This window comes from Cryptomeria japonica, chromosome 7, assembly GCF_030272615.1.
Source record: "Cryptomeria japonica chromosome 7, Sugi_1.0, whole genome shotgun sequence".
Classification (NCBI taxonomy): Eukaryota; Viridiplantae; Streptophyta; class Pinopsida; order Cupressales; family Cupressaceae; genus Cryptomeria; species Cryptomeria japonica.
In genome coordinates this window covers 652,236,639-652,380,817 of record NC_081411.1, presented here as the reverse complement: position 1 = coordinate 652,380,817, position 144,179 = coordinate 652,236,639, and the positions used below count along the sequence as shown (strand labels likewise).

The 144,179-nt window shown below is 37.6% G+C and overlaps 2 protein-coding genes across 4 annotated transcripts; both read right to left on the bottom strand.

Annotated features, from left to right (window-relative positions):
• Nucleotides 1-44,994: 44,994 nt before the first annotated feature.
• Nucleotides 44,995-136,078, bottom strand: LOC131071214 (gamma-interferon-responsive lysosomal thiol protein). The gene is made up of 5 exons (XM_058006963.2): nt 135,287-136,078; nt 115,504-115,569; nt 110,356-110,496; nt 108,396-108,488; nt 44,995-45,455 (listed from the first exon to the last, which is right to left on the bottom strand). Exons 1-5 carry the CDS (start codon nt 135,551-135,553, stop codon nt 45,297-45,299), a joined length of 726 nt encoding a protein of 241 aa, XP_057862946.2. The 5' UTR covers nt 135,554-136,078; the 3' UTR covers nt 44,995-45,296.
• On the bottom strand, nt 57,965-61,336 carry LOC131856214 (uncharacterized). 3 transcript variants are annotated; one of them, XM_059207654.1, is made up of 4 exons: nt 61,135-61,336; nt 59,114-60,894; nt 58,908-58,980; nt 57,966-58,805 (listed from the first exon to the last, which is right to left on the bottom strand). In XM_059207654.1, the coding sequence occupies exon 2, from the start codon at nt 60,890-60,892 to the stop codon at nt 59,507-59,509; it is 1,386 nt and encodes a 461-aa protein (XP_059063637.1). In that variant the 5' UTR covers nt 60,893-60,894; nt 61,135-61,336; the 3' UTR covers nt 57,966-58,805; nt 58,908-58,980; nt 59,114-59,506. The 3 variants fall into 2 exon arrangements, with proteins under 3 accessions (XP_059063638.1, XP_059063637.1, XP_059063639.1); XM_059207655.1 differs by having other exon boundaries at nt 57,965-58,980.
• Nucleotides 136,079-144,179: the final 8,101 nt, after the last annotated feature.

Below are 144,179 nucleotides of genomic sequence, written 5' to 3'. Positions count from 1 at the left end.
TATCATCTCATCCAACTGGGTTGAACTAGCTTTGAACTTTTCTTTGTACTCATTTGCAGTAGTCAACTCATCTCTCATAATTATGATCTGCCTTTCAAGCTCTTGTCCATCATTCTTTGTTTGCACCAATTCAAATTTAAACTGATCATTCTCATATGTCAATCTTTAACATTCATCATATATGTGCTTCAGTGACTGAGTTAGGGTTTCTTCATTCTTCTTTCGGTCTTCAATCTCCTTTGTCAACTTCATCACAATGGATTGCATCTCATCCTTCAAGACTACATTCTCCCTAGCCAGCTTCTCACATTCATTTGTCTCATCTTGTAGGGTTTGATTGTCAACACTTTTTCTTCTTTCTCCTTCAACTTATCCATCATCTCCTTTCTCTTTTCTCTAGAAGTACTCAATCAATCTTTCAGGGTTTCAATGAAGTCTTCAGTTGCATTCAGATTTTTTTTTCAGGGAACTTACTTCTTTTCTTGCTGCATCAAGATCTTCAAGTGCCACACTAAGCTGTCTCTGCAAACCAGAGTCTATGGATTCAATCTTTCGGATCTTCCCCAATATATTAGGCTTCTTCCAAGGCATAAGGCTTTGATACCAATTGCTGGAATCAATGAACACTGAGAGGGGGGGGGGGGGTGAATCAGTGTTTTATAATTTGCAAACTTATCAAGCTGATTCTTAAACCATCAGGTGCATGAGAAAGTAATCAAAGTGCAGAAACATAAAGTAAACAACCACACAACCATAACACCAATATTTTTATGTGGAAACCCGAAAAGGGAAAAACCATGGTGGGATTGAGTACCCATAATATTATTATACTATTGCCAGTAGTAGAGCAATATGACAAAAGTGGAATGCACTTGCATTCAGGCACACTACCTAGAGCTCACTGCTCAAATAAAAAGGGCTACAACCCGGAGGAAGGCTCATTTCCTTACATACTATTGCTAAATGATTATAATGATAAATGAACTGAAGTGTAGCATCTAACTATGCCAAAATACAATTCCGATTAGGCTCTGATTGACTCCAACAACTTATCTGATATTTTGCACTGTTATTTTGTTGTCACACACCGGAGCAAGAAAATATTCACCAAAGTCACAGATTCGCTCACACATATTTTCTTCACATATCTGATACACCAAAATGATCAACCAAATCAATCTTATATATCCACACCATCAAACATAATCATTTACTAAGTCGGCTTCTAAAAACCGTATAACACACAACATGAAACGTGTATCACCTAGTCAGTTCAATCCGATCACAAATCCAAATGCGGACCAAAACAAGATGATAAAATTCTTCCCATAAGTCGACCCAATCACCTCAAACATGAAACTAATCACCGAAATCATCCCAACAAATCCGCAACACATGTTACACCAAAATAGATCTACCCTACTTAAATTACCGGATACTGAAGCTCTAAACTTGCACACAATTCAACATCGGATATCAGGATCACGAAGTAATCTATCTCAAACCTCGAACCAACTACCTTAATCACCACAACCAAAAATACAACACCAAAATCAAGATGTGCACCATGATCTCATGCTCTACCGGTTACTATTTTCCACCTTCTAGATGTATGCCTTCTGGTAAATCAATTCTATGTACACCGGATGTGATCTGAAAACTAAGATGCCATCAATGACAACCCCTAAACATCTATCATGCACCAATCTTCACCATAATCAAGAAAAGTATCTCTTGCCAACAAGAAATAGAGAGGATGAGAGAGAGAGGTTTAGACTTGAGAAAAGTTTACTTAAGAGAGAGGAAGAGAGACAGAGACGGAGAAGGAGTGATAGAGATAGAGATGGGGAGAGAGAAATGAGGTGTGTGTGTGTGTGTGTGTGTGTGTGTGTGTGTGTGTGTGTGTGTGTGTGTGTGTGTGTGTGTGTGTGTAAATGCATTATAAGAGCATAAGTAGAGAGATATAACAAGAGGGAGTGATGGGGATAGAGGGAGAGGAAGAGATAAGATAGAAAGAGGGAGAGAGAGGGATATATAAGGATAAAAGAGATAGAGATAGGGATAGAAATGACATAGAGTAGATATAACTTATAAAATATAAAGGGGTGAGAGGGAGAGATGGAAGGAGAGAAAAAGGGGGACAAGGAGAAATAGAGATAGAAAGGGTGATAATGAGAGAGAAGGAGATAGATAGATAGAAAGATAGAGATATAGGAAGTAATAGATGGAGGGCTAGACATGGATATAGAGAGTAGGAGAGATGAAGGGGAGTGTTTAAAACCTAGAGATGGAGAGATAGGTAGAGATAGAGATAGAGATAGAGATAGAGACAGAGACAGAGACAGAGACAAAGACAGAGACAAAGACAAAGACAAAGACAAAGACAAAGACAGAGATAGAGATAGAGATAGAAATAGAGATAGAGATAGAGATAGAGATAAAGAGTGTTTGTTTGTGCGAGTGAGAGAGATATAGATAAGGATGGAGAAATAGGGAATGTGTGCATGAGTGAAAGAGATGTGGAGATAAATATAAAGGATAAATATATATAAATAGATAGAGACGAAGAGGATATATATGTAGAGAAATAAAAAAGGGAGCGAGGAAGAGAGAGGGAGAGATAGATATAGTGGGAAGGATAAGTGAAAAGAGAGAGATACAAGGAGAGGTAAGGAGATATAGATAGGGGAGAGAGATAGAGACGAAGATAATAATCAAATGACATGCTACCCTTAGCATAACTCCTAAAGGACACATGTTATCCTTAAATTATTGGCATGAAATAAGTAATAAAAATTTAGTTGCTCTCTTGCTCTAAATGTTTAATTTAGGTTTTAGGTTGAATTTATTTTATTATAAGAAAACTAATACTAACTCTAACTATAAGAAAACCCTTATCATAATCAAATACTAACCTTGATGATATCCCTTATCTACACCTAATTGAACTCTAACCATAACCTAATCCTACAATAATTGAAATGTAACCATAATCTAACTATATGCTTAACTATAATCCTAGAATCAAGCCCTAACTACAACTTGAACCTAGAACCATACTTAAACCCTAGCCCTAAACTTAACCCTAACCCTAATAAAAATCTAATCATAATTAAACTCTAATATTGATGTAACCCTAATCCTTATCTACCCCAAACCTTGATCCTAATTGAACTGCAATTCTAATTTAACCCTAACCCTAATGTTATTGAATCACAACGTTAATTGAACTCTAATCCTAATCCTAGCTATAATTAAATTGTTACCATAATCAAACCCTAATTGTAATTGGACCCTAAATATAATTAACTATAACCTTAACCCTCAATCCTAATACCTCTAATTGAATTATAACCCTAACCTAACCATAAACTTGTTTCTAGTTGTACATAATTAAACCCTACCTACAACATGAACCTTAATCTGACCCTAATTGAAACCTAAGCCTAATATGAATCCTAACCCTAATTGAAATTCAATCCCAATTTAACCCTAACTCTAATGTAATTGGACCCTAACCCTAATTCTTACTCTAATTATAATTGAATGCTAAACCTAACTACAATTAAAAACTTACCATAGTCAAACCTTAACTTTGACAATATCCCTAATCTAGGCCTAATTGAACCCTAACCCTAATTGAACATTTACATGCTAACATAATCATAACCCTACTTAAACCTTAACCCTTACCTTAAAATCAAGCTTTATTGTATAATCTGAACCATCACAACTTGCTTTATCCTTAAACCCTAACTCTAACGCTAATTAAACCTTCAATGAATTGTAATACTAACCCTCTTCCTCATTGAGGCCTTACCCTAACACTTCTTTTAATTGAATCTCAACCCTTACCCCAAGCATTATCCTAGAATATTAACCCTAATTGTAGCATAACCTTAACCCTAAACTTAATCTTACCATAATTGAAACCTAACCATAGCCTAACCTTAAGTTTAACTCTAATCCTAGAATTAAACCCTAATCCTAGAATTAAACCCTAATCTAGCCATCATTAAACCATATGCCTAAACTTAAACCTAATCCTAATTGAAATCTAATTTTAATTAAACTCTAATCCTTGTCTAATCCTAACCCTAATCTAGCCCAAACCCCAATCCTAATTGAAATCTAATACTAATTTAACCCTTACCCTAATGTAATTTAATTATAACCTTAATTCTAACTCTTTTTGAACTCTATCCCTAACTATAATTGAATCCTTATAATAACCTAAGCCTAAAATTAACCCTTACCATAATTAAACCCTATCTTGAACCTGAACCCTAACCCTAAAGTAACCTTAAACCTAAATCCAACCTAACCTTAACCCTATCCCTAATCTAAACCTAACTGAATATTTATGCTAGTGTAACCCATAACCCTAATTAAACCTTAAACCTAACCTTGAAACCAAGCTTTTTTATAGAACTTTAACACCATTCTTTATTCTTAAACCCCAACCCATTGTGAATCCTGGCACTAACCCTAATTAAACTATTATTTAATTGTTATACTTTCCCTAATCCTAATTAAACCCTATCCCTAATCTTGACACTAATTCAAATTGAACCTCAACCTTTACCACACACATTATCCTAGAATAATAACTCCAATTGTAGCCTAGATTTAACCCTAAACCTAATCTTAGCATAATTGAAATTTAATCATAGCCTAATAAAATTATATATATATATATATATATATATATATATATATATAATACATTTAATCCTAACCGTAACCATAACCATAATTGAACCATATTTGAACCCCAACCCTAACCTATTGTTAACCCTTGCCCTAATTGTGCTTAAACCATAGTGCTAATTAAACTATAACATGAACCCTATCTGAGCGCTAACTATAATTTTACTCTATCCATAAATTAAACAATTAAGGTTGAGATAGAGTTATGATTAATACTATACCATTCTTTAATATCATTATCATTATCTAATACAATTAATACGACTATAATATTATTAAATGAAAAATATAATGTACATTAATGTTATATTAATAGTGTAGTATTATATATTTATATTGTATTAAAATTGTTATAGATATTGAAAAAAATGATAATATTATACATTATTATAATTATATTTAATAATGCAATACTATATAAATATATGTTGGTTTTTTAATATCTTCCATGTTTCATCGTGACTTCTACTACCTATCCTTCTTGAGGTGCCTATTTTTTATATGTTTTCACCCTAAACTCTAATAGGTGCCTCGAGAAGGATATCTCTCGATGTATTATTATTATTACTGTAGCAAATATTTCAGCAATGGAGTCATTGGTAAATTTTGAGTTTAGTGCTTATGTTGTTGTGTTGTTTGTACTCTCTTGTTGAGATCTATCTAGAGGTTATAGTGATTTGAAATAGGAATCTAGTACTTTGAATTTTCTTCTACTTGAGTTTTAGATTATTACAATAAACATACATATCCCATTCCCTTTCAAATCTATAATAAAATGAGTTATAGACGCAATGTCATGGCTTGCACGAGCAAGGCTCCTTGGATCCTATTGATATACTAGTAAATGATGGAACAACTAGATTAGGATATGGTGCTTATGATGAGTATTATGGTAGTGTTAGGCACATCTTGTCCGATCTTTATGATTGTGATTCAAAATTAATTCTAGTCCTTTTGAAAAGCTTCCTTCTACAAACATATTCCATGACAATTTTGTTTTTGCTATCCACCTAGACCTATATTACCCCAACTCATCAATTAGGACCAACATGATCCTCCTACCTTGGATAAATTTTGAAATGATCATTCCATCCTAGATATTATACAATCTCGTAGCCACATTGTATCAAGATATCATATACAAAGCTTCCAAATTCCATTAAATTTATCAGCATACTTTGGAGAACAAGAATATCTTTTAGAGGAATTAACAAAACCCACATCTAATATAGATACACCCTTTCATAGTAAGATTCAAATTCCATTGGCTCTTGCTCCAATTATAGATGAATCACCACTTCTTATTGAGGAATCTATATGCATAAATTTTTAGTTACAAAGGAGACACCTAACTTGACAAACATAGAAATTGCTTTAGATCTTGAGTTCTAGATAAAAATATCTCCATAATTAGATATTATCTAGACATATTTACTTGGTCCTACATTGACATACCTAGCCTGGATCCATCCTTGGTTGTTCATCACCTTGTGGTAAGATCTGATGTCACACTAGTTCCTACATTGACATACCTAGCTCAGATCCTTCCTTGGTTGTTCATCACCTTGTGGTATGACCCGATGTCACACCAGTTTGCCGAAAGCTAAGAAAAATGCATTCTAAGGTGGGCCTCCTACTCAAGGAAGAACTTCATAAGTTTCTAGATATCAAATTTATTCAACCTATTGACTATCTAGAGTGGGTATCTAATGTAATCCCAATAAGAAAGAAGACTCAAAGGAATCAAAGTGTGTATATATTTTTAGAGATATCAATAACTCTTTCCCAAAAGATGACTTTCCATTGTTGAATATTGACATGATAATAGATCTAAATGTTGGACATCGAATGTTATCACTTATGAATACATTTTTTATGGTATAACCAAATTTAGATAACACTATAAGACCAACATAAGATAGTGTTCACCACCCCTTAGGAAATTTTTGGTGACAAATTCATGTCATTTGGTCTAAAAAATGTTGGTGATGCATATCAAAGGTCCATTAATATTACATTTCATGATGTGCTAAACATTATTGTTGAATATTATGTAGATGACATCCTAAGAACGTCAAAAATCAAAGTAGATCACTCAATCATCTTGCATTGAATTTTATAGAGGATCAATCAGTATAAATTTAGATTGAATCCCAAGAAGTGTCTCTTTAGAGTCATATACAAGCTCTTAGGGTACTCATTATTCCTATATGTGGTATTGAGGTAGATCCTTGTGAGATAAAATAAATAATAGAAATGCCAACTCCTATGAACCATAGACAACTATGAAATTTACAAGAAAAAATCCAAGCTAGCATATGATTCATCACCCATTTAATAGATAAATTCAACCTTTTCTTACATCTCCTTTGAAATAATGTCAAATTTGAGTGGGATTAGTCACATCAAACAACATTTGATCAAATCAAGGAATACATGTACAATCCTATAGTTCTAGTGAGATCTACACTAGATAGACGTTTGTTTTTGTAAATCTCAGTTAGATTTATATGACCTCTTACCTTAACATAATGATCAAGGAAGAGAGAACTCCATATTTTATCTTAGTAGGACATTAGTTGTATGTGAACTCAATTATTCATCTATGGAGAAATCTTGCCTTGTAGTAGTGTTTGTTACATATAAAATTTAAAATTAAATGCTTAATGCTACCATCCATTTGATTTACAAAATTGACCCATTAAAATATTTTTTTTGATTAATAAATCAACAAAACAAGGGTGATGACCCTATACAAAGACAATCCAAAAAGGCTACATATAATTGGTCAAGAACAGACCTTTGACAACAAAGGCCAAAATAGCACACTAGCAGAGTAGCTAGTAACCAATATCAAGGGTGTGTAGAAGTTTTACCCACAACTTGGGGAAGAGTTTGGGAAGAAGAAGAGTGAAATTTCCTCTATCGACAAAAAATAGTCCACACAATACTATCATTTGGAACACCAACACAAGGGGGAGCAAGAGGAAACCCTTAGTGAGACTGCCAACATCAAGAGTAGGATGTTGACCAAGCGACAAATGAAACACTAAAGGAAAGAGAAAAACAAAAGAAACATGCAGAAAAGGGTCAACGGGTCCAAACAAGATCACATCAATAGCACGAGGCGGAGGAGGATCTGCAGGGCCTAAGGAGGCCACACTAGTAGTAGGAGGTACAACATCACCTTGTGAGGAATCATCACCATCCTGTAAAAATTCATCAAAGGAGGAATTAGAAGTTAGGATAGCTAGGTTCTCATGATGATAATCCTTACACCAAGTGGTAGTGCCTTTATTGTGCAGTAGAGAACAATTTGTGGCCAAGTGGCCAGTAGAGAAGCAATGACAACAATGGAAGGGGAGGCCCTCATAATCCAATGATTGAGTCCATGGCCTATCCCCAACCATAAGAACCATATCCCTAGGAAAAGGTATGGAGATGCCAATATCAATTTAAATGTGTGAAAAAGTTGAAAGACATGGAGGAAGTGGTATCATCAACCTTCAAGAAGTGGGTGATAGAGTTGCCAATTGCCTCAAAATAAGAATTCTCTCGAAAATGAAGGGGAAGGTTGGGAAGACGAACCCACACTGGACGCACATTGAGTGGTTTAGTAAGAGGGTTGAAGGAGGTTGTCCATGGTTTGACCAAGAGAGAATGAACACCCTAAGCCCACAACTTTCTCAACACCAAATCACGGTCAGTAGAAGAAATAAAAGAAGTAACAAAAAACTCTTAGCACAAGGGAAAATCTCAATGTTACCAGCACTTGAAGTCTTCAAAGAGTAAATCAACCATTAAAATATTTTTTGTCCAAAGAAACTCTTACTAGTTGAATGGAACAGTGGGTCATGCTTCTCAGTGAGTTTGATATTGGCTATGTTAATAAAAAAGAAATCAAGGGTCAAGTTATAACAAATAATTTAGTAAAGGCTCTCATTCAAGATTATCATCCTTTGACCATAGAATTTGTAGATAAATTCATCCTTCACCTTGAAGAATCCAATCCATGAATATTAAACTTTGATGGATGATTTACCTTACATGGATTAGGTGTAGCATTTTTTCATCAACCCTAAGGCGATTTTATCCCATAAGCATTCTACATAGTATTTTATTATACAAACAACATAGAAAAATGGGTTATTGATATTTGGTTTGAAACTAGCAGTACAATGACACATTGACCATTTTGAAAATTTAAAATGGGTAGTGAAATAGGTCAATGATGCGTTCCTTATTAAGGGTGAAAAATTTGTACCCTGCAAATATATGGTTGACAATTTTAAATAATACTTCTTAGATATATCTTGTGAACAAGTTCCTTGTATCAATAAAAAATATTTTGATGCAATGACCACTATTGGGTCTCTTCTAGATATGCTTAATGATGCTCATAGGTATTGTTTCCTTATAGAACAAATAATTATACTTGATTATGATATTCTAAGTTTTGACATGATATATGACATTATTGATCCTAAAAATCCTTGGTACAATGACATGTATACCTATCTCCAAAATCAAAACATCTCTCTAGAAATGTCATCCACCAAATGTAGGTCCATTTTTCAAATCTCATCTTGTCACAACCTTCTTGTTAATACACTCTATGATAGGAGTTATGATGGTATTTTTCTCTGTATCAACTTAGATGAGGCTAACCTAGAACCACATAAGTCCATAATGGTATTTTTTATGCTCATATGCAAATGACATCATCCTAGCCAAGAAGATGCTTTACAGAAGATATTATTGACCTACCATGGAATCAAATGCTTGTCAATATGTGAAGAAATTCCTTGCTTGTGAGAAACATGGAAACCTCATTCTTGAACCCTCGTAAACTCTTCAATATATTGCCACTCAATCACCCTTTTTTACATGGGTCCTTTATCTTTTTGGAAACATTAATCTCACCCCTTCTAATAGTCATAAATTCATTATTACCACTATAGATTATTTCACCAAGTGGGTTGAAGTAGTTCCACTCACTTTCACCATCAACATACAAATTACCAGTTTTATCATAACTAATATTATTTATCATTTTGGCACTCCATCCACCATAATTAGAGACAATGAAAAATCCTTTAAAAATCATGGTGTGATCCCTATGTGAGAAATTACATATTAAGCACAATTGGTCCATCCCATATTACCCCTAAGGCAATGGTCAAGTTGAGGTTTCCAACAAAACTATCATAAAGAATCCTTAAAAAATTCTTAATGATGTTTGGTCATGATTGGCACCTTTAGCTCAATCCTTCCATTTGGGCCTATTGCACCAACATTCACACTCCCATAAGTGCCACTCCAGATTCCTTTGTATATGGTGTTGAAGAAATATTTCCACTAGAGGTCAATCCACCCTCCTTGAATGTAAATTTAAGTAACCTCATTTCCAAAGAGGATTATTTAAGTGGAATGATTACACGAGCTAAAAATTCTTGAGGAGCATCATTCCACTACTCTCAATCACCATAAAGAATACCAACATAGGTTACATTTTGGCTATAACAAACACATCCACACTAGAGAGTTTGAGGTTGGAGACATTATCCTTGAGCAAAATCTTAAGAACATTGCTCAAGATACATAAAAAAAGTCCTTATGTCATCACCGCAAAGTTTATATTCAAAACATACAAGCTAGCTAAAATTGAAGTACATGAACTAGATGATCCCATGAACGTTGTCAATCTCAAGCACTTATTTTCTTAATCTATTTGTATGTCTTTCCAAAATTATAAAAAAAAAAGAAAAAATAGATGTAATAGATGAAAAATTAGGGTTCACAAGTTATGCTTTGTAAACTAAGAAATAACCTATCTTTCACATCCATTACATTAAAAGGAGGATGATCTCAATAGATCCAACCTCAATTCTATAAGGAAGAGGGTTGAATGTTGGTTGGAGTCCTATTTCCTTTTTGTTTGAGTTGAAAATACAATTGAAAGGATGTGAATGCCAAATCTATAATGAATAATTGAACAAAAATAGTGATAACAGAGTGTTCAAGATTTTAGACAAAGCCACAGACAAAGATTTAAGAAGAGAAAGTGAATCAAAACCTATAGTCAAAAATCTGGGTTGAATAGTCGAGACCATGGTGGTAGGGTGCCCTAGTCTTGCAACTTCTAGATAGGCAAGTGGGATGTTTTTCAGATCAAGGAGATGCACAGGTTCCACTGTCAGAAGATCAAGCAAAATTATTGAGTCTAGGGTGGTAGGTCGCCCTAGTCCTCCTTAAGCACCCTGGTCCTTCTGCATTGCCCTAGTCTTGAGAGGTCTCTGGAACTTCTACAAAAACCAATTATGTTTTTCTTTGTCTCCTCTATTTGTTTCTTCTTTTGTAGCTCCCAAATTCGTCTCCTACACACAAAAGAAGGGAAATTGTGTTGTGGATAGGGGTTTGTCTTAGGTCAAACCCTAGGTTTGGAATTTATCCTATAATTGAATTGAAATCAAATTGAAAAGCTTTCCTTTTGAGGACAAAGCTAGCTTTGAAGTTGAAATGCTTGAATGTAGATGATTATACCTTCAATAGGCGATGTAATGCTCTTATGATAAGTCCCGCATGTGTTGATGCAATAACATGACAAATCACATAAAATCCATCATGAAATCATAGATGAAACATAAATGGAAGATGCCTTGATGTAGTTTGATTCTCCTTGAATAAAATTTGCTTTTGAGGAAAAAATTCTCTTAAACTAGATGATAATTTTACTATAAGATGTGTTTTAAATGAATTGAGAGGGAGTCCTTATATAGGTATTTCATAATTGAAATCACCTTTAGGTTGACGTAGATTTGATATATTTTTGCACATAGCTAGATTTGGATAGGCTAGGACCATCTTATTATCCTTCCAAAATTTGTAGAAAAAAATGCAAGACCATGGTGATAGGTCGCCCTGGTCCAGCAACTATTTTTTGAGTTTCGAGGAATGCAAGATAACAGGGTTTTAATGTCTATTATAGCTCAGTTTCTCAAACCATAATGTATAGATATGAAAAATGTGTCTTGGAAGTTTGAATTGGGGTAGGATTAAGGATAAATCGGGATAAAATGATTAAGGGCACACCTATAATTAAGGGCCCAAATAAGAGTGTGATGATGTAATAGTGGAATAAGACCCATAATATTGAAGTAACTATTAATTAATTATAATAAAGGTTCTATAATGCATAGAGGAAAGGGAAATACGAAAATAGGTGCTAGGAGAGTATGACATTGGAAACACTAATAAAGGTGTACAATTTACGACACTACATTAAGCCTCCACTTTAGTAGAGTGTGATCGTAAGATATACTCTCAATAAAATAGAAATGAGGAGATAGAGCATCTAAGAGAAAGACAAACTAGGGATAGGATAATAATAAGGGATGGTCAATCCATGCAAGTAACCTTCAAATACAAACAAAAGCAAACAATGTTAGTACTAAAACACAAAGTTCCAAGTCAACTAGTTGAAGAGACCACGATACTCAAAATGTCTTAACTACTAATATCATTCTCGACATGTTATTGCAAGAGCACGAGTGGACTTATAGAATGAATATAGACGTACACCAATTGAAAACACAATAAACCATTATCCAACACTTGTAAAGTGTGTTATGCTATGGGTTCATGAGAGAGGGAGAAAAAACATGGATTACACGGGCTAGCAAAGTGTGTTATGCAAGGTGATTCATGGAGGAAGGAAGAGTCAGAATAGTCTAGCAAGTTGTGTTATGCTATTTCCACTCATCTTGAAAATGTAGCACAAGGAGGGTTGAAAGGTCTATCAAGTTGTGTTATGCTAGTCAACCTACCTTAAAGGGGTCGAAAAAGAAATATTTGAAAGGTCTAGCAAGTTGTGTTATGCTAGTCAACTCATCTTGCTATATATGTCATTGTCTAGTTTTAGGAATGAGGCACCTCTTTTAAGACTTTGGTATGGTTTTGAGCATGCAATAACCTATATAAGATGCATGATAGAAAATTTCTGGTTTCGGGAATGCAACATGAGGATACAATAGACCGTAGATAAAACAATGATGCATAAAATAAGGATGAAGTATGAGGATGCCAAAATCCCATTTTGATAATTGATAGTTGAAAATGCAACTAGGAGGCCGCATATATGCTCCCCCTTAAGATATCAACATAGTCTTATGTTGATTTCTTAAGGTAGATAGAAACAAGGATACCCCCTTCAACACCAAGGAGATATATGTTAAGAAACAATGCATACATTCCAAGCTAGGAAGAAGGATGCATGTATAGGCTTTTTATCTTTAAGAAAGGAAGAGATAATTACAAAGAGATATCTTGCCACAAATGTAAAGGGATCCTTTAAGGGATGCATGATTGAAAAAGGAGGAAGAGATATTTACCCAAAGATGCCCATGTCCAAAGATAGAGGAGATCTTGTATAAATATGACATCTTTGAAAGGAGAAGGAGACTAAGAATACACATCTTCTCTAGTATTTATGAAAAAGTGGATTCTTAGTGAAGGATTGCACACATTCACTAAGGAGAAATTTTTAATAAAAAATAAACCATTTCAACAAAGAATAGGTCCTAAAGAAGGAACACACATGTACTTGCATGAAGGATAATTCTATGTGAGAAATGACATCAAATTATGAAATGATGAAACTCAACAAAGGAAAAGTGAACCCTTAGAAAGGAAGAATGATTGAAAGGCTATTCTTGCCCCCAAGTGTGGAGACAAGAATAACAATGCTATTATGTTGCTACCTAAGTATGATTGGACCTGAAATTGTACCACCATAAATGACAATTAGCCCCCAGTAAGTAAGCTAGGAATATCACATAGTGAGGAGCAACATAATAGGAACTTAAATGTTATGTGGAATGAATAAGATGGGAGCCCAACTCATTGTCTATTATTTGAATGATACTAGTTACAATAAACTTTTCTTAATTTCATGTGCAAAATCATGACATTCATTGGTGGAATGGCCATGGATTTGATAGTACTTACAAAAAAAAAGGATTGTGTTGATTTTTATTATAATTATTTCTTTGATTTTTTAAAGGGAGAGTAATCAAGTTGGCTTTAAGAGGCTTATACAAAATATTCTCTTGTCATGATGAGAAGTTGTAAGAAGACATAAATGTATTAGACAATGGGGGAGGAGATGTCAACAAAGGAGGACTTTGGAAACCTAGAACTTCTCTGGAAAAGTGTGATGTAGATTTGTCATGACTGTCAAAACTTTCTTGTACACATCCTAAATCATGTCCGATACATCCATACATAGATGTTGAAATCTCTAGAGGAGAAGGTTAATTCTTAGTGTCAAAGTATAAAGAGGCTCCATCATCATCAAGACATGTATTGGAATGAGAAGTGCAAATTGGTTTAGAAGAATCTTGGATAAAAGACACACAAGGCTCCTTCAAGGCTTCATTCTTAGATTGAGGGACCTTATACCCATTGAAGGAGGGTGTAAAGTCTAACATACGTTCAATTCCTTGCTAAGGAAACATTGTTGATAGGAGATTGTGTTGTTGAAGGATTCATATTATTAAAGGGAGAAATGCATCCTACTTCACCATGAACAAAATCACAATGATTTGGATTAGCCTTGATTGTGTGAAGTTCATTGTTATATATGAATTTGACTATGCGATGAAGAGTAGAAGGGGCCGCTTGCATAGCATGAATCCACAGTCTACCTAGAAGAAGGTTATAATTAAGATGGTTGGGCATGACATGAATACAAGTAGGTAATATCACAAGTCCTACTTTGATAGGTAATATGACTATACCAAGTGAATCTCTAATGAACATTATCAAAGCCATGAACACAAAGATGATCAGGTTGAATAGAAGAATACTCACAGTTTATCTTATCTAATAAGTCAACACAACAAATGTTAAGTGCTGACCCATTATCATTTAAAGTACCTCTTATGTTTTGTTCATAAATGCAAGGAATAATCATGAGGCGATCATCTCCGTTTTTAACCTCTATAGAAGGCATTTCATGAGAATGTAATATCATTTGGTTTAGAAGAATGATGAGGAACCACCTTTGTAAGACTTCTTGGATCAACTTATGGTATGAAGGTAAAGTTTTAATCAAGTCCCAAAGGGAGATCTTAGCTAAAATATTATGGAGTTTCTCAACAAGATTAGATTCCTTATCAACATTTTTTTAGAATGAAGGGGGGGGAAGGAAGGAAAGTGAGAGGAACATTGGGGTGTTTCTATTTTACACAAGCATTAAATGTGTAATGTATTTCAAAACCATATTTTTGTTCTAGTTGTCTTTCTATATCACCTCTCTCACATATGTATTTTGCAACTTTTAGGACACTGGGAGGTTTCTTGGGCTGAGGATTCTCATAACTAGAAACATTAATATCATTGAGTCAATTAAGATCTTTTTTCTCCAAGGATTCATCTTTAGGAGGGAGAGAATCAAGGAGGGTGCTAATAATTTCAGTAGAACAAACTTTGTGAGAAGGATTAGTAATGCCCATCAACACTTCCTCTCTAAGAGAGGTACCATGTATGGAAGGTAAAGTAACATTAAGGGAGGTATTTATTATATTATCCTCTTCTTCTAGGATATCCTTATGGGAGAGGAAAATTTTAGGAGAAAGATCAACATCATTCATCAAAATATCATCCTTAGAAGGAAGAGTTTTGAAAGAAGTGTTGATGGTCTCTTTTTGCACTAAAATGCCCTCATGGGTAGGAGGATCCTTAGGAGAGGGATAGAGTGAAATAAGGGAAGCTAATCCATTATCACATCTATGAAAAAAGGCATCATGAAACTAACTAAATGAAAATAAAATGATAATAATTTGCTTTTTCAAATGATTACATATGCAAAATGCGTGATAAAAAGAGATAACAATGTGCAATTTTAATGATTTTTTTACTAATGAAAGTACATAGACCATGAATGAATTCGTCTAAATCAAAAATAGAAAATTAAAAAATTAAAAATATGCAAGTGTAAGAAGAGTCGGGTTCACCAAAATGTGATAGATGGAAAATTAGGGTTTCACAAGTTATGCTTTGTAAACTAGGAAATGACCTATTACATTAAAAGGAGGATGAACTCAATAGATCCAACCTCAATTCTATTAGGAAGAGGGTTGAATCTTGATTGGAATCCTATATCATTCTAGATTTTAGACATAGCCACAGATAGAGATCTAAAAAGAGGAAGTGAATCAGAACCTATAGCTGGAAATTTGGGGCAAATTGTCAAGACTAGGGTGGTACACCTTGGTCTTGCAACTTATGGATTGGTAAGCGAGATGTTTTCCAAATTAGGGAGATGCATAGGATCCACTATTAGAAGATCAGGTAAAATTATCAAGAATAGGGTGATAGGTTTCCCTGGTCCTCCTTGAGCACCTGAGCCCCTCTACAACGCCCTAGTCCTATGAGGTCTCTAGAACTTCTGCAAAAGTCAGTTTTGTTTATCTTTGTCTCGTCTATCCATTTATTCTTTCGTAGCACCCGAATCTGTCACCTGCACACCAAAATAAGGGAAATTATGTTATGGATAGGGGTTTGCCTTAGGTCAAACCCTAGGTTTGGAATTAGCTCTACAATTGAATTGAAATCAAACATGAAATCTTGCCTTTTGAGGGCAAGGCTAGATCTAAAGTTGAAATGCTTGAGTGTAGATGATTATACCTTCAATAGGTGATGAAATGCTCTTAGGATAAGTCCTCCATGCGTTGATTCAATAACTTGACAAATCACATAAAATCCATCATGAAATCATAGATGAAACATAAATGGAAGATGCCTTGATGTAGTTTGATGCTCCTTGAATCAAATTTGTTGTTGAGGAAGAAGAATTGCTCTTAAATTGGATGATAATGTTAGCATAAGATGTAGTGTTGAAAATGAATTGAGAAGGATTCCTTATATAGGGATTTCATAATTTAAATCACCTTTAGGAAAACTTAGATTTGATATATTTTTGCATGGAGCTAGATTTGGATAGGGTAGGACTATCATATTATCCTCCAAAAATTCGGGGAAAAAAGTGCAAGACCATGGTGGTAGGTTGCCCTATTCCCAACAACTTTTTTTTGACTTTCAAAGAATGCAAGATAACGGTGTTCTAATTTCGATTCTAGCTTGGTGCCTCAAACCATAATGTATAGATATGTGGAATGTATCTTGGAAGTTCAAATTGGGGTAGGATTAAAGATAAATTGGGATAAAATGATAAAGGGCACACTTAGAATCAAGGGCCCAAATAAGAGTGCGATAATGTAATAAAGTGGAATAAGACCCATAATATTGAATTAAATATTAATTAATTATAATAAAGGTCCTATAATGCATAGAGGAAAGGGAAATACTAAAATAGGTGCTAGGAGAGTATGAAATTGGACACATTAATAAAGGTGTACAATTTATGATGCTACAAGAGAAAAATTTAGAAAATTCATAAAAATATAAAAATATAAAAATAGGAAAGAGAAATAAATTCATTCAATGGTGAAAACCACTCCTTGTCCAAGTACCATGATGAAAACCTAGCAAATAAGAATGATGTGTATTAGGAAACTACTCTAGTCCATAAGCATGTATTATATTATCTTCTCAAATCCCTGACCCATCCTTTATTTTCCTCCTCTCATAATTCATCCCATCTCTTTCAGCTACTTCCTCCACATGCATTAACTATTATTAATACCCTCCATTAGATTGCTCATCAACTAACACTTACCATTATTTCCATCTTCCCACCTTCTCCCATCCATCCATATGCTTCCCTCAATCCTTCCAATCTATTTTATTCATTATTCAATCTATATCCTTTGCTTAATTTTGCACTCAAATGGAGGATAAACCTTGTATATTCCCATTGAGGCATGACATTTTCACCACCATCTATCATCCAATTCCTCCATGATTCAATCATTGTTTAGAATCTACCCATTGACCCTCCATTGCCATATCTTTACACCCCATCCATCGTCCCATCCACCTATGGCTTTAAAATTTCTTTGGATACCACCTCATGTTTTCTACATGTTCTTGATTGATTGTTTGCCTTTGTCAATCTCCAATTTTTTTGTGTATTTTCTTTGCTTTCATATTTCTTTTTGAAAAAGTATTTATTTGTTGTGTGTAGTCTTCCTACTTCATCGATCACATTGCCACAATTACCCTCACCCTTCATATGATGGCATGTCAATGACACCGTGTCTATTAGATAAATACACTATTTGTAGCTACTTTTTTTCATATGTATTTGACTTTGAGTTAGTGTTTAATTGTTTTTTATAGTCTTCTTTCTCCATCCATGACATTCTCATTATTACCATCATCCTTGTTATGATGACACACATCAATAATGTGTATCTTAGATCACTATACTATTTATAGCTTCTTTGTTTTGTGTCAATCCTATACAAATGACACATCATCATCATAATTCATTATATCATGGTGCACAATGCTAAGTTCTATAGCAAATGAAAGGATAATTTTTGTGTGTGAAGTTACTATGACAACATTTATCCATCATCCATTTCACATTTGTCATCATTTATCCATAGCCCAAATCATGTGTCATTTTAGTTGTATTACATCCTTGTGAGATCTTAGCATCTAAAATGTACAACCATGCAATATAGAATCCTATCATCGAATTGTCTAAGTGACATCAATCAGTATGTCCAATCCTCATCAATCAGTAGATCTATATCCATGGCATGTACATCATCCCAATTTGATTTCTCCCATGTTATCTTTTATCCAACATGACACATCTTAGTATCATCATATTTCTTTTCAAGAGACCTCCTATGATCAATTTTACCCAACAACTCTCTTGAGGGGGAATCACATCCATCATTATCCTTGAGTGATTGGGGTATCCTACCACTAAAGCTCCATCCTATTCTATTGTTTATTCTTATTTGACACAACATCAATTAGTCATTACATTGTATCAAAGTGGGAAAAAATGAAAACTCCTAAATATATTCCTAGTCCTAATAGACCAAACACATCACCTAGAAAAATCCCCTTCACCTAAATTCTCCCACTTAATTAAATAATATTATTATTCAATTATCCCCTTATTTCTATTTCATCTCATATAAATAAATAAATTATTGCTATTTTCCACCTCATACACGAATAGAATATTTAAATATTATTATTATTTAATGATGACCAATTCCCTCCACTTATCCAAAGAATAAAGGACATCTATGAACACATGTCCTTATGGTTCCAATACTCTCTTCACCAATACCAAGAATAAATGATTTTATGTGTGTTTATCCCTTATGTCTCACATGGTTGTAGCTACTTGCCAAATTTAGTAAATCCATCCAACCCTTCACATTCCAACAACTTACATCTCAACCCTCCATTATCTCCATGATGTTAGGATTCAATCCTCTCATTCATCCTTGACTGTTGATCTCTCCATCACATCTCAATTGTCTATTCCCTCTCTCAAAAAATTATAAATCGAGGCACTCTTTTTATCCATTTTCAATCTATTGCACTTTGAGCAAGTATTTATGTTGTCAAAATAGGTAATCTTGAAGAAAATGAGCATCCACATACTATCATTAGAGAAAACCAAGTCACATTGGAGTGTTATTGGTAATATTACTTTGGCTTTTGTTTTCATTCCTTTGAGGAGCTTTATATGAGGTTTGTAGTAGTTTGGAATAGGAACCTTGTGTTGTATATTTGCTTCCTAGTTCATTTCTAAATTATTGCTTACAAATATATTTAAGATAACTATTGTAGATACCTAAAATTTTCCTGTCTAATTAAATTAATATTTTATTTATTTAATTATTTTTCCCTGTCTTCTATTAATTAAATAAATTTTTATTTATTTAATTAATTCATTTATCCTCTTCTAAGCCTTTCCTCATTTAAATAAATTCTTTTATTTATTTAAATTGTCCTTAAAGTATTTATTTAAATTGTCCTTTTCCTAAATTAAATAAATATTTTATTTATTCAATTGATCCCACTTCCTCTATTAATTAAATAAATCTTTATTTATTTAATTAATTCATTAGCCTTTTCTACCCATGACACGTCATTCATTTCTTAATTCTTCTCTTACCTCCCCCCTTTATCATTTAATTATTTCCTCTACCTACCCTTTAATCCTAACCAACCATTTATCTTTACACCTCTTAATCTTATCCCTTCATTTCTTATAGTGTTCTCTATATAAGAGGACGCCCTCTTCCTTTTCAACCCTAATCAATTCATCTAACAACTGCATCAATTAAGCCTTCAAGCGATCAAGCTATCAACCACAATCTGTTCTTTGTTGAGCTCTTGTGCACACATAAAATCTGATAGCAAATATATCAAACAAGATCAATGGAGATAGGAGACAATGGAGATTGAAACCCTACTTGACATGTGAATGGTAATATTATTTTATTTTGTTTATTTGCATGATCTTAGGTATCTTCATTTGTGTATGATGGATTGCTTTCATTGTTAGGCTAGGACTTTGTGGTTGATCCTTGTTAGTCTTTGAATATTGTTGTTTCCATTAATCCATTTTTACTATATACATTTTGGCACGCCCAGTGGGACATGGATGTTTGTTAGATCTATGTTTTTTTTGTAGGTTTTTCTAACCCTATATTGCTGTTTTGTAAAACAATTTGGAGAATAACCTTGTGCAGCTAGGGTTTTGGACACAAGATTAAGATTTTGGAGAGATTTAATTAGGTCTCACAAACGGCTTGGAATTTTTGCACCAAATTGTTTTTACAGGTTGAGGATGGTATCAAGAGTGTTATGGAAATGTCTTGAAATTCTACATGTGGTCTACTCTTTATGAATTTAATTTGCATGCAAAAAAACTCGTGGAAAAACATATCTTTGGATTTATCAAAAAATGTATTGTCGAAGGCCCCTATTTCACAAATTCATTTGGGATTTCTAAAAATTTACCTAACTTGTGTGCTTGCGGGAGGGGTATTATTTCACAACTACTAACAAGTTTGGTGTAGAACCTTTGGCAAAGATTTGATTTTGAAATTGTTTTCTTTATCTTCTTTAGTCTAGCCACTTCAATTGGTGCTCTAAAATTAATAAGTTTCTTTTGTGTCTGGAGCAATAGGTTCTTTTTGTTTTACCTTTTAGAGGGCATGCCTCCTGAGTAGCCCATAAAGCCAAGTGAGAGGGAACGACCCAAGTGGTAACAAGCTAAAGCCAAGCTCTTCCAAGCCAGTATAAATAAAAGTGTTTGTGTTGAAAGTTACAAGTAATGGGTGTTACATGTTGCTATAACGGTGTTATGACTCCTCATAAACCCTATAGAGTGCAACCTCTTTAGGTTGGGAGGCCTTCCATTTAATGGAGTGTAAAACATTGCTGATTATAGCCACCCGAACAGATGCCCTATCTAGACACCATTTTGTGTTAGAAGCCAAAAACCTTCTAGTTGTTGGCGCAGGAGGTTGGACCTTTGAAGCGGCTTAGATTCTTACGGTTCTTAGTAGAGATACAAAATTTTCCACGGGGATTTTTCATGGGGACTGGTGCTTGGCTGCCCCAGAGAAGTGATTTTCGAGGGTGGAGCTAGTGGGGTCAATCATCTAAGTATCTGCTTTGAATTGTGTAGCTCGGGGTAACCCCCCAAGTGAGATTCAACAACTATTGTCCTAGCCAGCTTTAGGATTTGTGCTTGCATGATCAAAACACTCAAACATTTTCAAGCAAAGCAAAGAAACATTGTGTCTACCGTGTTTTCAAGTGTATGCAAAAACATTTCACATTTGGGAAACATTTTTGATCCTTTGGACAAAACACTTTCAGACATTGTGTCTTCATTGTTTGTTGTGTTTTCTTGTCACTAACAGTCAAAACATTTAGATTTGGTCACATTCAACAACGTCACAATTGGACAGAATTGCAAAACATTTTCAAAATCACATTCGGGTTTACTTAAACTGCATCTGTGTTTAGAACTAAGAAATTGAAAAAGCTTTATCAAGAGAAAAAGGACTTAAGTTTTTAGATTCAAAGAGCTTCTAAGGTTGCTTCCTATAGGGCTTCATTCTTCACTTAACCTGTCTTGGTCACACATAGTCAATCATTTTCCTTCACTTGCATTTCCCTCATACATATTTTCCAAATTTGAGTCAAAAGGTTACTTTGCTTGTTCTCTTCAAACTTTGCAAACATACTACAACACAACACTAGGTGATTCCCGCATCAAGATCTATCATCTTAGGGTCTCATTTGGTCTTCTTGAGTCAAGGTCAACTTACCTCATCAAGAGATCCATCATCTCTTTGGAAGCCACACCTTACTCTCAAACATACATACTTTGGTATTACACTCTTGGACATTGCAAATTTACCCTAGATTCATCTACATTTCATAGACCTCTTGGTCTTCCATAGTCTTTGCATTTTCATACTACCTTTCATTTTGGTCAAGACTTTAGTCCATGGTTGAAATCTATTCACAAAGGTCTAGAAGGGAAGCCGAAGAATCTTTAAGGTCTTTAAACATGAGTACTTATGAGTTTGAAGGAGAAGAATTTTACAATCCATTTGACAATCGCAGTAATATACCAGACAATGACAATGACAACAATGACAACAACAATGGAAATGATGATGACAATGACAATGTATCTATGGATTTTGCAGAGGTTGGGGAAACTATCTTGGATCCCCATTTTAATAAATTGGTTCAAGAAATCATGAAGAGGGATAGACAAGATTTCTTCCAAGTCATGGCACAAAGTGGAACAAGATTACCCCATGATTTTGATATGTCACAAATTTTGGAGGATGATCCAAATAAAACAAATCAAGTTAATAAAAGGCATAGGAGGCCTAATAATGGTGGTAATAGGAGAGAGTGTCTCGTGCTTGAGTCACCTTCCTCCCTATTTCAAAAACCTAAAATTCCAAACACATACACTCATTCTCATGCCAGTTAATATAGAACCTCTCATGAACAACCCACAATCGACCTTTCCCATGGAGAAGAACTACCACTACACATGACCATGATAATACCCAAGATCATACCAATGCATACAATTACACCGAAGCAAATATTCAAAATCGTGACACAAGGAGACCCTGTGTCAGATTTGGGGGAAATATCCAAGATCACCCTTATGATACCCCCTATCCTCATGGTCATGACATGTATCGACCTATACCTAGTGCTCCTCACTATAATACCATATCAAGTAGTCCATATGAAAGCTACAACTATGTCCCTCCTCCATATGAACATATCTATGATCAATACCATCCATATATGCATTATATCCCTCCTCCTTTTCCTGGTGGCTTAGGCATGGGACTAGCTCAAAGAGAAAAGACACCACCCAATAATGACTTGCAACAACAGATCAAGGATTTACAAAAGCAAATGGTAGACATGAGTACACCAAAGAAACAATATACAATGAAAGATTTATGTCCTTACCCATTTGATAGAAGCATTCCAATGCCTCCATTCCCTCCATATTTTGTGACACCAAAATTTGATAAGCACAAAGGCAAAGACAATCCTAAGGCACACATAAGACAGTTTTTCACAGCTTGCATTGAGGTAGCAGGAGAAGAAACCTACTTGATGAGATTGTTCCCACAAAGCTTAGGTGAACAAGCAATGGAATGGTTCTCCCAACTTCCACCTGGAATTAAATCATGGAGTGACCTAGCAGAGGATTTCATACAATACTTATCATACAACATTGAAACAAATGTGTCAGTGTCTACCTTATACAATACTAGGCAGAAAAATGGGGAATCTTTCTCTTCATTTTTATAGCGATGGAGAAGTCTTGCTAGTCGATGCTTTTGTGATATACCACAAAAACAAATGGTAGAAATGTTCACTCAAAACGTCAACAAGGATATTGGATATGAGCTAAGAAAATCTTGTTTGTCTACCTTCAAAGAGGTCATTGAGACAGGAATGGCGACATAAAAGTCCTTATTGAACAAGGTGTCATTAATTTATTCAAAGAGAACAAAGAGGAATCAAATGGGAAAGACAAACCTCACTTTTGGAACAAGAATAAGAACACAGTCAATGACGGGGTAGTAGATGCAAATGTTGTGAAACCTAAGATAAATTTTCCCGGTGCAAGTTCTTCTAATACAAACAATCAAGTGAACAATCAAAGGCAATCAAAACCCTGAAGAAAGTACACTCTATTGGGAGAACTGATTGAAACAACATTCAAGAAGTTAGTGGCAAACAAACTACCATATAATCCACCATATGAGCCAAAAGTAAAACCAAATTGGTGGAATGATGATGAATATTGTGAGTATCACAAGAGTAAAGGGCATTTAACTAGCAACTATCACATATTCGAGAATATCATACAATGTCTCATTGACAAAGGTGACATAGAAGTTGATGGTCGCACCTCCAATGAAGAGCATGTGATGTTTAAGGAGCCATTTCCTAAACATGACAAGGGAAAAGCTAAAACTATAGATAATCAAGCCAATTATACCAAAACCCCCTATGATTATGATCCTACCATTAATCACATCTCAATGGACAATCATGTTTTGACCATCATCATAAAGGACAAAACTCTTGAAGGATCTACCTAAAGGAGTAAATTTGTTTTGAAAGGCATTGGACCATCTTCTTCATCTTCCAAAAATGAAACCTCTGAATGTAATATCACAACCTGTCGAGGTAAAGTCACCTTGCAAGGTGTTCCATCTAAGACCACAACCTCTTCATCCACCAAAAATGAATATGACCTTGTAGACCAGCTAGGGAAAACACTCGCCCTCATTTCCATCCTTGAGCTTTTACGCATATCTCCTGCACATAAAGCCATCCATGATAAAACTTTGAGAGAGACTTTTGTACCCATTGATCTGAACATGGACTAGTTTCAAGCCATGGTCGGATACCTTTCTGTTTCGCATACCCTCATATTTACAGAAGCCGATGACGCATCCATAACCCAGCCTCATAATGCACCTTTACATATTGAAGCCTTTATCTATAAAAACCGAATAAAATGAGTCCTGATAGATGGAGGAGCAGATTTGAATATTTGTACATTGAACACTATTAAACAATTGGGATATTCTAAAAAGGATGTAAATTCTGCACATGCTATCACCATAAAAGCATATGATGACGAAGAACGCTCATCCAAGGGCATAGTCACCTTACCTCTCAGAGTTGGGCTAGTTACGAAGGATATGGTATGTCAAGTCCTTTATTTAGAGCTCACATACAATATACTCTTGAAACACCCATGGATCCATGAAATGAGAGTCGTTCCCTCAACATATCATCAATGTGTCAAGTTCCCACACAATGGAGTTGAAGTGACTGTTAATGGTGATCCAAATCCGTCCATATATTGCAATAACTTGCGGTCAAAATTGGAAACAATAATACCAACCAATAGAGAAGCAACTCCATCATTCGCATATGTTGAACCCGAATCATTAAAACCTTCTATATCAAAACAAGCAGAGCTAAAAGAAAAATTCAAGGTTAAAGACATGGGATGTGGTGAGTATATCTTTCATGTTGATCAACTCCCATTATCTCCTAAGACATTTAGTCAACAGGAACAACCTACAAACAATTTGCAATATAAAGAAATTGGGTGTGAACTACCTAGTGTTGTGGCTGCTAATTCTGAATGCAAATCTCCTCTAGCAGTGCAAACCACTCTTGATATTAATAGTCCTAAAAGTGGTTCCAACAAAAAATTTGTTGAATATATCGCCATCCCTCTTGAGAATTATATAGCGTTACCATTTCATCCACTCATTCCATTTCCACTCCACTCCTAGGCTTGGATCAACAAGAATCACAAAAGCCCTTACTCATTGGGGATAAAAAATGAAGACTTGAAAAGAAAAATCTATAAGTCAAAAATAAAGAAAAGGCCTTTAGTCCAAATCAAAATTAAAAGCTATTGGACTCTAAAAAAAACAAGGTCAAAGATAAAAATCCTATGAAGGAAAAACAAAACAAGAGTTGATCTCCCCTAATATCAAAATAACTAGGGGCAATAGTTATAAAATTTCAAGTCAAAAAGAATACTTGTTGATCCTAAGTCTCCATCATGCTATCCTACTTTCACTTCTTTTCACAATCATAAGTCTTCATCACTCATCCACTTGTTCTGCACATATTTCCCTTCTGGTGATACATCATGGACCTTTAATGGAGCATCCTCGAGAGACTTTATTATCAGGGATGCCCAAACTTCTTTAGGTGACATGCATACGAGCTTGTGTAGTCCACACGCTAGTAATTCTATCTCGGTTCCCTTATCAAGGAAGATAGTCACTCGAGCTACACATCATTCAGTCAAGGAACAATGCAGCTATAATCATAAGGTAAAGCCTTGTACATTTGAGGTGGGTGACTTAGTATTGAGAGAGAATCCTAAAAATCAACAGGACTGAGAAAAGAAAGGAAAATTTGAGCCCAATTGGCTTGGTCCTTATGTCATCACAACAGTTTATGGATCAGGTGCATATCAGCTCTCAACACTAGATGGAGAACCTTTGGAGGATTTGATTAACAACATGCACCTTCGTAGGTTTTACACATAGCTTTTCAGAATATCCCAATATTTAAAAAATATAAAAAAATATAAAAAATATTAAAAAAATAAAAAATATCAAAAATACAAAAAAAAAATCGTTACTTGGTGAAAACTTGGCAAACAAGCGCCTTGTGACACAAAAAAATTGAAAAAATCAAAAAAAGTAAAGAGAAATAAATTCGTCCAACAGTGAAAACCACTTCGGTGGTGCCCTAGGCAAGTGCCATGGTGAAAATCGGGTTACTGACGCCATGTGTAGAGACATTGCTCCTCTCCTTGAAGATTCAATCCCTTTTTCACTTCACTTTGCACACACTCACAACCTATGCATCCATAATAAATTTACCCATTCTCATCATGGCTTGTTATTGATCTACCTAAGATTGGTTAGCCATTCATAATAAACCTTGCTTTTCACCCTTTTCTTCCATAATAAATTAGGTCCAATCTATAACTAGGGAAAAATCCTAAATCTAGTAATGGAAGTGGTACCCTAAGCATCACATGTTTTGAGGAGCAGAATCTTTTCATTCCTCCTTTTTGCGCACAATCCACAATAAAAGTCCTTTGCATTGCCAATCTGCAATAAAGTTCCAATCTTCTTCGCAATAAAGTATTAGTTTCATGAATTCAGTTAGTTTTAGATGAGACACAAGAAGCAATAAGCTTTCAACAAATCAAATCTTTCAGCAGACTTTGACAACAACATAGTTTTCAACATGATCTATCCTTTATTAGGATGACAACATTGTGACCAAATCAAACATGTTAACATATGTGGTAAGAAACACAAATAACTTGAAGATTTCATTGTGTGTTGGTGTGAAGTCTTGGTTTTCTTTTGATTTCATCTTTTTAGTGACATGTCTTTTATCTTTTTAGGGATGTCTCTGACTAGAGATTCTATCTCCAGGATGTCTTTGACTAGAAAGGCGAGGATGGGACATGTTCACCTGTTATTTAAATGTTGTCTGTGGATGACTTTCTGGGTTGAACCTATATCCGGATTGTCATAACCTATTTGTCATAATAAAGCTCAATGATGATAAAGCACAAAAAGCCTTTTTCACTTCCATATCTTCTATCTTCCATTCCCCTTTTATGATTGTCCTCCATCGTCCTTCTCTGAGTCCGTGTATCTTTCTATCACATGACTGAGTATAATGACACACCAAAAATATCTGCATTTCATGTAGTTTGGACCTGCATTACCACACATTAGCATTATATACATACATATAGATATCACAATCACATCTCATCTTGCATATATCATTGGTTAGTATATGCATTCTCATATAAAACATAATGTGCCAAAATAATAACACATCATGCATCTCATCCTATAAATAATCATATCATATCATTACCATATACTCATCTGCATTTAGTACATATAAAACATAAAAGAACAAAAATATATTGCATTTCATCATGTGCATATTTGCATCCATATCATAAGCACCATAAAATCATCATAAAACATATAGAAGCATCACATAGGAACACATGCATATAGTTGCCGCAAGGATGAATAATCTCATATATATCAAAATAATAAGTGTCATGATACAATGATGTCAAAATATCATATGGCTACAAAATCACCCAAATGTGTCTACATCATCATACAAAAACTAATACAAGATGTGGGATCCAAGAGAGCTATGATGAAGACCCTCCCTCGGAGTCAGCTGGCCTCGACGGAATCTAAGCTCCCAAAGGACCAACCCCTAAATCATCTCGTTTGACCCCTCCTACAAATCCTTCAGGACCATCTTTTCACTAAAGCAGTTAACAGTCTTGTGTTTGCCCAAATCTCAAGCATATACATAATGTGTCTCAATCCCATCACCTTGATCATGGTGTGGTCCTCAATAGTCAAATCAATCATATCAATCCTAATGGTACTCATGTTCATCACATAGTGTTTCTTATTGTATCCTATCCTAGCCTAGTGGTACTTATGTCCATCACATGGTGTTGCTTATCAGGTTCTATCCTAGTGCTTATTTCTATCACATGGTGTTGCATCCTAGTGTATATGTTTATCACATTGCACTATATCCTATCTTGCTAGACCACTTGCCGGATTTTATCAACTCGACAACTTATCCTACATTCAGCTTAGCAAACCCACATGTTTTAGGGCACTTGTTTGAGTGAATCCCCTCAGCAGCTTATCCAATTGGCAACATATGTTTATCACAAACTTGTCAATTCTAGCCTTCTTTTTCAATTTGTCTTACCTAGGGAACCTATTTGAGTGAATCCTCTCAGCAACTTATCCAATTGATAGAGTATGTTCATCACAAAACTATCAATTTTGGCCTTTTAAGACATAGACACGATTATGTTGATTCCTCTCGAGACAGTCTTTTTCCTACATGACCTTGTCACCCTATCTTGTCAGTCCTTTCTAGCCTTTCTTTCTTATCGAGAGATTGTCTGCGATCTTTTCAAACATTTTCATTCAATCTCTCAAGGGGGCATATCATTCCCATCTTGGAGCAAATTCGTATCGGTTTATCTTATCTTCTTTGAGCCAACGCGACAAGCTGTATTGTCTCAAAGAGGAGCAAAATGTAGACACCTAAAATTGTCTTGTCTAATTAAATAAATATTTTATTTATTTAATTATTTTGCCCTAAGTCTTATATTAATTAAATAATTTATTTATTTATTTATTTAATTCATATATCCTCTTCTAAGCCTTTCCTCATTTAAATAAATACTTTTGTTCATTTAAATTATCCTTTTCCTAAATTAAATAAATATTTTATTTATTTAATTAATTCATTAGCCTTTTCTACCCATGACACATGTCATTCATTTCTTAATTCTTCTCTTAGCTACCCCTTTTATCATTTAATTATTTCCTCTACCTACCCTTTAATCCGAGCCGACCATTTACATTTACACCTTTTAATCTTATCCCTCCATTTCTTATAGTGTTCTTTATATAAGAGGATACCCTCTCCCTTTTCAACTCTAATCAATGAGTCTAACAACTGCGTCAATTAAGCCTTCAAGCGATCAAACTATCAACCACAATATGTTCTTTGTTGAGCTCTTGTGCACACATAAAATCTGAGAGCAAATATATCAAACAAGATCAATGGAGATAGGGGACAATGAAGATTGAAACCCTACTTGACATGTGAATGGTAATATTGTTTTATTTTGTTTATTTGCATGATCTTAGGTATCTTCATTTGTGTATGGTGGATTGCTTTCATTGTTAGGCTAGGATTTTGTGGTTGATGCTTGTCAGTCTTTCAATATTGTTCTTTCCATTAATCCATTTTCACCATATACAACTATACTATTTAATTCTCATAGAAAATATTTTGTTATGTATCTTATATTTATATCAAAATTTTACAAGTTACTATTTGTAAGGATGTGATTTTTAAATTTTTTTTTCATGTTACATGATTTTTTCCTTCTTTAAGATTTACAATTCTCTTTCAATTTAGCTCTTGTATGCAATAGTGCATGTTCATAAAAACCTCTTGAGAAATTGGACTACAAAGTGCATGTCAAACTAATAATCAGTAATTAAGGATAATATTTATATAACCTATTTAAAAATAAAAAAATATGCAACACATAATGTGAAAGATATAATTTAAATATAAGTACATTTTATATATTTAAATATTGTATTATATATTGATTATTTATTTAAATATTAATTTGATTTTAATTACTTACTAATTTTTGGATTGTAGATTTTTGGTATTGGTACTTTAAGATGAAGCTAGACAAAGTGATGGTTTCATCTAGTGTTGGAAAAGGCAAATGTGGGGTGACAAAGGGTGTGACAATTCTAGTGTGGATGGTTGGAGAAGTTGGGATACTTTGTAACATATTTGGAGAAAGAAGTAGCAAACTTGGATTTATGGATATGTGTTATGATAATATGGGAGTTTGCAAAGGATATAGATGGTTCAACATGTGTGGCTATTAGGGAAGCAATATCAAAACTTCAACTTTTTATTAATTAATCAAGCTAATATTTCCTCTTTTTATATACAATAATTAAATATTTTTTAATTATTTAATTATCTCAAATTTTTCCATGTTAATTATAGAATTTTTAATTATTAATTAATTCATTACCCTCCCTCCAATATTAATTAAATAATTTAATTAAACTAATTCATCTTTTGATCCTCTATAATTAAATAGTTTAAAAAAAAATAAAATTAGTTAACACTTATTTAAAATTAAATAACTTTTAAATAATTTATCTAATTGTTCATTTCTTCTAAGCATTTGATCTCTTTTAATTCTTCCAACCTCATCAATCCATGTGCTAATTTGAGGTCCTACCCTATCTTGCACTTCCTCATCCACTAATCTTTCTAATTATTCCTCACCATTGATCAAATGTTAAGTGAAACATATAAATAAAACCTTTCACTTATTCATTTTCCCCTAGAGCATATTATGATCAAGCTATCATTATCAAGCATCCTCTCAATTGCAAAGTATCGAGTATCAAGTATCAAGATGTCATCCTATCTTTGTGCTATCATGGGTATGCTACTTTGAAGAGTAACCCACATTTCAAGCCTTCAAGCAAATATCAAAGAAATAATGGAGCAATCTAACTTCTTTGCTATGGTATTATTGTTTATCATTTGATTTTATAAATATTTCTTACGCTTTATTGAGTGTGAGTGTGAATTTGGATCTTGCATTGCATTGATCCATTTTATTTTGATTCACATTTTCATCTTTCACAATGGGAACAATACATCTTGTGTAAAGATAGTCATTCATTCTAATCATATGCCACTTCAATTCTTGCACAAACAAAGCATGATAAAGAGTGTGTGACACGTAAAGTGGATGACATATTGGTAGCAATTCAATTTAATGATAAGGTACGAGAAAGGGAAAGACAATAAGGTAGTAGATTGCTATAGCGAACTTCCAGTTCACACACTCATCAAAGTGTTGGACTCACATAGCCAACTTTTCCAATTAGAGGACCTTTTTCATAGATCTATGCCATGCTTGTACAAGGTAAACAGATTGGTGAATTTCGTCTAAGTGATAGGATTATTTTGAAGCTCAAACATTTGTGTGTTCTAGAAGGTGCACCTCAATAACAAGTCATTTAGGAAGCACACTATGCCCAGATAGTTTGATACTTCAACACTACCAAGAATCTAGTAATGTTATATCAACACTTCTATTGTTCTCACATGTGTGTAATTATTGAGCTCCACATCAAGTCCTACATTCCTTGTTGCATCACTTGCCCATTAAATCAAAGCTTGGGCTTTAGACAACCCTTGTAATTTTGTAAAGGCCCTACAAATCTATCAACATGCATTTCATGAAAGGCTTCCTATTACAAAGCACCAAAATAATTTGATATTTGTTTTACTAGACAATTTTTCAAAGATGGTCATAATGGTTGCTTGTAAAATAAGCATCATGGGATAGAGAACTACTCATATCTTCTTCAACTATGTATGGGTTTATTTTGGATTGCCTGCATCCATTTTGTTTAATCGCAACCTAAGCTTTGTTAGCATGTTTCAAAAACCTTATAGGAAAATAATCGATACACAATTGGATAAATCCATAGCCTTTCATCCACAAAAAAATGGTTACGTACACCACCTACACCCACATACTTGGGATAACAACCTATTTCATATCCAAAGTTACTGCAACAATGATTTTCATAGTTTGATAGTGCATAGCCCTTTTCAAACATATCTTAGGTTTCAACCTATAGCACCCCTCAATATATTGTACTTTACATCATAACAATTGGAGTTATACATACATGAACAAGAAGTGAATAAATTGCAAAAAACTCTACAATACATTTAGAGTATTCACCATTAGTTCAATAGATTCTCTTGCACCAATAGTAGAAATACAAAGAGATACATGTCTACATCGTGCACCTCACTTATTCAATGTAGGTGACATAGATTGGTTGCACTTCAAAACGAAAGCTTTAAGGGTCCACGTTGAAAGATGAAGCCTCTATTCTATGGTTCATACCATTCTATGTGCAGCTACTGAAAGCACTTTGTTATCAATCTCGCACAAAACTTTTTGCATCTAATGTTCGATGTAAAACTCCTAAAGCCATATGTTCCTCCTCTTCTTGAGCAAGCATTGACTCAACATTCTTTTGACTTGGACCTTGACCACTTGTCATTGCCATGCAAGATGAGATTATTCAAATAACCACAACAAACACACACACACACACAAGCAAAAAAAAAAAAAAAAGCAATAACAATTCGCCAAAATTTATGATGGTTTTGATGAAAGCATGGGAGAAAATAGTTCACTCAGTCCTCTCACCTAGAATACTCATCCTAAGCAGTTAAGGCCACAAGCCACAAATGGGTATATCTTAAATATAGATGAATTGATTGATCCTTATGATGCAATTGATGTATGGTGTGATTCCTTAGAAAATTTCTTGGACAAAATCACAAAAGGTAGCCTATGTAGTAAGACTACTCTCAGGAAAGTTAAGAGATTGGTGGGAAGGATTTGGGCCCTGCAGATGCTATAGGTGATCAAACTGAAGATTTTGAGGAAGCTTTTGTTAAAGAATTAAATCTTGGAAAACAAGATATAATGACTATTGGGTTTCCACAATTAAAATTTAAAATGATTGATGAATTTTCTATGGCCACCAAAAATAAGGTTAGGCAAGCTACGAGAATCTTATATACTTTGAAATTAAGGAATTTAAGCTTGCTACATAGATATAATTTGGTTTTTGAAAAGTATTTATTCCAAGCTCGCCTACAAAATAATGAGTCAGCTAAAAGACATTATCTAAACTCCTTGCCTTGTCAATTAGGAAGTTGGGCAGAAGACTATGTGATGAACAAAAAAGGTTTTCAAGTCCAAAATTGCACATTTGTTGAGCTCAAAAATGTTATATCAAATAAGCTACAAAAATATTGTCTCTTGAAAGCAATTAGCCAGAATGATAATGAGTTTAATTCCACATGCAATCTTAAGGAACTTTGCAGTAAACCCCCAAATAAGGATTTCAAGGAGTTTTCTTTAGTTAAAGATTTTTAAAAAAAATGTTCCTGCAAAAAACCTAAGAAGAAATCTTACTTTGCTCGTGATTCATACTATACTGGTGAAATGAAATCTTTTCCTCATCGCCAAAGAAAATTTAGAGTCTCTCCAATCAAAAGAAACCAGTTTAAAAGAAAAGGTTTTAGACCTCCACCTTATATACTTTAAAGGAAAATTGCATCAAAAAAGGCTCCAAAACAGGTTAAATGTTTCATTTGTAATGGACCCCACTATGCAATGGATTGCAAAAAGAAAATGAATGTAGCAGCCAAAGTATATGCAACATTTCAACAACAAAACACAGAGTGGGATGTTATTCCAGGATATCAAGGATTTCTTGAGGAAGATTATTATTTTGAACTTCTTCCTACAGGCTTACAAACTTATAATATGGTAAAAGAAAGAGGAAAACAAAATTTGTGATATTCTGAAAAATCTCGTTTGATGAAGAAAAACAAGATTATGTAGTCAGCCTTCTAAGAGAAAAATTGAGTGAAGCTCAGAAAAAATATGATACAAAAAAAAGTAGAGATCCCTATAGAGAGACTAAATCTAGAGAAGAAAGAAGGTTTGTAGTAAGAAGACATTTAAAAAGGTTAAATGATCTCAAAGAAGAAATGAAACATATAAATGAGGAATTATCAGCATATGGGAAGAAAATGGCTGGTTACAAGATTCCACCATGGCAACAAGAACATCAGAATAAGCCAAAAAATAGTACCAGTAGGTTTGTTGAATATAATAAAGATTCGGATTCAAAAGAAGAATTTGACTCAAAAAAGAAAATGGCATTAAAAATCCAGAATAATGACCAAATTGTTGTCTTGAAAAAACTAGACCTAATAAGAAATGATGTGGAAGAATTAAATAGGATGGTTAAGGAATAGAAGAAACAAATAAGAACACTTAATCAATCTGTGGGAGAAATCAAAGATGTTTTATTCAAGGTTGAAATAAATAAGACCTACAGAGAACCCAAAGAACAGGAAAAAGAAAAATCTTTTGTTGTTACACTCTTAGCAAATAATATTGTATATATTAGAATTTCTTTATGTTTTGAAGGATACAAGCCCATTGAATTTGATGCATTCATTGACTCGGGATCAACAAGATCTTTTGCCAAAACAAAAGCGATCCCATAAAAGTTTTGGAAGCCAAAACCAGAATTACCAAAAAGACATTCTATCACAGGGGAAAAATTGAAATGGGGTAGGTACGCACAAGATGTTCATATCAAGATTCATGGTAAATAATTTATTACAGATTTTGTAGAATTCAATGATATGGATAGTTATATTTTTCTAGGATATTTGTTCTTGGTCAAATATGAACCCTTAATTCTTAGAAGAACACAAATTTCTTTAAATCATAAAGATGAAGAAGTTAAAATTCCAATTTTGAAGGTAGTTACTGATAGATTGGAGGAACTAGAGAAGAATCTTACAAAAGAATGGGCAAAAGAGGTTTCAAAAGATAAGAATGAAAAAGAACTAGCTCAAATTAGAGAAAGGTTTGAGAAAGATTGTTGTAGCATGAACCCTCTAGAATTTTGGTCTACAAAGCAAGAAGAATGTGAAACTAAGATAAGACCAGAATGCATGTCCATCATACCCCATGAACTTGCATATTTACTAAGCCCCACTGAAGTCAAAGAAATGGATGAACATTTGAATGAGCTGCTAGAAGGAAATTTTATAAGAGAAAGTAAAAGTCCATTTGCATGTCCTGCATTTTTAGTAAATAAAAGAGCTGAAAGAGAAAGAGGTAACAAGATATTTTGCATTAACTATAAACCTCTTAATGACATTATATTGCCATTCAATTATCCCATACCATTCAGTTCAAACTTGATTAGAAGAGCAACAAAAAAACATATTTTTTCAAAATTTGACTGTAAATCAGGATTCTGGCAGATCAAGGTCAAGGAAGAAGACAGGTTTAAAACAACATTCTCAGTACAACAAAGCTTATTTGAATGGAATGTTATGTCATTTGGTTTATGTACTGCACCAACATATTTTCAAAGAAGAATGGACCAATCTCTCAAGCACCTCAAAGATTTTTGTGATGTCTATATTGATGATATAATTGTTTTTTTTTTCTGATAATGTTTCTAACCATATTGACAATTTGAGAAAATTGTATACAACAATAAAGAAAAATGGATTTTGCTTATCTATCAGCAAAGAAAATGGTGATTGGTCAGATAGAAATAGACTTTCTTGGGTTACACTTAGATAAGGGAAAGATAAAACTCCAACCTCATGTTCTCAAAAGAATCCAAGAATTACCAGATGTATTGACAGATAAAAAATAAATTCAGAGGTTTCTTGGGTGTTTGAACTATGTAGCACCATTCTATAAGGAATTGGCAAAAGATAGGAAAAGGATTCAAGATCAAATCAAGGAATCATCTTTTGGATGGAATCCTCAAACTAAAAAAGCAGTTCAACAAATCAAGACCAAATGCCAAAGCCTACCTAGTTTTCAGATTCCAGCGTCGGGTAATCCATTAATTCTATATAGTGCTTCTGACACAACATGGTCTACTATTTTGATAAAAGAATTTACAGATAAAAGGACCGAGATTTGTGGCTACCAGTCTGGAAAATTTACAGATACAAAATCTCAATATCACATCTATGAAAAAGAGATTCTTGCTGTTAAAAAAAGAATTGAGAAATTCAAAATATTTCTCAAACCAGAGCATTTTGTGGTAAGAACAGATAGCCAAGCTATGAGGAGCCTTATGAAGAAGAAACCCAATAAAGATATTGCACAAGGGAGAATTGCCCACTGGTATTTTGATTTTCTTGGATATGATTTTGATATTGATAGATAAAAGGGGAAAATAATCCACTTGCAGATTCCTTAACCTGGAAAACTAGCAGCAACTATTCAAATTCAAGTTGGTGATTCAATACCCCGATGGGAATTATCAGATGGGAGTATTATAGAACTTCCACTGCAAATTATTACTTCGCTTGTCGAAGTATGGATTTTAGATAAATGGTTGTGAGATCTCATAAGACTCATCCTAGAATATCATGACCAAAGGATTCATTCTCTGGAAGAAGAAGAAAAGTTCTTAGAAACATTTAGGTTATCATATGCTTCAATTGCTTTCATTTGCAGGAACCATTGTTCTATGGATATCCATATTACAAGGTTTCAATCATTATGTTGGACCAATCCAACAAAAATGAATTTCCTTAAATGTTGTAAGTTTGGACTCATTAATAGTATCACTCTCCTACAAAGTGAGTTTGAAGATTATGCAGATAGTTTTACTCCAAACTTCCCACCTGATATGAGACAATTCTTTAATCTCATACACGGAAATTTGTTTTATGCCATTTTTGAAGGAATGGTTGATTATTTAGTTGAACCAGGAGGATATTGTCTCCCAAGGATTGAATTATATCCTCTCACATATCCATGGTTTCCAGAAGTAATGATTGAGGATGTAATGCCAAGCTTATTTCTTGCTAAACTAGTTGTCCACACAAAATGGGACGTTGTAAGAGGTGAAGAATAAGTTAGAATCGTCCATGCATTCCATAGGAGACCAGAGGATTGGGATGATATTTTTGAACCTCTTCCAGATAATCTTTTACCACCTAGATCCCATCTCAACAAGCACAAGGGTTTGTCTATGCCATGAAGTCAGCCACGTTAAGATCTTATAGCAGGATGCAACCCTGTTTAAAAAAGCCATGATGTCGGTCATGTGAAGCTTGACAACAGGATGCAAAACCTGTGTAAAAAGCAATATCCCTGTAGCCACTTACGAGTGTTAAGTGGACTGTTCTCACTTTTCAAGAATACAAAAAGTGATAGTAAATAAATTAGTAAATAGTGGGTCAGTAGGAAAGTTGTAGAAATTATTAAATTAATTGTAAAGGGGCCTACACGAGCTTGCACATATCAAAGTATGTACTCCACTATGATAAGATTCCATTGTACGTACCACCACCCACCACTCCACTTCCACTACCCTCCAAAAGTTCCTCCTACTTTTCCATCTACTTTTCTCATCTACCACTCACGTCTACCAGTACAACTATCTACCACTTTCTCCATCTACCACCTATATCTGTTAGTCAAATCCATCTACCATTCACACCTATTGGTCAAATCCATCTACCTCTTGGCCTCCAACTACTATAAATAGAGGTCTTGTGAGCTCATTTGGGGCATCGAGTCTTGGAGTTCAAGTATTGAGTCTTGTGTGAAGTTAGTCTTGTATCAAGAGTGTGGTATAAAGAGCTCATAACTTCATTACATGAGACAGACTTCATAACCTATACAAGTCAGTTTCTCATAATCCCCATATCGCATTGAAGTGCAAGGGTAGAGGATACTTCTGGCTTGCTCATATAAGACTCTTCACACCACACTCTTGATACAAGACTAACTTCACACAACACTCAATACTTGAACTCCAAGACTCGATGCCCAAATTAGCTTACAAGGCCTCTATTTATAGTAGTTGGAGGCCAAGGGGTAGATGGATTTGACCGGTAGGTGTGAGTGGCAGATGGATTTGATCGAAAGATGAAGGTGGTAGATGGAGAAATTGGTAGATAGTTGTACTGGTAGATGTGAGTGGTAGATGGAAAAGTAGTAGGAACTTTTGGAGGGTAGTGGAAGTGGAGTGGTAGGTGGTGGCACGTACTATGGAATATTATCATAGTGGAGTACGTACTCTGATATGTGCAAGCTCATGTAGGCCCCTTTACAATTTATTTAATAATTTCTACAACTTTCCTACTGACCCACTATTTACTAATTTATTTACTATCACTTTTTGTATTCCCAAAAAGTGAGAATGGTCCACTTAACACCTGTAAGTGGCTACAGGGATCTTGATTTTTACATAGGTTTTGCATCCTGTTGTCAGGCTTCACATGGCCTACATCATGGATTTTTTAAACAGGCTTGCATCCTGTTGTCAGATCTTAACGTGGCTGAATTCATGACACAGACAAACCCTTGTGCTAGTTGAGATGAGATCCAGGTGGTAAAAGATTATCTAGAAGAGGTTCAAAAATATCATCCCAATCTTTTGGTCTCTTATGAAATGCATGGAGGATTCTGACTTGTTTTTCACCTCTTACAACGTCCCATTCTGTGTGGATAGCTAGTTTAGCAAGAAATATGCTCTAATACCAATTTAGTGCCAACAATAATAAAGCTAGAGCTAATATTACATCAATAAAACTTCATTACATGAGACAAACTTCATAACCTATGCAAGTCAGTTTCTCATAATCCCAAGATCGCATGGAAGCGCGAGGGTAGAGGATACTTTTGGCTTGCTCCTATAAGACTCTTCACACCACACTCTTGATACAAGACTAACTTCACACAAGACTCAATACTTGAACTCCAAGACTCGATCAAACTCTAGACAACTCAGGATGCCTCAAATGAGCTCACAAGGCCTCTATTTATAGTAGTTGGAGGCCAAGGGGTAGATGGATTTGGCTAGTAGGTGTGATTGGTAGATGGTTTTGACCGGTAGGTGTGATTGGTAGATGGATTTGACCGACAGATGTAGGTGGTAGATGGTACTGGTAGATGTGAGTGGTAGATAAGAAAAGTAGATGAAAAAGTAGGAGGAACTTTTGGAAGGTAGTGGAAGTGGAGTTATAGAGTATGTACTCTGAGATGTGCAAGCTCATGTAGGCCTTTACAATTTTTTAAATAATTTCTAAAACTTTCCTATTGACCCACTAATTATTAATTTATTTACTATCACTTTTTGTATTCCCAAAAAGTGAGAATGGTCCACTTAACACCCGTAAGTGGCTACAGGGATCTTGCTTTTTACATAGGTTTTGCATCATGTTGTCAAGCTTCACATGGCCGACATCATGACTTTTTGAAATAGGGTTGCATCCTGTTGTCAGATCTTAACGTGGTTGACTTCACGACACAAACAAACCCTTGTGCTAGTTGAGATGCAAGTTATTAAACTCCTAATATTATAAGATAATTATCTAATTTGCAAGAAGGAATATCAAACCAAATTGTTAACAATGTCAATCTTTGCTTTATTACAAGCCCAATTATGATTTCTCACTAACCATTATCCCAATCCAGAATGCGTTATCTGCTAATGTTTTGTATAAGCAAGAGACCACTGATATTATCTGGATTATCAAACTCCATAATATATTTGCAGTGATAATTATGCTTTAATTTCTTAGCAGTTGGTTGTCTATCAAGTGAGTACCATTCTCCCATTATTCTAGTATCTTAATGTTCAATATACCATTCTAGATGACTACTGGTGAAATATACACATAGGGTGAGAATGTGCAATAAAGTATTTTTCTCATTGCCATCCTTAAAAGGTGTTAGCTGAGATAATAGTATCTTGAAAGAAGGACTGAAAATACTTAAAAGGTTTGGTAGACTATGGAAACCATATGGAAAATGTCTTATAATATCTCTACATCGAAGAATGATGTGGGCTCTTTTATACCATCTTACCAAATGCTTTAACACAACCAATTGTCCTTTTGTCAAGAATGGAGATATAACATGAATCTTCTTTGATTCTGGGACTGTCTGGATATCTCCCCATCCATCATTTTGAAATATAGGAGCATGATTATGGAAGAAATATTTTTCTATAATATTTCTCTGGCATTCTTCTGGAAGCTCTTTGATTCTTTGTATGGGTGAAACTTGTGGATCCTTGGTCTTTGTATGAACATTTGCATCCAACCTTTCAATCATATGAACAAAGTTTATGCTATGAGGAGGATGGATAAATTTAATCTCCTTATTGCTCATGATTACCCCACTATGAGAAAAAGAAGGCTGAAATTGACTTAAAAAGTCCCAACCTAAGAGGATATTAGTTTTTATATCATCATTTTTCCAAAACGAGCAAAGATGACTAAGATCCCCTAGGTTTACAAGAATGTCACAAGCTCTTTCTTTCACAGTTTCCATGACTCCAAGCCCCTTAATTATGATCTTTTGAGGTTTCCAATATATAGAAGGCAAGTCATGACTCTTAGCAATGCTGATTTTTGACCCTATATCTATAAGAGCATTGAACCTTTCACTCAGGCCTTCTATTTTGACATGAATTATTGGCTTTTTTGGGATATCATGACACAAAGCAGGATTTCAATTGGACTGGCTTCTAAATGACTGAGGAAGAGACATTTTTAGAACAAGGTTCAATGAATCTATGCTTGCACAAATATTGATATCATTGAAGATTCTATCTCTAGCTGATATCTTGGAATTTATCATGATCTTTTTGTGTTTTGAGAAGATTTTCTTGTAAGCAGCTTCCTTGAATGGTCTATGATAAATGCAAAGTCTTTTCTTTCCCTTTTCCTTCTTTACTACAGGTGCCTCAAATCTATCTTTGTGCCCTGTAGATTTTCCTCCATTATGATTCTGAAAAATTGAAGAATCATATTTAGCATGATCAAGACCATTATTTTCTTTATTGTTTTGTTCAAGGAAAATAAATTCTGTACAAAGATTATGGCTTATTTATGCACTTTGATGGTCTTGTTTTCCTTCAATCATTTCTTCTCTGTTCTGCTGAGAAGATGCACTTGCCTTCGATGGAAACTGTATTTCTTTGCCTTTGAAGAATTTATGTTGGTCTATTATCTTTTTTGTTTTCAAAAACTCTTTCATTAATTGGACCATCTTCTTCGAGAATTTCTTTTTCTGTATCTACAAAAGACTCTTTGTCAACATCTTTTTCTTGGAAAAAACTTTGCTTATCATGAAAATATCTTTCATCATCCTCACAAATTTCATCATGATCTACTTTTTTAGCCTTATCTAAAAGCATTTCTTTATCCAAGATCTCTTCATCTTGTGAAGAACTTGCATCATTATGCTTAAAAGATATACTTTGACTGCAAAGAGATGCTAGATCAGAATCTTCTTGCTCTACCCAACATTTTTCATCAAACAAGATTCTTATCTCTGAATAATCAACTAGTGTTTTTCTTCCCTTATCTTTAGAACTCTCATGTTGAATTTGAATGGATTTTCTCACCTTATCCAAAATATTCTTAGTAGTAGAAATTTTCTGAATCTCAGAGATTTCATCTTCTTTTTGTAACTTCTTTTGCTGCAAAAGATTAGCTTTATAATCCCTTATTTCAATTGCCCATGTTTCTATTTCCTCTTCAATTTTATCCTTTTCGTTGTTGAGGCTTTTCTATCTTTTCGAAATACTTTCCTTTTTTAATTCTCCTATCTACTGGACTTTCTACATTTCTATAAGATTTTCTACTCTTTTTATTATGTCAATATCTTCTTCAATTGCTTCAAGATTTTCTTTCAAATCTTCTACATACTTTTCTATTCTAGCAATCTTTATATCTTGACCTTGGACTTGGAAGTTTGACTCAGTCTGTCTAGTATCCTTTTGCATACAAGACTTGTCTTCCTATTTACTTGCAAAGTTATCACAGTCTATCTATTATCCTTTTCTACACAAGCTTTCTTTTTATTCCTTAAATATGAAGACCTGTTCTTTGAGATTTTAGAGCATCCATTGTCATCAGCAAACAACTCATTATCAACAATGTTAAGTTATGTCATTCATTTTGAACTAGAAGCATTCATACCTCTATATGTTGTCATTCTGAGCAAATATTACTGAGAAAGCTTTAGATCCTACTCGAAATTCCGGTCCTCTTTCACTGCTACAATTTCCCGACTTACGACTGCCCTTCACAACGCCTCCCAGGCTTCAACAATGGGTCTTACTTTTGTGGGGTCCACAACTACTTGCAAGACTTACCCTCAATCTTTTAGACTTTATACTCTCTAACCAAGATTTGAACAAAATAACAGACAACACGTAACACACACACACACACACACACACATAGGTTCATATCATTTGTTTGGAGTGGCTAAGGTGAAGATATATGTAGGTCAAACTAAGTGGTGCAATGTTTCATAGCTTCACATTTAGTTTTCATATCTCACCAAAAAAATAGTGTTCATCACTTCAAGAAAGAGCAAATGATTTGAGTGCAGTCATACAAGATGCTACAAACATTTTGTGTCTCGCCTTTTGTGTTCACAACACTTGTGGCCATCATGCAACCTCAATGCCATAATGTACTACCACACATGACCTTATGCATTGTTCATCATGCATTCCTATGCACAACTTTGTGCAAGACACTTGGTGACTATAGTAGATCTATATGTAGATGACTTTGACCGTGTAACAAATCCAATAATCAAGGATGCAACCAAGAAGATAGTTGGAAGGTCAACAATTCATAATGAATTATTACATTACAACTTCCATTTCTTGTTTTGTAATGGTAACATAATATACCCTTTATATTTGCATGTAGGTGATAGGTATAAGCATGAGTAAACTATTTGAAATGTTGTGCCATTTTGGTCACACGAATCTTCATGTCTAGCTATAATCTTTGTAAACATTCATTGCATCCTATTCATTTCTATTTGGGAATAGAAGTAACAAGTTTTCCAAAGCCTTTCACTTGGTGACTATAGTAGATCTATATGTAGATGACTTTGACCGTGTAACAAATCCAATAATCAAGGATGCAACCAAGAAGATAGTTGGAAGGTCAACAATTCATAATGAATTATTACATTACAACTTCCATTTCTTGTTTTGTAATGGTAACATAATATACCCTTTATATTTGCATGTAGGTGATAGGTATAAGCATGAGTAAACTATTTGAAATGTTGTGCCATTTTGGTCACACGAATCTTCATGTCTAGCTATAATCTTTGTAAACATTCATTGCATCCTATTCATTTCTATTTGGGAATAGAAGTAACAAGTTTTCCAAAGCCTTTCACTTCAATTGTGCATTTGATTTACCATCTTTTGTTTTATATTTGCATAATCTATAAGCCTCAATCTTCAAAAAAGTGGATTTTTCCCTAGACCACCTAAGATTTAGATCAATATTCATCCTAAGAGAATTTGCACAATTTAAGCGCATTATTTTTAATTATTGGCAAGACCATAAAGCTAGTCCTTTTCTAGAGGTTGACCTAAGAGAACTTGTTCCCTAGCAATTCAATAGCCCTCCAAATGTATTTATAAATACCATCAATCTAGAAAGATGAGTAGACAAAGGAAAATTCAATGAACCAAAGAATGGAGCATAGAACCTAAAAGATCAAATTTGCATGAGGTAGATTTGTTTTGCGGACACAAAGTGACCCATAGGCACAAACATGACCCAAGATAGAGCATGATGCCTATGTGAAATCCAAGATGGCACACAAGTAGAGATACCATTTCTAGACTATAGATAGTTGAATTCCAAAAAAAACATTCATCTTTAATTGTCAAACTATGTATCACTATCCACTTCACATTTAATTTCCTAGCTTAGTATTAATTACTAAATAATCCACACCCAACATTTTTAATTATTTAATTTAGGTTGATATGTGCTTATGCGTGTGAATCTTATTTGATTACCATAAACTATTCCCACAAAAAAAGTTATTTCCCCTTTACATAATTATATTATATTGATATCTCACAACATCTTTTATAAGTTGGTGACAAAGATTGGTTGTCCTACAACATATTTAAAATTTTTGAGGATAGCAAGGTTTGGTCTGTCATGCCACAATAATATAAAGCCAACCCTTTTGTTTAGCTTATATTTGTCATGTTAATTATTGATAGGTAGGAGGTATTTTCCATAGCAAGTCAAACTATGATATTGCTATCAAGGTTCAACTGTGTAGTTTTTGAGTCAAACTTATTGACCCATGTTTAAACTCATTGACCCATGTTTCATGAGTAGTGGTTCACAAGAACTCATCTCTCATGAGAATGAATGGTCCACTGAGCACTCATTGCATCTAGGTGATACTCACAGGGGTGAAACAATGGGCCTTCCCAGGAGGTCACCCATCCCAGTACTACTCCAACTCAAGCGCGCTTAACCACGGAGTTCCCTCCAAGGTTAAGCCCACTTAGCTTGCAACCCCATTTGCAAAACCTTCAGCAAGTGTTGTTCCTTATGAGCCATTCATTATAGAGCCCCTTTAGCTCATCAATTGATAAGTAGGAGGGTATTTTCCACAACAAGTCAAACTATGATATTGCTATCAGGGTTCAACTGTGTAGTTTTTGAGTCAAATTCATTGACCCATGTTTCATGAGTAGTGGTTCACAAGAACCCATCTCTCATGAGAATGAATGGTCCACTTAGCACTCATTGCATCTAGGTGATGCTCACAGGGGTGAAGCATTGGGCCTTCCCGAGAGGTCACCCATCCCAGTACTACTCCAACTCAAGTGCGCTTAACAACAGAGTTCCCTCCAAGGTTAAGCCCACTTAGCTTACAACCCCATTTGCAAAATCTTCAGCAAGTGTTAATTATTGTTATAGTTTGCAGTTCAATATTTCCCTTAACACGACTTCAATTTTAATTTTGCCTTTACGTCAGTCAGCATCTTTCAAAACATTTTATGATAGATTTTTTTCCTATATATCTTAAATCCTTAGAACAAATGATTAAACCAGAAACCTTTGAATCTTGAAACTTTAAAATACCATATGGCTAAGTCGAAGCAATGGACCTTAAATTGATAGTACTTTAAAATTTAATAAAATATCTTTATTGACTATACAAATTATGCACAAAGTTATCCAAAGTATGAAAAAAGAAACGGAGATAATTTACAATGTATAGTCTCCATGTATGGTTCTTTGTTCAGGTACATTCCTTCCCATTTTCAATTACAGCAAAGCATATAAAGCATAAACACATCTGATCAAATAAAAATTGTTTGAGATATGCAAAAGATAAAACAAAGCATTCTTGTAAAGATAACGCAAATGTAACATGTAGCTTTCTCATTTCACAATTGGGTAATCTAAATTGAGCTTAGTAGAGTATCCTTCATGCAAAACCTATTGCCATCCCCCTTTCCTTTTACATTTGCTGAAAACTGTCTTTCCAAGAGACTTCCACAAGCCTGAGGCAGAGTTCCTTCATATGCTTTGCATATATATTCTTCTACATTCTCGTAATCCTGTAAACAAAGCATGACAAGGATTTAGTCAGGAATCTTAAAATCAAGGAATCAGCCTTGTAAAAGTAATTCCAGTAAAAACAATGACAGAAAACAAGGTTATGAAGATGGACAACTTCATTTATCCAGAACTCAATTTCGATAGACTGAAATAAATGCTACATTACTAGTTTGCCGAGGTTATGGATGTCAATCTGGCTGGATATGCCAAGCGTCTGGTGATGTAGTCATCACTTTAAGTCTTTTATTAATAACTGATTAGGGAATGGTAGTGATCTTTATCAATGCTTTTCAAAAGGGCTGTTATGGAAAATCCACAAATACAGTCAATGGTTAAAATCACGAAGCATTAAAAGAAAAAAAAACCTTCCTTGCTTTAGTGAACAGAGTTTTTACCTACCACTGTCCCACTAAGTATCACACAGGACATCAGCAAATAAATAAAGCTCAAATGCTTAAAGTTTTAAAGAGAAACCATCACTAGAAAGTTTTGGACGTGTTTGCTGACTTATTTCATAATTATTAATAATAATAGACACGGGGATGGATAAATATAGATAGATATAAATAGAGAAACATGGATACAGACATCAATGAATACAGATAGAGAGAGATGGATACAAATAACGCCGATACCCAACACATCAACACTTACTAAGTGAGAATGGGGAAGAATATAGAAAGACTCACCAAGGATTTTTTTAGCTAAAACCTGCCAGGAATCCTTCAACTACAATGGGGCCCAGGAAAATAGTTAACTCTCTAAACCCCACCAAATGGATTGGTGTACGCACTCCAGCGAATCCAGAACCTCGATTATCAGAGATCATAAGGGATAAACCCAACTATTTATACAGCTCTATAGGTTGATATAGCTAGACTCTTACTAGTTAGAGAAAGGAATTTGTAGACCTGCCCCTCACCATTGCTTCTGCCATGCCTCCACTTCTTACATTTTCCTCTTCTTTTGCAGATGCAGGATTGTATTCTGCCCTGGGTTAGCAACACAATGAATGAAAGGGAACTCCACATTATAGGAGTGGTCAGGAGGATCCCGCATCTCGTTCAGGGATAAACTAATTCATTCATGGGTAGACACACTCACAGGTAACAACTTTGACCAAGTAGAATGACCAGATTGAAACAACTTGCACAATTTGCCGATTGCTGCATCATTCTTACTTGACAAACTGCAAAAGAGAGCTAATACTTTTTATTCTAGCATCCCTAGATGACTTAATAGATCACTGATTGAAAGAGCTTCTAGTAATAACTGTTTAAATGTCTTTATATCAATGTTTTGGATGAATACTCTATGATCCATCATCAGGTAGAGGAAAAAATGGATCATGAAGTGTGAATCAAAAAAATTTAACAAATATTACCAGAAGCTCTATCAATCACTTATATGGACTATGGAAATATCATGACTTTCAGAAATAGATTACTTTCCATTCCTAAATTATTTTCTTCTCTTACTAGGCCTGACCTCTCTTTCCTTAGTTCCTGCAATCCATCTCTAAATGCCCTCTCTTGATCATTCCAACCAAACTTTTCCCTCATTCGGCCACCCATAACTCTCTAACAAGAGGACAATGGGGTTATGGTACAAATTTTCTAGTAACCATGTGTGCCTTGCCTCAGGACAGAGGCACACAACGGATAGACAAGAACAAGCAATCGATAAAGATCACACCTCACATTGCTTTTTATTAAATGCACCCAGACCAGGGATTACAATCGCAACTTGACTATTGTAAATGCGTGTTCCTAAAGAAATTAATTTGGAGTGGGTAAACACAATGCTAGCAGCTCAACAATGGTATATGAGGATAGGTAACTACAGAGGTTGGCTTCAAGAATCTGTGTTTTCTAAATGGGTGAGATCATAAAAAAATAGTACTAATTGGCGCAGCTGTACAATTTAGCTCTTCGCACACCTCCCAACACATTTGCTTTGAAGATATATGGTTGAACGGAAGCTTTTCAAATAGTTCTGAGGATGCATTACTCAACTTTAACCTTATCCAAGGAATGTGAAAAAGATTAGTTTGTAATGTCCCTTTTTGAAATAGGATTTAATAATAAATAATAATAAAATTAAAATATATAGAATAAAAATAAAATGTAATATGATTAAATTTAATGAATGGCCAAAAAGCATGAAATGAAGAGTTGTGACTCCCTCAAACATAATATATAAGGAGCACAAGAGTTCATTTGAAAGGAGATATGAAGGAAGAAAGAATGGAGCATGTGAACCAAGTAAGGATTAATGAGAGAAGAAAGGAATGGGAAGGAAATAAGGAAGTGACTCTTTCAAAGGGCAGAAATGATGAAGGGTTGTACTCTTTTAAAGGTTGGTAATTGTAAAAGGTTGTTACTCTTGTAAAGGGCAGACATGATGAAGAGGAGTAGCTTCTCCCTCACATTGGAAGATATAAAAGGGAGAAGGTTTCATTTGAGGAGGACATGCAAGCGAGATCCATTTGGAAAACAATTTATTATTCTCAGAATGCAGCAATGGAGAGTGGTGACTCAATTCGTATGAAAGGTGGTGACCCTTTCACGAATAAAGTATAAAGGAGAAAGCATTCCAAGCATTCAAGGATCACTTATCAATCATCACTCGTCACTCTATGAGCTCAACATTCATTCAATCATCATTCACCAATATACCAAATTCAATCATCAATCAATCATCAATTGGGAATAAAGGAATCAAGCAAACAAACCCACAATTAATTCTTCCATCAATTCAGTCAGTATAATATCAATCATTCGAACATCATTCAAGCATCCATCATCCAAACATCAACTATTCATGTATCAACCATTCTATCATCAAATTATTCAAATATCAATCATTAAAGCATCAATTCATTTTAAGTATAATTTAAGCATCCACTCATCAATCCTTCAAGAAATGATGATAAAGAGAAATCAAGCAATCAGCGATACTCTAGAAAACTCCTTGAGAAATCAAATTTGAATTTAAGGAAGTGTCTCCCAAATAGGAAGGAGAGGCAGCATTCCAAGTTCATGAGAGCTTGTGGGCTGGGAATCCGAATGGACTAAAAATCCCTTCCATGCTCCTACGCTTGATCGAGGACAGCCAGCCTCCAAGGTGGACAGAGGGATGGAATGGAATAGAAATCCTTCCATGCCTCACAATACAAGGACGACCATCCTTGAGATTGTTGTTTGCGAACATTTCCAATGAATTCCTAATATGGTTGATTATAAGGAATATGCTATGATGTATTGATCATAATATTAATGATGCTATGACTTATTAATCTGAGTTTTATTGATCTTTGACAAGACAGTTTGAAGGAGAGTTATTGCAGAAAATCAAGATAAGTTCTATATTCTGAATTATTCTTAGAATTTTAAGTTGATTATTATGATGAAATGTCTTCAACTCTCATCTTAAGTTGGAATTGTTGTTTTAGGGAAAAAAACAGAAATATTCCACGAAGGGACATTACATAGTTTGGCACTAGCTATCCATCAGGTAGAAAAAGTGCCCACCCCAGGTAGTCAACAAGCTTTCTATATATTTTCCCATGTGTTCATAATGAATAGACTTATTTAGGTGGCCCCACCTTTTCATGGGAAAAAATGTATGTCTAACTCTATCTCTATATATGCTCCTATACACTCATCATGCTTGAATAAATGTAGAGAAGAATATATAGGTGATTCAGGAGTAGAACTCTTATTAGTATTGGTAAGAGTACCGCAATTGGCAAGCCCTAACTAACTAACTATGGGATCATTGATTCAATGTATCAAATAAAGCCTGGGATAGGCTGCTGCTTCGAAGCTAACTTTGTTTACTCCATCTTGAATTGTTCTTCTACCATATGAAGTAATTGCTATAATTCCACGAAATTTCCTTGACAAGGGGATGCAGGCGCAGGTTTTGAGGACGGGGAACTATTGTGACCATTTCACACATCGCCCCATTGCAAATGGGGACCCCTGCTTTTTTGCTTTCTAGGGTTTGTTTTCTAGGTCTTTTAGGGTTTTGTCTGTTAGCCTTTGCATTTTGAGTGTCGCCAAGGGGATCACCTGGATAGCAGGTCCTGCTTGAGTGATGTCCTGATCCTAAAATTTGGCTAAGTCTGGAATGTCCTGATCCTGAAATTTGACTAAGTCTGGAAAACTGAAAATCCTCCAAAAACTAGATTTTGCAATATAGCTCCTGGAGGTTTGAAACCACTCTCAAACATCCTGAAAGTATATATGGAATACACTTATACTTAAATGTTATATTCCATAAAATTATCCTGACAGAGAGTCTAAAAATGTCAAATTTCGCTCCTGACCCTTCCAGAGGGTCCAAAGCGAATTTCGCTCTTGACCCTTCCAAAGGGTCCAAAGCGAAAATCTCCATAAGGCATTCTAGTTTGACCCAAGCTTAGAACCAACTCGTTCCCAGGCATCTTTGAGGGCAAAACACTTGTTTGGATGGAAAAATGTGATAATGAAGTCAGGATTTTGGCCAAGATTAGGAATTTCGCTCCTGACCCTTCCAAAGGGTCCAGAGCGAAATTCATCATAAACTTCATTTGCCATCTTGTTTGAGCTTGAAACCTTGTTCCTGGCTTTGAAAATGATCTAACCTTGCCCTCTGAAATGGTTTGAAACTAAAAAATTGAGCAATTTGGCCTAGAATGAAGATTTCGCTCTTGACCCTCTCAGGAGGTCCAGAGCGAAAATCTTATTTGAGCTTATTTGTCACTAATTTTGGCTAAATTTTTATGTGCAAGGTCTCCTGGAAGGAAGATTGGATGTCACTTGATGCATTTGGAGGTTTGAAAGCATGAAAATGGTGAATTTTGGGCAACAAAGGTAAATTCGCTCTTGACCCTTGTTGAAGGCCCAGGGCAAAATTTTGAATTTCCCTTATTTTGCAGTGAAAAAAGATCAAGTTTTGAACATGAGTGAAATAAAGGCATCTCCCTTTACCCACCTGAGAAAGTTTCAACTTGAAAAGATAAAGGACTCTGTTGAAAACCTAAATTTTGCTCCTGACCCTTGCTGAGGGTCCAGGGCGAAAATTTTATGGGGGATGTTTTTGCTTAGTTTTGGAATGTCAAAGAGGTTTTAAGGTGAAAAATGAAACATTTTGAGTCTAGATTGCAAAATTCGCTCCTGACCCTCTCAAGAGGTCCAAAGCGAAATTCTCAAAAACACCTTTTTCTTGCAAGGTCAAAATGATTTTTATGGTTGGAGTGGATGAGAAAAGGTATGTTTTATCCTGTGAAGATAATTTGGATAATCAACAAGAAGCAACCAAGCTAGATAAGCAAAATCACTCTTGACCCTTGCTGAGGGTCCAGGGCGAAAATCCTAAAATCTCCCATTTTGCCTTGCAAAACGAAATCAAACTTGGATTGGGAGAAAGAAGAAAGATATTTCCTGGCATTGTGAGGTGGATTGAAGTTGGAATGATCAAGAATTTGCTCAAAAACTCAAAATCGCTCTTGACCCTTGCTAAGGGCCTAGGGCGAAAATTGCAAAGTCAACCTATTTCTCTTGAGTTTTTGCTAAGGCAAGGATGCACTAGGGTAAAAATGGCCTTCAAAAACATGACGAATAAAGATTTGCTTCCAAAACTTGATGATTCTAAGCCAGGGAAGAAAAATCGCTCCTGACCCTTGCTGAGGGCCCAAGGCGAAAATTTGAAAAACTCTTATTACCTTGCAGAAACAAAGCAAATTTGGATGAGATGAATGAAAGGGATCATTGCCTAACCTTGTGAGGTGGATTGGAGCTAAAATGATGGAGGAGTAAGCCCAAATTTGAAATCGCTCCTGACCCTTGCTGAGGGTCCAGGGCGAAAAAACCCTAAATGCACTTATCTTCCAAAATTCAAGTGAAATCAAACCCAAACTCCAGTAAAAGATGCCATTTAGAATGCCTAGGTGAAGTTTTGGACTTGCAAAAATGGGATATTCAAGGCCTAAATTGAAAAATCGCTCCTGACCCTTGCTAAGGGTCCAGGGCGAAGTTATTGGCATTCTTCATTGATACCTTAGTCAAGCGTTGATATTCCTCAAATTCCCCAAAATTGCTAACTTCAAAGCCTTTGGAAAGATTAAATCAAATTCGCATTAAATTAAAGGCATTTTAATTTAATAAATTAATTTTTGACCTTGAAATAATCAAAAGGGACATCTTGGAGGCATCTAAAATTAATTTTTGAATTAAAATTTGTTAATGAGCGCTCAAGGCATTATTTTGCCTTTATTTGGCAAGTCGGCCCACCTTTTTTAAAGGTTTTTTTTTTTTTTTACCTCTTTATTAGCAAGTCGGCCTTGGGGAAACAAGAGGTGAGCGCTCTATATAAGAGAGGGGTGTTGTAGCAAATGCAAATCATTCATTCATCCTTCTAAGTGCGAAATTGAGGAGCAATTTGAAGAGCGAATCCTAGCTGAGTTGGAGGCGAATTTCTTGATAAGTTGGAGGATAATTTCCAGAGTTTGCTAAGTGTTTGGAGGCTAGTGGAAAGTGAGGCTCTTTTGAAGGCTAATGGAGGCGTAATTCATCCAAAGGAAGACCACAATTCAACCCTTGTCCAGCAAAATCCGGTCTTCTTTCATCATTTTCCAAGGTTTTATAGTTAAGCATTCAAGGAGGAGGTATGAAGAATCATTTTTTTTTGAAGTTCTTATTCAAGACTTATTGTGATTTCATAGCTATTTTGTAAAATCTAAGTCTTGAAGATCCAATTTCCATTCATAATTAATTTGAAAATGTATAATTCTTGATTTATCATGACTTTTTTCAAATTAATATTTTAAGTTATACCCTTGAAAGGTCTTAAATTTCATGCTTTAAGGTTTGATGCTCAAAGACTAACTTTAATATTTTGTGTAGGCATCAAATGGCGGCCCCGGAGTCGGAAGATTTATTACTTGGCAGACTCTCATCAAAGAAAATCAAGCCAGATCAAGGACGGTCTCCTCCAAGAAGATCAAGCAAGGATAAGGACGACCTCCCCAGTCTAGCATCGACAAGGACGGCCTTCTTCGGTCAAGCATCATCAGGAATAACCTCTTCCAGTCCAACATCATTAAGGGCGACCTTCTCCATCTATCCTCCAGTCCAGCATTTGAAGGAAGGCATCACCAAATTGACATCAACCAAGTGTTAGATAAGGTGGCATCCTAGTCATCACTCCTCTAGTCGGATTGGTCCACCTCAGCATGTCTAGATTCAATGTACCTGACTCATTAAAGGTGGCACAAACTTCGATGTACCTACCCCAGCTATCCATTGGTCGAATTTTTCAGAGAAGACATGTGTCCAATTAATACAATTATTTCATTGGTCAGCATTAAGTTTGTTGTAACAAACCCTAATTAGGGTTTTCATTGTTGAATCTTGGCCATTGATCTCGAATTGATCTTAGCCATTGAATTGTATTAAGGGCACTATATAAGCCTCGACTCTTCATTTTGTAAAGGCGAATAGAGAGTAGTTAGAAGGTGAATAGTTAGCTAATAGTAGATAGTCAGTTGATAGAATAGCAATTAGAGTAGAATAGAAAGAGAAGGCAAAGATTGTTGCCAATATGTTGTTGTAAAGGACTTGTAAAACTTCATTGAAGAAATGGTGAAATTTATGGGTCGATTCAACAAATTGCATGGTCTCTATACTTCTCATATTTGATTTCATGTTATTAGATGAGTGGAAGAAATGTGTTTGATTGATGGTGAAATTCGTATATCCATACTACTAGCAGTTTGTTGATTGCAAACTTGCCTTGTGTAGTCAACTGGAATCATTAAGCTTAAGATTAACTTCAATTGTTGCTTCTTCATTGATATGCATCAGCCTGATGGTGTCTATGCCTGTAGTGATGATCTGAACATCATAAAGTTTTCCTTCGAAGATCGTACTAACCTTGTGGAGATGGTCCTGGGATGTCAAAACAAGACTTAGTTAGAATTTCATCAAAGATCATTCATTGCTCCTACATTCTTAGTGTCAGAATTAGATCCTTTCCTCGAACTCGTCCTTTTTCCTTTTTTTTTCAAATCTAAGCCAGTAAAATCTTGTGTTCCAGCAATATTCAAAGCAAATCAGACATTTAGGTCGACAAGTGTAAGTCCCCTTGTGATTCCAGCAAATCATATCATACCACAAAGAGCTTATCCACACGTAGAGATCCTACAACGAAGAACCTTGAAGTCATCCCGATTGATCCTTTTCGCGACATCTTCAACATTCGGGGGCTTTATTCAAGAGAGGATAAGGTACCTTTAGGTATTTTATTCCGTGTTTGGTCGTGTACAAAATACACGTCAACAGGAACAAAGGGCCTAAGATTGGGGATGGAAGGGGGATGACGGGAATGGGTTGGCAGCACTGCAAGACATTTAGTACTTGAAAAAATTATTATAAAAAGACGTATAAGAATTACAAATGCAATTTTGGCAAACTAGTAAATCTTAGAAACTACTAAACTTCAAATTGAGCATTGACAATTTAACATTGAACAATGAAAATCTCGAAATTTGAAATTTATATTATATTCAAGATTTCATAATAATGATTACAGTGAGTACAATGATGATTACAAATGTTAAAAATAACAAAATTGAGTAATCTGAGGCCTCTAATCGTCCCCAAAATAAAAAGCTTCTCCATACTAATACCAACCAGCGCTATTTGTCTAGCATCCTCATCAATTTGTATTGGCTCTGCTAGCTCTACATACCCACCATGATGTTGGACTCTCCTGGTACAAAAAATGTTGCGGTAAATGAGGATTTGAGGGTGTTTTATAGGGTTTGTGGGGTTTAGGTGGGGCCCTTAGGCCATTAGAGTTTGGCCTTGGGTGTAGGGGTCAAATCATTTTTTGAGTTTTTAAAAAAATGCTTTTTTGGCCATATGACTATAGGAGACTCTGAGGTGTCTATGAGATGGTCAAGAAATTCCTAGGGGTCCCCCAGACGTCTAGAGGACATCCCAGTGTCCCCGAATGTCCCAATGACATCTTTGAGGCGACGAAGGTGGTGGTGGGGTAGTAGGGGAACATTTTCCCTAGGTTCCCACATCCTAGAGATGTCCCCATCCCAAAAACACAAGGTTTTGTTTTTTGGGGAGGGGATGCATCCCCATGGAACATTGGTAATTACTAAGAAGCAAAATATATATCTCAAAAATGATGCAAGTTTCTACACAGGTATGACTCGGTGCATTTATTCACTTGAAACTAGCAATTGGCTCCAAAAAAAATTTATAACAAGTTTTTTTCATATGCGTGCAAATATTCATTATAAGGATGAAGAAGAAAAGGACCGTATATCAGAAGGAGCAAAAAAGAGCATGTCCCAACTTGTATGAGCCAAGATGGAGCAAGTGGAGAAAAATAAGACTTTCAACTGTAGATAGGAAAAGGGAAAATCAAAGTTGATGAAAATAGAGATCTCGGCAACTCCAATCACATTCAAAATCCAACCTCTTCTTTACAAGAGGAGAGATGGCCATTTATCTCGATCTTGCATTAGTGATCATTCTCTGAGGAATGGATATGCCAATTTGTGAATGAGACATTATACTGATTGAGGCGTAAGTGTAAACAGATCATTAAATTGGAAATGAAAAAACTTTTAACATTTGCACATTGTAGAATACCCCTATCCTTGTGTATTTTCATAACTGTTGTGACGTTTTCACACATTGCCCCATGTAATATCCCAAGAATTTTTTTTTTGGTTTTTTTACAATAAGAGATGCAAGCAATCCCCACAACCCGTTAAGGTTAGAGAAATAATCCAAACTGCTGAAAGGGAACCCTTCCACCTTTTGCTCACCGAGAGCCCAGTTTGGGAGGGTGAGAGCATACGGTGTTCCGGGGATCGTTAGCAACCATAATCAAACTGAAATTTCAATGCCTGGGCGGCAAGCCAGCCCCTTCTGCTTATCCAGCAGGATAGAAACCAAACTCTTGGCGATAAACCGGCCAAGGGAAAATGACAAGAAATTGAAATTCAATCACTCTACCGCATATTTCAGCAGGAGGACATTACATTAAACTATCACTCTACCGCATATTTCAGCGGGAGGACAATTGCATTAAACTTATCACTCGACCACTTATTTAGTGGGAGGACTGAGTATATAAACTGAACTTCAAAGTAAGAAGGCGGCTAAGCCAACCTCTTCCACTTATGCAGTGGGAATTACAAAATAAGGACAGCAAGAATGATTGATCAGTACTACTGAAACAACCTTACAAAATAAGAGATGAAAGAAGGAGAGTAATGCAGATTTCTACAGCAAGAATATAATTTTCTGTTACAATCAATCTGCAAGCTGAAAGTACAAAACAGCAGCCCATGGAAACACCCAAATGCTCATAACTCCCTCATTTTTCATCCAATTTGACTCAAACCAGTCCCAAACCCACCATAATTCACTCACAACAGCAACCAATCAAAGCTACAACCCAACAACTATTTGGCACGCATCCCAATGCAAGCACAAAATCCAACGCTAGACCTAGGAAGTTCGATTTTGTCTAAAAAAATCATTGCTCAATTAAACTTGCTAAAAACTTACACAATGTATCGCCATGGCTAGGAAGGAAGGATGAGCCAGTACCCAGAATGATGGAGTCGCTTGGTTAAGAGGTGTGAGCAAAATATACTTTCAGCAGTCCCGCGACCAGCAACCAGAAAACACTCAAATCCCACATAGAACACTCCACAATTTGCAACTCATTCACCAACAGCATTGGGAATGCAAGGACACAGCTAGGTACTATCTTGCAAGTACGAAACTGAGACTTAGCTAGGAAGCCATATTTCGAAGCTTAGATTTTCAGTCGCCAAACCGACAGCATAATGATGCAATTTTCATAGATAGTGCAAATGGGAGCCCAAGTCTCATATTTATAACTTCACTCCTCAAACCCAAATGCAATTCCTCCAAATTCAACGCCTTGCATTTGCATTTCATTCCACTACATGTGGACCCAAGTGTAGCGCCACTTTTCATAAGTCAAAACTCACGCCAAAAGGGAGAGGACCCACATTAATCACTTGGCAAATAATGGAGATGCAATGTGAAATAATATTCCTCTAAAATATTTCGACATCCCATAGTACACATGAATTTTGCCAAAAACTTAAGATAAAATAGGCATTAATCCCAAATTTAATAAACCAGTAGCCAATAATCAGATTAATTAAATATTAACCTTAGGATAAGGAATTAATATTTAATTATGTCACAAATGACTCCCGTACTGATTATTATCACAAGTAGGATGAAACTAATCCCGAACGACCACAAAACTACTACAGAATCAGAACCCTGTCTACTGCCAAAAATAGAATTGTGCCACACTGCCACTTACTAAAAATAGTAAGTCAAGAACTAATGCTCAGAAAAGCATATCTTCGCTTCCAGAGGCAAAGCATGGAGAGCTCAGTAGGACAGTAACACCAGAATGGCCATTCCCTGACTTACTAAAAATAGTAAGTCCTCGTTTCATCAATGTTGGACCCTCATTCTTCATTCCACCTAGCCTACAAGTCTCAAGAATAGGCTAATGGACCACTGGAAGGTCATCAGTGAGAAGGGGACATTATAGTCCGCCCTCCCCAAAATTGCTTGTCCTCAAGCAACTGTAAGGCTGGATGCAATAAAATTTCCTCATTTTCCCACGTAGCATCCTCTGCTGGTAGATTCTTCCATTTGATCAGGTATTCCCTAATCACTCTTCTCCTCAAAGATCGTTCCCTGAATTCAAGGATAGCTTCCGGAACCAAAACCAACTCTCCCTCCTCATCAAGTGGAGGTAACTCAGCTGAAGCAACAACATTATGTCCCAGAGCCTTCTTAAGTCGAGACACATGAAATACATTATGGATCCTGCTGCTTGCTGGTAATTCCAACTCATAAGCCACTTCTCCAACCCTTCTGCTGACTCTGAAAGGCCCATATAATCGTGGCTTCAATTTCTCAACCCCACTCTTCTTGAGAGTAGACTGTCTGTAGGGCTGGAGCCTCAAATAAACCATGTCGCCCACCTCAAAGGTGCGCTCAATTCGCTGCTAATCAGCATATAACTTCTGCTGATTTTGTGCATGTTGGAGATTGTCCCTCAAAATCCTCAGAATATCTTAACTTTGCTGCATCATATCCTTTGCCTGAGGGGTTCTGCTATCACCAAATACCAAGTCTGCGAAGCTAGGAGCTTCATAACCATATAGTGCCATGAATGGTGACATCCGAATGGACATGTGATAGGAGGAATTGTAACAATATTCCCCTAGGTGAAGCCATCTTACCCATGTATTTTGCTGCTTCGAGACATAGTTTCTAAGGTAACCTTCCAACCACTTATTCACTATCTTGGTCTGCCCATCAGTTTGAGGGTGATAACTGGCATAGTTGAAAATCTCGGACTCGCCTCGGACTCGGCAAACCAAAATTTTGGACTCGGACTCGGACTTGTGAAAGACTCGCGAAAGACTCGGCAAAGACTCGGCAAAAAAAAAAAACCGTAGTTTTACAAAAAAACATAAAGAAATTAATGCATTTAGAGAACATAAGTGCCATAATTGAAACATTACACATGTCATATGATCTACAAAGTACAAACACGCAATATTTGAAATTTCATCATTCATGGCAGCATATTCAAGTTTCAACTTTCAACTCTAAAATGTATAATACTATAATGGCAGCATAAGTATATAAATGTTCACAAAATTACATATAATGATATGTCCAAGTCCAACTGCAAATGTGAAAAACAGCAATGTGAATGAACAAACCAAAGAGAAGACTACATCTTCCTCTTTGTATTTTTCCTAATATAGCTCAATTTTTCAGGCCTTGAGCTAGAAGTAGTAGCAATGGGTGTTGTGGTATCTAAATGGTGAGATGATTCTTCTTCAAAGTCATAGTCCTCATCATCATCCTCATCTTCGTCCTCATCTTCATCCAATCTTGCTCCTTCTGCATCTTGTGCTGCTCCTCTCTCTATTTCTGCAATTTCTTCTTCGGTAAGGAGGACATCATCACCATCATTTTGTTCATTCATGGTCCAATCACCATATGGATCAATTTCATCCAAGTCAATGGCCTCATGTGAAACACCCTCCACCTGTCTAACTCGAAGGCGAAGGTTGTACCGAACAAATACTAGATCATTGAGCCGCTTTTGTGACAATCTATTTCTCTTCTTTGTGTGAATGCTTTCAAAGACACTCCAATTTCGTTCACACCCAGAAGCACTGCATGGCTGAGACAAAACACGGATAGCTATCTTTTGAAGATTAGGCGTGCCGGCACCATAATTCTCCCACCATAAATCTACAAAAAACATTTAGAAATATTAGAATTGAGAAAAAAATGTAACAATCAAGTTTGTAGGTTTTTTCTTGCACTATTGAACTAAGTTACTAAATGTTTTACCTGGTTGTTGTTTTCCTCTCCTATCAATTGCTAGTTGTGATGAGAAGAGTCTCCCCTCTGCACTTTTGTAGATCTTGAACAATGGAATGAACATTTCCAAATTCAGAAATAGATACTAGATAGTCAAAGTGTCAAACTCAAATTCAATAATGAACATTTCCGAATTCATAAATAAAGATAGAGCAATTGCAAATGTCAAATCTCACCTCCAACTCATCAAGAACCTTGTCTCTCAACTCAGGATCAGGTGTCATCTTATCAATGCATGTAATAACACCTGCCATGACCTCCTCATCAGCCCTAAATGAATCAGAGAAGTAGAATTTCGGGTTCAAAAAGTAGGCGAAGGCATGTATCGGTTGGTGGAGTTGGTTTGTCCACCTACGATCAATGATGCGCCAAAAGATTTCACATTTTCTTGCATTTCCACGATAGTAATGTGAAATGGCCTCTTTGGCCCTATCCATGGCCTCATAAATGAAACCCATTGGCATGCCCTCTCCATCCACCATACGAAGAACCCTCACCAAAGGTTCTGTCACCTAAAAAAATTAAAACAAATTTTAAATTAGTACAAAATCAACCCCTAAAAAATAAAATCAGCAAATAGACAAGATTGTATAAACTTTACTTTTGTGTTTGTTACTTACCGCAGTTAACTCCTCTCCACTTTTATTGAACCCTTCATCAAAAACAATGGTCACAATCTTCTCTGCTTCAGGTTTTTTGGAGTATGCAGACCCCAACCAAGCATCTGACACAAACATCTGCTTAAGATGAGGAATGGCACTAAGAATGCTCTGCAAAGTGATGAAGTGGCTAGCAAATCGTGTCACTCCAGGTCGCACAAGGTCCTTGCCATTTGTGTGTTTTCTCATCAAAGCAAGCACCCAAGTATGGTTGTAGATGAATTTGGTGACACTTTTTGCATCTTCAACCACCTTCTTCACCCATCCAATCTTCCCAATGTCCTCTAGCACCAAGTCCAAGCAATGTGCAGCACAAGGACTCCATGTAATCGAAGGATGCCTCTGCATAAGCATTCTACCTGCAGATACATATGCAGCTGCGTTGTCCGTGATAATTTGGACAACATTCTCAACTCCAACTTCCCGAACCACACCATCCAACAGATTACACAAAGTCTCTGCATTTTTTATTTCATTTGAGGCATCAACAGACTTTATGAATACCATTGCACCATTTGAAGCCACCAAGAAGTTGAGAAGAGTCCTATTCCGTCCATCTGTCCATCCATCAGATAAAATGCTGCATCCTTTTCTCTTCCAATACCTTTTCTGATCATCAACCACACCTTCTGTATTTTTCACAGCTTTCTCTAGCAATGGCCCACTGAAGTCATGACCTGTTGGGGCCTTAAACCCCTTACCCGCCACTGTACATGCATTAACAAAACTTTCCCAATACACATTGTTTGCTGCATTGAAAGATAGATTATTGTAAAACCAAAAGTTTGAAGCTGCTATCCGTGCTTGTTCATGCTTCTCTCTATTCCATCCTGTACCTTCAAGTGAAGGTTGTGCACCTGGAACATTGCGTGGTACAAAAAAATTAGGGTTTGATCTAACAGGAGTGCCACTAGCCTCACCCTCATTGTCACCAAAAGATGAAAGTGACTGACGACCCCGACTGTGACCAATGGGACCCGAAGTGGACAATGTGGGATTCATTGCAGCTGCTATGGCTTCTCTTGTTTTTTGCCTTTCTTCCTTATGCATATCATTCTCAGCAAGAATGGCCTTCATCTCTCTAATAATTTCAGGAGTTGATTTGGGGCATGCCTCCACACCATATCCAGGTATTTGTGCAAGGTGGTATTTTAATCTATTGATTCCACCAGTCATCCATCTTGTGCATTCGGTGCAAGTGACCTCCCCCTTTTTGCTTCCTGCAATCCCATATTTCCAAGCTTTATCTCTTTGTCTTCCTGACCTTGGGGTTGCCCTTGGAGTTGAACTTGCCATTGCTGATTTAACATGAAAAAAGAAAATCAGCAGGGTTTTATGGAAAATCAACAAAAAAAATGACAATGAATCATTTGGGAAAAATAGCATTCAAAAACAAGAAAAAAAAAAGAGGAAATAACTTAGGAAAGAAAATAGAAAAAAATTTGGTAGCATATCCCCTTGTTTTTCAAGATTTTTTTCAGTTTCAAAACAATGAAATGATTCAAATGAAAAAAAAAAAGAAAGAAAAAAATCCTTACCTAGATCTCTCTTGCTGATTTTTCCTTCTTCCCTCTACTCCTCCAAACCCTTCTAACCTGCTCCAGCCAAAAAAAAACCAAAATGAAGTCAAAAAATAAAAAAAAAACGCGGTTTTAACCCTCACGGGCGCGTTTTTCTGGGCCCGCGAGTCCCTGTGAAAGACTCGCGAGTCCGAGCGAAAGACTCGCGCGAGTCTTTGCGAAAGACTCGCGAGTCTTTCACGCGAGTCCTAGGCGAGTCGACTCGCGGCGCCAAAGGACTCGCGAGTCCGTGGCGAGTCCGAGGCAAGTCGGAGAGTTTTAAAACTATGATAACTGGTGCTTGGAGTGAGCTCAATACCACACAATTTGAAAATCTCCTGCCAAAAAGCACTTAGGAACTTGTTGTCCCTATCACTCACAATGTTCTTCGGTAATCCATGTAATCTGAACACTTCCCGGAAGAACACTTTAGCAACTTGTGCTGCTATAAAAGAGCTGGTGATGGCGAAGAAATGAGCAAACTTTGTAAGTCTGTCCACCACCACATAGATACTATCCTTCCCTTGAGTCCGAGGCAGCCCTGTGATGAAATCCATGGAAATACTCTCCCATTTTTGACCGGGAATAGGCAAGGGTTGTAACAAACCAGCCAGTAGAGTGTGCTCATCTTTGTTCCTCTGACATGTATGACACTCTTTAATGTACTTCAAAACATCACTTTTAAGTCCCTTCCAAGAGAATCTCTCCTGGATCTGCCTGTATGTTTTGAAATAACCTTGGTGCCCAGCAAGGGGGATGTCATGGAAAGTCTTCAAAATCTTCTCTTTTAACTTAGATTCAGCTACTATGAAGATTCTTCCCTTGTACAGGATCAATCCCTCAACCAATTTATACCTTTCATCATGAAAAGTACCTTCTATAAAGCTGGTTGCAAACTGATTTTTGGCATAATCAGCAAGCAACAACTCTCTCCAATCAGCAGTAAGCTCGCAAAGTGAGCTTAAATGGGGTCTTCTGGATAAGGCATGCCACCACATTGTTTTTACCCTTAACATACTCAATATCGAAATCGTAGGCTTGTAGCTTACTCACCCATTTCTATTGTCTCTCATTCAGATCCTTCTGATGCATGAAGTGTTTAAGACTATTGTGATTAGTCTTAACAATGAATTTACTCCCCACCAGATACTGTCTGAATTTTGCAAGGGCATGCATTATGGCAAGCATTTCCTTGTCATAAATGGAATACAGTCTCTCAGGACCTCTCAACTTTCTGCTCTCAAAGACTATAGGATGCTTATCCTGCATGAGGACCGCACCAACACCTTTTCCAAATGCATCACACTATAGCTCAAATGGCTTGGTGAAATCAGGCAATGCTAAAATAGGGCGGGACTCATGATCCCTTTAAACTGCTCAAATGTTGTCAGTGCCTTTTCGAACCATTCAAAAGCTCCTTTCTTTGTAAGATCTGTAAGGGGCGCAGCCAACTGAGAATATCCCTTCACAAACCTCCGATAGAATCCACACAATCCCAAAAATCCCCTCAAATGTGTTATGTTTTCGAAGGTAGGCCAATCAATGATGGCTCTAATCTTTTCGGGATCTACCTTCACACCACCAGCACAGATAATGTGACCGAGGTAGAGCAACTCTTCCATCCCAAACTCACATTTGGACTCCTTGGCAAACAAGGACTCAAATTCTAATATGCCCAACACTTCATCCAACTGCTATAAATGTTCTTTCCAAGATTTGCTGAATAATAGGATGTCATCAAAAAATATCTTAACAAACTTCCTTAACTGTTCTTGGAAGATTCTGATCATGCATGATTGGAATGTAGCAGGAGCATTAGTCAAACCAAAGGGCATGACTAGGAACTCAAAATGCCCAAAGTGGCATCTGAAAGAAGTCTTCTCCACATCTGAAACTCTCATTCTAATCTGATGGTACCCCGATCTGAGGTCAATCTTGGAAAAGAACACTGCCCCATGTAGCTCGTCAATGAGCTCATCAATTCTCGGAATAGGATACCGATTCTTGATGGTTTTCTGATTCAGGGCTCTGTAATCCACACACATGCGCATGGTCCCATCCTTCTTTCTCACCAAAACAACAACCGAAGCAAAGGGGCTTTTGCTAGACCGTATGTAACCCATGTCGAGCAATTCCTGAATTGCTTTCTCAATCTCATCCTTCTGCTTCTTAGGATATCGGTAAGGAGTAGTCATGACTGGCTTAGCTCCTTCTTCAAGCTCAATAATGTGTTCGGCACCTCTTTCAGGGGGCTTGCCAAGAGGGGGATTTTCGAACACCTTGCTTCTCTTGGTTATCAAAGCTTGAATGTATTCAGGATAATTTCTATGCTCTTTTTGTGGTTTTGAAGGCATGACCATGATCTTGCTTCTATCCTTGACCATTGCTGAAATATCTGAGGAATAGTTGTCCTTATCTACCAATGGATTGGAAGGCATTATCAAACACTCTACTGCCCACTCCACCCGATGATGGCGGATCAGCCTTTCCATTCTTTTCAAGGATACAACTTTAAGTCCCCCATGCGACATTCCTCTCAAAACTACCTTCTTTCCTTCAGACATGAATTTCAGCTCCATGGTTTGTAGGTTTAGTGTGATCTCACCAAGAGATCTCAGCCATTGAATCCTGAGGACTGCATCATCAGTCCCTCCAATACTCACCACAAAGAAATAATCTCTGATTTCATGATTTCCCAACTTCAGAGACATGTTGGAAATCATTCGATTACAGGATATAATGGAGCCATTTGCTACCATGACTTTGAAGCCCTCAACTTCTTCTGCCACTAGTCCCTTTTTTGCAACAATCCTTTCATCAATGAAGTTGTGTGTTACACCTATGTCAATGAGAGCAATGACACGATGCTCTCCAATCACACCCCGAACTCTGAAGGATTCATTTTTGTGAATTCTCGAGAGTTGAGCAACCACTCCTCTATCTTCTGACCCAAATTCAAGCCCTTCAGGAGCCTCTTCATACTCGCTATCCTCAACTTCAGTTTGCTGTTTTGAAATTTCCGAATCTGATCCATCTTCTGAATAGCATTCCATCTGATGCAAATTCCCTTTTCCATGGCACCTATGTCCAGGAACCTGTTGACGTGTACTTTGTACACAATCATACACAGAATAAAATACCCAAGGGTACCTTATCCTCTCTTGAATAAAGCCTCTGATTGCTGAAGATGTCGCGAAGAAGGATCAATCAGGGTGACTCCAAGGTTCTTTGATGTAGGGTCTCTACGTGTGGATAAGCACCAGTGGTCGTTGTGAATGCTGTTTCATCAAGAGGCCTTACGTTTTCCGAGCTGCAGGAACAAGATTTTCTAAAACTAACAAGTTCTCAAAAAAGATCAAAAGGTAGGGTTTGCAAGGGATGAATTCTAATCTAATCCTAAGAATGACTCAATGTAGGCTAGACTTAATAAGATTCTACCAATTTCAATATTGCCAAGACATAACAACTCAACTGAAATTGATGCGATCTTCTAAGGTGACTAATGATTTTTCAATTCATCAAGGATCATAGACACTACCATGAAGGTACATGTCAATGGTTCAATGATGATTGAAGGTTTAAGTAATCCAAATATCTCCAGTTGACCACACAAGGCGTTCTTACAATCAGTAAGAAGCTAGTGGTTTGGAACGTGAATCTCACCAAAGATCAAGCCCAACACTTAGTCCCTCAAACTTAAATACTTCTTCGACTGAGAATGATTCAAGAAAGTGAACAACCATGAAAATAGCCACAAGAATTGCAATAAAACACCATAACTTCAATATTTTATTGATCTCGAAGCCAAAATAGACAACAATTGTTTAAAATTCTTTCTTCAAAGCTCAATCTTGCTACAAAATAACTTTCTTCTCTCTAAAATCTCTAATCTTCTAACTTCTAACTATTACAAAATGAAAATGAGTGAGGGTATATATAGCATCCTCAATTACAATGAACGGCCCAGATCAAAAGAAGATCAACGGCTGAGATTCTGACACCTAAACCCTAATTAGGGTTTATTACAAAAAGTCCCCTTTTTATTGAACAAATATTAAATGCATAGCCAAATATTTAATTGGCACAAAAATCTAGGAAACATAGACCAATGATAATTAAGGTGCCACATCATCTACAACAACCTCTCTTCTAGAACCTTATTCCCTTTCCAATGCTCCTTCTTAGCATATGCAATGAATCTGGACACAATTCTTTCAATCTCAGCAATAGGAATCTCGGGAAGATTCCTCATTCGTTCCTCCAAGTGGATAACCTGATCAAAGGCCTTGAGAAGAGCTGCATCCCATCCAGGTTCGAGTTCTTTGATTTTTTCAATCAGGAGCATAGTAGCGAACATTTGATCCCTTTGCTCATCTGTGATAACATTCTTATCTTTGCAAAAGATGACCTTGACCTTCTCTTCCAACTCTTGAAGATCCACATCTGTCTCAACTTCAATTCTCCTGCCAAGAAAAGTACATAACACCTCAAACACCTTATCCTGAATTGGATGGATGACCTCTTCAACTTGATTGCATTTGGTGCTGATGTCTTCGAAAAGAACTTCCTTCATCTGGAGTAGAGTTGACCACTGGAGTAAATTATGAGCTCCTCCATCCATTATCTTTTCTTGTGCTAAGATCTTCCTTGGTGTTTGCCTGATTACTTGAAGAACAGGAATGATAACATCTTTAGCATGAGCAAAGGCGGCTACTGTTATCATTAGGTTGTGGATGATTTCAAGGACCTGGATAGCTCGATGGATTGTCTACATCATTCTAGTTGCGAATTCAACGACACCTGTGTGGGATTTGTCAATCCAAGAGCTCATAAGTTGAACCAAACTCTTGACTCGCTCTGCCTCGCCAACTGATTCAAGGGGAAGTGCCTGCACAGGTGACACTACTGGATCCTGACGTCCCAAAGGCTGATTGACATGGCTAAAGTAGCCTCTCCAAGCACCGGCCTCTCTCTCAAGCTTCCTATTCTTTTCCATTTCTTCCTTAAGCTTGTCTTCAAGTGCCTCAAATGAATTGGTTGCCTCATCCAGTGTCTGCTCAGCGGTGAGTGGACCAAGCTCAAATGTTTCTACATCATACTCCTCTGTGAGGATTTCACCTTCATACTTGTCCACTGCTGGTGTAGCTATCTGCAACTTCCTGGACCCTGTCTCATCTCTGATCATTTTGGACATCTTGGTGGCCTTCTTCTTCTCTGTTACTTCCTAAGAATTCCCTACAAGGCTCTCCAAGTCAATTACATTATCTTCATCCGCAATCACGATTACCCTTGTTAGTCTCTCCTTCAACCAATCTGGAATGGCAGATTTTGTCTCTCTAACTTGTATCTCTTCAGGTAATGGCTCTTCTTTTCGGAGAGGAGATGTCACTTCATCGTCATTCTTGTCTTCATGTAGCTCATTGACTTGGGAAGATTGACTTGATGAACGTTGAGATGCCTGCCCTTCCTCGTGTTTATCATTCTGTACTATTGATTCCATAGATTCCTCCACTTCAAGTGTCCTTTTCTCTTGTCGAGAAGATGTACCGGATGAGCGATCTCGATTGGCCTCTTGCTTCTTCTTGGAGGATTCCCTTTTCTTAGGTCTTTCTTTCCTCTTTGCGCCTCTCGGATGAGGATTGCCTTCACTTGCGCTTCTGGGATGAGGATTGCCCTCGCTTGTGCTTCTAGGATGAGGGTGGCCTTCACTTGCGCTTGCTCCTCCTTCTCCCGGCCTTTCCTCCAAAGTAAAAGTCATAGGTATGTTCTGTTCTCTCAACTTTTGATGTTGCACATCAACCCATCTGCGGGTACAAGACAAAACTGGAGCCATCAAAGCTTTCAAGTCCACAACCTTAGGCTCGTTCCAATCTATCTTCACTGCCTTGTCCTCTCTATCATAGGACGACTGGAGATGCCTGCCACTGTCCTGAGCTTGATCGGCCACTCTGTAAAACTTTTCATCTCCTGATAAAATCTAAAGGCAATCTGGAATGCATCTTTCTTTTCACTTCTAAATCATCTGAGAGATTCATCCAAAAGTCCTCTACCTGACATTCATGCTTGTACTTTCTACCGTCTCCTCTATAAACCCATAAGGATCAAAATTCTCCCTCAAGGAAAAGAATGAAAATGAATATAAGGCCAACTCCCTTTCTGCATCATCTAAGGCCGGAGCATTAGGACATACCTCAACTGAATTCCCTAGTATGATAGGTACAGGAATTCCATTTCCATGCCTGTGTCTGAATGCCTTTGCATATGCCGCCAACTGCCTAGTCACTTCAAGTAGTACTATCCTGTCTGTCGGATATCTTGGCAACATATAGGGAGGTGAAGGACACCCATGAACTCTGATATATGTAAAATTTTGGAATTGGATGAACCAAGCACCATACCTCTTTACAAGCTCTTGTGCATCTTGAGATAGCCGATTGTGAATCCCGCCTTGCAATGTCCTGGTGATGTTCATCGTGAAGGTATCATTGACTAACTTGTAGTCACTTCCTGGTGGATGATGCAAATGAACATAAGACTCACACACTCTGACTTCCCCGGGTCCTCTCCCGATCACTCCTCTGTGAGGTAACCCTGCATATTCGAAACTCCTGATCAAGGCATATATGATGTATGAGCTCATGTGGAAGGACTTGGTAGCCTTCAGTCTCCTTAACTGCACGTCCAAGCAATGGCTAATAATTCTAGCCCAATGAATTGTTCCTTTTCCTTGAACTATTACTTGGATGAAGTAGAACATCCACTTCTCAAAATAGAAGGCCTGAGGAGCCCCTGTAACTCGATTGAGCAAAGTTATTAAATCTCTGTACTCCTCCTGGAAGTCGATCCTATGTGGTGTGTTGGGAATCTTGCTCAGGCGAGGACGACTTTTGAGTAACCAATTCTTATTGATGATGCTCAAGCAAGTGTCTGGATCATCTTCATACATGGACCTGGCTCCTTCTAAGCTTTTGTAAATCATATCCCTATGTTCTGGAAGATGAAGAGCCTCACTTATAGCCTCCTCTGAAAGGTAAGCCAAAGTGTTTCCTTCCTTGGACACGATCGATCTTGATTGTGGGTCATAATGGCGGGCACACTCGATCATCAGCTCATGGCACTGGACTACTGGAGGGAAACCGGCGGCCTTGATGATGCCACTTTCAATTATTCTCTTTGCGACAAGTGATGGTTTTCCAATGTAAGGGACCTCTCGAAACTTCTTCACACTGAAGTTTCCCAAGTTGGTATCTCCAATGTTGCTCCATTTTGACACGATCTTGGTCTCCAATTCTTCATTCCTTTGATCTTCCTTCATGAGAGCTGGACGACTAGTGGATGCTCCCGCCTTTGGGGTCGCCATCTTGACACCTACACAACATTTCATAATGAGTAATATATTTTGAAATTTAAACATATAGAGTAGAAAGGGAGATTGAAGCTTTTAATTTAGGAAACTTCATGATAAATCTTGAGTTATCATTTCCTGAATTTAACTACGCAATTTGAAATTCAAGGTTCAAAATTTCAAAAATTGAGACTAGGATAATCTCGCCATACCTCCACTTGAGAATTAACTCTAAAAAACGATGCAAAAAAAAGGTGAATTTTGGCTAGGCGAAGTGTAGATTGAAGTCCTTTAGCAAAATGCGCCTCCTCTTTAGTCCTCACGTGCATCAACTCCACCACCTTTAGTCTTCAACGCCTTGAGGAAAATTCGCTCCACCTCTAGCCTCTAACAAAGTTCGCTCCAACTTAGACCAGATTTCGCACCTTTTATTGCTTCTCCAAATCGCACTTGATACAATGAATGAATGATTGATTAAAATCGCTCAACACACCCCCATTATATAGGCACTCACCACCTCACTTTCCCATAGGCCGACTTGGTGAAAATAGGCCAAAATAAACAAAAAATTAATAAAAGAAGAGGCCGACTTTACAAAAATATTAAAATGATACCTCAAGCGCTCCATCTTTTAATTTTTAATTTAATAATAATTAATTTCGAATGCCTAAATAATAATAAAAAGATCGATTTTCCAAGGCTTAAATTAATTATTAAATACCAACGCACCCTTATTAAATGCCAATTTAATTAAAATATTTCAAGGTTTTAGCGAAATTGGCATTTAATGTGATTTGTTTGAAGTAAGTGCTCAAACCTGGGGAAAATAATGGATATCAATATCATCGCTCTGGTCCCTTGGAGAGGGATAGGAGCGCCCATGCATTTTTAGACCTTGCATTTCTTATTTTCACGTTCAAAACCTCACCTTTGGCGTTCAAAATGGCATTTTATCTAGAACTTTAAGTTCAATTCGTGTGATCTTTGGAAGGAGCTTGCCTTAAAGCATTTTCGCCCTAGTCCCTTAGTGAGGGACAGGAGCGATCTTTGTCTTTTGTCCTTGATCCTTATCTTCTAAATTGCCAATTCAAGTTTGGGGGTAAGCAATGATCCCTTTCGTCCCTTCAGTGCATGTTCAACTCGTTTTTTGCAAGGCAAAATTGACCCTCTTAAGATTTTCACCCTGGTCCTCCAGAGAAGGACAGGAGCGATTTTTACATTTGAGCCTAAGATTGTCGATTCTTGGAGGCGATTCCTTGTTCACTATCTTTCGAAAGGCATTCCCCATTTTGTAGCACCTTGTCCTGGCGTGGTTTTGGAGGAAAATTGTTGATTTTATAGAAAATCGCCTTGGTCCTTCAGTGAAGGACAGGAGCGCTTTTTAGTTTATTGCACAATCTCTTGACCACATCAACCTCCAATTACTTCTAAGGCATAAAACATGATTCCCCATTCCATCTTGAGTCTTGGAAACAAAAGTAGTATTTCAAAATGTTAGGCGTTTAGGCATATTTGAAGATTTCGCTCTGGTCCCTTGGTGAGGGACAGGAGCGCCCTAGCCAATTTTCATTGAATTTTATGGTCTTTGCAACTTCATTCCTCCTTGAATCACTTAAAATATCATTGCAATCTCATGCCTTGGCCTGGATTCGTCCAAATTTGGAGGGGGAAGCTAGATAATGTGTTTTTCGCCCTGGTCCCTTGGTGAGGGACAGGAGCGATTTTGCAATTATAAGCTCACTTGTGCTTTGCCAATCTTCAAAATTATCTTCAATGGACCGATTATGCCTCCCTTCATTCATCTCAAACATGACACTTGCATTACCTTTGCCGGAAATTTGTCTTGTGAGAAAATCGCTCTGGTTCCTTGCTGAGGGACAGGAGCATCCTTTGAAAATCGCTCTGGTCCCTTGGAGAGGGACAGGAGCACCTATTGCCATTTGGGTTGATTCTCTTCTTCGTGGCCTACTCAAGTTATATTCAACGGGCAAAACATACTTCCCTTGACCTCTTCAAATCGCAAAATCACTTAAATCTTGCAAGGATAATGCAAATTTGGAATTCAAGCTCCGGTCCTTCAGTGAGGGATAGGAGCGCCTTTTGCCCTCTAGGCCAAATCATTACAATTTTCATCTTGAAATTCCTTCGCTGGAGAAGATATCATCCTTTTACAAGCCATGAACGAGAGCCCAAGTCCAGGAAAGGTCCCAAAAGGTGTGTGTAAAGAAAATCGCCCTGGTCCCTTGGTGGGGGACAGGAGTGAATTTATCTTGCTAGGCAAAAGGTTCAACCTTTCATTGCTTTTAACTGAGTCTGGATGCTCCATTATGCTCATTTCATCCTTCATTGTGTCCTTAATGCTTCAACTTGATCAACCAAGGGCAAAAATGACCAAAACAAATCATTTCGCCCTGGTCCTTCAGTGGAGGACAGGAGCGAATTTATCTTAATCCTTCAAATTTCATCATTTTCAAATCTTCAAAATCCTAAAAATCTTCAATTCACGTCCAATCACCTCCCTTGGAGACCCTGCACAAAACAATTTAAATAAGTCAGAAACCAATATGCACCAAATAACATTTTTGCCTTGATCCCTAGGAGAGGGACAGGAGCGAATTCATCTTTCCAAGCTAAAATATCCACAATTTAAATCTTCAATCACTTCACCAAGTGGGGTTAGGTCATCTTCAAGGCCAAGGACCAGTTAGCAAGCCTTCAACAAAATTTTAATCAAAACTTACCTAGGCAAGAATACACAATTCCATCATCAAAATGCTAACACTTAGACATAGCTTGAATTTGCCTCAAAATCCTGATTAGACCTAACCTGAGACATACCTGACTTCCTGACAGGCTCATCCTATTTCAAAAATTGCAATCTTCGGGAGGATGCTTAATAATCTTCAAAATTTGACTGGACTCGGCTTTGAAAATATCCAAAAGAAACCCCTAAGATTTAACCCTAGCCCAGACAGACAACTCACTCACTCAAAATCCTAGAAGCAGAGAGAAGAACAGGCAAAACAGAAGCAAAAAGAGGGGGTCCCCATTTTAATGGGGCGATGTGTGAAATGGTCACAACAGAACCCAAGGTTCTCTGCAAGAATAACATAGATTCTTTCTCCGAAGCTCTTGACGGAGCCCATCATCCATACGCGGAGGGAACCTCTTGGTCTGATTTGTGAACTTCTTCTTGTCCTTTCTGAAAGGGAAAGGCTTGGACTGAGTTTTACTCTTTGGGGCAGCCAACTCCATGCTTCAAGATTTTTTGATAGCTTCTGCCAGGGTGGGCGGATCAAAAGCTTTGACCCATCCTCTCAATGGTTCTTCAAGTCCTTCAGTGAAAAGGACAACCAACCACTTCTCTAAGATGCTACTCACCATGACTGACAAGTTTTGGAATTCAGTCACGTAAGTGTCCAATGAACCTTGCTGCCTAAGTTGTGCAAGTTCTCTAAACTTCACCTCTGGATCCTTGGTGTCAAATCTCTCAATCAGCTTCTTGGTGAAATCAGCGTAGGTGGTGATTAAGTTGTGACCAAGGGTGACCAACCCATGGTACCACCATTTGTGGGCCACTCCATCCAAGTGCAAGGTAGCAAACTTGATGGCGTCCTCCTCCGACATCGGTCTCAAGGACAAGTAATTGTCCAACTTCTATACCCATGCTCTAGCTGTACTCTTAGCGCTTCCATCAAAGTGTGCTAAGGTCACTCTTCCAAGAGCTTGCTGGAAATCTCTTGGGGCAGCAGACTTGTAGTCATTCCTCCTTCCTCTCTTCATTTTCTGATTCATGAATTGATCCAGAGTTAGCATATCTCGGATCTCACCAAGAAGGGAAGCATACTCCATGTAGCTGTTTCTTATTTCATCAGTTGTGGGTATCTCTGTTTCAGTTTGTTGTACTTCTTTTGGCAAAAAGACAGGTTGTAAAGGCCTTGGGGCTGAACCTCCATTGATACTCCCATTGTTACCCCCCTTCCCATTGCCTACAGAAGCGTTAGAAGTGCTGGCTTTCGGACCATTGTTGGGTTGATTAGGGGTCCCAACAACATTCTGGTTAAGCTTGGCCAGCAGTAGATACATCATGTCCATCATGGCAGCAAATTGTCTCTCTGCCTTCTTATCAGGTGCCTCATTCGGGTCTGTGATCCTATCTGCTATTGAATCCACTGAATCTAAAGGATCTATATCCTTTCCACTGTTTCTCAGTACTTCTAATAAAGTGTCCTCTTCCAGCACTATCGGAACCTGAAACTGTTGTCTCTTCTGCTCTCTATTGTAGTATTTGATGTCTCTATCACTCATGGAGACTTCTGAACCCACTGACTCTCACAGGCTGGCAGGAAAACCACCTCTGATACCACTGTAATATCCCAGTAAAAATTTTTTTGGTTTTTTAACAATAAGAGATGCAAGCAATCACCACAACCCGTTAAGGTTAGAGAAACAATCCAAACTGCTGAAAGGGAACCCTTCCACCTTTTGTTCACCGAGAGCCTAGTCTGGGAGGGTGAGAGCATACGGTGTTCCGGGGATCGTTAGTAACCATAATCAAACTGAAATTACAATGCCTGGGCGGCAAGCCAGCCCCTTCTGCTTATCCAGCAGGATAGAAACCAAACTCTTGGTGGTAAACCGGGCAAGGGAAAATGACAAGAAATTGAAATTCAATCACTCTACCGCATATTTCAGTGGGAGGACATTACATTAAACTATCACTCTACCGCATATTTCAGCGGGAGGACGATTGCATTAAACTTATCACTCGACCACTTATTCAGTGGGAGGACTGAGTACATAAACTGAATTTCAAAGTAAGAAGGCGGCTAAGCCAGCCTCTTCCACTTATGCAGTGGGAATTACAAAATAAGGACAGCAAGAATGATTGATCAATACTAATGAAACAACCTTACAAAATTAGAGATGAAAAAAGGAGTAATGCAGATTTCTACAGCAAGAATATAATTTTCTGTTAAAATCAATCTGCAAGCTGAAGTACAAAACAGCAACCCATGGAAACACCCAAATGCTCATAACTCCCTCATTTTTCATCCAATTTGACTCAAACCAGTCCCAAACCCACCATAATTCACTCAAAATAGCAACCAATCAAAGCTACAACCCCAACAACCCAACAACTATTTGGCACACATCCCAATGCAAGCACAAAATCCAACGCTAGACCTAGGAAGTTCGATTTTGTCTAAAAAAATCATTGCTCAATTAAACTTGCTAAAAACTTACACAATGTATCACCATGGCTAGGAAGGAAGGATGAGCCGGTACCCAGAATGATGGAGTCGCCTGGTTAAGAGGTGTGAACAAAATATACTTTCAGCAGTCCCACGACCAGCAACCAGAAAACACTCAAATCCCACATAGAACACTCCACAATCTGCAACTCATTCACCAACAGCACTGGGAATGCAAGGACACAGCTAGGTACTATCTTGCAAGTACGAAACTGAGACTTAGCTAGGAAGCCATATTTCGAAGCTTAGGTTTTCAGTCGCCAAACCGGCAGCATAACGATGCAATTTTCATAGATAGTGCAAATGGGAGCCCAAGTCTCATATTTATAACTTCACTCCTCAAACCCAAATGCAATTCCTCCAAATTCAACGCCTTGCATTTGCATTTCATTGCACTACATGTGGACCCAAGTGTAGCGCCACTTTTCATAAGTCAAAACTCACGCCAAAAGGGAGAGGACCCAGGTTAATCACTTGGCAAATAATGGAGATGCAATGCGAAATAATATTCCTCTAAAATATTTCAACATCCCATAGTACACATGAATTTCGCAAAAACTTAGGATAAAATAGGCATTAATCCCAAATTTAATAAACCAGTAGCCAATAATCAGATTAATTAAATATTAACCTTAGGATAAGGAATTAATATTTAATTATGTCGCAAATGACTCCCGTACTGATTATTATCACAACTAGGATGAAACTGAGCCCGGACAACCACATAACTGCTGCAGAATCAGAACCCTGTCTACTGCCAAAAATAGAATTGTGCCACACTGCCACTTACTAAAAATAGTAAGTCAAGAACTAATGCTCAGAAAAGCATGATCTTCACTTCCAGAGGCAAAGCATGGAGAGCTCAGTAGGACAATAACGCCAGAATGGCCATTCCCTGACTTACTAAAAATAGTAAGTTCTCGTTTCATCAATGTTGGACCCTCATTCTTCATTCCACCTAGCCTACAGGTCTCAGGAATAGGCTAATGGACCACTGGAAGGTCATCAGTGAGAAGGGGACATTACACCCCATTGCAAATGGGGACCCCTACTTGTTTGCTTTCTAGGTTAGTTGTCTAGTAGTGTCTTTGCCTATTAACCTTTGCTTGAAATGGGATGCAATGCATTTCCAAGTATAGGTCTTAAGTTTGACAGGTAGTTAGGAGAGTAGGATAGCCTTTAAGTCAGGTCAGGATGTCAAGCAAGTGGATACCCCTAGGTCACAACTAAGAAGTGGTGAGTAAATCAATTAAAGTGAAATAATGATGAAAAGGCCTTGATGGTGAGTGATTGGGTTGACTAACAAATGAATTAGCAAGGCTAATCAGCAAAGGGAGACATTCCTTGCTGCTTCACCTTCCTTCCATCTTCTATTCCCTATATCCTCCTCCTTCCTTCATCCATCACATCCATATCCTTTACACCCTCCCTAGTTGCGACATCCTTCATGCCTCTCTCTCCTTCATCTCCTTCCACCCTCCATCCTTCCTTCCTTCCTATCATCTATTCTTATCCCTCCATCTTCCTTCTCACCTTCCACTCCCCCCTTTTTACCTTCCACATCCCTATTCCTCCCATTCCACCTCATTTCCTACTTTCTATCCTCCATCTACCTTTCACATCCACATCCCTTAACCTCCTTCACTTTTCTAAACTTCATTCACTATCGCCTTTGACCCCATCCCATCGTTTAATACCCTTATACCTCCCACATCATCCTATCTTATATTCCCCAACTCCCATTTCCTATATCCTAACCCACACCTTATATTCCTAGGCCCCCCTTTATTCCCTTTGCCTAACACTATCGCATCCCATCCTACCCTTCTACTACCCATCCTCATGTCTCCCTTTATCCACCGGCACCTAACCTTATTTCATCCCCTCCTCCACTTACCTCCCTTTATCCCCTCATCCCCCCATCTCACCTTCCTTACCTCCTTCTCACTGCTGCATATGCTTACTCCACATCCCACACCCCTATCTTCCTCGCGGCACCTTTCCCACCGACCTTCCTTACTCCCTTCCCACCGCAGCACCTTCCTTACTCCATCATCCTTTACTTCCTCTTCACCACGACACATCCTTCTTACCACATCCTTAGCACCTCTCTCCACGCAGCATATCCTTCTTATCATATCCCCCACACTCCTTCCACAATGGCACCTTTCCTACTCATATCCCTCACAACCTTAGCCACCGCGGCATATCACTCCTTCCCCATCCTTTATCCCCTCCTCTCATGCGGCATGTGTATATGCGTATCCCTCCTATAAATCACCGACAAGCATAAATAAGAGATGAGCTGGCGACAACTAGAGATAAAGGAAATGCCGACTTACTAAGGGAAGCACTTCAATTAAAGTTTGACCGTTGAACATTGAAACTTGAAAGAGAGAATAAAACAAGGACAAGTCGGCTATCATATGAAGGAGGATAAATCGCTCGACAAAAGGAATTAGAACATTTTGTTTATTAAAAACAAGTCGGCCTACAAGGGAAAAGACAAATCCCTTCATTCAATGCCTATATAAGGAGGGTATTTCAAATTCCTTTATTTATTATTCAAAGCAATCGAATTAATAAATTCTGATCTACACTTCAAAAGCAAGGCGAAATACTTATAAGGCAGCGATTTTGTTGATCAAATTCAGATCTGCACGGCGAATTTCATCCAAGGCAGCAAATTTGCAACCATTTTTTATCATTGCATTTGATCAAAATACATTTGAAGAGGGCAAATTTTATTAAGAGAATAATTTAAGGTCAAGTTGAAGACATTTTTTTTTTAATCCATTTTTAAGGCAGATAAGGGGCAGAATTCTGTGAAAATTCATATAGCATCAGACCTGAAATTAACTTGAGAATTAGAGATATGAACCTAATTCACAAATCAGAACTACAAGTTAGAGGATTGATCCTAATTCACAGTTCTTGAATTCAAAATCAGACCCAAAATAATCATTTCTAGGAGTAGTAATAATTGAGTAAGTGCTGTTAATATATATATTTTTTAGAGGTTTTCAAGTATTGTATCTCATTTGTGATTATTCTTTAAGGAATTTTCCTTGTTCTTGCAGGTCTGATACAACGTAAAGAAGTCAAGACCCCCAAGTATAAAGGAAAGACCGTACAATCATACCAAGGCAAATCAGCATTGTGAAGAGTTCATTACATTCAAGGGTTCATCAAATATCAAGGATCAACATCAAAAGTCAAGATGGAGGCGAACAACATCAGCATGAAGGACCCGGGTTCTGCAACAAGACAACATCAAGACAAGGTTCATACTACAAGGAGGTGATGAGAAATCAAGGAACCGCAACTAAAGGATAAACGAACAAAGGGTTCCACACATGAGGTCAGAAATTACATCAAAGAATTCCAAGATCAAAGAAGGTTAAAGAAGAAAGCACTTCAAGATTCAAAAGGTTGAGATTATGAATGCATCACAAGGAGGAAAATTTCCAAGTTAGAGTAAAATGAGTGAACGTGATCAAGGGATGGAGATAGTTTCAGAAGAGGCTGAGGTGGAATCCTATCCATATTCAAGCCAATCAAGTTACTTCCAAATCAGCAAGTTTGAGTTCAATGAACTTGATTCATCTCATGGTGAAGCGAATGACACATGGCATTTCATTAGATATTTTTTATGTACCTACCCTCAATTCTCAATGGTTAGAAATCAAGATGGACGTGTCCAGATTATTGTAATTATTTCATTGGCTAAGAAGAGTTTGTCCTAACAAACCCTGATTAGGGTTTATTGTAAAATCTCAGCCATTGATGGGGATTTGATCTTGGCCACTCATTGTAAAGAGAGCATTATAAAAGGCTTCTCTCTCATTTGTAAAGGTTAATAGATAGTAGTTCAAGAATAGTTTAGTAGCAGATAGCAGCTAGAGTAGAATAGGACGAGAAGGCAGAAATTATTGCCAAAGTAGTAAATAAACTTCTTTTTCATTGAAGTTATGGTGGAATGTGTTGTTTCTTATACAATAGCATGGTTTCTTGTTGGATCTTCATGTTAAATAATGATAATTAGATGAATGAAAGAACTTTGTGCATGATCAATGGTGAAATTCGTATATCCATACTAATAGCAGTTTGCTGATTGTGGACTTGCCTTGCATGGTCAACTGGATCTATTTAGCCAAACTTCACTTCAATTGCTACTTCTTCATTGATATGCATCGTTCTGATGGTGTTTATGTTCATAGTGGTGATTTGAACATCATATGCTTACCTTAGGAGATCGCACTAGCTTTGTGGAGATGTTGCTTGCATGTCAAAGCTTAGCTTAGTTTGAGTTTCACCAAAGATTGTCCATTGCTTTTGCATTCATAGGATTAAATTAGCTTTCTCAACTCTTTATCCTTTTGTTCTTTTTTTCAATCAAACCATTGAGCTTATCCACACGTCATGACCTGACTATAGAAACCTTGGAATCATCTTGGTTGATCATATAATTCAGCATTCAAGAAGATTTTGATCAAGAGAGGATAGAGTGCCTTCGGTATTTTATTTTGTGTTGCATAGTGCATAAAAACACATCAACAATAACCTATCTCAAAATCAAAGTTAATGAAAATAGAGATCTCGGAAACTCCAATCACATTCAAAATCCAACCTCTTCTTTACAAGAGGAGAGATGGCCATGCACCTCGATCTTGCATTAGTGATCATTCTCTGACGAATGGATATGCCAATTTGTGAATGAGACATTAGACTGATTGAGGCCTAAGTGTAAACAGTTAATAAAATTAAAAATTAAAAAACTTTTAACATTTGCACATTGTAGAATACCCCTATCCTTGTGTATTTTCATAACCTATCTCAAAATGACAGCTACAACCCATCAACATACCGTCTTTCACATCTCAATCTCAAGATGACCATGCTGAATGATCATAGGAAAGTAAAACAATTACTACAGCCTCATAGAGGAGATGAAAATGGCCACAACAAGGAGGTGAAATAGAATAGTTTTTATGGAATTGTTGCGCACAAGACCAATTTCATTTTTCTTATCCTTATCCTCTTTAGGGTATATACCGCAAAACAAATATAACAAGTCCAAAATACGGGCTGAATATGCATATAGCTACTTCAAAACTTCATGATAACTTCACTGTGAATACACAGTATGTGCAGTGGGGCAATTGGAGAAATCAACTATCTCATTCTTGTCATTGAAAATTACCTGCTTGATTGAGTGAAGCTTATGGAGATGCTATCCTACTGAATTTTAAGTTGGAAATTGAATAACTGCATTGGTTGGTGACTGGTAAGTTGGATTTTTCCCATCAAAGAAGTGGACGTTGCTGACATTGAAGAGTTTGATCAAGAGAATGTCACAGTTGCCTTCTGGATGACTTCATTATTGGCATAAAGTTACGTACATCACAAAAGGCAAAAACAGTTGCAGAAAATGAAATATCCCTTTCAAGAAGACATGGAAAACAACAAGTGGAAGTATTGGATTATGCTTTTCAATAATTTGTTTCAGTCAACTCTTCAATCTCACTTTTGTACACACATTTAATTGGCTGATAAAGCAACAATGATCTCAAAAGAATCGACTAAAATTCTCTTGGATTTGAGCACAAAGGAAGAACTTATGTCCCAAACACATCATTGTGAGAAAAGGACTGTAATGCATCTCTAGCAAGTACTGGTGAAATGGTTCTTTCTAATCAATCATCAGTCATTTTCTCATCGCATGAATTGTAGCTATCATAGTTGGACTACTCACCGAAAACTCGGTGAGTAGTAAAAAACTCGGTGAGTATTTACAACTTTACTCGCACCAAAAACTCACCGAAAACTCACTGGCAAGTCCGTGAGAAAAACTCGCCCACCTATGCACTTATACAGAAAACGGCCAAAAAGTGTTTTATTTCATTATTTTATGTTTGGTATTTTGCTGAGAAGGGGGAAAACACACTCCAACACACTTGCAATGAATTTCATTGATTCTTTCCAATTCCAAGCGGATTTCAAGCGGATTTGAGGTGGTCTTTGAAGAAAAATCAGATTCCCAAGTAGGTTTTCTGATTTTGTTTCTATATTTTTCTAAAACATTTTATTTATTTTTTGTTGCATCTAGATGAATAGAATATCATTCCTCAGTAGTCAAAAATGATTTAGAGTCATTGGAACAAGATTTAACACTATTTTTGACAAGTTTTGTTGAATTTATCACTATTTTTTGAAGAATCTCTAGTTTTTCAAAAAAATCAAACCCTAATACTTTTTTTAATTTTTTTTAATTTTGAATGATGTCTAAAGTATTTAAACTAATTTAGATAGTTTGTTAAATTGTTTAACTAAAATGTTAATGTTGTCTTTTCACTTTGTATGTGTGGGTTAACAGTTAACCATTAATTCAATATGGCAACTTTAGGGTATGATTGGCCACTAAAACCATGCGCATCTGAATATATAGGCACCCATCCTAAAGGTGCTAGAGATAGGGCTTGGAGGTATGCCTATGAAGGACCGGACCCAAGGTCAATGATTTGCATAAAATGTGAATAAGTATTTCATGGAGGTGGTTTATACTACCTTGCAGGCATCGAGAAGCATGATGCTAGGGTATGTCCTAAGGCCACCAAAGAAATAAAAAGAGACATTAATGCCATACTTTCAGTTGCGGAAGAGAAAAAATTGCAAAAGGAGAGGGCAAAACTAGCCATGAGAGTAGCCATAGCTAAATCTCAAGGTGCTTCAGTTGACATTGAAGAAGAAGAAGAAGAAGAAGCACTTCGGAGCATAGTGGGCTCTCGTCGTGGCCCACATATCCGCAAACCCAGCACCACCTCGGCCACCACTTCTGCTTCCTCTAGTAGAGTACTTGTTGCATCACCATTAGGGACATAGTCTATAGGCCATTATTTTGTGCCCAAGAACACACTTGGAGCACAACCATCATTAGAGGCCACTGGATGGAATAGGGAGGTGTTGATGTGTGTTTTATGCACATAACATTCATAATAAAATACCAAAGTACTTTACCCTCTCTTGAACAAAATCACCTCAGATGCTAAGGGTAAGATCAACTAAAATGATTCCAAGGTTTCTACATGTCAAGTCTTGACGAGTGGGTGACTCAATGGTCGATGTGAATTGTTGTTTTCACTTGGGGACTTACACAAATGTTCAAATTAATTTCATTGATCATGGATATGGAATGGGTGTGCTGAGCTGATAACTTTGGATATGGCAATGTAGTTCTGGACTTAATTCTAACTGGACTTACTAAAAAATGGGAAAAAGGAATAGGGTTCAAGAAATCTATTCTAAGCCGAGGAATGTAGGAAATGATGAACAAATTTAGTGGAATCAAACTAGGCAGGGTCTCACCATCAAGTCGAACAGATTTTGACACGAACTTAGTGCAATCATCTAAGGTATATTTATAGATTTTCGAATTATCACCATCAAACATTGACACCACCCAAGTTGATGCATATCAATGGATTCATAATAATTGAAGTTAAGCTTGCATAAATTTCCAATTGACCACGCCCGGTGCACTTACAATCAGCAAGAGGCTAGTGGTATGGATTAAGGATTCTACACAAATATATTCAACAAATCTTTCACTCAATCTAACAAACATTAAAAACAAATTCTAATCTAAATTGGAGGAATTGAGAACCTTGAATGCAAAACAACATTTGAGAGACAAAATCACCATCAAGTCGAACAATGATTTATATTCAAATAGCTGCAGCATATACCAACAATTCTACAAAAACTCTCTCTTACAAATGAGAGACAATGAGGTATATAGAGAGTCTCATACAAAATGGATGGCCAAGATTAAAACTAAATCAAGGGCCAAGATCATGCCAACAAAACCCTATAGTTGCCCTAATTAGGGTTTACATAAAAAATGGTGCCATCAACATATGGCCCAATAAAAAGGTACCTAGTCATCAAATAGGGAATCTTCTAGAAGATTTCGTCCTGCATCTCTCTCTCTCCTAGCATACTCCAAAAATCTAGCCAATACAGAATCTAATTCTTCCATGGAAATGTTGGGTAAGGTATCCTAATGTAAATCAATCACGTCCAATGCATCCGAGCAAGCATCCAAAGTGTTCTCCCAATCTGGCATGAGCTTCTGCGAACTATGAACATGAATCAACAAAGAGACCAAATCATCTGTTTGACTCTTCTTCAAAGAGTCCAACTGATTAAAATACGTGAATTTCATTTTGTCTCTTAATTCTACTAAGTGTAAACAACTAGCCTCATTGACATCAACCCCCAATAACTCCTCAATTGAGGCAAGGATCTTCAACTGAATATCATGAATTGATCCTTCCATCTCTATACAACTCAACTGTGCGCTCTCATAAGTTGATTTCTTCATGGCCAATGAACAATACCAGCCATGGAAATTGTATCTATCTCCACTGTGCACAACATTCACCCTAACCAATGTGGACTGAGGAATCTTCTTGAAAGCTCTAAGGCGTGGAATAGTTTTCTCCTGAATAGGTCTGAATTCTTCCCAAACTCCTCCAAAATACTGTATTCTGAATATGAGTCATGTTGTCTTGTCAAACGCTTGAACAAACTAAGTAAGGAAATCATCCGCCTGTCTCTTTGTATTCTCAATCCATTTCTCCACCTCCGAGAGTGTATCTATCGCTGCCTCATAATGTGAATGTAGTCCACAATATTGCAATAGGGGAAATAAGGGTGGGATTCTCATGCCGTATCCCTGCAATGTACTCTCTAAGTCTGATATTCTCTTCTTTGCACTTTTCTTATTCTTCAATTTCTCTATCCAATCTCGCACTGATTGCCCTAAGGTTATCACCAACCTCCTGAAATTTCTGCTCTCTTGTAGTACAGCAACTAAAGTAATCTAGAAATCCATGGGAGTAGCAATGTCTGCCGTTACACCTGCAATAGAAACAGCCACCTGCGCAATCCGCATTTCTGTCTCATCTCTAACTATGTGTGACAAAATCTCAGCTCTCTCAGGCTCTGGCTCCTTATTGCTCCTAGCTAAGTAGTCATCAATGTCATCAATAGGTCGTGCCTCTATCATTTTCTTACTTTTCTCCATACTCTTCATCAACCAATCAGGAATAGCGGCCATCTCCATACCATCATCAACACACATATCTTAATCAAGCTCTCTCAATGCCGAGATAACATCATCATCATCATCAGGATTATTCCTGGTCAAATCACATACATTCTTTCCCAAACTAACCTCCAAAAAGATGGTAGGGGATCCCGGTTGATCATCATCCTCATTAGGTGGAGCAGATGTCGCTATGGCATGTAAATCCTGAATATTCTCTGGTAGTATCACTATGTTGGAACATTGCTTAGTTCCCTTGTTTTGTTCTGGCATTTCAACTTCCTTGATTGATGAGACACTGAGGGGTGGTGAAGGAATGATAGGTGAAGGAATGGTAGTCTTTTGTTTCTTCTTCTTGACCTCCTCAATCTTCTTCCCTCTAGCCTTGACTTCTCCTGGTGTGTCCTTCCTTCTCTTAGGAGCTTGACTCTCCTCATCCGCATGAATCCCAATATCACCGATAGTCCTCTAATCATCTTCGGAAGCGGATTCCTCCTATTTCATCTTTTCAAAGTGAAGGTGACACCCATATCAACTAACTTGTTCATCTGAATATCCACCCATGCTCGGGAGAAACTCAAGACCTCTCTCATCAATACATTCAAATCTATTTCTTCTGATGCTGATCAATTAGGCAATAGAATCGCCTTCTTCATTTCATTTTCATATTGTGGATGCGTATGATCCCTGTCATCTAACACTTGGTCAGGAATGAGAAAAAATCCACACTTCCACATGAAATCCATTGACATTCTGGACCACATTCTTCTCTTTACTGCCTGTTCGTCCATCAGGTTGGCCCAATAATCTTCTATGTCTACCTTGTGGATGAACTTTTCTCCCCTGATCCTTCCAACTTTCTTATCTGGATCAAATCTTTCTCTTTTCTTGTATGTTGCAAATCGATAGAATGCAAGTTCCTCACTTGTCGTGCTAGTTGCTAAGGCAGACTAGCAAACCTCCAATGTCTTTCCTATTGAAATAGGAAATGACATGCCCGTTCTGTGTTTTTCCTTCTGGATAGAATCAAATTCCAGAAGTTGTCTCATCACTTCCAACAAGATCACTCTGTCAGAAGGATACCTAGGAAGCCTACAGGGTTCGGATTGAAATCCATGAATCTTAAGATATGTGAAAGTGGGAAACTGTATATACCACAATCCATATTTCTCTATCAGCTCCATTGCCTCCTGTGGACTCCACCTTGCAACATTTGCGTTATGTACATTGTGAATACATCATTCACTCTCTTATAATCTTCAATTTGATACATGTTCAACTGTGGATAACACTCATAACTCCTGAATTGTCCTTGTCCATTCCCGACTTCACCTTTGCATATCAATCCCTTGTATGTAACAAATCGTGCAAGTAGGTACACCAAATAGGAAGTCATGGCGAATGACATGGACCGCTTCACATTTCTCAGCTAAAAGTTCAGATTGTCACTTATGATTCTAGACCAATTTATCAATGTTCTTTTTAGACAATCCTGGATGAAATAAAACATCTATCCATCGTATATTGCACCCTGCGGCATCCCCATCACTCGATTAAGCAAGAATACTAAATCACTATATTCTTCTTTGAAGTCTATGCACATGAGTGTCTTGGGAGCCTTGGAATGATGAGGCCTAGGCTCGATCATCCACTCCTTGTTTACTATGGTCTTGCATGCATCCATCTTCTTCTTATATTGGTCTTCATATTCATCCTTGGTTATATCTTTCATGTTTGTTCCTCATGGAATTCCAAACACATCAGCAATCGCATCCTCAATAAGGTAGGCAATGATGGCACCCTTAGGAGTCTTGATCATTCGGAAGCGAGGATCATAACATCGTGCACACTCCAGGATAAGCTCACTGCATTGTATGGATTGCGGAAATCCAGTGGCCTGATAAATGCCTCTTCATACTGTTCACATAGGTTGAGGAAGAAATTTGGCTTCCAATTCCGAACATACGTTGTCGCATTTGGTTCATGTTCAGGAAATGCATGTTCGTGTCTGCAATCTCCTTCCATCTGGATGACATCTTGGATTCTGGATAGAATCTAGTCTCAACTATCTTCTGTTGTTCTCTCCTTTCCTTGAGTCCGACCTTCAACATCGCACCTGTACGAAGCTAGAAGTTAGAACTTAGGAAAATATTCCTGACAAAAATTCTGGTTTCCTAATGATTTAGACTAATTTGGGTATGGAAATCAAGAAAATAATCCACATTTCAAATAGATTTCCACAATTGAATGCAAAAATGTGACAAGGTTAGGGTATAAAACCCTCATGAAATTCATTAAAATCAATAATTTTCAAACCAAAGTCTGTAAACACCTCCTTATACTTCAAAATTATGTTCAAATTAGAGTGCAAAGGAGTATAACTGTGTACCGGATCAACAATGACTAAGGAAAGGTGTGAAATGTTGTTTTTTCACACAAAACTAAATCTGAAGACACCTTCCGAAGTCAACAATGGCTGCCAGCAAATCTGAAGACAGCCTGCAACTTCACAAATTAATCTCTAAAAACATGTTGCAATCACCCAAATGTGCACAAACTTGATGAAAATCACCCTTAATGATGAAAGCAATCATATCCAGGAATGTAAGTATGGCTGGTAAAAATAAAGTTTTTGAGGACAAGTCTGAAAATTAATTACTTCAAACTTACCCGCACCTTGCAAAGTAGTGAGAATCCCTGAAAGTTATCAAAAATTGACTAAGGAATGAGCTTCAAGCAAAATCGCCAAAGTGGGTAGGTGGCTGGAAAATGAAGATTTCTGAGGACAGCCCCCCTACAATGGAGTTTTTGTTGGCATTTGCATGAAGATTGCATTAATGATATGTTATGTTGTCATTGATGTCAATTAACTGGTAATGATATTGTTGATATTGTTGTAATGATGTTTTGTAACCGATAGGAAGAGCTAGTGAAGGAAACTGTAACCCGTAGGAAGAATTTGTGGAGTGAACCGGTATTGCTATGTATTGGAGAGTTGAATCGGTAAACCCTACCTGTTGATTTGATAAACCCTAATCGATTAAGTTTGGTGAATTGGTTATATTGGTTTATAATTTGATGATGAGCGGTAATGATTATGACACGTATGATTATTGTATGAAGAGAGTTTCAAAGTGACTTTAGCGCATTGTTGAAACATTTTTTTTGTCTAAGGAATGAGCAAGTATATTGCATGTAATGCAAAGCGCGTGATGAGTTACTGAGTTTGATGGAGTGGTGATCAAGGAGCGGTCGAGGCTTTCTTGATTGATGTGCAGAGATTGCTATGTAATCCAACGATCATACTTGAACCGACTTGTTTGTAATCTCTATGAGAGAATTAGGTTTTTGTTGTATTACCGACCTAATTGATTTGTTTATAAGGTCGATGAGTTGTTTAGTTTGAGTGTTGGCAAAGTTTTAGTTGAGTGTGTGGTTGCCGAACCGGATGATGTATCTGCAGTTTGAGTAAAGGCAGATAGGAGCATGAAAAGGATCTGAACAAGCAAGTGTAGTGCTATTTAAACAGATCAACAAACTCCTGTTGTTTTCTAACAATTACAACAGATTGAAATCCCCTAACCGGGTAAGCTCTAACAAGCTTGGTGCTATTCAAATCCTCTAACCAGGTGATCCATTAGCTTGGATTTCAAATCCTCTACCGAGGTTACTCCTTATAGGGTATTGCTTCTAACAAGGCATTATAGTCAATCCCTTAACCGGGTGGTCCCTAACAGGATTTGTTCTTAACAGGACTTTTGTAAAGCTTTAACAAGCTAGGCTCCTGATAGGGCGAACTTCAGAAGAGTTCAAATAGTTATCTTGTAAGTCTCATCTCACCGTGGTTTTTCCCATTTGGGTTTCCATGTCAAAAATATTGTGTCAAGTGGTGAATGTTTTTGTGGTTATGTTCTTATGGTTGATTTGCTTAACTACTTAATCCACTTTGATAAGTCATGATAACCGAAAGCATTGTGAAATGAAGTTTTACTTATGTCAGTAAAAGCATTTGGATGTTTATGAGTTTGAAGTTGTTTACTATTAGTTTGTTGTAACGGTCAACCAGTTTATCTTGAGGGTTTTTATCTTGACAGTAATATTGCATTGATAGTTCTAAGTTTACTTTGAGAGATTGATTTTGAGATTGGTGAAGTTACTATCAGTTTTTCTATCTATTGATTCACACTGCCCCCCCCCCTCTCTCAATAGTTGATTAGATTCTTATTCTTTCATCATACCATCAATTGGTATCAGAGCATATCAGGTCCTCTAAGGTCTAAGCCTAACAGCTTGAAGTAAAGATCTTGCAGATCATGATGAAGAAGGAAGGTCTGAAGTTTAATAGAGAGAACTATAGGATATGGAGTGATAGAATGAAAATTCATATCAAAAGTTAAGGAAATCAATACTGGGAACATGTTGTTGCTCAATATGATGCACCTAGTGGGATTATAACTGATGATTAGAAGAAAGAGCAACAAGAAAGCAATCAAGCATTCGAGGCTATTATCAGTTCTTTGTTTGATGCAGAGTATGTAGATGTTCATGGTCTTGAGACTGCATATGATGTATGGAAAAAACTTGAAGAGATTTATAGTGGTGATGAACATGTTAAGATTGCTAAAGAAGAGAGTCTAAGAGGAAAGTTTGATGACATGCGGATGGTTGAAGGTGAGAATATCCAGCAGTATGGTCAAAGGATAAAAGAGATAGTCGGTGAAATTAAGAGTGCAAGAGGTAAAGTGGAAGATGTCACAATGATCAGTGAGGTGCTGAGAACCTTGCTACCGGTTTATGCTATCTGAGTTGCAGCCATTCAGGAGCTAAAGTCTATTGACAAAACTAAGGTAACCCTTTACTCCATCATTGGCAAGCTTACTGCTTTTGAATTAAATGGTTATGATGGTAGTGTACAGAAATCTGAGTTTGCATTTAGAGCTTCTGTTTCTAACCCATCTATGAGAAAAAGTAGAGATGTCAGTCACAGTTATGAATCTAGATCCAGCAGGGAAGCTGATGATGAAGACAGTTTAGTTGAGCTTGAAGCATTTTTCACCAAGCGATTGTCCAGAGGTACTAGTAAATATAGAGGTAAATTACCTTTGAAATGTTTTGCATGCAACAAGAATGGACACATAGCTGCTAATTGTCCTAATGGTGATAATGAGCACAAACGAGAGAAACTCAAGATGTATAAGGGTAAAGGCAAAAGAGATTGTCTTATTGTTGTTGATGGTGGTATCACTGATGAGGAATTTGATGGTGATGCTAATGAAGATATTGTGTTTGTAGCCATTAAAGAGGAGATATCTAATCAGAAGGCGTTAGTGTCTCGAATGGATAACTCTGATGATTGGATCATTGATAGTGGTTGTTCACATCACATGACCGGTGATCGAAGCAAATTTCTTTCTTTGAAGGAATTTGATGGCGGAGTTGTAAGATTTGGTAATGACTCACCCTGCATGGTTAAAGGTAAGGGAACTATTTCTCTTAATGGAAAGAGCAGTGCAGATGATGTCTACTAGGTTGAAGGTTTAAAGCACAATCTTTTTAAGTGTGGCACAACTCAATGACAGAGGATACCCATTGAAGTTTAAGAATGGTATGTGCAAAATCTATGGGAGCAAAGGTGAACTGATTGCAACCGGGAAGCAAACTAAAGGTAACCTGTTTCACCTTAACCCTAAAGTCAGCAACTGTTTAATTGCAAAGATAGATGATAGTTGGCTTTGGCATAGGAGATTGTCATATAAACTTTGATAACATTGTTAAAGTGAGTAAGTCCAAGACACTGAGAGGTTTGCCTCAGTAGGACAAACCGATTAATGCTCTATGTAACGAATATCAGTTGGGAAAGATGACAACCTCAACATTCAAGAGCAAATCTTTTTTAGCGGAACATCTGTTAGATTTGGTTCATACAGATCTTTGTAGACCAATAAGGACAAATAGTATTCAAGGTGACAGATATTTTATGATCTTCATTGATGATTGCTCAAGGATGATGTGGGTCACATTCTTGAAGGATAAGACTGAAGCTTTCAGTAAGTTCAAGGCATTCAGGGCCTTAGCTGAGAAGGAGAGTGGTAAGAAGATAAAGTGTCTAAGAACTGATCAAGGCGGTGAATTTACTTCTGAGGAATTCACTAGATATTGTGAAGAAAATGGTATCAAACGGCAACTTTCTGCACCGAGGACACCATAGCATTGCAGAGAAACAATCGGTCAGTTGTTGAAACTGCTAGGATGATGTTGATACAAGGAGGTGTAGTGAAAACTTTTTGAAGAGAAGCTGCCAGCACAGCTGTCTACACTATGAACCGGATTCTAGTAAAGAGAGGTAAGGACAAGACTCCTTATGAATACTGGTATGGTAGAACACCTAATGTTAGTTATTTCAAGATATTTGGAAGCAAATGTTTTTATTAAGAGAGGTGACAATGTTAGCAAATTTGAGGCTAAAAGTGATGAAGGTATATTTCTTGGTTATTCCACCAAGAGTTGGCCTACAAGTGTTTTAACAACCGGACACAGAATTATTGAGAGTGTTGATGTTCAAGTGGATGAATATCCTGAAGTCTTACAGTAAACCAGTGTGGAGAAAAAGGATGAAGATCTTTGCATTTTGTTGTTGGAACCGGAAACTGTGAAACCTGAAACCGGTAAAGCAAATATTGATGTACCAGTTCAACCGGAACAGATAAATTCAGAAGAAGATGATGATAATGAAGAAGTTGAACCTGAAGACAATGATCATGTTATTCCGAGATACGTGAGACTCAATCACAATCCTAAGAGATTATTGGAGATAAGGATGCTGGAGTACTTACCAGAAGAAGAATCAGAGAGAATTCTTGCATGATCTCCACTATTGAACCAAGAACTGCTAAGGAAGCATTTGGTGATGATCATTGGGTTAAAGCTATGGAGGAGGAACTAGATCAAATTGAGAAGAACAACACATGGGCCTTAGTACCCCGACCGATAAATAAAAATGTGATAGGTACTAAGAGGGCATTCAGGAACAAGTTGAATGAATATGGTGTTGTAGTTCGCAACAAAGCTAGGTTGGTTTGCAAAGGTTATGCACAAGAGGAAGGAGAAGATTATGGTGAGACTTTTGCACCAGTGGCAAGACTGGAAGGTGTCAGAACTTTACTTGCATTTGCAGCACATAAGAAATTCAAGGTATACCAGACGGATGTTAAGTCAGCATTTTTGAATGGAATACTGGAAGAAGAAGTATACATTGAGTAGCCAGATGGTTATGCTTTGACTGATGAGAAAGACATGGTATGCAGATTGCATAAGGCTTTATATGGATTAAAGTAGGCACTGAGAGCATGGTATGAAAGGTTTTATACACATCTGATGAAGATAGGTTTTCTGAGAACCAGTGAAGATAGCAACATATATCTCAAATCTGAAGGAGATAGAATACTGGTCAGCGAAGTATTTGTAAATGATATCATATTTGGAGGTAATGATGACATGAGCAATGATTTTGCAAATTAAATGAAAAATGAGTTTGAAATGTCTCTAGTGGGAGAAATAAAAAATTTCATAGGCTTGCAAATACAGCAAATGAAGAATGGTATTTTCATCACACAGTTTAAGTATGTGAAAGAGGTTTTGAAGACATTTGGTATGAGTGACTGTAAACCAGTTGGGACACCAATGGTTATAGGTTGTAAGTTGTCTAAGGAAGATGAATCCACATTTGTTGATGAGAAGGAATACAGGTCAATGATTGGAAAATTGAACTATGTTGTTCACAGCAGACCGGATATAGCTCATGCAGTTGGCCTAGTTGCTAGATTCCAGAAGAATCTTAAGGAAACACATTTGATAGCAACCAAGAGGATTTTTAGATATTTGAAAGGTACTGTTGACCATGGATTATGGTATCCATATGGAGGAAACTTTAACTTGAAGGCGTACACAGATGCAGATTGGGCAGGAAATGTTGATGACATGAAAAGCACAACTGGTGGTGTATTTTTTCTTAGAGGAAGACTTGTTTCATGTAATAAAAAGCAGAGTTGTACATCACAATCTACTGCTGAAGTTGAGTATGTTGCAGCTTTCATGAACTGTACCCAGGCTATCTGGATGAGGCACATTTTGGAAGGTTTTAAGATGAAGATTTCAGAACCTGTAAAGATCTTATGTGATAATACAAGTGCCATAAATATTTCCAAGAACCCTATTTTGCACGCACGAACCAAGCATATTGAATTGAAGTATCATTTCTTAAGGGAAAAAGTGCAGAGTAAAGATGTGATCTTGAAGCATGTTTCTACCAAGGAGCAGCTTGCAGATATCTTTACTAAACCTCTGCCTAAGACTACTTTTGAATATCTTAGAAGTCAGCTAGGGGTTGTACCCCTTCATGAGGTTAGTTGAGCATGATGTAGATTACATCAGTCCTGGAGCTACTTGCAGAATTTTACAGCAGGATTGGTGTAGAAGTGGAGTTATTCCACAAGGGGAGCATCAAGTTGCAGGTTGTTGATGTTGAACAGTGACATTTGACATTGCATGTTTTACTTTCAATTTGCCATTGTTGTCAAAGGGGGAGAAGAACTATGTGATTTGTATGGTTGACAGAGAGAAGGAAGACAAGCTGAAGACAAGGTGAATACTTGGTAACGTAAACTATAATGTCCCCACTTTAGCAGTTGACCAAGTGTGTGTGCGTTAGCCTTGTTCTACATGGTCTCGAGGGCTAACGAAGGGTTTAAGGGGATCCTGGAGTGTTTTGGCCTAGTCATTTCCAGTTTGGGCCAAAACGAAGTTGAACGAAGTTGATTTACTCAGTTTCAGGCATACTTACTATTTTTAGTAAGTCAGCAGGACATAGTGGAGGCCAGTTTTGGTGTTTGGATTTGATACTCCTCGGTGAGAGCTTTCCGACAAGCTATCACTCGCATTATTCGGAGTCCGATTGTTAATACATTTTAATGCCTGAAGTTTTATTAAAGTAACATTTAATTTAATTGTAAAATATTAAAGTGTTACTCTAATATTTATTTTATGGGGATCTATACCCAAGGGAGACATAAGTGAATATTTTAATATATGTTTTATATTGCTCATCTTTTATCCCACATTGCCCATGAGAGTTGAATGGACCCTTGGAAAAAGAATAAAAGAAAGCGTTTGTGGCTTCATTAGATATGTTGAATATGAGAAGAATTGGTATGTGTGAGTTGCAGATCCGTTCTTGGCATTAGAGGACGTCTATCCTCTCGTGTGACATTCTAGACGTCATTCCCCTGGGGTTTGGCCTTTGGAATCCATTGCCATCAGCTTCATTAGCAAGCAGATTGGGTGCATTTCCAGCTACAGGCAGATTTAATGTTTGTTCATATCTTCTTCCCTACTTGTCCGATGCTTATGCCATTTTGAGGAGATGATTTTATGAAGATATTGGACCTGTTGAAGACAAATTAATATTGCTGCAACACTATTCACGCGGGTACTATTCACGCGGTTACTATTCACGCAGGTACTATTCATGTCACTGTAGCAGCAAGATTGAAAATGATTGCCGGAGTATTATGTCAATAATGCTGGAATAATTAGTGAGTTGATAATCTGCCATGTATTTGATTTTATTAAAATTTGAAAATAACATCTTATCAGCAGTAGTTCAATTTTCAGTTTGCATATTATTGTAGTTTCATTCTTGTCCATATTCTGTGATTTCAATTCCAGGTAAAACAAACCAACATTTCATTTCCGAAGCCATAAGGGAATTTAAAACATTAAACGGAGAAATAAGGAGTTGGATGCAAACTGTTTGATAAAATTCCGAGCAGCAATTGGTATGGTTTTTGGGCATTTCGGGGTGTCCATTACAGTGGTATTAGAGCTATAAATCCTGCCATCCTGTGGAGGTCTTACAGAGACTTTGGAATAGCCGGATAGAGGGAAAAGTGTTTGACGAAATATCAAAACACTAAAATTAGAAATTAATGAATTAAAAAACATGCTAAGCATGTATGTTTAAGCATGCAACAGGGGCCTTATAACTTCCGTCATACCAAAGCAAGACAAAACAGAAATTTGAACTCACAGAGCGAGTAGTCTAGTTCATCCGTGCAGGTGGACATAGAATCCAGTCATACAGACATAGAGGAGATATTCTTTGATCAGGACAGCAGTATGGGTGACCGAGATGATAGGAATACCGGTCCAGATCAGGGGGAGGTAATGTTCAGACAGTTACTGGGTACGTTAGAGCAAGGGCAGAGTATGCAGCAGGAGCAGAATAGGCGAATGGACATGATGTTGCAGCTTATGGCTAGACAGATGGGCGTCAATATTAATCCAGGTGATGCCAACAATGGAAATGATAACAATAGGGGCAATGATAATAATGGAGGCCGAGGCAACAACAATGGCCCTGAGAATAACATTAATGGTAATAATGGACATGGCAACAATGGGAATGAGGCGGATAACTTTAGACACGTTGCACGCCCAGCTCGAACAGCGAGCTCGAGACCTCTTCTACCCACCTTCCCACCTAGGGATCCGGTTCAACCAGTGAGCGAACTGCAGATTACTAAGTTACAGGGTTAGTTCAGGAGGGACTGGGAGGCCAGTGGACCCGAGTTTCAGGCAGATATTTCCCTCAGAGATTATATGGACTTGAGGATGAGACATATGCCTAGAGCAGGAGGGAGGAATCAGAATTTTGAGCTGAGAAAGAAAGTTGGAAAACTTTCCTTGCCTTATTATGATGCTTCAAGGAAGATGACCGCACGAGCTTGGGTGCAGAAGGTAGATACATACTTGCAGCTAAATCCTATGCCTGAGGAGGAGGCTATCAAGTATGCGGCTATGCATTTGGACGGCGTTGCGCATGAATGGTGGCATCATGGCATGGTGACTCTAGGGCATAATCAGATAACATCCTATGAGGAATTCACAGAAAGATTGATTGAGAGATTTGACACTAGGGATCCCGAGTTACATTTCAAGGAGCTAGCACAGTTAAAACAATCAGGTTTTGTGGATGCTTACATCGCCGAGTTTTAGCGTTTGTCTGTACTTGTTACTGATATCTCTCCTAGGAGATTGGTGGTGTTATTTTGTGATGGGCTTGCTGATCCATTACGTGGTTGGGTGAAGGGACATGATCCACTCACCTTAGCAGAAGCAACTAAAAAGGCACGAGATTTAGCCCCTTCGGTATACAAAGGAAAATACCATTCAACAGATTCTTCCTACCGCAAGGACAAAGACAAAAAACCATTTCAGAAAGAGTATAACAAACCCAAAGAAGGATCAAAAGGACTAGACAGTGAAACCTTGAATGAACTTCGAAAGAAGAAACTGTGATTCCAGTGTAGAGAGCCTTGGGACTTATCTCATAAATGCCCTCTCAAGGCTAAGGCAAATCAAATGGAGTATTTTTCAGCAGAGGAGTCAGAGTCAGAGGGGGAGGATCAGCACTCCGATTCAGATGAGGGTAACACAATAGAGGAGAGCAGCATTCCTAAGGATGATAGATCGTTGGCACGCTTGACAGAGGCCCAAAAGGCAATCACATTTAAGGTCAAGGGTACCATCCAGGGGCAGAAAGTGATATCTCTCATTGACATTGGGGCTACACATAACTTTATAGATACACAGTTGATAGCTAGAAGAGGCTTACAGACAGAGGAGCATGATGGTTTTAGAGTCATAGTGGCTAATGGCCAAAAGCTTTTATGTACTCAGAAGGTTTCAAATCTTCACATTAGATTTGGAGATGGCTATGAGTTGGAGGATGATTTCTATGTTGTGGACATGGGAGATTACGACGTCATCCTCGGTATGACATGGATGGCATCGCTGGTTGAGTTCACTTTCAACCTAGCGAAGTTGGAAATGAGGTTTCAGCATGAGGGTAGGACTGTTGTTCTCAGGGGACTTTCAGATGGGAGTTGCAGGGTAGTCTCTTTGAGGAGAATGGAGAGACTTTTTCGACATAATGACATAGAGTGGGCAACAGAGTGCTTAGTTATGCCAACTTCACCGGAGCCTCGGGTGAAGAGTCATCCACCAGATATACAGGAGATTCTTGACAGACATGCCAAGGTATTCAGTGATATTCCTCACGGGGTTCCTCCTGACAAGGGTGCAGAGCATGTTATTGAGCTCGAGGAGGGAGCCAAACCAGTGATGATCACTCCCTATCGTCATCCTAAGAAACATAAAGATGAGATAGAGAAGGCAATTAAGGAGTTGTTGGAAATGGGGCACATTAGGCCTAGCGAAAGCCCCTTTGCTTCAGCTGTAGTTCTGGTAAAGAAGAAGGATGGGACAATGCGCATGTGCATTGATTATAGGGCATTGAATAAGAAAACAATAAAAAACAGATATCCCATTCCTCGGATTGATGAGTTGATTGATGAATTGCATGGAGCATGCTTTTTCACCAAAATAGACTTACGGTCTGGATACCATCAGATCAGGATGAGGGCAGAGGACATTGAGAAAACTGCCTTCCGATGTCACTATGGCCACTTTGAGTTTATGGTTATGCCATTTACACTAACCAATGCACCCGCTACATTTTAGAGTTGTATGAACCAGGTATTCAGGGAGCAGTTGAGGAGATTTGTCTTGATCTTCTTTGATGACATCTTGGTCTTCAGTAAGACCTGGGAGGAACATTCACAGCATTTGGAGGAGGTATTATCTATCCTAGAGAGAGAGTCTTTGTATGCCAAGGAGTCTAAGTGTGAGTTTGGTATGACAGAATTACTATACCTTGGGCATATTATTAGTGCAGATGGAGTTCGAGTAGACCCTGAAAAGATTAGAGCTATAGTTGATTGGCCTACTCCTACAAACCTCACACAGCTTAAGGAATTATTTGGTCTTTGCGGATTTTATAGAAGGTTTGTTAAGGGTTTTTCATAGACGGCAGCGCCTTTGACAAATCTCACCAAGAAGGGGGCCTTCGTGTGGACAGGGGCAGCACAGAGGTGTTTTGAGCATTTCAAGCAGGTAATGTCTTCATGTCCAGTTCTAGCTCTACCAGATTTCACGAAGCCTTTTGAGCTTCATTGTGATGCATCGGGTGATGGGATTGGAGCAGTATTGATGCAGGAGAAGCATCCCATTGCATTCGAGAGTAGGAAGCTTCGGGGAGTTGAGAGGAGTTATTCTGTCTATGACCAGGAGATGTTGGCCATAATGCATGCATTGGCCAAATTCCAATCATATTTGGTAGGTAGGCGTTTTGTGATCAAAACTGATCACAACAGCTGTAAATACTTCATGAACCAACGTGATCTTAATGACCGGCAACAGAAATGGGTTACTAAATTGCAGGCTTATGACTTTGACATAGAGTTTGTCAAAGGTAAGAAAAACGTGGTGGCTGATGCCTTATCTCGGAGACCTCACTTATGTGCTCTGGCAGAGATTTCAGGAGATTGGAGAGATCGGATTATAGCAGAGTATGTCGGAGATGCTTGGGCTTCTGGATTGATTTCAGGTACTATACAGGATGATAGCTATGAGGTGATAGATGGATTGATTAGAGTTCAGGACAGAGTTTATTTGATTCCGTCATCACATTTGAGAGAGGTGATACTGAAGGCATTTCATGATGCACCCACAGCTGGGCATCCGGGGATCTTCAAGACCTACAGGCAGATTCGAGTTCGGTTCTCATGGAGAGGGCTCAAGGATGATGTTCAGAGGTATGTCAAGAAGTGTGCGGTTTGTCAACAGAATAAGGGAGAGCACACATTTCCTGCAGGTTTATTACAGCCCTTGCCCATTCCTGATAGGAAATGGGAAAGTATTTCGATGGACTTCATCACTGGTTTACCACGAGTGCAGGGAAGGGATTGCATCTATGTGGTGGTGGACCGCTTGACGAAGTTCGCTCACTTCTTTGCTATTCCGTCCATTTACATAGCAGCACAGGTGGCAGATCTTTTCTTTAGAGAGATATTCAGGTTACATGGGTTGCCCAGATTCATTGTCAGTGATCGGGATAGTAAGTTTATGAGTGTTTTTTGGCAGGAGTTGTTTAGGTTGTGTGGTACAGATCTTACACCTAGCACTAGTTATCATCCGCAGACAGATGGGCAAACAGAGATTGTGAATAAATGGGTGGAGGGATATTTGAGGAACTATGTAACTGCACAACAAAAGGCTTGGGTTAGATGGTTGCATATGGGAGAGTATTGTTATAACACCACTTATCATATGTCCATTAGGATGACTCCTTTCATGGCACTCTATGGTTATGACGCACCTAGCTTCATGGATTTAGTTTTGGGGGACAGCAGAGCGCCCAAAGCCAAAAACTTATTGCAGGATAGTCAGGACATCCTGAAAGTGCTCAAGGAGAATATACAACAGGCCCAGAATCAACAGAAATTGTACGCTGATCAGCACCGAATAGAGCGCAGTTTCGAAGTAGGGGATATGGTTTACTTGAAGCTACAACCATATAGACAATCATCGCTCAAGAAGAGCGGAGTTGAAAAGTTGAAGCCTAGATTTTATGGTCCCTACAGGGTGATACGCAGAGTGGGCGAAGTCGCCTATGAGCTTGAGCTTCCAGAGGGCAGTCGGGTGCACAATGTGTTTCATGTGTCTGGGCTTAAGAAAGCCATTGGTCAGAGTGTAGTGCCTTCTGCAGATTTACCCCCTTTGGATGAGGAGGGGAAGCTTGTGTTAGTACTCGAGGCTATTCTGGACACCAGAGAGAGGAAGCTTAGAAACAGGATAGTGAAGGAGTATTTGGTCAGATGGAGAGACCTGCCGGAGGAGGATTCTACATGGGAGAGTGAGCAGGTTATTCAGCAGGCTGGAATGAGATTGCTTGAGGACAAGCAATTTCAAGGGGGGCAGACTGTAATGTCCCCACTTTAGCAGTTGACCAAGTGTGTGTGCGTTAGCCTTGTTCTACATGGCCCCGAGGGCTAACGAAGGGTTTAAGGGAATCCTGGAGTGTTTTGGCCTATTCATTTCCTTTTTGGGCCAAAACGAAGTTGATTTACTCAGTTTCAGGCATACTTACTATTTTTAGTAAGTCAGCAGGACATGGTGGAGGCCAGTTTTGGTGTTTGGATTTGATACTCCTCGGTGAGAGCTTTCCGACAAGCTATCACTCGCATTATTCGGAGTCCGATTGCTAATACATTTTAATGCCTGAAGTTTTATTAAAGTAACATTTAATTTAATTGTAAAATATTAAAGTGTTACTCTAATATTTATTTTATGGGGATCTGTACCCAAGGGAGACATAAGTGAATATTTTAATATATGTTTTATATTGCTCATCTTTTATCCCACATTGCCCATGAGAGTTGAGTGGACCCTTGGAAAAAGAATAAAAGAAAGCGTTTGTGGCTTCATTAGATATGTTGAATATGAGAAGAATTGGTATGTGTGAGTTGCAGATCCGTTCTTGGCATTAGAGGACGTCTATCCTCTCATGTGGCATTCTAGACGTCTATCCTCTCGTGTGGCATTCTAGACGTCATTCCCCTGGGGTTTGGCCTTTGGAATCCATTGCCATCAGCTTCATTATCAGGCAGATTGGGTGCATTTCCAGCTACAGGGAGATTTAATGTTTGTTCATATCTTCTTCCCTACTTGTCCGATGCTTATGCCATTTTGAGGAGATGATTTTATGAAGATATTGGACCTGTTGAAGACAAATTAATATTGCTGCAACACTATTCACGCGGTTACTATTCACGTGGTTACTATTCACACGGGTACTATTCACGTGGTTACTATTCACGCGGGTACTATTCATGTCACTGTAGCAGCAAGATTGAAAATGATTGCTGGAGTATTATGTCAATAATGCTGGAATAATTAGTGAGTTGATAATCTGCCATGTATTTGATTTTATTAAAATCTGAAAATAACATCTTATCAGCAGTAGTTCAATTTTCAGTTTGCATATTATTGTAGTTTCATTCTTGTCCATATTCTGTGATTTCAATTCCATGTAAAACAAACCAACATTTCATTTCCGGAGCCATAAGGGAATTTAAAACATTAAACGGAGAAATAAGGAATTGGATGCAAACTGTTTGATAAAATTCCTAGCAGCAATTGGTATGGTTTTTGGGCATTCCGGGGTGTCCATTACATAAACCAGGATTCCTATTCACAATCACAGCAATCAATGGTATTGATATTTGTATTGCCATCAATGGCGAAGGGGGAGATTGTTGACATTTGCATATAGATTGCATATGATATGTTATGTTGTCATTGATGTCAATTAACCGGTAATGATATTGTTGATATTGTTATAATGATGTTTTGTAACCGGTAGGAAGAGCTAGTGAAGAAAACTGTAACCAGTAGGAAGAATTTGCGAAGTGAACCGGTATTGCTATGTATTGGAGAGTTGAACCAGTAAACCCTACCTATTGATTTGATAAACCCTAACCGATTAAGTTTGGTGAATTGGTTATATTGGTTTATGATTTGATGATGAGCGGTAATGATTATGACACGTATGATTATTGTATGAAGAGAGTTTCAAAGTGACTTTGGCGCATTGTTGAAACGGTTTTTTTGTCTAGGGAATGAGCAAGTATATTGCATGTAATGCAAAGTGCGTGATGAGTTACTGAGTTCAATGGAGCGGTGATCAAGGAGCGGTCGAGGCTTTCTTGATTGATGTGCAGAGATTGCTATGTAATCCAACGGTCATACTTGAACCGACTTGTTTGTAATCTCTATGAGAGAATTAGGTTTTTGTTGTATTACCGACCTAATTGATTTGTTTATAAGGTCAATGAGTTGTTTAGTTTGAGTGTTGGCAAAGTTTTAGTTGAGTGTGTGGTTGCCGAATCGGATGATGTATCTGCAGTTTGAGTAAAGGCGGATAGGAGAATGAAAAGGATCCGAACAAGCAAGTGTAGTGCTATTTAAACAAATCAGCAAGTTCCTGTTGTTTTCTAACAATTACAGCAGATTGAAATCCCCTAATCGGGTAAGCTCTAACAAGCTTGGTGCTATTCAAATCCTCTAACCAGGTGATCCATTAGCTTGGATTTCAAATCCTCTACCGAGGTTACTCCTTATAGGGTATTGCTTCTAACAAGACATTATAGTCAATCCCTTAACTAGGTGGTCCTTAATAGGATCTGTTTTTAACAGGACTTTTGTAAAGCTTTAACAGGCTAGGCTCCTAACAGGGCGAACTTCAGAAGAGTTCAGATAGTTATCTTGTGAGTCTCATCTCACTGTGGTTTTTCCCATTTGGGTTTCCATGTCAAAAATATTGTGTCAAGTGGTGAATGTTTTTGTGGTTATGTTCTTATGGTTGATTTGCTTAACTACTTAATCCACTTTGATAAGTCATGAGAACCGGAAGCATTGTAAAATGAAGTTTTACTTATGTCAGTAAAAACATCTGGATGTTTATGAGTTTGAAGTTGTTTACTGTTAGTTTGTTGTAACAGTCAACCGGTTTATCTTGAGGGTTTTTATCTTGACAGTAATATTGCATTGATAGTTCTAAGTTTACTTTGAGAGATTGATTTTTAGATTGGTGAAGTTACTATCAATTTTTCTATCTATTGATTCACCCCCCCCCTCAGTAGTTGACCGGATTCTTATCCTTTCATCATACCATCAGTTTTCAGACCTGCAACAGCGATGAATAGCTCTGAAAATTGACTGAAAACAACTCCAATCAGCCTTTAGGCAAAATCGCCTTAGGCGCAAATGAGCTAGAAATAAAATGTAGGTCTGAAAATCGAACTTCCAACCAACAATGGAGGTAAAAATCTTCAGCAATGGTGAATATATCAGGTCTGAGAACATAAAACAGCAAGCTTGCAACAATGGCGGCATACACCAAAGAGGAAAATCACCCAAATTTGGAGCTATAACCTCCCAAACATAAAATCGCCCTCCTCTAGAAAATCGCCACCTTCACCAAAAATCGCCCCAAGTCTGAAAATCTGTGGCAAATTCACTCCAATGGCAGCCAATAAAAATCGCCTTGGGCTGGAAATGAAGAAAAATGGGCAACAAAGCAATCTTCAACCCAATGTGTCAATTTGACACTTCACCAAAAATCCCCAACTAGAGGAAAAATCGCCCTTGCAAGCATACACTTGGCAAATATAATAATAAAATAATACTGGGATCTCTCCTTTTAAGCTTGCTTTCACCATCAACTTTCACCACACAAGCAATGTGGGATTAAAAAACTTGTTCTTATACTTGCCTGGAAAAAATTGATTTGCTTCTAGAAGGTAAAATTCATTTGATGCTCATTGCAAATCATTTATTAATTGTTTTTTATTTTTAAATAATCATTGCTTTTCATTAAAAAACAATTAAATGAGGCTCATTTATTAAAATATTTCAAAATTTAAATAAAAAATGGCCAATGGGGGAAAATCGATTTAAGTTGGGATAAAAATCCCAATAAAAATCATTAAAATACCCCCTTAAGGGAAAATCGATCCAAGTAGGGATAAAAATCCCTATCAAAATTCATCAACTTGCACAAAATGGGTCTAGGGGAAAAATCGACCCTGGTCTGGATATTCATCCAGACACAAAATCATCAAAATCACTCTCAGTGGAAAATCGCCTAGGGCCTGGAATGAAGATCCGCATAAAAATCCACAAAATCTTGTCACAAAAGGCCCTGGTGGAAAATCGATCCAGGTATGGAATCATCACAAATGTCATCTGCAACCTTATCCATACTCCCAGTGTAAAAACAAAGGTAGTCAGGATAAATTCCCAACACTTAGCCAAAATTAAAGCATCTTGGGGAAAATCGACCCTAGTATGGATTCTCAATGGTGAAAAAATGGGGCAAGTCTAGATTCCAAGGGAAATCCATGTCCAACCTGGATTTTGAGTGGGGGAAAATCATGGGTAGTCAAGAATTTGAGGGGAAAAGCACCTCTAGTGTGAAATTTTGACCTTTTAACTCTTATAAAATGGATTTTCATCCGGAAAATGATGATTTTTCCACTCAAAACCACTAGGAAACTTCAAAACTCAATAAAACTCATCTGGACTTAGGCAAATTTACCAAAAATTTGAGCGAAAAATGAGGAAACCTATCGGAATAAAGTGCAAAATCAACTGGATTACTTCCTAGGAGCGAGAAAACAACTCCAAAAGGTCTTAAAATACCTTAGCACTTTAAAATCACCGACGTGGACGTTCAAAAACACGTTAACGCTCAAAAGGTCTACACTTAGACAAAATTAGGATCATTTAAAATCTCAACCTTACGTGCTTGATCCTATAACTTCAAAAAACCCTAAATGACAATAGGCATGATCAAAATTCCGAGACTCGGGCACAGGAAACTCAAAATTGCCCACTATGCTACCAAAACCCTAAACTAACCAACGCAGAAAGCAGGAAAAGAGGGGGTCCCCGTTTGCAATGGGGCAATGTATGAAAAGGTCACAACAGGAGGCACATGAGAAAACAAACATTGCATGTGCTGATTTTTGATACTTCAACAACATTCCATTCAATGTGGCAAACAGTCCTTATTGGCTAAATTTGGTTACCGCAATGATAGTTTCAAGAAAAGGGTACAAGGCCCCTTCTCGCAAGGATTTGGGTGGGAGGTTAGTAAATAGTCCACTTGATTTGATTTTTAATTGTTTTTCTTGTTTATTAAATCACACTTGTGTACTAAAACTTAATTTCACTTTGTTCTTGTAGGTTGCTCACAAATGCAGTTGATAGGGCAAAAGAAGTGGTGGGGGACCAAAGAAAAGAATGGAGAAAATATGGCTGCACCATTCTTTCCGATGGGTGGGCAGATGACAAAAACCACACCATTATTAATTGTTTGGTTGCTTGCAAGGACAATGTGGTGTTCTTGAAATCGGTTGATGCCTCCAATAAGGTGAAAAATGCAGAAACATTGGCTAGAATGTTGGAGCACATTGTCATGGAGGTGGGAGTAGAGAATGTGGTGCAAATAATCACAAATAATGAAGCAGCATATGTGGCAGCAAGTAGAATCCTCCGAGATAGGCACCCCACTCTTTTTTGGACACCTTGTGCAACACATGTCCTTGACCTTCTTTTGGTGGACATGGAAAAACTTGATCGAGTGACTCCAGTTGTGGAAGATGCAAGGAGAATCACAAAATATATTTACAATCACCCTTGGGTTCTACATTTGATGAGAGCATAGTTGAAAAACTTGGACTCGGCAATGACTCGGCAAGCCCAAAAATTTAAAAAAACTCGGAGAAAAACTCGGCAACTTTATCGAACATTTGAAAATACATTTTTTTAAAAATATTCTTCAAAAACACACATTTACACCAAGATTATTAGAAATCGGGATTATCTTAAATTCTTAATATTTCTACAACATATATATTTAATTTAATCTACGCATTTTTTTATATAAATTGTTCTTTTCATTTAATCTCAATTCTTTTTAATAGATTGTTCTTTATATATAAATGTGAAATACACCAATTTATTAAAAAAAAAATTACATTGTTCATTATTATTAAAAAAAATATAGATTGTTCATTGTTGTATGTATTTGATATTGCAATGTTTCTGGGAATAAAACTTGTTGATATCTCCTGTAGAAATTATTTCTTATCAGTATTATGTGAATTTCACCTAAAATAACATATACAAATATGAAATGTACACAAAACGATGAGCCCATAAACCATGTGAAAGCTACACAGTGGGAAAGAGTACAAAATTTAATATAGATTAATGAAATTGTGTTTGAAATATATTGAAAATTGAATAAAACAAGAAAGCTCTGTGCATCAATTTTTGTTTTTTTTCTGTTCTCATGCCCTATTCGTGTTGGTGGCGTCACAAGTACACTCCGCGTCGCGGCGACAAAACACAAAATACATAATAAAATTTTGGTTTTCAACGCCTTAAAACTTTATTACCTTTTTACCGACGAGTTTCTCCACGTTTTTCAGCGATTTTCTGCGATTTTTAGAGTTTTTTATCGCAGCACGTTTTTTATAAACTCGTTGCCGAGTTTAATCGCGAGTGACTCGCGGCCAACTATGGCTTGCAAGTACTCGCGAGTCTATGTAAAACCCGCAGAGTTTTTCATTCATGGATGAGAGAGCACACTCAAGGGAGAGATTTGGTGAGATCCAGTGTCACAAGGTTTGCAATGATTTTCTTGACGTTGCAAAGCATTCTTTGTGCATTGACTTCTTTGAAACAAATGTTTGTGAGTCAAGCATGGCTAGACTCACCTTATTCAAAGAAGGTTGAAGGAGAGGGTGTCACATAGATAGCCTTCGACAACCATTTTGCACAAAAAGCTACAGAGATTGTGAAGGTAACTTCAAAACTTGAATTTTTTAATATTCTTGATTCAAATCTCTCATTCTTAATTTGTAACTTCATTAATTAATCTTTTTGTAATTTGTATTTTTCAATTGTAGGTGTCTGAGCCTGTAATGTCCCCTTCTCATTGATGCTCTTTCAGTGGTCCATTAGCCTATTCCTGAGACTCATAGGCTAGGTGGAATGAAGAATGAGGGTCTAGCATTGATGAAACAAGGACTTACTATTTTTAGTAAGTCAGGGAATGACCATTCTAGAGTTACTGTCCTACTGAGCTCTCCATGTTTTGCCTCTGGACGCGATGATGACTTACTATTCTTAGTAAGTCATTGTGTGGCACAATTCTATTTTTGGCAGTAGACAGGGTTCTGATTCTGCAGCAATTCTGTGCTCGTCCGGGCTCAGTTTCATCCTGGTTGTGATAATAATTAGTACGGGAGTCATTTGCGACATAATTAAATATTATTTCCTTATCCTAAGGTTAATATTTAATTAATCTGGTTTATTAAATTTGGGATTAATGCCTATTTTATCCTAAGTTTTGGCGAAATTCAGGTGTACTATGGGATGTAGAAATATTTTAGAAGATTATTATTTCACATTGCATCTCCATTATTTGCCTGAGTGTTTAACGTGGGTCCTCCCCCTTTTTGGGCGTGAGTTTTGACTTAGGAGAAAGTGGCGCTACACTTGGGTCCACATGTAGTGGAATGAAATTCAAATGCAAGGCGTGGAATTTGGAGGAATGGCATTTGAATTTGAAGAGTGAAGTTATAAATATGAGGCTTGGGCTCCCATTTGCACCATCTTTGAAAATTGCATCGTTATGCTGCCGGTTTGGCTACTGGAAATCTGAGCTTCGAAGTTGGCTTCCTAGCTGAGTCTCAAGTTTCGTACTTGCAATATAGTACCTAGTTGTGCCCTTGTGTTCCCATTGCAGATTGGTTAATGAGTTGCAGATTATGGAGTGATTGATGTTGGATTTGATTGTTTCTAGTTGCTGGTCGCGGGACTGCTAAAAGTGAAATTTGCTCATATCTCTTAACCAGGCGACTCCATCCATCTGGGTACCGGCTCATCCTTCCTTCCATGCCATGGCGATACAATGTGTGAGTTTTTAGCATTTTAAACTAAGCAATGAATTTAATAGATAAAAATCGAAATTCCTAGGCTAGGCGCGGGTTTTCTGTTTTGCATTGGGATGTGTGCAAAATAAAAATGGGTTTGTTTGGGATGTGGCTTTGATTGGTTGTCATTGCATTTGATGTACGGTGGGATTGGGATTGATTTGAATCAATTCGGGTAAAAATTGAGTGCGTTATGAGTGTTTTGATGTTTCCATGGGCTACTGAAACTGTACTTTCAGCCTGCAGATCAGTGTAACAGAAAATTACAGTCTTGCTGTAGAAATCTGCAATTATTCTCCTCATCTCATCTCAATATTGTAAGGTTGTTTTAGTAGTACTGATCATCCCTTCTTTCTGTTTTCATTTGTAATTCCCACTGCATAAGTGGAAGAGGCTGGCTTGCCGCCTTCTAAGTTTTGTAATTCAGTTTTTGTATTCTGTCCTCCCGCTGAATAAGTGGTCGAGTGATAAGTTCAATACAATGGTCCTCCCGCTGAAATATGCGGTAGAGTGATTGTTTAATGTAATGTCCTCCCGCTAAAATATGCGGTTGAGTGATTGAACTTCAGTTTATTGTAATTTTCCCTTGGTCGGTTTACCGCCAAGAGCTTTGGTTTCTATCCTGCTGGATAAGCAGAAAGGGCTGGCTTGTCGCCCATGCATTGTAATTTTCAGTTTGATTATTATTGCTAACGATCCCCGGAACACCGTATGCTCTCACCCTCCCAATTTGGGCTCTCGGTGAACAAAAGGTGGAAGGGTTCCCTTTCAGTTGTTTGGTTTATTCCTCTAACCTTAACGGGTTATTTGTTGTGGATGAATTGTTATTGGTCTAAAAATAAATAAAAAATTAGTGGGATATTACAGAGCCCTTGGTTAGAGTTTTGTGATTGGTAGATGGGGATCAAACCCCAATGGGGTATATTTATGAGGCCATGGATAGGGCCGAGGAGTCTATAAAAAATTACTAGAAGGGGGATAGACTCAAATTTGATCCCATCTGGGAAACTATTGATAAAAGGTGGAACAATCAGTTCCACCAACCCATTCATGCAGCAGGGTACTTCCTCAACCCCCGTTTTAAGTTTGGGGATTCTTACTCAAATCCTAATGGAGAGGTCATGGAGGGCCTCACTACATGCATTCAGAGGATGATACCTGAGGTTGAGGTGAGAGATCTCGTTGTGGCCAAACTCCAAAACTATGAGGAAGCAAGGAGTAAGCTATCTCTTCAAAGCTGGCAAGAAGAGGAAGAACCACTCAAACCCCAGGCATAACATTTTCCATTTGGATTTGGGGTCTAAAGTAATTGATAAATTGATAAAATATGTTTTCGCTTTTCTCTTTGCTTTCTAACTTTTCAATATTTTATTTTGCAAATGCTTGGTGGCAAAGTTGGGGTGGACATACCCCAAATCTCAAAATATTTGCCATCAGAATCTTATGTCAGCCTTGTAGTTCATCCAATTGTGAGCGCAATTGGAGCTTCTGTGAGGCCATCCACACGAAGAAGAGGAGCAAGTTCGCTCAAAAATGCATCAATGAACTTGTCTTTGTGCAATATAATCTTCAGTTGTGCATAAGGAAGGTAGAGGAAGCAGCAGCTGGTCCAATTTGGATATGTTTTCGCTTTTCTCTTTGCTTTCTACCTTTTCAATATTTTATTTTGCAAATGCTTGGTGACAAAGTTGGGGTGGAAATACCCCAAATCTCAAAAAATTTGCCCTCAGAATCTTATGTCAGCCTTGTAGTTCATCCAATTGTGAGCACAATTGGAGCTTGTGTGAGGTCATCCACATGAAGAAGAGGAGCAAGTTAGCTCAAAAACGCCTCAATGACCTTGTCTTTGTGCAATATAATTTTCGGTTGCGCATAAGGAAGGTAGAGGAAGCAGCAGCTGGTCCAATTGATTTGGATGATATAGATCCTTACAGTGATTGGACATCACAGAAGCAGCCTCCATTGTTTACAGAGGATGACACCAATGATTTGGGAAGTCAGGCTATGGAGGAGGGGGGTGGATTTGGTTTCACACTAGATGACATTGAGGAGGATGAGGAGGATGAGGAGTCATTGCCAGTGCCAAGAGAAGCTAGAGGCAAAGCTACATCCAGGATGGAGGACAAGCCACAACCTGAGTCAGACATACCCAGCGAGGAGACACAGTCACGCCCAGTGCAGACTTCTAGGAATAGACCCTCTAATTATACCTCTCCCTTAGATTCTACCAGAGCTGGGAAGAGGAAGATGTAATTGTAATGATGTATTTACTTTTAGTTTTACAAAAACTATTTACTATTTTGCTTCCAGCCATCAGCATTCCTCATGAGAATGCGATTTTGTACCCACTACGCATTTAAATATATCTAGACTCAGCTTGTTTCTTTTGTGTTCTCATTTATTGACTCATTAGATGCACCTTCTCATTGAATTTTGCAAAAAAAAATGCATTTCTAATTAAATTTAAGCAATTTTTTTAGTTCCCGAGTTTTTTGCCGATTTTTTGCCGAGCAGTGGCCAAGTTTTTCCCGAGTTTTTTTTTCAGGCTTGGCGAGTAGTTCAACTATGGTAGCTATGAATTAGATTTTTCAAGGAAAGCAACATACAAGTATGTTTTATACATGGTTTTAATCATCTAATTTTCATGTGCCATGACTAGAAAGTTTATTATTTTTGCTTATACGTGGACATGTAATCAAACTAACATTAGAAAAAGTAGGTATCCATGCAAAATTAAGTCTTAAATTTGTCTTGCAGGATATTTATGAGTAATTACAACCATAAATTTATTAGATCAAAGGATTTGTCTTTATGATGATAATAGAATAGTAAAATAGTCACAGGTAAAAACAGAAGACAAAACAGACTCTATTAGTTATTGTTACATTATCTTGCTACTGTATTTATCCTTGTGATCAGAGACATGCTTTGATGTAATAAGTTATATGCGATCAATTATTTGTCAATCTCCTGCAGACATTAATTAAATATCCCATTTCTCTTTCACACAAGCATATGTTCTCTTTGTCTCTCTATGTTGATATGCACGGGAAGAAGAAAAGAACCTCATAAAGTGGCTGACCATTCAATACAACCCATGGCACATATTGATGTGGTGGTTCTAGACTGTTTGTCTCTTCTGCATACTGTAACTCCAACTGTAGGCACCAAAAAAAATAGTTTTTAGTGATAAAAATGACTAAAGTGGGTTCTTCTATCTTTCAGTGTAGACTCTAAAAATGTACATGAAGTACCTACAACAATAGGGATAAGATCAATCATAGTCAGATGCTTTTCAAAATAAATTATAAAACTATTCAGTTTGATGAAATACTATGTTCTTTTCAATGAATACAAAAATTTAGATATAGAGGTAATTTATCAATAGATGGGAAACAATAATATTCGAAGTTAACTGGAATAGATAAAAAAATACATAACAAAGAACTTTGTTTCAAATACAACAAAGTTGGAATTGTTATTATGTTAAGGGCCCTTATGTCACAACATTATTACATAGATCATTCCAACGCTAATAAGGATGTGATTAGATGACACTATTAATACTTATTCAAGAAAATTCAATGTCACTCTAAAGAACTAAGAACTGCTCTTATTTCCTCTCATTGTTTAAACTTTAAATGACGTGATAATTAAGTAAATACATGTTATAAACTAACATTGATGTAAAAATCTGATGACATCAAATAAATTACTGTCATAATATGTGACTCAAAAGATGAGGATCCTCTCCGGATTTTTGTTTAGGTCACATGATCATCCTCATGAAAGACACAAAGCTGGTAATCACCCTTTATGAACAAGTTTTTCCCATTTAATATTGGTTTTATGATGTCAGAAAAACAGACATCTGTAGACAGAAAAAATTACACTCGTGTCCATGAATCAGCAAAATTAGTCAACGGGACTAGAATTTAAAACTTGATAGAGGCTACCAGCACCAGGCATCTAAAAAGAACATGCCCCTGCCTTCAAGACCACACGAACCTTCATAGAACATGCTCAAATACTTGGAAAACATGATATGAAAAATAAGGCTTTTTGGAGCACAATCAACTTATGCAGAGCTATGGCAAGTTATTTGGCAATTAATTTGAGTCATTCATAGGCAAGTAAATTGTGATTTTTTCAACTACTTTTAAAACTACCAAAAAGAATATCAATGCTGTAACTGATTCAACAAGTTACAATGTTGTTATAAATTTATTAGATCCAAATATTTTCTTTACTGTTTATGAGATTTTTATAAAAAATTATAAATATCAAATGAACATCGGAAAATATTCACTTTTATCAAACAGTTAAAAAAAATAAACAAATATACACTTAGAACTACTTTATAAAGCATTATAATTCTTCTAATTTACTATGTCCACATATTTCTTTTTAATTACTGAGAATATTTTGAAATTTTCTTTAATTCAATGAGTCTAAGGAAAGATCAATTTTGTTATTAGACCTAATCAAATAAAACAAAGATGAAACAAAGCAATGTGCCTATTATATAATGTAATAATTGCATATATACAGTAAAATGCATTCCCTATAATATATACAGTAAAACGCATTGCCTATAATCACATTGTGTTGTTTCCTTTTTGCTTTATTGGGATTGCAATTGATCAGGAGGTTTACCTGAATCAAAACCTAATAAATAATTAAAATTCAGCTTAGGAAATGCCTTAATGGAATAGGGAATACTCAGAAAATGTAAAACAAATGCTCTATAAATGCTGTTCCAAAGATAAAATTAAGTGTCCAAAGACGCAACTTTTCTTTTAGCACAATTGTTTTGCAATTTACAGAATCCTGGCACTCTAAAGTGTATTTTGAGTAAGCATAAAGTTTGCAACTCTATGCTGTCCTTTTGATGTATGGTTTATAGAAGAAAAACTATGGAAAAATACATAAATTTATCCATCAAAATGAAAAGTTTATGCTGTAGCTATAGCTGATTGTTTGAGAAAAAAACAATCACAGCAAATTTCAAAAGAAAATGCATACCTTTTTCCCATGTCCACTTTCAAAACAATCTTTGATAACCTTCGGGTCCAAGCTGGTCTTTTCAAAACATGTTTTCCACTCAGTTGCTTCATGTGCCAACACAAAGTTTTCAATACAGGAAATGAATGGAAAGTGCTGGTTCTGCATGAGTGGGAAAATTTTATAAGCAGTGATGATGAAAAAATGTCCCTTGATCATATTTATTATTTAATAGCTACCATGATTTATTAAATTTGAAACTGTCATATTGTAGTCAGATAAGTCCATCAATGGGCTAAAACTAGAAGTTATAATTTAGAAGGTATAATTATAGCCAGAAGGCAGACAGACAAGTATGTTATCAGTATGTGCACATGGTACATGTTATCATCACGAGTGTCCTTTGTGGAAATGTGTGAAAGCTATGTGTATGTGTATGCATGCATGTGTGCTATAAAGGGCTGATTCTCTTAGGAGTGACACAAGGTCAATTGTGTACATTAGGTGGACACAGTCAAGAGAAGGTGGGGAGGCTAAGCGGGAAGGGGGTCTAGTGGTTAAAGAAGATCCACTATAAGGAGTACCCTAGATTCAATTTACTCACAAGAATTGAATTGAACCCATAATTCTCTTGGGGTGAACTGAACCTAGGCTGCTCCTAAGAGAGTGGATTGTCTCTGGCACCATATCCCTCCGCGCTACCCCTCTGCTCAACCCTATTTCCCTTATACACAATTGAACCTTGGCCACTCACAAGAGAGTGCGCAACTTTTGGTTAACCCCAAGCTTGATCATGATGTCAAAACATAGGAGCACAAAATTTGAACAATATATAATTTAAATGGGAATCTCCTTTTGGGCTTCTTTAAGGGTCGTTTAATATTCCAAATTGGCATCTATCTTGGTCACAAGTAAAAACAATCTTTAACTTTTGTGAATGTGTGTTTGGGGGGGTGGGGTTGTGGGTGGTGGCAAATGCAAATTGACATCTATCTTGGCCATGAGTAAAAACAATTTTTAACCTTCGTGAATGTGTGTGTAGGGCAAGGGAGGGGAGGAGAGAAAAGTGACTAACTTGATTTGTGACAGTTCCTATGCTTGGAATAATCTAAACGTATAAATACATGTACACATATAGAAAGGGAACTTTGTTAATGTAAATATTTTGAGCCTATCAATATTATAATCTATATTTGGAGTTGTTCCATGCAAATAAAGAAATATGGCATCTCACTACTGCTAGATTTGATCAGACAAAATGTCTTATAGAAACTACTTTTATTTACTAATTATGTAAGGCATTAGTGATAGTTAAATTTCTTATGAGTTTGTGAAAAAAGGTTAACTTTGTTTGGTTAAAATATGTTGTTGAGTTTCTTCATTGAACAACATAATGAACCAAATGAAGAAAAATAATCTCAATCAACAAACACAGCAAGGGCAAGGTATATTTACCACCTATTTCAAACAAAAACTTCAAAAATAGAATTTGCATATGAAATGCTATATAAGAATCAATTAACTATAATTATTGAAGCCGGTTCATATAAGGTCCCCTTGCAATTACATTCTATTGTTGTATATTATCTTATTTCCTTGAATATTTATGCTGAGCCTGAGATTTATGGTCTTCACGATCATTTTCGTCTTTGCATCTTTAATAAAAACGCAGCGAAGGAATGTTTGTGGCTTAACAAGAATTGCCTTTCTGTATGGAGTGAAAGAACAGTGAAAACATAAGCAACAGTATGAAATGTGGTAAGGTTATCTGGAAGGCAACTTATCCAACAAAAGATCATAATAATTACAGTTTGAATGAAAATTTGTCTTTGATTTGAAGAATCTCATATAGCTATAGGGCTGCAGAGAAGAAAATATTGACACAACTCATACCAGTCAAACGATCAAAGGAGCATATCAGCAGATGATCTGAATCCTCAAGGGACCCTTTGTCACTTCAATTCTGAAAAATTAGTCATAAGAGGCAAATTTGGAAGATGTTGAATTCACCAACCACAAGAAGATGAAATAGACACATTTGGCAACACAGTTATCTGCACAACAGATAAATTCCAAACAGCCAAAATCATCCAATATGCCTCCAACCACCTAGAAAAGAAGCCAAATCATTCCATTGCCTGACTATAGAGATGAAATGGCATTTGAGGTATGCTGGAACCAGTTTTGGTGCTCCCAAAAATTGGACTAGATATTAACATTAGAGTTTATAAGTCATTTTTCCAAGCCCATTAAATCAGTGCAACTTGACAAAAGCATGTTGCATAAGATCCAAATGTCAGTATAACCATGAAGTGCTAAAGTCACTTCAAAGAGTGTCCTCATGTTTATTAAGGGATTTATGTCTTACGGTCTAGGTTATATTATTCCCGTACATTGTAAATTGTTTGATATTTAATGTTAGATGTGAGTGTTTTGAAGTTAGAACTGAGATGAACAAGTTGGCCTACATGCAATTGAAGTCTTTTGTTAAGTGGGAATCACAATGTAGTTATAAATGGTGGCTATGTATTGAAATATTAAAGTAAACCCGCCATTATTTTGGAATGTTAAGAGTTCTGGTAAAGCTTTATAGAAGAGTTCAAGTAAAGTGGTGACTCAGTTGCAAAAAGAAATTAAGAAGTTATCTGAACAATTTAACTACCATTTATTGTATAAGATAATTGAAGTTCAATGAAGAAATAGAGGCCTTGAGGACAACACATTCCCTCTTACTTACCAAATATCTTTAGAAAAACAAATATTTTTAATTGTTATCAATCTACCTTGTTATAAAGTAATTTATTCATTCTTGAATTATCTCATGTCTTAAATTTTCTCCTGTCTGGCAAGTCTCTCCAAGTCTCTCAAGGTCATACTATTTTCTTTTGAATGGCTTGTTTGCCAAAGGTTTATTCCCCAGTTTGGTTAGGCATTGGTGTTGTATTGGCTAGAGGTAAACGGCATTGTTTCTTCTTAATGTTTTAGTGCCATCTTTTTAGTAAAATTGGTGGAATCATCTTTATTTTTGCCCTGGTTCAAATCACAATAACTATCACATAGGATGGTGGAGATGCAGATGTGTTTATATTAAACAAGGATGCATCTTAAGCCATAACATTTTTTTGTGGTAACAGAGTATTTTACTTCAGTATAATAACACAACATAAGCATAGTATATAGGCACATTGGGGTCTAGAAGCATCTAGAGTTGTAGTAGCCATTGCAGCTGAGTGTAGGAAGTGTCGTGAATTCTTTAAATAAATTTGCTGAGTATAGTGAGTATAGATTTCATTGTATATGTGTTGATTGTTGCACCACAGTGAGATTGAAGGATACATTGAAGAGTTTGAATTTTAATCTTGCTTGGTTTAGTTGATATAAGGAGGATGATTCTAATTTGCTGCAATTTTCACCTCCAGTAGATAACTCTAGCTTATGATATATTATATATATTTTGTCTTATGTAAGTCTTGTTTATGCTAGTTGCTTGACCATTTTCTCATCATTACAATGCTGTAATTCGTTTCCATCATAATGGAACACCTATACACATAAATATTGATGATGACCTGTGAAGCCTGACAGAACCATCCATGCCCAGCTCCAAAGTATAAGAGTAAAAGTGAGCATTGTTGGATTTAAAATTTAAAATCAATAATCTAGTCAAGCAGTACAACAATACTAGTAATCTTTCTAAGCTCTTATTTCATAAAACCATTTTCAAATTGCTAAACATTATAGTTCTTTATTTTCAATGATCAACTGAAATCCTACATTTTCTTTTCATTAATTTTGTATTATAGTGCAATTGCATATGTGCTGGTATATGGTGGGAAGGTTTTGACATCAAAACTCCCAACTTCAGAAGACTATAAGTTATAATTAGAACGAAGCATGCATTGTGTTTGGATGTGAAATTAATTGGAGTATGTTTGAGAAAAGCTGAAAAAAAATGCAACAAAACCTTCAACTCTGCAACAATGAGCAGACCATTCAGTTGGAATAGATTGACCCATCACCAGATTGAATATCAATCTCCATCCATTTGGAATCTAGATTATTTACACATTTCTGGCGTTTTGATACTAAAAAATATTTGAATTTTATGTCTAGTTGATGTGCATTTGTTTATTTAGTGCTTATTTGACATATATTTGTCTTTTTTCACTTTTGATCTCTATGGAATTCATTTCCAATAAAATTTTGATACTTAAGACATTTTTTACTTTGCCCAGTACAAGAGTCCAGACATAAGGTCATGAAGAATATTAATGTTTGGAGTTTAAGGTAAATTTGGGATCTATCAATACTCAAACAACTAAGCAATCAATTCATACTTGAACCTTTATAGATACTTGAAAATCAATGCTTTAGAGGTGGTTCACGACACTATTCATTCATAACAATTTGAATCTTGTTTTTTTTAAAATGCTAAGAATGAATCCCTGTAATATATGGGTATGTCAGATAATCACACACCCAAAACTTTAGTAGTGCTTCATCCAATTTCATCCATAAGGCTCGGAAAGTCTTTGATTTTGTATTCATGGGTAGGATCATCTATTTAACTAATTATAAATGCATTATGTAAATTCTTTGTCTTTAGCATCCTTTGAAGCCTTCCCTAATCATCATTGCTGTAATTTCTTCTTAATATTTGAAAGGTCTCCTGTGTTGTCCTATAAATTTATCTCACTGTGTTTGGCATTTATGTAAGTTTCTACGTTTCTGATAACTAAAAACTAGTTCCAGCATGTAGAGTTTGATGATGCTATGTTTCATCTGCATTTTATTAGCAAATCACTTCAAGTTCACAATCAAAATTCAGTGTTATAAGATTGTTTTGATATGTGAAGTTTATGAGTTATATGCATCTGATTCTTTTGTAAGTTCAGACTATATAATACTAAGACTTGTCAAACTTTGAATTATAAACAACTGAATCCACAATTACCAATATAAAAATTAACAAAACTGATTGACATAAGCAATATATTGCAAAGCCCATGAACTTGAAAGCAATGTTGCAAGATATATTATCTGTAGCAAGAAATCCTTGAAGATGCATAAAAGTCTGCATACATTGCTTTATACGGAACACATTTCAAAGACAAAAACAATGAAATTTAAAAAGATGAATGAAGAAACTTCTAGAAAGCTAGTCCTCACCAAAGCAGGCCATGCATCAATTGCACATGCTTCAACGGTATTGAGCACACACTCATATGGACCATGCTGCATATGCATCAAAACATAGATTTGAATGTAAGAATATGCATAAGAATATAAATCTAATCTGCCGATAACAAAAATTAAATAGCTGTAGGGAAAAGAACACAAATTTGGCATCGTTTCCTGCTACATAGTTGCAAATTCTTTCAGCATAGTTACAAAAAATATATAATTAGACTGAAGTTGTATCCAATTTTATGAGCACCATCAAGATGTAAAATTCCACAAGACTTCAAGTGCCATCCTACTGCTTAAGTTGCTTGGTTCACAAGGAGCCTCAACAATCAATTCTTGCTATGTGCAAAGCCCCAAAACTTTAAGGAATAAAGCCTTCGACAAATTAGGAAGAAAGCCCACATTTCAGTCCTTGACTGTAACTTGAAGATCAAATATCCATATACCCAAGAGAAAGCAGATGTTCAAAGTTTTCAATTCAAAAAAGAAAGACTTGGAAGACAAATTCATTGAATAGTGCAAGGTCATATATAGCTCACAAAGCAGATTGATGGTGTATCAATTGGTTTTTTTTTCTTTTGAACGTGCAGTTAATTTCTTGGAATTACAAACTATCTACCAATGCCTTTAAATATTAAGGAGAAATATATTTGTAAAAACAAAAAAAGACTTCATGTCAAATATATATATGTAGTTCTCTCATTCCTGGAATCTGACCACTCCCAGAAGGCAACTATCAATCAAAGACAAGTGAACTTGACCAACGAAATATGAGAAATGTGTCAAACGATTCTCACACCTTAGCTTAACACATTGAGTGTGCACTTCCTAGCACTAAACTTTTTTTTCCTTCAGATACATAAAGAAGAGGATTCTATATGTCTCTCATACAAAAATTATTAATGACAGTGGATCAGCTAACAGGCAATCTGGAGACAGCAGAGGCTACAGGCTAATCATTGACCCATGAGTGGTCATAAGATTAAGATTTGCACAAGGATTTGAAACAGAAATGCATAAAAAACACAAGCCATTTACAAAAGATTGGATATTGCAAGAAGCGAAGAAAATGAACTTGCAAAAGCATACAATGACTCATGTTTTATCAATAAAATCGCCACGTGATCCAGAAGGATCTATATTTGCTAATACTTATAAAAGTTGTAACTTTATAAATTGTTGTAGATGCTAGATAGTGACATTGTACATAATCCTTCATTTATTGGTATGTTGAGAGCACTCCCAAGTGGATGCAGAGGAAAAAAGGGAGGGAAATGTAGTCGCTGGTGTCTCTTTGGGTTATTTCTCTTATTATTCTTATTTATCATGAGCAGTTCAGGGTTAGAGAAGCTGAGAACAAAATGTGCAGAGCATAGTGGATGGTAAGAAGTAGTTCGATGGAAAGAATTGACTTGTTCTTTGCTCTATTGCAACCAAAGCCCCTTTATTGCTTGCACGATCGATCTCAATACAAAGTACAAACCCACAAGACTCCATTCCCATGTTGGAGTTTTCCAGACTGGGTTTCTCCAGTAAAAATCTTGAGTCAACTTGTATCAATGGTAGTGTCACAATTACCTCGTGTATTAAGAATATCATGTAACTCTACAAGTTTTCATCGAATCTTGCAACACTTTCAAGAATTAATCTTAAATTCATTGGAAAACATAACTATATTTGAGCTGCAATTTGGTGAATTAATTCTATTAGAGTAGTTTTAGAGATCATATTTTCTATCAGAGCAGTAGTTCCATGAGCTTTCAATTGGTGAATTCCTTCTATTGAAATAGTTTTGGAGATCATATTTGATATCAGTGTAGTCCCACTTGTGGGATAGTAGCTGCATGACAATCACTTGGCAAGGAAGGACCCCAAGAAAAGGAGAGCTTGAGATTTATAAGTAACGGTTCTGTGCAAGTGATTGGGGACCAGCACAAGTTGCCATGGCAGGGGATTTTAATGACACATATGAGTAGCAAATTCAGAGGTTGGAGAAAAAGGTTTGGATTTCTCAAGCCCAAATGATGGATGAAAAGCCAATTTGATGGAACCTATGCTGGGTTCGACCATTCAATAAGGTAATTTGCCTAATGCCGTTGGAGTAAGCCCAACTATATTCTCATAAAAGGCTGAAGAAATAAAGAGAAAAGCTGAAATGGAGAAGAAGCTACTACCAAAGAAAACTAAAGCTAGCAGCTCCACAAAGGGTAAGGAACGCACATCTTCTATTTGGCTAATGCTGTTGGAGGAAGCCCAAATGTATTCTCACAAAAGGCTGAAGAAATAGAGGGAAAAGTTAAACAGAGAAGCAACTACCACAGAGAACTAAAGCTAGCAGCTCCGAAGGGTAAGGAACATGCATCTTCTATACCTATCTTATCTTTTATTTTGAAAGAAAAATATCAAACCCTATGGTGGTGAAATAAATACCAAAACATTGAATTCATAGCTTAAGAATTGGAAGTTTATATTGAGATTCATAGATGATGACGAACACAAGATTAATTTTACAAGATTGAAAACAAATAGTCATGTAGTAATCTTGTGGGATAGTTATGCTGAATCTCTCAAAGCTGATAAGTTTCCACCCGTCACCAAGTGGAGTGAATTCATGGATTTGTTAAAAGCCCAAATCTTTCCACCCAACTATGAAAAATTGTAGACACTTAAATTTGATTAATTGCATTAATTGAATTTACTCGTCTTAGTTGCATTTATTGATTAAATAATTACGTGTTATTTAATTAATTAAGCTATAATCCTATTAATTAATTAATGAATCCCCTTGATCATTTAATTAATTAATTTTCCCTCCTATTAAATAAAACAAATAAATCAATGTCTTATTTAATTCATTTTGTCCTTTTCCTCTTTGTCCTCCAATTTGAATTAAATAATTCTATTTGATTCAAATTTGAGCACATGGCTCCTAACCTTAACCCCCCTCTAACTATTCCTCTAATCCCAACCCACTAACTAACCCTCCGTTCCAACCAACCTTGTTCCCTTCACCAATTCTTAACCAACCTAAATATGTGCACATTCCTATTTTCAATAAATAAGGTAAGGAATCTAAATTTGGGTGTCTTTCTCCCAAATTGACACGTGGCTTCCCTTCCACATGTCATCATTTGCATTGTCACTTGTCTTCAAAGAGGACAAGTGTTGCATTTTTCAAACACCCTCACTTCCCCTCCATTTCTATTTAATGCATCAATTTTCCTTCACAAATCATCACTCTTGTTCCATAGCAAAGACATCATGCCACTTTGTATCCACAAATCACATCCATTTTAGCTTAAATCTTGCATTTCATTATCAACCATCTTGCATTTTGCATCATCATGGAGCTATATTGAGCACTCTTGGAAGTATCAAAGTGAGCACACATTAAATCGAATCGAACCAAAGGACAAATCCTCATCAAAGGAGGCTTGAAGTTTGCATTTTCTTGCTTCTTTTTTGTTTATTTAGTTTCTTTTTAAGTGTCCTTATCTTGAGTGTTTGCTTGATATTTGTGTTGTTTAAGTTGCTAATATTGCATTTCAATCTTTTTTATTTACTCACATTTATCTGCACACAACAATATAAAAAGGGGAGGTGGATGAATATGTACCAAAATCAAGGGCAAACTATAACCACCTAATATTTTTTGAAAATTTTACAACTGAAATGAACAGCAATGCAATGTCCTTATCACCTTCTGATCACCCAGTTCCTGAGATGGGCAAGGTGAGAGCATAAAGCGTATAGGACCCCACCAACTATCTACAATGCAGCAACTTGAAAGAAACACACTTGGCAGCAATGGCAGCCAAAACTTCACTTCTTCAGTGGAGTGTGCTATGCAAGAACTAAAAGGAAAACACTTCCATGCTTATTCAGCGGAGTGTGCAATTACAATGAGCACAAACACTTCATGCCAATTCAGCAGTGTGTAATAACAACGAGCACAAGCACTTCACGCCAATGTTACAAGACTCAGACTCGACACCCAGCTTGGTAAATTGAAAAAATAATGAAACAGAGATATTTTAAAGGATTCAAAACTTGTTTTAGGCACCTTTTAATATATATAACTAAAAATAAAGTAATCAAGTAGAAGCTACTTTGACCACATATATAAGTATACATCAATCACATAAGTATAAAAATGAAATTTAATTTAGCTAAAGGAAACAATATTGGTAGATATATAAATTTAAAATTATAAATATTGTCAAATGTATATAAATCTCATGGATTATGAAGTCCATGGTATCGAAACAAATATCAAAACTAAAAATATATGTCTATGGCTCAAAGGAGCTTCCATTACTCATCCCAACATCATGGCAAGCCATATGCTGGGCTCTAAGATAGGTATTGGATGATGATGTAGCCATGATATTTGCTTGTCTCAATGACTGGTGTATATATTCAAGTGATATTTATTATTAAAGTTTTCTTAAAGCCTTCCTTCCAGACTGCAAGTTTTGTTGTCAAGCTCATTAACAAAAAGAAACGGTTAAGTAAAAAGATAAATGGTTATGTTTTAGTTTGATTTTAGCTAGATAATAATAGATGGTATTGTTCTATGAGTTGCCTATGTAGGGCATGCTTGATGCATTTTTGCATTATGAAAATGGCATTTATTGCGAACTATGACTTTACTCGTATTCAATAGTAATATGGTTGTAGCATGCTAACTTTGCCTATGGCAGTCCTTGTATACTAAACAAGTTGTCCAATGTATGAAACAAGATAATCCTTGATTGTGGCTTTGACTATGAAGATGCCAAGATTTGCAATGGTAGATATGTATTTTGTAGATTTTGTGATCATTAGCCTATTACTTGATTAGACTTATAGTTTGATGGGTGTTTGGGGGCAATGCCCCCAATGGGGTTGAGGGGCAATGCCCCTTGTGGCAGTTTAGGAGCAATGCCCTTAGTAAAGTTAACAGGCAGTGCTCCTCACATGGTCTGAGGGCAGCGCCCCTAGCACATTCCTTGTCACAATACAAGGTGGGGTCAATGGGCAGAGCCCTCACCACCAAACCCAAATGACGACCTTCAAAACCACACAGACTTTCATGGCGCACACCATTTCATATCTTTTGTAAATCCTAGATGAGCAAGTCATAAACCAAACAAGAATTGAAAGGTGTTTACCCTTTGGGTGAACAGTTTAAAACATACAGATAGAATGCTCAACGAGAAACAATAATGCCATAGATACCAAATGATAAGATCAAGCAAATATAAGAGATACTATTTCCATTCATAATCATGTGTCTTTACAAGTTACCTTCCATGGTATATAAAGGTACCGAGGGGATGCGAGGGACAACCGTCGCACCCGTAACTACCATCCCTCGATTACATTACTAACAAAGTAAAGTACTACCTAGTTAACTACTGTTTTATTCCTGTACAATATTACCGCCAACATCATCCCCCCCAAAAAACAAGGTCGTCTCCTGACGACTGAAAAACAAAATGGGATGATTAACAACATAGAATTCAAGACTGAGAATGGGGTGGAGGAAGCGTCCTTGGTGAGGAGGGTGCCAATGCGCGGGGTGCGGTCGTCAAGCGAGCCCGTAACTCATAGACCTGCTCAGTCTGCAGCTTGAAGTCCCGCTCCGCAACCATCTGGCGCTCCATCGTTGTTTTCACCATCATCACCGCCTCCAAGACCTCCTTATCTTTTTGTTCCACCCTCTCCAAGGCACTACCCAGGCGGCTCTCCAACATAGCCTTGTCCTCGTGAGCTTCCTCCAACCGTGCCTCCAAGGCATCCTTCGCCGACCTCTCCTCGGCTAACACTGTGTCTAAGGTAGTGCGTTCTGCATCCCATGAGGCCTTCTCCTGAGCCAATTGCTCTCTGTGCAACTCCTCCATCTGCTGGAGTCGAGCAGCCAACTCTTCCCATGCCAACATAGCCTCCTAGCGTTGGGTCTCTATACTCTCAGCAATATATTGCGTCCTCTGCAACTCATAGTAGGTCTCTCGGAAAACCTGCTCTATCCTCTGCAACAATGACTGTCTGTTGGTCTCGCCAACCTGCTCACGGAGGCCCCAATTCTCCAACATCTGTAAGGTCTCCGTAGTAGGCCATCCACCAGACTCGAAACACTGCGCAAAGTGTGTCGTGCACCTGCCCCTCATAAACCCGAGTAGCTGCTCCAACTCTTCATCTGTCCGGGCATCTCCCTGAGACCTCGCAGAGGCTACCATCCGTCGGGCTTCCACAGCCATATCCGCAAGGAACTGCTCCAATTCACTGTTGCCCTCCACTCTTAGAGATGCTAGGACACCGTGCTCCTAGGCATCCCTGTGAGGACTCTGCAGTGGCTCGTCATGCAGGGGGCTCGGGATCAACTCCTCCTCCTGCCTGGGACTCAGCACCAGCTCACGAATGGGTAAGTGGTCTCTCTGTACAATCCGTGTAGTCTTTGGTGAACTGTCTCCGACCATGTCCACAATCTCGTGAGGGCTCGGCTCACGCCATGGGGAGAGGACCGCTACTCCAACTGGTGCTACTAGTGTCATTTTGTACCGACTCAGCCATGCACTCATATCCGTTTGAGAAGGCGTACTAGTCCCTCCATGATGCTCTACTTGTACAGCCTCCCGACCAACCTTCCCGCCACTGCCCCCGGCCTCTACTGTTGTCGTGGGACTCTTGTCGTCGACCACATGAGGCTGTGGTAAGGCTACCAATGTCGCGGCTACGTGTGGGGGAACCATAATCACTGGTGCCCGGCCCTGCCCAAACCCAGGAACCGGCACTGCCAATACTGCCGCTCCAGGGAGAGGCCGAGTGGTACTTGCTGAGACCGTCTGCTCAGATAACTCACCCGAGGGTCATGTGGTTGCTACTGGCACAACTATGAGGTGGAGGTGTGGCTGTCTGTGCTACTGCAGAAGATGTTGCCCCCGTCTCCTCCACATGTTGTTCGCCTGTACCCACCATTCTGAAACTACTCTCGATGGCCTGTGATGTATCACTGGAGTCCTCTGCCTCCTCACTCGAGTCACTAGTCGCGGACTCCGACTCTGTCTCTGCCTCAAACACCACCACCCGTTGTTTCCGTTTCTTGCTTGATTGTGTATCTCCGCTCGGTGCCATCATATCCAGTACTGATGCCCAGTCGTATACCACGCCATTGCGGATGCCATTCACCAGCACCACCTATGCCATGGCAATGTCTGAAGCCCTACTCACTCCCATCAAGCGGCTCTTCAATACATCCACAAGGCACCACCATATCCCCTCTCTCAGGAACGACTTCTTCAGACCTCTTCCTTTGCTGGCATGCTGGAGACTATCCAGTTCGCCTTGTGTGAGGCTGTCGCGACACATCAGGTTGAAAAGTTTATCTTTTATATTTGGGGATATTTTCTGCCCCTTGTCCACTTTCTTTACTTGCACTCCTGGAATACCAAAAACTCTTGTAAATTCTGTGGAAGCGAACGACACTGTAATCTGGTGGTGCTTGTAATCAAATACAGACTATCACCTGTGTGGGTCATAGGCACCAATCGTGGCCCGCAGCACAACTTCAAAATCCTTAATGCAAAAAATGGGCATCTGGATGGCCTACTGTACCTGTGCAAGTCGTAGTTGTGTCTTCATAGGATCATCATGCGGGGTTTCGTTCCACCATTTCCTACAATCTGCTCCACTCAAACCCTCGAAGGTAATGGTGTCCATGGTCACATCATTCTTTGCTACCATCTGCTACTGCACTTTGGGTTGCACCTTTTTACCTTTGCTTTTGCTGCTGTCAACCATGTCGCCCCTGACTTTCACACCTGAAGACAAAATCCGAACAGCTTTCTTGTTCGCAGAGGTTGACGACACTGTAGCAGGTAACTGCCGCAACTGCTTTTGCCAATTCTTTCCACTGCTGGCGTCCATTAATTAATTTTGCTTGTCTTTTGTGCACTTTTTTATATTAAAAAAATAGGGTTAGGGTAACAAGCTTCTGCACGTGCCTATTTTCCTCCAACGTGGGACCTTTCCTCTAGACACTACCCCTCGATAAAAAAAAAATTTAAATGCTTCTACGCCACCATACAATCTATCTCCACCGTTCAAAAGTACTTGCAATGACCGTGCGGTATTTTTTATTTTATTTTATCGAGCAATACCCCCGATTGACCATACAAGCATTTGGTGAATCTATCTTGTCAACTGTTCATAGCCCGTACGGAATTGCTCATACGGAATCGCTCTTAATTGCGTTTGTTCCAGCTGTCGTACGATTGTCCTGCACTCCCTCCTTCGCCGTACGATTATGACGCACTGTGGTTTTCGCTTCCTTCGCCATACGGTTGTTTCGCTTCTCCCCCTTTTTTTCTTGTTTGCTTTCCTTTGTACGGTGCTTTATACCGTAGTCTCATCCGTACGGTGGGCTCCTTTTTCCGTCGTACGGTATTGACCGTATAGTTAATTCAGCGATTTTTTAATTTTATTTTCCTCTGTACGGTCGTACAGTTACTTGCCGTATTTTTTTTGTTTTGTTTGTTTTTTTTTAATTTTATTTTTTTTCGTACGGTTACTTGTCGTACCTTTTTTTTTTCTTTTTTCTTTTTTTTTTAAAATTTTTGATCTAAGTATTTCTTCGGGAGGATTTGGGGTCGATCGGTCGCCTCTGCTCATGATATAGTTTTAATTTCGATCCATTGATGCTGCCTGCAACCTCTCCTCCATCGAGTGTCCACAACTTCACTGCCCCGTTCTCCACCACCTCACGGACTTTATATGGTCCTAACCATCTTACCTTGAATTTGCCTAGTTTAATCTCATTATGCCCATTATATTTCAGTACCAGTTGTCTTGGAGCAAACCTCATTCGTTTTAAGTGCTTGTCGTGCCACAACTTTCTCCTTTGTTGGGCTGCCTCCGTAGCCCACTGGGTCATCATTCTTTTCTCATCCAGCTTGTTCAAGACATACAGCCTCTCCCTCAGGCTCTCCATGTCCCCCAGTCTGTTCTCGATTGCAATGCGAAGGCTTGGCACCATGAATTTTGCTGGCACAACAGCTTCCTGCCTGTACATCAGTTGGAACGGAGTCTGGCCGGTGGTCACCTTGTAGGTTGTGCAGTAGGCCCACAAGACCAGAAGGTAATTTTTCTTCCCAGTCTTCTCCCTCGACACCGCAAGACTTGTAAATCACTCCCACAAGAATCTTGTTGGTAGCCTCCGCCTGCCCATTGGCTCGCGCGTAATAGGGGTTGGATAATGAATGAAAAATTTTAAATATAGTAGTGAGGAGTTTGATGACGTGGTTCACAAAATGTCCACCCCTATCGCTGGTCAACTGCATAGGGATACCATACCGTGTAATGATTTGCTCATAAATGAATCTTCTTGTACTTACGGCCGAGTTGTCAGGCAAGGCCCGCGCTTCAACCCATTTGGTTAAATATTTTGTGGCTACCACAATGTAGCGACACCTCCTGGCACGGCTGGCCTTGAGTGGCCCAATAAAATCCAACCCCCAACGCTTGAATAGTTCCTAAGCACGCGAAGGGTTGAGGGGCATGAAATCCCTCGTTAGCGGTTTCCTCGCTCTCTGACACGTATCACAACCTACTACCCATTCTCTCGCATCATTATACAATGTGGGCCACCACAGGCCCGCTAGCAGCACCTTTCTTGCCGTAGTGTCTGGTCCCGTATGGCCTCTCGCGGGCCCCTCATGTGCCTCCCTCAAAACGCTTGGTACCTCTTCCTCCATCACACACCGACGTAACACCTGGTCGGGTCCCATTTTATACAACAATCCATTAATCAACTGAAATGGGCGGCTTCTCAACACGAGTTTCCTCCGTTCTCTCGGTGGCATACCTTGCGGGAACACGGAGGTAGAGAGATATTCCCCGATGGCAATATACCATGGTGGCAGTACTGCGATCTTGAATAGGCGAGCATCTAGAAATTCATCATTCACCCCATCCAGCGGCTCTCCCGACCTAATCCGAGACAACTGATCAGCAATGACATGGCTCTTGCCTGGCCGTACAATTATTGTGAACGTGAACTCCTGAAGGAGCAGTAGCCACCTGCTTATCCTACCTTGGATAATGGTTATTTACCAGATACAACGCCTGGTGATCCACATAGAAAGTGAAGGGTGTCGCCAGCAAGTAGTGCCGAAATTTTTGTACGGCATAGACCATTTCGAGGGCTTCCCTCTCGGTGGTATTGTAGTTCTTCTCGGCTTTCGACATCAACCGACTGGCAAAATAGATGGGATGATCCAACCCATGTCCCCCTTCTTATGCGAGTGTAGCCCCAATGGCATAGTTCGAGGCATCCACGTGTACGTGGAATTCTTGTTCCCAGTTTGGATAGGCCAGAATGGGTGCTGCCACCAGTCTCCTCTTGAGTTCCTCGAATGCTTCTCCTTGTGTCGATTCCCATATGTGCAGTTTGCCCTTTCTTGTCAGTTTGTCCAGTGGGAATGAAAGTTGGGCAAAGTTCTTGATGAACTTCCGGTAGTATCCAATGTGTCCCAAGGACTTGACTCCCGTCACATCAATGGGCGACTCCATTTCTACAATTACCCGTACCTTATCCAGGTCAGTTTTCAGTCCAGCTTTACAAACGATATGGCCCAGCAACTTTCCTTGTGGTACCATAAATCTGCATTTCTGTGGATTCAAGGTGAGCCTGGCCCTTCGGCATCTCTCCATGCACTCTCAGCGCCACCAAGTGAGCATCTTCGCTACTGAAAATCGACCAGTCAGCATAGACTCCGTCCTCCACCACAAAGGTGGTCTTCAACTTGTCCTCCTCAGCTATCGAAATCTAATTGTATCCGAAAAAGCCGTCGAGAAATGAGTACATTTCATGGCCAGCCACCTCCTCTAGGATGTTGTCTATGAAAGGTATAGGGAACGGATCCTTGATGGTGACTGCGTTGAGGCACTGAAAATCCACGCAGATGCAGATCTGGTTGGCCACCTCCTTCAGTGAGATCATAATCGGCGAGACCCACTCACTTGTCTCCACCCGAAATATGATGTCGACCTCTAGTATCCGTTCAATCTCTTTGTTCACCTTGGCAGCATAATTCTTATTCATTCAATACGGCCTCTTCTGTACCGGTTGGGCTCCCAGGACCAATGGTATCCGATGGATGCACATTTCTGGCGGGACCCCCTTCAAATCCTTGTAGGACCAAGCAAATACGTCCTTGTATTCCATGAAGATTTTGAATGTTGTGGCCTTCAGCATCGGGCTCCAATCGTCGCCTACCCAGATATTTTGAGGGGTGGCAGTCTCCTAAGTTTGTCTCCTTCACAATGGGGTCTTCGTACCGCATTGGTCTGTCCTTTGAAAATTCGTACGCCGGAACATCATTTACTTTGGCATCTCCCTCCTTGTATTCCGTGTATTCTAGCGGAAACTCCTCCTCGCCTGGCTCGTCCTCAATTTGCAGCATGTGACAAGCAGGGTGAAACACTTCATAATCTTCATTTGCCAGAGGAAGAGTCCATTCAATGAGGAAATGCCATCTTCTGAGTATCCATCGAGTTCAAGCACTCCTTCATCGTTTGGTTCCCTCTCGTCTTTACCTTCATAGGAATCCCACTCCCATCTATTTGAGTCCTCTGAATCCGAGTCAGATGATGCAAGTTCCTCGCCGACAACTTGGGTCCTTAGGTCAATTGATGTACTTCCGCCCCCTTTCTCCATGGAAAGGGTGTTCTTCTTCCAATTGTGGTTCACCTTTGTTGTAACCAGCCACCCTCTCCCTAAGATGGCGTCATACCCTTTCTTCTTCAGTGGGATTACCACAAAATCCAGTAGGAAGGGTTGTGTGCCGATGGTCACCGGCTGGGCCATCAAGGTGCCGAGTGGCTTGATGCCGTGCTGGTCTGCTCCCACCAAGTTGAATGTGGGTGGCCATAGTGTTGGCTTCCCGAGCTTCTTCCATGTATCCTCCAGCAGCACATTCACCCCCGAACCTCTGTCCACGATGGTGTCTTTGAGGATAGCCCTGAGAATTCCCATCTCTACTACCACAAGATGCTGACCACTATTTAAGGCCAACAACATTGGGTCAGCCGAGGGGCTGACCGGAACTTCCGCCCGTGTCACACCCGAAGGTGCCTGTGTAGTGGTTTGTACGGAATTGAAAATGGCGGTTCTCAGCTATGGCATTGTGTCTAGAAGGTCCTTCACCCTTATCGACACCTCCATCTGCAATACTTACCCAATTATGTTATTTTCGGCTTCAGTACGAGATGGTGTACTCACCACCTCTGCATTCTTCCTTCATTTTGTCGTCATCTCGCGCTCAATGTTGGCTTTTGCCTCCCGTAATCTCTCCTCCGTACAGGGATCGGGATAAGTGGCTTTTTTGGTCTGAGCACAGGTGATTGCCAATACTTCTTTATCACCAGTCTTTTCAATGTTGAGGAGATTAACCCTTGGCTTGGGGCAATTTGTCTCATCGTGGTCTCCAGGACCACACCATCTGCATAAGTGTTGCGGTGCCTCCTCTTTTTGGCAATCCCGCGCAAAGTGTCCCCACTGGTTGCATGCCCGACACTGAATCATCGGTCGTCCCTTGGCATCATACTGCATTCGACTCCGATTATTGCTATTATTATTGTTGCCTCTTCCTCCCCTTCGGTTACCTCTGTAACCGCCAGATGATGTCGTGGTGTTGGCTTGAGGCTGCGATGTGCCTGCTGTCGCTAACGGCTGCTCTTGGGTGAAGAGCACTTGGTTCCCCCATGTCTTCATGTTGTAGGGACATTCTTTGGTGGAGTGTCCCAACACTTGGCAAATATTGCAGAAGGCCTTTTTTGGACAAGAGCCTTTTGTGTGACCTTCCTCCTTACATTTTGCGCACCATACTTCCTCATTTTTGTTGGTGCTTCCCTTCATGCTCTTGAATTCCTTCATCATGTGATGCATATCCTTCTGAAGGGCTTGCACCTTTTTACTCGACCCCTCATCGGTGCTACTTCCGTCGGAGGAGTCCTCCTCTTCAAAGAATCTGTCTTTCTTTTTCCTGGATGTCTTCCCTTCACTCTCCAGGTTCAGTGCCCGGTTATAGGCATCTTCGTAGGATGTGGGGGGTACAATTTTCATTTTCCTTCTGAGTGACGATTTTAAGCCCTCCACAAACCACCTTTTCTTCAACCCATCGTCGAGCTGGTTATCCATTCTTCCCAACAATTCCTTGAGGCGTCGGCTATATGCTCGAATGGCCTCACTTTTCCCTTGCTTGGTGCTCAGGATTTCTGCTACGATTTCATTATCGTCTCTGAGGAGTCGAAACTCCTTTTCGAAGGCTTTGTGCAATTCATCCCAAGTTGTCAGTTTGGTTTTATCAACATCCGAGTACCAATCGATGGCTACTCCTCGTAGGGTGGTAGGGAATCGCACCACCCATTCCGTGCTATCAGCCACGTCATTGGCCGACCAAATTGTCTCACATGTACAACAATGTCGTACGGGGTCTTCTTTCCCATCTCCGGTGAACTTCGGCAATTTTTGCCGATTCGCCATTACTTTCCTTGGCAGCAGCCCGGTCTGTCCTCCGAAACTCAAACTTGACCCTCCGGGAACTCCTCCTCCAGATACTGGTCCTCCCGAAGATACTCCGCCAAGATTTGGCCCGTTGGGTCCCACCAAGTTTCTCTATCTACCAGGGTGTGATGAGCCTGCACCGAACAGATTGCTTCTACTACCGTGACCTTGTGTCCTCTCGACACCTTCGGTTGCACAGGTATCCTCCGCCTCTCTGTTCTCAGTCTCTGTCTCGTCTTCCCTCCTGGTCTCGGCACCTCTGTATGGCATGTACGACTCTACTGTACTCCCGTCACCGATCTCCTCCAATGTTAGGGAAAGGTCCCCCAACCGTTTCCTGGTGGTTTCTATTAGTACGGAAACTTGGCCCTTGCCAAAGCCATTGCTGCCATTTCCGTCACTTCCTTCCTCGGCAATCCTCTTTAATCTTCTTCTTCGTTCTACTTGTTGCTCGAGAATTAATGCTCGTTGGGCGGCTTCAGAGTCCCCTATGTATTCCTTTTTGTTTTTGTCTTTATTTAGCAGATTGGGCATTAATTCTAAATTCTCCTTATGAAATAGAACAAGACATCATATTACAAGAACACTTTTATTAATTCATCCCTCGTATACAATGTATGTCACTGACATATCCATTACAATGGGGGTGTTCTTGTTTATTCTCCCTCGCCCGTACACAGTTCAGGGATTATTTACCCCTCGCTCAGTTTCATCGCGCTCCTCTTCTTGGCGCTCGTAAAACTCCCGTAGGATTTGCTATCATCGGTTCTCCCGATGGGTGTCTTCCTTGCGGTTTTGAAGAGCCAAAAATGCTTGTGCCAGAAGGTTGGGCAAGTTGCTCATCAAACGATTTATCGTCGGGCTTACACCAAGCGCACTCCACACAACATCCTCTGGAACATCCTTGGTGGTGGCTTCTCTTCGTACGTGTATTTCAATCACCGCCTGGAGGATGCAGGAGAAATCTTTCGTAAGTGCTAGTTCTCCCTCAAACAGTTCTTCAAGCTCTTTGTCGGGGTTACTACTCGTCCCTTCGGGCAATGGTTTTCCCATTATCCACGTGCCATGTAGTATATTCCTGTGCTCCAGATTAATTTAGGCAAAGGCGCCAGATGTTTACCCTTTGGGTGAACAGTTTAAAACATACAGATAGAATGCTTAACGAGAAACAATAATGCCATAGATACCAGATGATAAGATCAAGCAAATATAAGAGATACTATTTCCATTCATAATCATGTGTCTTTACAAGTTACCTTCCATGGTATATAAAGGTACCGAGGGGATGCGAGGGACAACCATCGCACCCATAACTACCATCCCTCGGTTACATTACTAACAAAGTAAAGTACTACCTAATTAACTACTGTTTTATTCCCGTACAATATTACCGCCAACAAAAGGTTGAAAAATAACTAAAATATCAGATTAACACTACACAAAATGATTTTTTTTTTCTTCACTTTTTTTTCCCCAACTGTGGCTGAGTCTACCTTGAGGGACTCATTGGGTCTAGTGAGTTTGGAAGACTTAGCAAGTCTCTAGGACTTACCAAATGTGTGGGTCCCGAGTCCCCAAGACTCATTTTGACCCACTCACCTCAGGACTCATCAAGTCTTGGTGAGTCCAAGCGAGTATTGTAACTATGCTTCACGCTTATTCAGCGGAGTGCAATTACAATGCGCATGCACCTCTTATTCAATGAATTGTAGTTACAAAGCACAAGCACCTCTCGTTTATTCAGCGGAGTGCATTTACAAAGCACAAGCACTTCATGCTTGTTCAGTGGAGTGTAATCACAAAATGTAGTCACTTCCACTTGTTCAATGGTAAGTGCAATTACAACAAGATGCAACGTTCAGACCACTAGCAGTACTACCATCCAGGGTATTACAAGATTAGATCAAATGCATTACAATTTACAAACATCCTATAAAAGATTAATTGCTGATAAGCTGGCATATAGTGTTGATCATAAATAAAGTCTACTGCAGCAATCCCAAAGTTAACCAGATAATATGAATAAATTAGCTTAACTATAAAACAACAGTATAATACATCATATGAACGCTATGGAATGCTGGTGCAAGTCTGATAGCACTTGGTACTACTGAAAAACTACCAAATCAGAACTAAACACACACTAAGAGCACACTGAAAACTATTGATTACTGAAATTTGATTGATTTAAAAAGATCCTCCAAAAACTAGAATTTGCATTGTTACTCCTAAAGATCTGAAAACCATCTCAAACATCCTGAAACTATATACAAGAAATATAACTTAAAGCACTTATGCTTAAATGTTTATTTCATTCTACAAAATGCACATTACCAGACTGATAAACTATATGTAGGTTTGATAGACTTCTATAGCATCAGGTACGACAACTTTTTTGAGCTCATAAACTCACAATATTGCTTGTCCCCTTCAAAAAAAACCCCAACCTCAACCTCAAATATGACTGTTCACAATTTTCCAAGGCTAGGCACCACCAAAGAACCCAAAATACAAAATGAAAATGGGAGCACTTCACTTCAACTCCTTCGCATGCCCCCTTCCAAGCAAGTATGATTGGTATTAATGAGGTACGACCCTTCAATGATCTCCCTCAATATCTGTATGGACACCAAACAATAGCGTAAAAGGGTAATAAACATAAATTTTACATATCAAATCCAACCAAACAAGACTTCAAGTAGTACAATGCATAGAAGAGGTACGGCTAGCAAGCTCCTATAGTACGGCCCCCTCACAGCCCCTTCAAACACTTCCCAAAAGTTGAATAACTCACACTCAACATTAGTAACACTTTGCAAACCAAACCCATCAAGAACATCAAATACCTCCATCTTAAACAACAACTAAAAATAAAACTTCATTTGCAAGCATAGTTGTGACCTTTTTATGAAGCCACCAAAACCAACTTGGGGGATTTTCATCTCCGAAACTAGTATTTTCAAGAAGGTTTTCGTCCTCAAAAAAATTGGGAAATGAACAAGGTCTATCTAAAGTAGAAACAAATATCATAACATGGCTAACCTCAACAATGACCTTTCAACCTCCTTTTATAACACTCTGAAGGGAAAATAAGAATAATTTCTCTTTTCCTCCACAATCTCTTTTTCCAGATTAAATAATAATATTTTTTGTGAAAAGTCCCCCATGTGCCTAGGCATTAAAAACACTTTTAAATTATTATACCTTAGTTGCCTTTTTAATATTTCTTCCTTAGGACAACTTAACTTATAATTATTTAATAATTAAATAAATTACCCAAGTTGCTAAAAGCATTGAAATGAGACAAATATGAAATTCTGAGTATACCAATATGTCAATATGTCACTAAAGACTCAAAACGAAGAGCTAAGGCAAATTGATGACTGTCTAAAACTAGCATGCTTCTCCAAGAAGTTTGGAGAGCTCCCAAAAGGTTGTAATTGCATTTCAAAAGCATCATGAATCTCACCAAGAGCATTTTAACTCACTTTCATAAACAAGACCACTGATTGACAAATCCTGTGCTCTCCAAGAAGTTTGGAGTTCTCCCTTGCCCATCAATTAGCCTATGGGAAAACTCAGAAAGGTAGACTAATTGTTCTTAAACTGATTATGTTTGAGAAGGGGAGACTACAAACTGTAAAGGAGTACACAACCAAATTTAAGAGGCAAGTTAATTGGTAGTTTGCTTCTACAAGGGTCCCTGATTTGCTTATCAAGTACGTGGGAGGTTATTCAAAAAAAAAAGTGGAGTTTTGCCCACATATTTGAAAAGACAGATATACTTTCTTGAGCCCAATTGAATGGACGATGCTGTGGTCAAGGTAGAATATATTCATATGAGAAAGAGACAGCCTTCAAGCTTCAAGAACAACGATGATTAGCCATCTTCTAAGAGCTATGACGGTACCAAGTTCTTTGAAAAAGGAAAATTGGAGTCATGCTAATCCAGACTATGTGTGTAAGTATCCACAAAATCATTGAGGGAATTTTAAAATTCATGGCCATACTAAAAATAATCGTTGGAAGTTGCATCCAAAACTTTATTCTAGATACAAGGAGAAGCGAAATGAGGGTAAGAAATGCATAGCAGCCAAAATTGAAAAAGTTCATGTCACTTTAAGTGAGGAGATAGCAAACTTAGGGGCTCCACCAAACTAGATCCAGCATAAGAGCAAGCACATGAGAATCTATGACCCTTGTTCTGTAGAAAAAACTTCATTTATTTTTGGGGGCTCTGTTTTTGACGCCCATATTTGATTAAATTTTTTGAACAGTAATAATGTTGTTTTGGGGAAATTTATTGTTGGTAGGTGGAACCAGGAAAGAAACAAAAAGAAAACATAGAGAGTTTTTTGGTAGAAGAGTATAGAGAAGAGAAAATAAAGCAGCAGCAACGACAAGGAAGAAAAGAGCAACAGCTCCAGAAAATATATGCAGACTAGTAGCAGTAGCTCTAGAAAGAGCGTACGCAGCAGCTCCAGAGTAAGCATATCTAGCAACTCCAGAGAGAGCATTTACAGAGCAGCTCCAAAGAGAGCATGCACATCAACAAGCTAAGCTATTTGTGGTCTTTTGAAATCTGTTTGTAAACTTTCGTACAAGTTTTTGAAATGAATAGAAAATATATCCTCCAAGTTTAAACATGTTCTCTTCTAATTAATGATATTAGATTTCCACAATCCATAAGGCTAACTGTTGCTGTGTCTGGATTCAATTGTGCCTGTTTAAACATGTTCTCTCCTAATCAATGATATTAGATTTCCACAATCCATATGCTAACTGTTGCTGAATCTAGATTCAATTGTGTGATTTTTTTCCATCAATCGAATCCAGAAACAGCAACAGTTAATGTTCTCTCCTCCTACAGTCTCATTGGTCATATTTGTCTTGGACAAAAAATAAAGTCCAAAATAAGTTGATTGTCCGTAGCTTAGATGCTAGAGCCTGGAGGGTTTTTTATGGCCATCTTTAATGCTGCTTGTGGTGTTGGTGTCGTACTTTTCATGCGCTTGGAAGGAGAAGCTGCAATGCAGTGAGAAAATAGTTTGCATTCGTAAAGAAAATATCCGATTATTTGTCATTTGGATTGCTGCAATCTTGTTTTTACTCCATTTTTGTCAAAATGATGCACTCTTTATTTTCCATCAGCACTGTATAGCCTTTTTGGACTAGCTGTCCAACACTGGATCATGTTTCATACCTAGGGCATAATAAAACATTCTCTATTTCTCTTTTGTCACAATGCCTGGTGAGGATCATAAAAGACCCTTTTCAAACATGAAGATCCTTTAATTAAGCAAAATTTCTGGCCAGTGACTCATCCATTGTGAAACAGAGCCAATAAATGTTATATTTCATTAAGTCCAACCGCTATAAAACCATATTTGAACCTTGTCTGTTGTCACAAGAATAATTTCTGCATATCACTAGCCACACATTTTGAAAAGGTAGACTCCATGTTTAAAATTAACCTCCGTTTATTCCGATTCAAGAGTCGCACCTATATGGCGATAACAGATTCAACACTCATTGGGCATGCCCCGAGCTGAAATTTGTCCCCCTGTTAATATGGCTTAGTGGATATATTAGAGGAGTTGGCTTCGAATGAGTTCTTAATTAAAAATCAGCTTGATATAACAAAACTCCCTCGCCAAGACACGTGCTTCAAGTTCAAGTTTACGTGGCAAAGCAACTGGAACTTATGGTACGCTGATCCTTGGAAAGCTACGTGCTCGACCAGTGAATTTCTCTTCTCATCATTTCGAGGTTATTTGCAGATCCACTAACTTCAGGTCATTTATGCACTCTCTTCCCATCGATAGTTCAAGGTTTTGTATAACCTCCACCGACTTCAGTTCCATTGATATACTCTCTTCCCATATATAGTTTGCGGTTATTTATTAATTCCACCCAATTGAGGTCATATATACACTCAACTGACTGGAATATCAAAGAGAACTTTAAAACAAAAACTTATGTAACATAACTAAGATTGTAAAAAGCAAAATGGTGAAGCTACCCAAGTTTGTAAAAAGCCAAATGGTGAAGCTACCCAATCTGTTGTAACTCATTCGTTAAAATTAATCAGATGAAAAAACAACCCTTCAAATCTTATCAAGGGCAACGGCAAGCACGTAGGAGAAAAAGAATTCTCAAGTTCATTCATTTAAGTGACATTTCATAGAAGTTAAAAACAAAAAATCAGATTTTGCATACCTGGCAACTGATAGTTTCATTGGGGCCAATCTTTGCATTTCCATAAGGGAAAAGTTTCAGGTCAACAATATCGATAAGCCCATCTGTAAAGAACTTGTCGAGGTAATTAACAAAGAAATTTGCACTGTAAGGGCATAGGGATTCGTAGTAAAGGTCCACTGATACCTTTTCTGCTTCTCCCGTCACACACCAAGCTGATACCGACACGAACAACAAAATAATTAGCATGCTCCTGCTACAAATAAGAGCCTGCTTCGAAATACCCATATCCAAATTTTGGTTTTGATTCGTGTTCGAGCTTAAAAACTTCGGGTACTTAAAAAGACATAAGATCTCCCTCGAGAGTCTGCACAACTCATAGAAAGGATTTTTAAGATTCTGTCAAGCTTTGAAGCCAATTGTACAGTTTTATGAGAATAATGATTAAGACCCTGCTCCTCTGAACTTTTTGTCGCTTCTTAAAATCTTTGTTGAACAGTATGGATCGTTAAAAAAAGTAGTGGGTATAGTTACCAACGGTCTTAATTAAACGAGGAATCATAGACATTTATGTGCATATTGACCATCCAACGTTGGTGCTCCATCTATGAGCTATCCTCCCCTGGATCGGATTTTAACGTTGAGGACAAATGCTACTCGAAGTTTGTAGAAAAAATGAAATTATTTTGAAGTTCACGAGGCTAAATATAATGGGACAACCCCTTTCATAAATCAATTTTTGTATTTCAACTATTTTATGTGTAGCGTGATGATTTTCTATCTTCTCCACACACTTCTTGCTGAATAAATTATCCCAAGAGCTGGCTGCTAGACTGTTTTCATAGCTGCCCCTGCCTGTCTTGAAAGCATCACACTCAAGAATGAAGTGTTTTTCAGTTTCAACTTTTTCTGAAGTGCAAAAATTTGTGAATTAATTCTTAATTGAGCAATTACCAAACGCTAAAGGAGAGGTAACATCTTGAAGTATTTTGTTTTGATGGGTTTGGTGATTTGTAGCTACCAAATTCTTAGATGAATACAAAGAGTATGAGCTTATCTCAAATATTAAATATGTTGAATGGCTATTTGCAAAGTATTTATAAGAGGAGTTTTAAGTATAGTGGATTATAATATGTATATTTATTTATATTATTTAAGTGTATATGTCATATCATATAATTGGATATTGTTAGAATGTTAGTTCTTTTCATAATTATTGGGCTATATTGTTTTTGGGAAAATTAAATCTCTTTTTTATAATTTTAAGGAGAAATAAGTGATTAGAATCTATCTAGATTAAAGAGATGAGAATGATAAATGTATTGAATTAAATGTTTGCAAAATAATAATATTTAGTTACAAAAATAATGTAAATATGTTGTGAGAGATGTCTAAAAACGATTTGTCAATGTTGAGAAAATTCAATGATGAACAGAAGAATACTTTGAAATTTTTAAATTTATTGTTTGTCATTATAGATCACCTTTATAATTATAGAACCAATCACATTTTTACCTTTGGATTGAGTGTTGTGTTTGGGATATCAATTGAAGCAAGACTTATGCTTCTTTGTGACAAATAGTGTGACATCTCTTTGGATAGCTTCTTATCTTTGTGCATTGGTGTGATAGAGGATGAGAGCATTCATGTTTGGGATATTGAAGATTGTTGCAAATATGGTACTGTCGCGACCAGTTTTAGGCTAATAAGTTTTAGATTAATTTATCAAGTTAGACACTGATATTATTAATGATATTTGACATTTTGATGCTAATAAATGTGCTTGACGATATTATTTTAATGCAATCATGATGCTATTGATGACCTTTTTTTAATATAATGTTAATTATGTGATAATATTAACGAATTTTTATATTATGATCTGATAATTTCATCGAGTGTGAAGTGGATGCAGGGTTGATCGTCAAAGACAGACATATGATCGAGGAGGGGTCTCCTAGCTCATTGGCGGCAATCCAAGGAATGTGAACCTGTACACACACACAAATAATAATAATAATAATTAAATAAATTTAAATATTAAAACCAATTTAAAGGTTTATAAATAAATTATCAATAAACAAATTATAATTTACGATTTAAAAAAATTAAAACTATTAAAATAAATCTAAGCATGTTTTGAATTAACACATGAGTTAAAAATTAGAATGAAGAGTTGAACTCCTTGTGACTCTAGTCCAACTCTTGATTTGCATGAATTTTGCAATCATCTTCTCACATAACTGGTTTTTCCAAATCAATTATCTCCACTTGAACTCCCACTTCGCCCTTGTTTTCACGAATCTAGATCCACGCATTATGGATCTAATTCTCAGCCAAGTAAAGTTTTAAACTAGTTGAGATATCATTCGATGGACACAAGAAAGAGATTGGAAATCGATTTGTTTTGAATTTGGGTGGCAATGTAATTTTGGAAGGGTGAAATCGATATTTTGGGGGCTCCTTTCAAAATCGCACCCCTCTCCATCCTCCGTCAATGATTTTTTATTGGTTTGCAAGAGTGAAGTGGGGTAGATCGAACTGCCAAGACAATGACTAGGAAAGCGGATTTGGAAAGCGTGTTGAGACCACAAGAATCACCCACCTTTCTTCTCTCCTCTTCACAACTTGGCAGAGGGGACTTGGGGAAGATCAAATTTTGCAGGGAGAGCACACCATATTCCCTCCCTCTCCTTCCCACATTGTTGCAAGGTAATCTTCTTTTGCTTTATTGTTTATCGCCCACCCCCACACTCTTCCTTCCTCTCTTTTTTTTTTAATCGATTTTTCTTATAGTTTTTTTTTTTAAAGAATTATTTCTTACATAAAATTGCACTCTATGAATCAATTGTTGTGAATTGACTTTTAGCTTAGAAATCTCATTTATTTGAAATGAAACTTATTTTGTTTTGGTTGGTAATTGATTTGTTTTTGGATAGATTTTACCTAGTCGACTCTATGTGTTATCGTGCCTACAGATTTTTCTTTTTTCATGACTTTAACTGTTGCATCTAACAATTGAAAATGCCCTATGATTTTCCCTTTGGATCAAATTAGCCTTCTCCTTTGTGTATTTTCTATCTTTCCTTACATGTTTGCTTAGAGTAATTTGGACTTGAATCATCAGCGAACAAAATCATAAAAGTTGCTGACAAAGGCCTATTCTCAGACCATTTTCTTTGATAGAATAGGTTGATTCTTCTTAGTTAACATATATTTCATTTATGTGCATTGGTTCTATTTAATTATTATTATGTTTTGATTTGATTTGTATTTCCAAATCACTGGCATTGACCAATTAATTAGATTTGATGTCATTATCTTGATCTATAGTAATTATGTTATTATTACAATGAAATTTATTTTCAATCTATCCATTTAACTTAGACCTTGGGAGTATTAAGAAATTGAATTCCATAAATGAGAATTCGTAAGAAGAAATGTTGAATGCAAAATAATAAATAAAACTAACCAAGGATGGTAAATTTTATCTTATTGTCTATGATGGATGTGTTAGGAAAGATGTGCTTGTTAAATGGGTTAAACCAGGGAAGGATGTTTTAACCTACCCCAATAGGGTTAAACTGGCAAAATAACTTAATTAATTTTCTCCCTACCATAACACATGTAGCTAAGTTCAACATTTTCATTGTTAGATACTACATGCATGCACAGGTTCCATTCCCGATAGTTGGTTCTGGTTTGCTAGGAAACTCTGTCGTGAGGGACGAGAGCTCGTCATGAGCACCAGGAAGTGAAAGCTTCATTTGGTTGGGCGGATAAAATTCCTAGGTCATATGTTTGTCTTGCAGTTTGCAGATGGAGGTGAGTCTGATGGCAAGGGAGACGCTACATCTGGAGACAAAGATTCATATTTTTGGCATTGTAAAGTCCTATGGACTAATGAATATTGTATTGTATCATTATTGTAAATGACCGGTATGGTCTCATGAGTAACTAATATGAGCTATGTATGTGACCTATGAGGTCTAATGATGTAGATGTGACAGGTAGTCGCCATGTAAATGTAACTAATAGAAAAGTATGGAATATTACTAACCTACTAACATGTGTCCTTGTGTGTGCATGATTTACTGCTTGTGTGTTTTTCCTCATTTTGCTATCTTTCATTCATGAATGCATGGTTGATGATAATAACTTAAGTTTGATTAGTTAGTTTAATCATAAGCACGTTGATTATGGGTTTACGTACTTATCAATCTTCACGTTATTTCATGTTCATGCATGCATATCTTTACTTCATTTTTATCTTTCTTATGTGTGCATGATGGATATATTATGTTCAAATCTTGTACTTGTGATAATGCAAATTGGTAATCTTAATAAATGTATCTTAGATATAATTAGGATTTAATTATGACAGTTTAATTTAGGACTAGTGGGTCCTTACATTTTGGTATCAGTGCCATAGGTTTGAACTCTAGGGCCTTGTGTCTTCTATGCTAAGACTTAGTTTTTCAATTTTTTGGGATACTTAATAGGACAACATGGTGCAAACAAGGAACAAGGGTGGACCTAGAAATAACCCTAGTGAGAGATTGGATCAGATATTTGAGCTCCTCAACCATCAAGAGACCCAAATGAACAATATGGAACAGGAAATGGAAAAGGTTCTTAGTGGAAATCCTAGGAATGAACATGCTTCCAATGAAAAACCTATTAATGAAGGACTTAGGACAGAAGGAGTAAGGCAAGGAGAACAATCTAGGGTGGAGGAGGAATCCAACAAAGGGAATATTTTAGAAGAATTAGGAAAGGACCTCAAAAAAGTTACTCCACCAAAATTTGATAGAAAGACTATAGGTGATGAAGTAGAAGCATGGTTTATTGAGATGGAAAAATACTTTGAGCTCGGGAACATTTTTAATGAGACTAGAGTGGTTTGGGCTACCTATCAACTTTTAGGAGAAGTAGCTACATGGTGGGACAATGAAAATGAATAAAACAACTTTCAACCTGGGGAACTCACTTGGGAGAATTTTCCCCAACTTTTCTGAAAGAGGTGGCTTCCACAACACTTCTTTGACAACAAGATAACTGAATTTCAGAATCCGACTCAATGAGACATGACAATAACACAATATTGGGAAAAGTTTTCTCACCTATTGAATTATGTACCACAGTATCAAATGAATGAGAACTTCAGGGTTTGTAAGTTCGTATTCGGACTGAAACCATAGATTGGGGCAGAAGTTGACATGCATAGTCATGAAACCATGGTAGCAATATTTGAGAAGGCCACTAAGTAGGAACGGAAATTGAAACAGATATATGAGGCTAGGAACAAAACCTCAGAATTCAAGAAGAGGAAATTGCAAAACAACAATTAGAATGGTGGAACTCAACATATCAGAAGCATGAAGAAAAGCAACGCTAGGGGCAACAAAGGACATAATTTCAACCAGAATAACAATAGAGGGAACAATAACTATGGCAATAACAAGAGGAACAATAATGGAAAGGATAAGCCAAAGTATAAGAAGGGGCCTAGAGATGGATGTTTTATATGTGGAGGAAACCACTATGCTAACTAGTGCAATCAACACACAACTAAAATGGGAGGGAAGAGACAAACTCAACACCAGATTCATGTCGTGGTTGACAACTGACAAGCAGACTTCCAAGCTTCACCAATTCAACTTAATGGTAAACTTTTTGGTCACATAGTCTCCATTCTTATAGACACGGGTGCTATTGAATGTTTTGTGGATCCCAAAATTGTATCTAGATTGAATATTAAGCCTGGATATATGTCTAAACTTTAGAATGTTCAATATGGAAACCAGGCAGAGCATAGGGTAGACAGATGTTTGGCATGCAGCGAATTACAACTTCCCAACTTCCTAACAGAAGTGAACCTTTATGTGGCTCCATTAGGAAGTTATGATGTCATTTTAGGAATCAATTCGTTAATTAAGCATAAGGCCAAGTGAATTGTCAAGACAAACTTGTAACATGTCTTAACGATTTAGGGAATCAAGTGGAGATACAAGGAGTCAAGAAGCCTTTAAAGCTTAGACAAATTTTAGCAATGCAATTAAAGAGGACCCAAAGGAAGGGTTGTGATATCTATGTAGTCCACATCAAGGACTTAGAGGATGATAAAACTAGACTTGATGCAAACCCTATCCTTCAAGAGTACCAAGATGTCTTTCCTGAGGAATTGTCAGGATTGCCACCCAAGAGGGAATTTGACTTTACTATTGATCTACATCCAGGAACTGAACTTCAATATAAGGCTCCCTATAGAATGGAAACCACAAAATTATATGAGCTGAAGGTACAATTGCAAGAGTTTTTGGATAAGGGCCTAATTAGACCAAGTGTATCACCATGGGGAGCACCAGTAATCTTCATCAAAAAGAAGGACGGCACACTCCGTTTGTGCATTGATTCCAAGATGTTGAATAAAGTCACAATCAAAAATAGGTACCCACTCCCTAGAATAGATGATTTGTTTGACCATATGAAAGGTGCAAAAGTGTTCTCAAAGATTGATCTCGGGTCAGGACACCACCAACTATGAATAAAGGATGAGGATATTCACAAAATAGCCTTTCGAACTCGCTATGGACATTATGAGTTTGTAGTGTTACCTTTTGGGTTGACTAATGCTCCGACAACTTTTATGAATCTTATGAACAGTGTCTTCTGGGATTGTCTAGATGATTTCGTCTTGATTTTCATAAATGATATCCTCGTCTACTCAAAATCCATAGAGGACCATGAGAAACACTTAAGGCTGGTCTTGCAACAGTTAAGGGAACATAAGCTCTATGGTAAATTGTCCAAATGTACCTTTTTCCAAAGAAAACTCCATTACCTAGGGCATATCATTTCTGAAGATGGATTCTCCATTGATCCTGAAAAGATTAAAAGAATCACAAAATGGCCAGCCCCTCGAAATGTTTTTGTGGTCTATAGCTTTATGGGGTTAGTTGGATCTTACAGGAAATTTGTAGAAGGGTTCTCTAGGATTGCAGCTCCTATAACTGCACTCCAAAGGAAGGGAAAGAAATTTGTTTGGACAAAGAAATGTGAGAAATCTTTCAACTTACTAAAATGGAAGTTGACCTCAACATCTATACTTACCATACCTGACCCAAATGGACCATTCACAATTATCACTGATGAGTTAGGTGAAGGAATAGGAGGGGTGTTGATGCAGAATGAAAAAGTGGTAGCCTATGAATCTAGGAAATTGAAGCAACATGAAGTCAACTATGCACCACATGACTTAGAATTGGTTGCTATTGTCCATGCTCTCCAAACGTGGAGATACTATCTCTTGGGTAATCCATTTGAGCTAAAAACTTATCATCATGGGTTAAGATGCATCTTTACCCAACCTAATCTGAATGCGAGGCAAAGAAGATGGTTAGAATTCTTAAGTGAGTATGATTTTGTGATAGACTACATCAAGGGAAAGGAAAACAAAGTGATTGATGCTTTAAGAAAAAGAAGGCACTTAGAAGTGATAGCAACCACGAGGATTATCTTGAGACAACAGGGGTTGGATAATCTCCAAGGGGACAAACATTATGACTTAGTCAAGAGCACCTTAGAGACCAATCCTTCCAACCACTATTTTGATGGATACACTTTTGAACCAAATGAACTTCTCAGATATATGAAGAGGATGTATGTTCCTAACAAAGGAGGGTTTAGGGATTTAATCATGGAAGAATGCATAATATCCCTTATTTTGGACACCTTGGTGTGAATAAGATGGTTGTGGATATAAGACCCTTATATTTCTAGTCTAGACTTAAGAGAGATGTGATAGCCTATGTGAGGCAATGTTTTGAATGCTAGCAAGTCAAGGCTGAGCACGTGCATCTGACAGGGTTATTATTTTTGCACCATGTGTCATATTATAAATGGCAAATGATCGGTATGTATTTTATTCAGGGATTACCTATGTCCAAGCACAAGCATGACATGATATTGGTTGTAGTAGACAAATTGAATAAGGTAGCTCATTTTAAACCCGGTAATCTTAAGGATGGATCAGTGGTTTTGGCACAAAAATTTATTAAGGAAGTATTCTGGTTACATGGGGTACTTGAGACAATAATTTCATACCAAGATGTGAGAATGACTTCAAGGTTCTGGACCACTTTGAATGTAGCTTTAGGAACAAGGTTGAACTTTAGCATAGCCTACCATCCACAGACAAATAGACAAACTGAGAGGGTAAATCAGGTAGTAGAGGACTTACTAAGGATGTATTGTATGGATCAACAGTACAAGTGGGAGGATTTTCTTGTCTTGGTTGAGTTCACATACAACAACTCCTATCATTCATCAATAGACATGGCACCGTTTGAGGATCTTTATGGGCGTAAGTGCATAACACCTATCAGCTGGGACATAGTAGAAGATAGAGTTTTAGTTGGTCCTAATCTACTAAAGGAAATGGAAGAACAGATGGTGTCAATAAAGGCTAAACTTAAGGAAGCAGTTGACAGACAGAAGAGTTACGTAGATAAGAACAGGACATTGCGACAGTTTTCAGAAGGGGACAAGGTATTTTTAAGGGTGAGACCTTAGAAGAGCTCCATTTCCTTTGAGAAGTCCTTAAAATTGGCACCTACATATGTTGGACCTTCATGACATCCTAGAAGTGGTTAATCTAGTTGCCTACCGACTTTCCCTACTGCTTGCTCTTGCCCGGATTCACAATGTTTTTCATGTTTCATTGCTTAAGCCCTATTATACAGATGTTCTCATAATCTTGATTGTCGTGCACTACAGGTACAGGACCCTAGGATGGTGCTAGTGGAGCCCACTCGGATTATTGATAGGTGCACATTTAGTTGCGCAAGAGAGAGATCTTTTTAGTATAAGGTCCAGTGGGACCAATATTCAGAGGGCAATGCTACATGGGAAA

Coding starts and splice junctions, on each gene's coding strand:
- LOC131856214 (XM_059207655.1), bottom strand. CDS start 60,892: ATGGCAAGTTCAACTCCAAGGGCAACCCCAAGGTCAGGAAGACAAAGA.
- LOC131071214 (XM_058006963.2), bottom strand. CDS start 135,553: ATGGGTATTTCGAAGCAGGCTCTTATTTGTAGCAGGAGCATGCTAATT. Junction 115,570..135,286: donor ATGAAACTATCAGTTGCCAG/GTATGCAAAATC, acceptor ATGCATATGCAG/CATGGTCCATATGAGTGTGT. Junction 110,497..115,503: donor TTGATGCATGGCCTGCTTTG/GTGAGGACTAGC, acceptor CCACTCATGCAG/AACCAGCACTTTCCATTCAT.